At 41.0% G+C, this 119308-nt stretch overlaps 1 protein-coding gene across 2 annotated transcripts; it reads left to right on the forward strand.

Moving 5' to 3' along the window:
- The first annotated feature begins 1041 nt into the window (after positions 1-1041).
- Positions 1042-108309, forward strand: ADAM10 (ADAM metallopeptidase domain 10). 2 transcript variants are annotated; one of them, XM_050967958.1, is made up of 16 exons: positions 1042-1333; positions 31592-31742; positions 51530-51648; positions 54964-55122; positions 68068-68171; positions 71948-72097; positions 74715-74807; positions 76711-76894; positions 85759-85922; positions 88081-88264; positions 88586-88736; positions 92058-92241; positions 97044-97152; positions 98401-98621; positions 105321-105447; positions 106054-108309. In XM_050967958.1, the coding sequence occupies exons 1-16, from the start codon at positions 1279-1281 to the stop codon at positions 106146-106148; spliced, it is 2250 nt and encodes a 749-aa protein (XP_050823915.1). In that variant the 5' UTR covers positions 1042-1278; the 3' UTR covers positions 106149-108309. The 2 variants fall into 2 exon arrangements, with proteins under 2 accessions (XP_050823915.1, XP_050823916.1); XM_050967959.1 differs by lacking the exon at positions 54964-55122.
- Positions 108310-119308: the final 10999 nt, after the last annotated feature.

Consider the following 119308-nt stretch of genomic DNA (forward strand, 5'->3'; position numbering starts at 1 on the left):
AGCCAGCGCAGGCACAGGATTGCTCAACTGTCAAGTGGACTGTGGTGGCTTCTGCCCGGAATTTCTGTCAGCGGGTCTGTCTGACTATGGAGAAGACTTGGCAGGCACTAGGCAAAAGCAGATTAAGAAATTGCTTAGGGTCCTGAGCAGCTCAAGGGTGTGTGTGGGGGGGCATATTTGCTTTTTATGTATTGGAGAGGGGAAGAAGATATTCCTGTATAGGGCCCCTAACGGGCTAGCACTACCTCAGGGGTTTCTTGCACCTTCCCATTTAGCACCTGGTGTTGGCTACTTCGAAAGAGGATACTGGAGCACATATTGGGTCTGACCTTCCTAACAATATAACGCAATAAAGGGGTCCTTAACTCTAGGGCCTATTGTTTCTACATGCAGAATCAGAAAGCGAGGAATCAAGACTAGCCACGTTTGCCCAGGGAAAAAGGCAAGAGGAGGCATAGCATGGGGACTCGGGAGGCTTCACGCACCGAAGGTGCGGGGGAGAAGGTAATTCGATCAATCGCCTACGGAGATCTGGCTTTAGTTGAGGAAGCCCCTTTCATTGTGGGTTAAATTGTAGGGCTTAAATTCTTAAGAGTATTTCCCGGCCCTTCACCCCGACGCTATAAAAAACTCCAGGGGATTTGAAAATATTTACGGGAGCTCTGCTCCTCCGGACAGCTCCTGCTGAATGTAGGGGAGGCGCATATTGGGAGAAGGAGGCTGTACAGTTGGGCAAGGGGGCGTAGGCGTCTGCTTGCAGTTTGCACCTTCCGCGGCACCTTTGTGGGTGCAGCTGCGGTCTTTGCATGGTGCTGCGCGTACACGTCACACGCCAGCGCCTCTGCCCGAACAATGAAGGGGGGGACACTGTCCCTTTAAGACAACAGGGGACACTATTTTCCAGCAACTAGCCGACGCTTGGGTCTGGCTCCCTGTACCACGTGGGAGGAGGCGGGTCTGAGCGTAGGATCGGGGTGTGGCCGATCGCGCGCTGTGGGCGTGCCCCCGAGCCCCGCCCCTCCCTGGTGCTGGCGTCGCGTGGGGGGAGGGTGGCGGAGAGAGAGTGGCTGTGGCTCCGGGAGCGGGGCGCGCTGCCGGGCGGGCGCTGAGGCGGAACGAGCCGCTGAGTCGAGGGTTGGAGGAGCGGGCGGAAGCATCTGCCTGTGCGGCGGCCAAAGGAAGGGAAGCGCCTAGCCGCCCCTCCCGATCCCAGTCCCTGGCCGGAGCGGATGCGCTGCGGTTAGGAGGAAGCGGCGGCGGGGCCTGGGTCAGGCGAACATGGTGCTGGTGGGGGCGATAATCCTGTTCTTCTCCTTGGCGGCCGGAGCCGGAGGTAGGGACTGGCCGGGCCTGGCACAGCGCGGCGCGTCTGCCACTCCTTGTTGGGGCGAGTGAGGGGAGTGCTCAGGCTGGGGGTGGCGCTCCGCGTCTCCCCCGTTTGTAGCCTCGCAGGGAGCCTGGGGCCTCTTCCAGCTCCTGGCTTTGGAGCGGATCTGGGCCCCGCTTCCCGGCCGGGGATCTTCCCTTGAGTTACCGCATGTCAGGCCGGGGTTAGATCCGGGGGCGCTTCTCTTTCCCTCTCTCGCCAGATTTCTGGGACGGATCCAGACCTTCCTGTACGGGCTCTCCCCAGTTACTGGGCTGAGTCCAGTCCCCGGACCTCCCGGTGATTCTCTTCTCCACAAGTCACTGGGCTGAATTCTTCCTCTTCCTCTTCCTCCCCCGAAAAATCCTTCCGCTGGGTTTTGTTTTCTGCCCCGCGGTCTGACTTCCCTTCCCCTCGGCCCCTGGGACTTTCTTTATAGCCTCAGGATCTGTGATTACCCGGGCTCATTCCCTGTTATTCTCTGTAAATCTTCCTCCCCCGCCCGTTGTGTGACGGGAGCGATAAGATGGTCTGTGTTTGAGAGAGAACAAGGCGCAAAAACAGCAGAACATGGGGGTGGTTGTTGCCTGGTGAATCGTCTTTCCCCCTCAACAAGGCATGCAGTAAATCTCCCCAAACTACTTTTAGGCACACAAAAGATGTAAAGTAGCTAGACCATTCTCCCCACCACCACCTCCAAAAGGAAGAAATCTTCAAGAGACAGAAGAGTGGTTGAAAGTTGAAAGTTATTGTGTTTTAGAGGCAGGGAAAGATGATTAGCTGTTTGTTAACACTTCTTAAAGCTCTAGTTTCTATGTAATAATTTCCCAGTTTTTGAGGTCACTTGAGTTTTTAAAGGCGGAAAGTATGGTTAGTGAAAGAAGTTGGAGCTCCCTTTTCTGCCATGGAAATAGAATATAAGAGCTGGAATTTCCTGGAATGGGACTGTAAAATCTGTCCCAGGCCAGGGAACCCTAGCCTTGGAAGAAGCGCTATTGTGTTTGACACAATTTTTATAGTGGCTATGGAATGCATTTTGGGATTAGGAAGATATATGGGGAGGGTGGTTGTGGTTTTTTGTTTGTGTTTTTGTATGACTCGGGAAATGGAAGGGTTAATGGCAGCATAGATGAAGCCTTTGGAGGGATGGGTGGAGTAGTTGATAAGGGACTTCTGCTTATTTGGCACTTATTCTGTTTGAGCACTGTTTCTGTGCATTTCAGTATTAATGGGATTGTGCAAAAGATGGCATTTTGGATGAATTGTAATAAAACAATTTTGAAGTAGTTAGAGGAAGACTTCAGAACACAGAAGTACTTTTCTGTTGGCTTTGCCTAAAACCTAAGATAGAGCTGAGAAAGCACCTCAGTTTATGTTGTCAAAACACACAGTAATATAGCAGTATCTAGTACTTCACATAGGTCGGAATATAGACCAAGTTTTCCTACTAATGTTCTTGTAACTTTGCGAATATTAGGACATTACGTTTTTAAACAAGAATGTTTTTGAGTACTAGTCAAGGGTTTTTCCTCAACACTTTATATCAGTTGATTAAATTGTCCTGACACTAGGCGCATTTGAGATAGTTTATGCTCTGTTCTTAAAAATGAAATAATGCCTTCAATAGGAAGCTTTAAGTACACTAAGAGTAAACTTAGAATGTGCAAAAGTAAATTCTCGGGATACCAATTTTAGGTCTAGATCTGTCCATTTTATTTTGAAAATTCATATTCAGATTAGCCAATGAAAGAGGAATGGGGTCCTATTTATCTATATTTTCATAGGTTGGGAAATGTATAAAACTTGTGGCCTATGTTTTTGTGTGTAAACATAATTCTCAGCAGGGTAAGGTACATAGTGGGATTGGTGCTGGTATCCATTTCCCTCCCCCTCCCCCATGATGCATGTGACATGGATCAGGTATCATTCTCAGTTTTGCATTATATGTTGGAGGTATATTTTTATTTGATTTTTTTTTTAATTTTCATGTTTATTTACTTTTCATTGTACAGTGGATGTGCTGTAGTTATTTTTGCAGGTTAACCTTATTATAACTGTTAAAAAGTGCAAACTCGTACAAAAAGAACTATGTAAAAAGTGAAGTGACAAAGGTAAAAACACAGACTCATACAAAATTGAGAAACAAATTGCCAGTGCTCCATTTGCAACCAATGCCACCTTCCAATATAACAAATTTACACAAGTCAAGAAAGTGGTCCTCCATCAGTACTTACAATCCAAAGTCATTAGGATTTATGCTCTTCACTCACTTAGGTGATTTTTAAAAATCCGACCCTCAGAATGCTTGAATACTTCTTAAAATGTTAATGGGTGCATATTAAAAGTTCTTAGTTTTTTAAATAACAGTTTTATGCCACTAAAATAAGCTTTCAGTAAAATACACTAGCCTTGATGCATTGAAATGACTGTACCTGCTTAAGTATTAGCAAGATTAGGTCCTTAATTCTCAATGTATTGGGTTTTTTTGATGATAACTGTTCTGTAAAATTTAAATATATTTATCAATACTGGCATCAAAAGGAGCGATGTTTATTGTTTAGTTATAAATTGTAATCTAAAACTGTAGTAGTAACACAAATTTTGTAAAACTGATTTGAAAGCCTTAACTTGATTTAAATGAATATCTTTTCTTTTTTTAAAAGTCATTTGACAAATCAACTTCAGTTAAATGGCTCCACCTTGCTTGACACAAAGTTTGTTTAGAAAACCACTTAAACTGGATACATGTTCAGTATCCAGTGATAACTGGTTTTGGTTGGGTTCCACTTTTTAAAAAAGTACTGTCACTTTGTAAATTGTTCTAGGGAGTTGCTTCCAGTCTTCAAAGAAGGTGAATATAGTCCTTGGCCTTCTGGTTGAGGGATAGAAAATGGGCCTGGGTGTACTTTTGGCCTGTAAAGTTAACCTGTGTGATTGGCACATGGGTTTAAGGATCTGGGTTGTCCTCATCCAGTTGTGAGCCATACTACAAAGCTATACCTGAGTTACTATATCCTTACAAGGGCTGTGTTCACTCATGTCTCTAGGACTTCTGGGGGTATATTCCGTTCTTTGTGCTGTGGTTAGCTGAGCTGCTCTGATTCTTTTGCAGTGAATTGTGAGATAACTTGTCTGTCCTTGTGGGCACATGGGTGGAATTGTGGGAAGACCTTTGGAGGACTATTGGCATTTTAAGAGATTTTGTCTGCATCCTCACTGCAGAGCAGGTGTGTTACCAGCCCGAACAAAAATGGCACTTATGCTCTAATCTATACCCCCCAGCCAGACAGCTAAGATTTAAAGCATCGCCAACCTCGTTTGAGATGGTTTTGTGTGTGACGAGGAGAGGGAATTTAGGGTATGTCTACACTGGAAATTTCAAAGAACTGCCGCGGGCACGTTGCTACGGCAGCGCTTTGAAGTACAAGTGTGGGAGAGAGCACCATAAGGGGATTAGCTCCGTGCGCTGCGAGCAGCGCTGGGAACCTCTACACTAGTGCTTTAAGGAGCTCAGACTTGCTGCAATCAAGGGGGTGAAAAATCACCCCCCTAAGCCAGCAAGTTAGAGCACTATAAAATGTGAGTCTAGACAAGTCCTTAGAAGCAACACCTGAGTAAGAGCCTGCAAAGAGTCTTAAAACTCACTCTTAATCCTAGTATGATGCAAATTTATATGGGTATATACTATATGAAATCTTTTTTCACAAAGGTTTATCTAAGAAGTTAGTAGTTCTGAGGGAACACTATCAACTTGAAATCTCTAATCAGTTTCAATCGAGTTAAAGGTAGCTTCAGGTACTAACTTGTATTCTTGTGAATTTAAAATCAGTTTTCTGTATTTTGTTTTTCTCCTGTTTCTATATGAAGGGCATACACAAACAGCAAAACAATGAAACTACATTTGATAGCACACTAAGTATAAAGTAAACACTCTGAAAGTATACTTTTCTCTTTCAGTAGTACCAGAGCTTGTCTATACAGCTACTTAGTATGTGGCAAGATGGGGTGTAAATCTACAGTGTTCTTGGGAAATATATATGGAACTTTAAGTGCACAGTAGCAGGGTCCACGTGACCAGTTGGAACATGGCATTTTAGAGCACTGTAGATTTATATCCCAGTTTTCTACATGCCAACTCTATATAGACTTATCCTTAAACTTTAACTGTAACAGTAAAAGCAACAAAGAAATGTTTGTGTCACTTGAAGAAATTTCTTATCTTTTCTACTGGAGAAAGCAGCATGACAGTGCAGAAAAGGGAAGTTCTCTTTAGCTTGAAGAAAGGGACCAGCAATGCAAGCTTCCCTCTTAATGCAGCTTTGTAAAATTCTGTTCAACCTTTCACCTTGGTGGAAAGTTAAATGTTATCTTCACATGAGCAAATAGGTTTTCATGAACATTTACCAGTCCAGTTACAAATGGTTTGTTTTTTTGCAAGTCTTCTCTAATGTACCTCTGTCTTCAGCTGAAGACAAATCTCTCCTGTGATGAGTAGTTCATTCCCTATGCTGACATTTACAAAGCTGCCAATCAATGATGACTCTTGCAATGTGGACAGCTGTCCTGTAGGAACTAGGCTGAGGACTGTTAGCCAGTTTCAAATAGTCTGTCAGTCATACATCAGATTTTGTATTGGCTTTTTTGGATTGAGTTTGAGCTACTGACTTCAAACTAAGACTTGTTATACTATCAAGTAATCTGTATAGTCCTCAATGTAGTTCTGAGTTCAGTAGCTTATAATGAGGATTACTGTATGCTTTACAGATGAGAGATTGTATTTTATTCACAACAGTGATTTATAACATCTTCATGAAAGTGCTGAGGAACTTTTCCACTTAGTCTTGTGAACTATGAAATTGCGTGCCAATGTTATAGAAATCTGACCATACCAACTGTAAATGTTAACTATTAGAGTCTGAAATCTATAGTAAACTGTTTAGTGATATTAGTTTAACTTCTTTATTCATGTCTTTAACTCTGCATACTACTGAATAAAATTCCACAGATTTGGGGGTCATCACTTGGGCTGCCATGGAAAATGTCATAAATAGTGAATTTTTGCTCTTCATCTATTGCTTTTTTGTGTCTGAGACTCATCTTGCAGCAACATCTCTTGTCCAGTGGGTCTGGGCCTTACTCCCAGCTCTTTGTTTTGTGACCTGACATACCGGGTTACAGAGCTGCTCAGGTCTGGCCAGCCTGACCCTCTGTTTGGGTTGTGCAACGCCGGTTCATAATGCCTAGAGCAGGGCACCACCTCCACTAATTGAGCGAACTCTCCAGCTCCCACCCCAGGCTTTGCCTCTACACAGGGCAGGAATTAGGGTTTTGCCAGCGTGGAAGATGGTTCATTCCACCCAAGCGGGCAAGGAGGGTATTTTTTATCAAAGCAGGAAGCAGTCACAGTAAATATAGTATCCTATGACTTTTACTAAATTTGCTGTGATCAGTTTTTTTGGTCAAAAAATACCATGACAAATCTGCAGTTCTAGTCATTGCTAATTATTGTTGTGGGCACATATGGTGCGTCCCAGAGAAACTACTGATGTGAGTGTCACTGTTTAAAGTAGGTGAGAACAGTGTTATTAGTATAACTCTAACTTTTAGTGGCAGATAGAGACCAGATTTTTAATCTAAATATGTGCATGCATAATGCTGCAATTTTTCAGCTGCGGTCACACCTGCATATGACATTTGCATTGTTTCAGTGAAACTATTTGGGCTAATACTTGTAATATGTTAGCATAAGCTTATCACACAATTTTCCACATAAAGCAGTTTTGTGGATGAACTATAAGGTGGGGGAGCATGTTCACATTTAATTTCTCCTCAAACATCTGGCATACTTCCCACTTAATTCACTTATACAATGGTAAGTTGAGTGTTCTGGAAAAGTGGCGGGTAATACCTGCGACAGATGTGGTATAGGTACAAAAGTAGTACAGTAGAACCTCAGAGTTCTGAACGTAAGAGTTACAAAGTGACTGGTTAGCCACACACTTCATTTGGAACCGGAAGTTCGCAATCAGGCAGTAGCAGAGACCCCCAAAAAAGTAAATACAGTACAGTACTGTATTAAACGTAAACTACTAAAAAAAATAAAATGAAAGCTTAAAAAATTGACAGGGTAAGGAAACGGTTTCTATGCTTGTTTTGTTTACATTAAGATGGTTAAAGCAGCATTTTTCTTCTGCATAGTAAAGTTTCAAAGCTGTATTAGGTCAGTGTTCAGCTGTAAGCTTTTGAAAGAACAACCATAATGTTTTGTTCAGAATTACAAACATTTCAGAATTACAAACAACCTCCATTCCTGAGGTGTTCATAATTCCATGGCTCTACTGTACCACAGACAGCTGTGCAAACTTCAGACCACCCTGCCAATCGTGATATGAAAAGGACTACTTCTAGGACTACTCTAATCCCTCTGCTGGGATTGATTACAGAGCGGTCAGTGATGGTAACATTGTGGTGTGGCAGGATTATTTATTAGGAACAGACTGAGTACTAACTCATTTTTCATAGACCACCAAACAGCCATGATGTATCATAGTATACTCTCTATCAAGAGCTTTACAGATGAATAAACAGAATGGGTGAGATTTTTCATCCTCCGCAAGCCAAGTAAAAGGGCTAGTGTGGCGAAAAAGGGGCTCTAAAATCTGGATCTGCCCAAGGAGGAATTCTCCTAGCTTGGGAAGTGAGGAAGACAGTCACAGATGTCTTCTCCTTCCATAAATCCTGGGAGAAAAGAGTGAAAGTGTAGTGTGTAGTGCTGTACTGATGGTGCCCATAGGTAACCAGTGGCTGATCTACTGTAACTTAGTCCCCCAGTTATGTCTGTTACGCATCAGTAGCTCAGAATTAGGAGGATGCAAAGGTGGCATGAAGCTATGGGAGAAATAGAGAGTGAGGATTAGGATTATCAAAAATGTCGCTTACTGGGGGTTTATAAACTTGTTGAAAGTTGTTCATGTGGATGCACATCGAATGTAGTTTAACAATGTGATGGTAATATTTGTAGTCATTTTTGATACTTTTCCCTTCTTGCCCGGTCTTTGAACTTACCCTGCTACTGCTTTACCATATTTCACGATCTCTGTAATTAATGCTAGCAAGTCTTCACCTGCTTGGAACAACATTCGTGACACAGAGCAATGTGTCGTATCTTATGTTCAAGGCTGCATTGTCTGTCACAGGAATCATGGATTCCATGACCTCCATGACTTCTGCAGCCACCAGTGCTGGCTCAGGGGCTGCCCGAGTCAGGCAGCCCCAGGGCCAGCAGCAGCAGTTTGGGTGTGGCGGAGGCTCAGGGCTGGAGTGCGGGTGGGGTATTTACCTGGCCCGTCCCCCACCCCACCTCTAAATGGAGAAGCTGGGGGGGATCCAGTTGCTGCTCGTGCCTGCAGGCCCTGCCCCCAAAGCTCCCATTGGCTGTGCCTCCCAGACAATGGAAACTGCACCTGCAGAGCCAGTGCTTGTGGTGGGAGCAGCAGTAGTGTGTGGAGCCCCCCTGGCTGGAGCTGTGGGGACACATGGAGCCTGGTAGGGATCCTGCAAGCCTTTCCAATTTCCCCCCACCCCAGCACCTGGGGGGGGTCCCAGGCCACACACCCCAGCACCTGCAGGGGTCCCCGGGCCTCCGGCCCAAGTTTTAATTAGGAGTATATAGTAAAAGTCATGGACAGGTCATGGGCTGTGAATTCTTGTTTACTGCCCGTGACCTGTCCATGACTTTTACTAAAAATACCTATGACTAAAATGTAGCCTTACTTACGTTAAATCCCTTGATCCATCCAATCATCCTCTCTAAAAGAGGGTAGCTAGAGTAATATGGCTTTCCTCAGTACTTCGCATGGATAGAAAGGGTCCATCGAGTATTACTAACTTTATTTTCAATGGATATTCATTAAACGCTGAGTTCTGTGCTTAAGGAATTTAAATGAAAGTTGTGACCTTCTAGAGGAGGAGACTTCCATGCTGAGAATACCTTATCCCCTGGCCCTGATGTAGGGCAATCTGCTGTTCTTTTAGTGATTGTCTATCTGCACAGATTCCATTTTCGTTGCACATGTGCCCCATGCATGCAAGATCAGATTGTTTTTAACAATGTCTGTCTGGAGTTGCACCTTTACCTTTGGAGCGGGCTCAACAGCTACTCAGTTCCTTCTGCCCACCTGTGAGTGAGAGATGGAGCCCTTTGCAAAGTCCTCATCCCTGTCACTGTATGAACTAGATTTTATGTTTAGTTATAGTCATAATTAGTGTAGTTAGAGTTGATTAATGAGGTTTTTGTTGCCTATGGCTTAGACACCCAAACAAACATTGTAGTTGTTTCCTTTTGCCTAAGTTTCCCCTCCTCCCATGCAAGGGTATTTCAAACATGGTAGACACCAAGCAACCAGTATCTCATTTGACTTTATTGTACACCTCTTAATGATAGGCACTCTCTGTACCTCATGAGGAAAATGTACCAAAGTGTTGCTATATGTATTGTTCCTTCTTGAAGTGTACACAGATTCAGATTCCCAAACTTCTCAGCTAATTCATCTGCAACTGTTAGCTCAAGAGAAGGACAGTGGGGATGATCATTACTCTCCTGAGCTGGAATACCCTGCACCTCTTGCTATATCCTTTTCTTTCCCCAGAGAAGCCTTCAGTCCTGCATCGTAGCCTCTGTTTGAGTTCAAGGTCTGTCAAGATTTAATGAAGAGGATGGCAGAAATATTGGATGTTACCTTAGGAGAAGTAGCATAAACCCCTGGGTATCCTTAATACAGCAACATCAGGAATGCTATATATTCACATAAATCAGGAATTACACGAACCTGCCAAGGCAATTCTAGCCACCTGCAGGGGCCCTGACAGGAGGTATCAGGTTCCAGCTAAAGGCTCAAGTACTCTTACCAGCATTCTGCACTTGACTCCCTGACAGTACAAGCAGCCTAAGGGAAGGCAAAGCAGCAAGGTCACCCAGACTCCACCCTTGATGATCAGGATTCTAAAAATCTAGACCTTTTTGGCTGGAAGGTCTGTTCATTTGCAAGCCTACAAAGGAGGATAGCATACTACCAAGCAGTATTCTTTAAGTACCCCCTCAGGTCCCTTTTCAGAGACCCCTCTCATGAGACTGTTAAAGCAAGCGTTAGACTCCCTTTTACAACTGAGGGCAGTGCAGAAATTGCCCTGAGAGTTCAGGGACAAAAATTTTCATTCCTTCTACTTAATCCCAAAAAAGGAGATTGGAGACCCATCCTTGGTCTTTGACATCTGTCATTTCAAATTCCACATAGTTAACTTAGCTTCTACCATTCCTTCTTTGGGTCCTGAGCCTATTTTGTTCTGTTATGACCACAGCAACTGTCGCCTTAGTAGTTCTGCCTGATCCTAGTCTCTTAGAATAGAGGCCAGATTCTGCATCCAGACTCAACACTACACCTGATAGCCTGGATGCTGGCTGGCTGAAGTTCATGGAGAAACTGTTGAACCTGGAGTTCAAAACGTTTTGCTTCAGAGCAGGAAATCTTTGTTTAACCAGATGTACAAGGCCAAATAGAAAGGTTTTCTACTTGGGCAGCTCAGCGTTTGCCATTGACCACTCCAGTTGTAATAATACTGGACTATTTGCTATCCCTGCAGCAATCTGGACTATCAATGAGCTCAGTCTATCGAGCAGTAATATCTGCAAATCATCATCCTGTCCAGGGCACACTCTATTTTGGCACCTTATAGTGATAAAATTTCTGAAAGAATTTCTTGGGTTTTCTACCAGTTAGGGAGCCTCTTCCTTCCTGGTACCTTAATATAGTACTAACTGGATTGATGGGGTTCTCACCACCTTTGAGCCCATGACAATCTGCATCCTTTGACACCTAGCAAGGGAAACAGCATTTCTGGTGACCATAACATCAGCTTAGGAGCAGTTAGGTCCTCACTCCCAGTCCTCTGTAAATGGTCTTTCTACCAGGGCAGTTACCCTTAGATCTCACCTGAAGTTCCTGCATTTGGTGGCTTCAGAATTCCATACAAATTAGTCCATTCACCTCCCAGTTTTTTTTTCCATGCTTCATTCTAACACCAGGGGAATTGAAGCATCACACATTAGACATAATGAGAGCATTATCTTTTTTATTTAGGTAGGCTTGGTTCTAACAATTTGTCCTTGGCATTTGCTTCTCTGATCCAAAGTTGTCCTGTATCCTCTTGGAGGTTATTTTGAAGTAGGTTTCTATACATGGATTTTTTTTTATCGATTAGTCAAAGATTCTACCTGGTCATAGTGGAATTTATTCCACTAGAACACATGCATCCTCTGTTGCCTGTTTGGATAATAGACCTATACCTGGGATATATAGAGCAGCTACACAGAGCTCGATCTACAACTCACTATTCCATAGTGCAGGCTTCCAGATCAGATGATGGTGTTAGTAAGGCTGTCCTGCAATAACTATTCGAATAGAACTCTTTGTACTTCTCTCCAAGCAACTAAACAGCTACTTAATAGTCGCCACATGTGAAATCTCTGTGCAGTCAAAGAATGTTTACCTTCTAGTAACTGATTTTTCAAGAGGTCTTGTCCCCACAGGTTCCATGACCCAAATGCCTTCCCTGCTAATTTGAAGCCCTGTGCCAATGGGATTCCGTATTGGCGAGGGAACTGAGTGACACTTGAGCCTACTCCACTCTTTATGCCCTTGGCTATAAGCGCGGGTGGTAAGAGCACCTCGAACACAGGCAGGGTTCCAATGGATACTGCTATTCAAAAAGATTGCAATCTTGTGTGCATGGGCCAGAGTGGAATCTGTGGACAGTACATCTGAAAGAACCACACTTACTGTAAGGAAAGCAAGGTAGATAAAAATCAATTATTAAAAAAAAATTGAATTTTTTTATAAAAGGTTTTTTCCTCGAAAAGCATATCTTAATTAAAATTATAGCTCAAAGATATCTCATCATGGAATAGGGATTATACATTCTAATTCTATAGTATGGGACAATATTTTCATGTAATGTTTAAGAAAAGTTTTGTAAATTAGTTCCAATAGTTCATGGATTAGGGACCCAATTATATGCAGTTCCAGGACCTTCTGTATAGATTATTTAGGTTAATCTTTCTATCTATCCAATGGGACTCAGTGCTCAATCTAGAAAATACCACCAGAGACGCTTCGTTTTGCAGTTCTCAAACTGTGGATTTGTCTCTCCAGAGATAACATTTTTAAATAAATAAATATAGTTAGGGGAGAGATAACAGACTTCAACCTTATTGTCCCTCTTCAAATTTGTGTACACAGAGTCAATCCCTTACCTCCCTCTAAAAGTTTGTTGCTGTGTTAGACTGGATGAAGGGCCTTCCAGTCTCCTCCCAGCGCATCTTGTCCTGGATCACATCATGCATTTGTGCATGCTATGACTTGGCTGGTGTCCCGCCTACGCACCTCTACTGCTCACTCCACGTGGGCTCAAGCTTCATCCTCTGCTTTCCTGGTGCATGTGCCCATTCAGGAGATATGTAGGGCAGCAACTTGGTCATCGGTGCATACCTTCGCTGCCCACTATGCGATAGTGCAACAGTCTAGAGGTAATGCTGCATGTAGTTCAGCAGTCCTTCACTCCGCGACATCTCACTCCGACCCCACTGCCTAGGTTAGGCTTGGGAGTCACCTAATTGGAATCGATATGAGCAAGTACTCAAAGAAGAAGAGATGGTTACTCACCTTTATAACTGTTGTTCTTTGAGATGTGTTGCTCATATCCATTCCAAAACCACCCTCTCTCCCCTCTGTCGGAGTAGCTGGCAAGAAGGAACCGAGGGGGCGCTGGGTTGGCCGGGGCATATATCCGTTGATATAAACGTGCTACTCCAGGGAGCGCCTCAGCCGACCCACCGAGTGTTGCTAGGATAAAAATCTTCTGACGATCATGCATACGGCACGCACACATACCTAATTGGAATGGATATGAGCAACACATCTCGAAGAACAACAGTTACAAAAGTGAGTAACCATCTTTTATGCAAGAACTGCTAAGGCTGATTATTTTTACTATTTTATCACAAAATAGCCACTGGGTCAGAGACTGACTTTAAGCACTAAGTACCACAGAAAAGGATCTGGGGGTTATGGGTGGATCACAAATTGAATGAGTCAACAGTGTAATACTGTTGCAAAAAAGCAAACATCATTCTGGGATGAATCTCATTGGAGCTGCAGTGTTGTAAGCAAGACGAGAAGTAATTCTTCCACTCTATTCAGCACTGATAAGGCTTCTGCAGTACTGTGTCCAGTTCTGGGCATTACACTTCAGGAATGATGTGGACAAATGGAGAAAGTCCAGAGGAGAGCAACGAAAATGATAAAAGAGTTAGAAAACATGACCAAAGAGGAAAGATAGAAAAAATTGTTTTAATCTAAAGAAGCGAAGACTAAGGGGGGACATAAATCTTCCAGTATGTAAAAGTTTTTTTATAATGAGGAGGGTGACAATTTGTTTTCCGTATTCACTGAAGACAGCGCAAGGAGTTATGGGCATAAATTGCAGCAGGAGAGACTTAGATTATTAGGAAGAACTTCCTAACTGTAAAGATAGTTAAGCATTGGAAGAAATTACCTACAGAGGTTGTGGAATCTGTTGGAGTTTTTTAAGAACAGGTTAGACAAACAACTGTCACAAATGGACTAGAATAGAGGCAGTACAGGTAACACATCAGTCTTCTCCCCCACCTGCTGGAAAAGAGGTACTGAAAATTTTGACAAAGGGCTGTCCCAGGACCTGACTTCAGGGTTCCAGTTCCTATGTTGGACACCTATTGTCTGAAATACGATAAATATGAAGTAGTTTCTCCTATCTCTGCTGGAACAGAGAAGAGCATTCTTTGTTTCTCACTCACTCCAGAGTGAGTTGCCAATTTGTCCTTGGCATTTGCTTCTCTGACCCAAAGTTGTCCTGTATCCTCTTGGAGGTTATTTTGAAGTGGGTTTCTATACATGGATTTTTTTTTATCGATTAGTCAAAGATTCCACCTGGTCATATTGGAGTTTATTCCACTAGAACACACGCATCCTCTGTTGCCTGTTTGGATAATAGACCTATACCTGGGATATATAGAGCAGCTACACAGAGCTCGATCTACAACTCACTATTCCATAGTGCAGGCTTCCAGATCAGATGATGGTGTTAGTAAGGCTGTCCTGCAATAACTATTCGAATAGAACTCTTTGTACTTCTCTCCAAGCAACTAAACAGCTACTTAATAGTCGGTGGAAATTCTGCTCCTTTACTTCACCTCAGTCCCTTGGGTGCTGCTCTGATGAGATGTCTGTCATTCTCCCTTTTTTTGCTGCTGGGGGTGGGTGAGAGGATGTTTTCTACTACCTTCAGCAGCCACCATTGATTTTGCTCCATTACACTGCTCCCCACATGGTCATGAATAAACAAGGAAAACTAACACTGGTAACTTTCTCTCTCTCTCTGATCAGCAGAGGCATTGGGATAGTCTTGTTTTAGGATTGTGGAAAACAATACATTATTGGTTTACTTTCAGTTCATTTTTGGAACCGTTAACGTATAGAAGTATTTTTTAACAGAGTCTAGGTTCTGCAGAAGTGAAATCACTTGCCCAGGAAGACTCTTGTCCTCATGTTTCACTTCTGTTGATCTTCCTTAAATAACTTAAGTCCTGTTTTTCTTGGGAAAAAAGGTGACTCATCAGAAGTTTGCTTGGGGGAAAAAGTTCTTAATCTCTATTTGTAAGCATACCGTATGTTACCTAGGATACAAATGGATTCCTTATAAATTCACTACATGATGAAGTCTCAAATTCTTGAAGGTTGATGATTTCCTTCACTGATACATTTTTAATCTGTTCAAGTTTCACTCTACAATAGGAGACCAGATACAAGCTAGAGATTTTCTAGTCTTGAAGTCCTGTGTGAGGAAATGCCACGCTTATGGATGGACTAAATGTTGGGTCAAGGAGAGTTAATACTTGATACGGACATACTCTAGACTAGAGCAGTGGTTCTCAGCCAGGGATGTGTGTACCACTGAGCGTACTCAGAGGTCTTCCAGAGTTGCATCAACTCATCTAGATATTTGCCTAGTTTTACAACAGGCTCCATGAAGAACACTAATAAAATCAGTACAAACTAAAATTTCATAAACAATGATTTGTTTATACTGCTCTGAATACTATAAACTTAAATGTAAGTGCACTATTTATATTCCAATTGATTTATTTTATTATTATTATGGTAAAATGAGAAAGTAAGCATTTTTTTGGTAATAGTGTGCTGTGACACCTTTGTATTTTTATGTCTGATTTTGTAAGTTTTTAAGTGAGGTGAAACTTGGAGGTACACAAGACAAATCAGACTCTTGAAATGGCTTCAGTAGTCTGGAAAGGTTGAGAGCCATTGCTTTAGAGACTGGATGATAAGTAGAATGAAATTCTTTCCATTTAGGGTTTTCTTTGACTCGCATACTAAAGATGTCTGACTGGGAGTATTTTAGAGAGACTAGATTTGATAGAAACATCATCTGACCTTTACTCAAAGCAAATATTTGGTTTAAATACTGAATATGTTTTCGAAAGGATAGTCTGGTGTGGCAGCTTACCTTAAAATAATATTTTTACTTGAATAATTTGTATTTATTTTGTGATTTATTTACCCAAAAGTTTAATCTGAAATACAGCTGTCTTTGAGTGAATTCTTGATTTATTTATTTTTTTGGTTCAACTTCACAAATAGGCTGATTGAGGTATAAGAGTGTGTGACCTGTGGGGGGCCAGCTGTGGTCATTCAATTAGGGTGAACTGCAAAGATTGGGGCTGACAGTCCCCATAAATCTGGTGGATATTCCAATGCTTAGATTTACCAATTTAGCACAAAACAGCTTCTTTATTACTTTACTGGTTATTCAGAAGTCCAAAACAACACAGTTCCCTTAAAGCAACTCAGCCTCTGGCCTCCATCCAGGTACCCAAGTTAAATATGATGATGCAGATTCCTGTACTCTTATTTCATCATATAAAAGAAAAGGTGCCACTAGTCCCAAAGGTTCGAACGCATTACCTCTCAGGTTATTGAATAGTCCAGATCTTACCCAAATACATACTACAGCAAATTCTTATTAACTACACTAAAATTTATTAAAACACAAAAGAGAGAGAGCATGGTTAAAAGATTGATATACATATAGACACGAGTTCTTTGAGGTTCAGATTTGTAGCAAAGATGGTGAGCTTTCTGGTTGCAAAGAATTCTTTCAGTAATAGTTAATAGGTTATAGTCCAATGTCCAAGTATGATATTCAGGGCGTACCAGCATATCTGGGATCTCAGTCTTGTGACTCAAACTTCCCCCTATGAAGCTTAAGCGGATCTGAGATGATCAGGACCCAAGGGTCTTTTTATACAGTGTTCTAGCATCCACTTGACCACACTGTCCTGGCTAAACAATAGGCTTTTGATGTAACCTTTTGCTTTCTAAACACCATTAGTAATTAGTTACACAAATTAACATAGGGCAATTTATCCATTAGGCTGTCTAGTAGAAACTTCAAAGAGACATATAGACAATGACATTATTTCACCCAAGATTCATCTAAATGTTAATATTCCCTTTTGATCTCTGAATCAATAATTATAGTGACAGGAACTGTCTGTTTATGGGTAGCATATAAGAGAGACACAATTAGTATTCTAACAATATAGGTTTGCATTTCAAAGTTCTGGCCTATTTAGCACAAATGGCCCTAGTTATCATTCACATACCTTTCTAACATGACTTTTAAAGGTGGTCTTTGGGTCATTCAGCCTGCAAGCTGTTTAACCCTTTCTAGCCATGTGTCACAGAGGGTTGTAGATTGCCTTAGGTCATACTATGAGGCAGCGGCTCTTCCTTGTTTTCAGCCATTATTTGTAACTATTGGGCCATACTGAGTTGAACTGATGCAAATTATATGATGCAATGCTAGTTTTACAATGCAAAACTTTCTTAATGAAACATAGAACCAGAGTCGTCATGAATTCCTGAGGCTTACTGCTTGTTAAAGAATCTTTCCAGTAAAAGTTTTGTTGTGTATTGTCAGTGTTGTCCAAAGACTTCCTGCCAGAATATGCCCTCTGGGTGGGGGGACCAAGGCCAGGGCTACACTAACAAGTTAGGTTGATCGGCTACATTATTCAGGTGTAAAAAAAACAAACAAACAACCATACACCTCCCCCTAAATCACACCCTTGAGCAAGGTAGTTAAGCTGATGTAACCTGTGATGTAGACCACGCTAGATCAACAGCAGAATTCTGCTGTTGATCTAGCTACTGCCTCTCGGGGAGGTGGATTACTTACTTTGATGGGACAACTCCTCCTGTCACTTTAATAAAGGTCTATGCTGAAGTACTGTAGCAGTGCATTTCTAGTGAAGACACAGCCCAAATTTATTTAGCTCATATACAGTAACTAAAGGGGAAATGAGCCGCATAATTCCAGATTTAAAACTGGCAGAGTACTATTCTTAAACCGAAGGATACAAAACAAATCAAGAAATTACAGGCAAGTGTTAAAGAACTATGTAAAAAGTGAATTGACAAAGGTAAAAACACAAATACATTTATATGGTGTACTAAAATGCAGCTTCTCTACTACAATTCAAAACTTCTAAAACCACATCTAGATATATCCAAAGGAAGTCTTGCTGCAAAACATCTATAAACTAGTGTTTGTGAGAAGGCACATGATAATAGGTCTGAAGTATTCTTTCCCCACCTTTCTTGCTGAAAACTAGGGCTGTCAATTAATTGCAGTTAACTCATGTGATTAACTAAAAAAATAATAATAATTTCTATTAAATGATAGTATCAGAGGGGTAGCCATGTTAGTCTGGATCTGTAAAAGCAGCAAAGAATCCTTTGGCACCTTATAGACTAACAGAGGTTTTGGAGCATGAGCTTTCGTAGGTAAATACCTACTTTGTCAGATGCATGACGAAGTAGATATTCACCTACGAAAGCTCATGCTCCAAAACCTGTGTTAGTCTATAAGGTGCCACAGGATTCTTTGCTGCTATTAAACGATAGAATATCAATTGAAACTTATTAAATATTTTTGGATGTTTTTCTACATTTTTCAAATACATTGATTTCTATTTCAACGCAGAATACTAAGTGTACAGTGCTAACTTTATATTATTTTTATTACAAATATTTGCACTATAAAAAGATGAGATAGTATTTTTCAGTTCACCTAATACAAGTACTGTAGTGCAATCTCTTTATCATGAAAGTGTAACTTACATATGTTGATTTTTTTTGTTACATAACTGCTCTCAAAAATAAAACAATGTAAAACTTTAGAGCCTACATATCCACTCATTCCTACTTGTTCAGCCAACTGCTAAGACAAACAAGTTTGTTTACATTTACGGGTGATGCTGCCTGCTTCTTATTTACAATGTCACCTGAAAGTGAGAGCAGATGTTTTGCATGGCCCTTTTGTAGCCAGCATTGCAAGGTGTTTACGCGCCAGATATACATTCGTATGCCCCTTCATGCACTTTAATGAATGTATAGTTTTGAAAACATTTTCCCAGGGTTTACATCATCTTCACATGCTTGATCAAAGGAAAAAAACATAAAGAGTTCTACCTGAAGCAGATTGACCACCTTTAGAAAATCACCCAATTCATTTAATTTCCTATGAGTTCCCCGGGCAATACTGTTGCTGAAGTGACTGTATCCAAATTACTATCCTACAGAATTGCAAAAGGTGATGATCTGGGTTGCCTAACTGTGTAAGGCTATGTGTCAAGGCTCATTTGATGTGAGGCTGAACAGCTTCTACTGACTTACTCAGGGCTGTATTCATTAGGCATATGAAAGGCAGATATATGGAAAGAGAACCGTATGTTTATAAAGCACCATTGCTCGGATTCAGTCTCTAGAAGGAATTCCACTTTGGATTCTCAGGGTTGGAGAACCTGTTTCTAAATTAAGAATCCAAAAACGTTTCTTCCCCAGAGTTTATTTTAGGATGTACTTTTTTGAGTTGGCCACACTTTCACTTTTCTTGTTTTCAAAAGCATCAGGCTTAGAAAGCCTGTAGAAAGCATCTAAAGAAGTATCTTCTCTTTCTCTTGTTTTTAAAACAAACTTTTTGTTCATTGCTGGTCTTTCTTGATTGTTTCCATCTTTTCTTTTGAGGCATCCTTCAAACTACTTATTCTTCAGCAGTGAGAATGGTGCCCAGATGGTATTTTGTTTTAGGGATAATTACTACTTTTCTGAAGATCTCATCTACTAGGAATCTCACTCATCCACTTCACCTGTCTTGGAGGGAACCTTCCTGAGGTGTGTTGTTTTATTTTAATCTTTACACTTCTTTAGTCTTCTCTTAATTTTTCAATCCTTTCACTTTGGCTTATTTTTCTTTAGGAAGTCTGTGCTGACTGCTAAATCATAAACTGAGTAAAATGTTCCAAAAGGTGCTTAAGCTATGTGGTAACATACAATCCCCAAAAGATAAGCGACTCATTCTTTTGCCCACTACTGTGGGTTCTTAGGGCATGTCAACATTGTAGAGCAGTGCACACTGTGGGAGTGTGGTTTCTAAAGCGCACGAGAGTACACCAGCGCACTACACAGACCAATGCACAGCACATTTGTGTGCTTTAGAAATCACCCTTCCAATAGAGCGCGTCACATCACTGTTTAGACAAAGGTCAGGTCTACACTACAAACTTAACTTGGTATAACTACGTTACTTGGTGTGAAAAATCCACACCCTTGCATGAACCAGTTATACCAACCTAACCCCCATCAACAGACTTCTCCCGTCAACATAGCTACTGTCTCTCACAGAGATGGATTAACTATGACAACAAGAGAAGCTCTCCTCTTGGCAGAGTAACATCTTCACTGAAGTGCTTCAGTGGCACAGCTGTGCTGCTGCAGTGGTTTAAGTATAGACCTGCCCAAACCCTCAAACAAGATGTAAGGTAAATCATGTGAAGATAAATTAAAGCTCATTAAAACCCCTCCCCCCGCTGCTCACTCCTGAATATGAAGGGGATATTTTATGCACATTGATTTCTCACCTCTCATTGATTACCTTAAGTCTCAGAAGTGTCCCCAAAGTAGACATGCCCTTAGAGACCAAAGCCTTTGAGTTTGGACAGTTTTGAGTGTCTTTCTAGGTAAAAATCCAGCAGTGTGAATCATACAAGATGTCTTCATGAGGCAGAATTATACAGTTATCTTCCCTTCTCTCCCTCCAGAACTCTTGGAGTTCTCCATTACTGTACTCTTCTCTCCTATCCCCACAGTTTCCCAACTGTTAAGAGGAGGGGAAGGAATTAGAGGTGTTTTTCTTCTTCCCTTCTTGTTGCTTTAATTTCACAGGGAAATGGAGGTAAACTCTTACCACTGGGCAAACAGTCTGCAGTTGCTTTCTTATTAAATGTGTAACAGTAATCATAGGAAGATGTGCTTTGAATTTTCCTGTATTCATCAAACCATTGCTTACGAAATCTGCTCCCCAAAATTTTGGGGAGTTTCAGGCATTGATTAATGTGAGCTTCAGGGAAGCTAATGAACCATTTACAAATGACTGCTGTGAGGTTTTATTGCTTGTGCACTATTGGGAGTTTTGATATGGCTATTTCCTGTTTGGCTCCCTGGCTGTACCATGTCAATTTGTATTTTAAACATTTTTTTAAAAAGAGAAGCTTGTCTAGAGTAGACGCTTGTTCTCTTTAATTCATTTTTTATCACCACCCCTTTTTGTCAGGTAGTTAACAGTAAATTTTCAGATCTTTGTCAGAAAATGGTATTCTGTAGAACAGACGGTAGGGCAAGGGTAGTACACAGGCAGACCAGGTGCCAAATCTGGACTGCCAGACACTTTTGAAAGCACCCTGAAATCTTTTTATTTACTAATTCTTATTATTTTCTCTGGAGTTTGGACTTTGACAAAAAATAATCGACTTACCGCTGTGGTAGGGGAAAGCAAAAGAGACATGGATGTCCAGGTATTCTGTTGGTGCTTTTATACTAATAGTGGGGTAACTGGGAGCACTTTTATGTCAGCTTAGCTAAAAACTTGTGTTTATGTTGAGAGAAACCAAAATACTGTAGTAAATTCTGAATTAGAGAACATATTTAGCTGAAAACATAAATTGCTTTTAGCATACAATAAATCAAGATAGTGTTCAATGTTTTGAAATCACACTGATTAGATTTAAGTTGTTTTATATCAGTTGGTGAAATATTTAATGGAGAAGTTACAGAATTGTAGTATTTTAGTTGCAAGACATGTCATGTAGCTTCATATTCATTGTCTGCATATTTTAAAGTGCCTTTAAGCAACTCCTAATGCTGCATTATTTATACTGTTTTATGATATGCACTTTTTTTATAAAGGAAAAGTTGTTTGCATTTCTGTTTCATCAGTTTTGTAGTACTTCAGGAAACTGGTATATTTTTGTGAAAAAGGCCCTGAGACGAAATTACTATCTGTCTATACTTCAAACCTACTGACAAAATTAATGGCAATATTTTTTTCCTCTTACCATAGCAAAAGAAAGGGTGAAAACCTGGCCCAGTTGAAATAAAAGGTCAGGATGTTGCTTCAAAGTGTTTGTTTGAAATCCATTGATGATTGTTTTCTAATGTCCACTTACTTTTTCTGAGCTCTGGTTATTTTCTAAATGCATGTTTAGGGATGTCCCATTTATGTACTTTCTACTTCTGGAGGTTAGACTGTCGGTTTAAATGTTCTAATGTGTTTTAAATACACTTGACACTGTGTATGAGTAAGGCTACAAGTCTGTCACAGAAGTCACAGATTCTGTGACTTTCCGGGACCTCTGTGACTTCTACAGTGGCTAATGCTGGCTCAGTGGCTGCTCGAGCCAGGCAGCCCCTAGGCTAGCAGCAGCAGTTTTGGTGTGTGGGAGTGGGCTCAGGGCTAGGGGTTGGGAGGTGTGGGGGAGGCTTACCTCAGGGTGGGGAGCTCCCTGGCTCCCATTAGCATGGCCCTGCAATTCCTAGACTGCAGAGATGCTCCCTGCCCCTGCAGCTCCCATTGGCTGTGGTTCCCAGCCAACGGGAGCTGCGCAGCCGGTGCTTCTGGCAGGAGCAGCACGCGGCTCCCCCTGGGCCTGGCCCCTCTGCCGCCTAGGAGCTGCAGGCACACGCAGAGCCGGATAGTCTAGCATAGACCAGCAGGGGTCCCTGGGCATGTGCCATTGCTCACTCTGTCTCCTCCAGCACCAGCAGAGTCCCAGGCCACCTCCCCCAGAACCTGTGGTGCCCCGGGACCACCTCCTCCTCCGCCCCCACCCCCGAATACCTGCGGCCCTCCGCCCAAGTTTTAGTAGGGGTATATAGTAAAAGTCATGGACAGGTCATGAACCCTGTATTTTTGTTTACTGCCCAAGACTTGTCCATGGCTTTTACTAAAAATATCTGTGACTAAAGCGTAGCCTTATGTATAACAGAGGTTCTCCTCTTCAGACTTTATAATCTAGATAGATAATATACCAGCATGGAAGCAAACTGTAAAAGTTTACAGAGCCTGTTGGTGGTGACTTTGTTTTGTTTTGTTTTTTTGCTGCTTTGCTAGCTTCTTCAAATGATTCACACCTTTATTGTCTTTACAGTTCCAGCTTAACTGCTCCACTTTTGTTAACTCTAAGTGCTCTCTCTGCTGTGCTAGCTCCCTAGAAAGAAATAGCTCCCTTGCATAGAGAAAAGTGACTGGGTACCTGCTGACGTCAATACTTCTTTTTTTCCCTAAAAGTTTTTGAAGATGGTTCCCAAATCTCTAGAGGTCTGTGCTAACTCTTCTCATGCCACTGCAACTGCTCTGGCAGCAGGATGTTGGGTCTGCTTCAGGGGGGTGCCTCCCTCCCTGCATGGGAATGTCTGCTGGAGATTGAACCCAGCCTGGTGAGGTCTTCTCTACTGCTTCATAGTTCTTACAGTGTAATCAAGTGTTTGGTCTTAGATACAGGGTCTGGACAAAAAATCATCTAACATCTACTAACCAGATGCTCAAGATGTCGTCCTAACATTTTTACTGGACCAAAAAGATGGGGAAATTATTTTGAAGCTTGTTTTCCATGTCCTAATGAAATGAGCACTGTAAAGTCAAGGAGTAATTCACAGCTCTCATCTGCTCCTTGAATTAACTCTTTACTAGATATGTGGTCCCACCTCTTTCTGCACTCATTTGGAGAGTGGATTCCTCTTGCTCATTCTGATTTGAAAAAAATGGATAAGTTTATGAATTTTCCCATGATCTTGTCTAACTTTAAATTACATAACAATGAGTACTTAAAGTAGTTTAAGGTTGTTGTGGTCTCACTTTTTAGAAAGGTATCTTGATGAGCCTCACTTTTTAATTACTAATTGGCACAGCGGAGTGGAAATCAGTTGTATGTCTGCCAGTCTTCACTTTACTTTTCATTATTCATTGCCCTAAATATTTCTGGGTGAGACTTCCTGAAGGAAACTTCTTAAGAGTTGTTAGCTTAAAAAAAATGATTTTCATGAGGCACTCCTATCCTGATATTTTTGAATGTTACAAAGAGACCAGCAAACAGACTTGGGTGTATGAATTCTTACCTCCCCCATAGATTAGGGCTCTGATACCTGCTATTGGAGGATCCACTTAATCTTTAAAGGAATTTATGGGTACCTGTGTGTCTCTCTCTCTCCTATCCCAGCCCGATTAGCTTATTTCTTCAGTTATACTCCTTACCCATTTATTCATCTTCATGCAGAATATGCACGTTCCAAAGTAGCTGAACAATTTTCCTGATAGCTAAACAGGTCCTGTGAATATTCTTTAAATTAAAGGATGTTGCTTCTCTGTTGCTGGACTTACTATTTTACCAGGCTGAATGAAATGGGATAGAATGCACTTATGAGGTTATTTTCCCCCTCTCTAGTGAGTCTATTTAAAAGCAAATTAAGCATAAATAGAAACTAGCTTTAATACTTTGTTATACTGTCAGGAAATAAGGTGTTGTATCTCTAGTATAGCATAAATGCTTTGAACTTTTGTAAGAGATCTGGGCAGGGTTGGCTGAAAATAAATATTGTGTTTATGTTCCTTTGAATGTTTGATTTAGGAGAAAAAAAGATGGCCTTTATATAGTTAAGTGATATTAATAAGAAACAGGTATGAAATGACTGATTTAGAAAATTCTTTGATATCTTTGACTTCATTCCAGTTAAATCCTTTAAACTTATTATGCTTAGGAAAATGTAATTACTGCTCTACCAAATAGCTTAAAGAATAAGCAGTACTTAATTGGAGAGTATTCCTAAAATGTACTTCTGCTTAGTCCTTAGTTTCTCTTTAAAATGTAATTGTATATAGAAGCAAATATATCAAGCCAGAATATAATCAACCATTTTTACTTTTCACAATTGGTGGATAGCATGCATAAAGGGCCACGTATCTGACACAGTCTGGAGCAAAGACTGAGTGTTCTTATGAATGGGGATGCTTTTCTGTTGCTTTCATATATTCGTTGGCTGAGTTAATTGTTTCTTATATGTAATTTAACCCCGGGTGGTCATCCTTTTGAAGCATTCCAAGTTTTTTTTTGCATGGGGATCTTTTCTTGTCTAAATAGAAATAAATATAGCAATTGGCTTGTCATGGAGAATACTCAAATTGTTTTTCTTTAGTGTTTAGGGAAGATGAAGAGTGTGGTATTGTTCCCTTGCTGCAGCAGTAGCAGGGCAGAACTCGTGTGTATGGGGGTCAAAACTGTGAAAGTCTTGAAATTAATCTGTAATAAAGATGATGTCCTAACCATACTTCAGTTAGGGACAGCTCTGGAGTGTTTTCTCTGAAAAGCCATGCCTAACCATGTCTTAGTAGAACAAGCATTGCCTCCTTCCAATCCAGATGTAAAGCTCACTGCTTCACCCTCACTCTTCTGCTAAGCAGCACATAGTATACCAGTATTTGCTTCAATAGTTAAAGCATGTATAATTTCCTTTCGGGGCCAAAAATGGAAAAGAAAATTCAAATGAAATGCCAGTGTGTTTGTTTTACCATGGAAAGTGATCACATCACAGTGATGGCCTGGTTTAAAAGCATAGATAGAAAATCTAAAAAAACTGAAGGTAGCAATTTACAATGAATCTGAATTTGCAAATATTTCATTCTTGGCACATACACAGAGGCCTCTGCTCTATTGCCCTCATTTTGGGAGGATGAATCCTCACTTGAATTTGGCTACAGAGATAAGGGAGTTGCAAATCAATGGTAAGCCCTTTACTTTGACTGCTTCGTTCATTTAATAGTGAAAAGTGCAAGGTCATGCATTTAATGATTAATAACAAGAACTATTGTTATAAGCTGGGGAGGCATCAGTTGAAAGTAACAGAGGAGGAGAAGGACGTTGGAGTATTGGTTGATCATAGGATGACTATGAGCCACCAATGTGATTTGGCCGTGAAAAAAGCTAACGTGATCTTGGCATGCATCAGGGGAGGTACTTCCAGTATAGATAAGGAGGTGTTAGTACCATTATACAAGGCACTGGTGAGACCTCATCTGGAATACTGTGTGCAGTTCTGGTCTCCCATGTTTAAGAAGGATGAATTCAAATTGGAACAGGTTCAGAGAAGGGCTACTAGGACTATCCAAGGAATGGAAAATCTTGTCTTGTTTATGCTAACCAAAAGAAAGCTGAGGGGAGATATGATTGCTCTCTATAAATATATTCAAGGAATAAATACCAGGGAAGGAGAGGAATTATTTAAGCTCAGTGCCATTGTGGACACAAGAACAAATGGATATAAACTGGCTATCAAGAAGTTTAGACTTGAAATTAGATGAAGGTTTCTAACCATCAGAGGAGTGAAGTTCTGGAACAACCTTCCAAGGGGAGTAATGGAGGCAAAAGACATATCTGGCTTCAAGAACATAAGAACAGCTGTACTGGGTCAGACCAAAGGTCCATCTAGCCCAGTATCTGTCTACCGACAGTGGCTAATGCCAGGTGCCCCAGAGGGAGTGAAGCTAACGGGCAATGATCAAGTGATCTCTCTCCTGCCATCCATCTCCATCCTCTGATGAACAGAGGCTAGGGACACCATTCTTTACCCTTCCTGGCTAATAGTCATTTATGGACTTAGCCACCATGAATTTATCCAGTTCCCTTTTAAACATTGTTACACTCCCAGCCTTCGCAACCTCCTTAGGTAAGGAGTTCTACAAGTTGACTGTGTGCTGTGTGAAGAAGAACTTCCTTTTATTTGTTTTAAACCTGCTACCTATTAATTTCATTTGGTGACCCCTAGTTCTTGTATTATGGGAATAAGTAAATAACTTTTATTTATCCACTTTCTCCACATCACTCATGATTTTATATACCTCTATCATATCCCCCCTTAGTCTCCTCTTTTCCAAGCTGAAGGGGCCTAGCCTCTTTAATCTTTCCTCATATGTGACCCTTTCTGTAATGTTCTTGGGAGGCTACAGGCCTACCCCGGGTGCTCTGCAAGAACGAGGCCCACACACACTGTGAGTTTTTGGCTTTAATGAAGGTAAAGTGACACACCCGCAATGGGGACTCCTGGCATTGCTGTCACGGAGGCGGGGAACCCAGCGCTCCGAAGCTCGGCCTGATATGGAGTCCAAGGGCGGGACTGGGACCATGCAACTATATATACAGAATACAAATACAACTCATACATAAGCAAATAGGGGCTTTCCACAGGGTGTGTCCGCCCTTTGGCCAAGGGCCATGCAAACTAGTTCTAACTGGTTAAAAGCAAGTTATAACTGGCGTGCCGTGTCCTACAATGACCGGCCGCCGAGAAAGCGGAACTACCCTATCTAGGCCGTAACAGTCTTCCGCGGTTCCCTATACTCTCCAAACCCCTAATCATTTTAGTTGCCCTTTTCTGAACCTTTTCTAGTGCTAGAATATCTTTTTTGAGGTGAGGAGACCACATCTGTACACAGTATTCAAGAGGTGAGCGTACCATGGATTTATATAAGGGCAATAATACATTCTCTGTCTTATTCTCTATCCCCTTTTTAATGATTCCTAACATCCTGACTAAGACTGATAAGTTTATGGAGGGGATGATATAATGGGATAGCCTAATTTTGGCGATTAATTTGTCTTTGACTACTAGTGGCAAATATGCCCAATGGCTTGTGATGAGATGTTAGATGGGGTGGGATCTGAGTTACTACAGAGAATTATTTCCTGGGTGTCTTGCTGGTGAGTCTTGCTCACATGCTCAGGATTTAGCTGATCGCCATATTTGGAGTCGGGAAGGAATTTTCCTCCAGGGCAGACTGGCAGAAGCCTTGGGGTTTTTTCCTTCCTCTGCAGCGTGGGGCACGGGTCACTTGCTGGAAGATTTTCTGCACCTTGAAGTCTTTAAACCATGATTTGAGGACTTCAGTGGCTCAGACACAGGTTTGATACAGGAGTGGGTGAGTCAGATTCTGTGGCCTGCATTGTGCAGGAGATCAGACTAGATGATCATAATGGTCCTGTCTGACCTTAAAGTCTATGATTCTATGATTTCTGGATACTTAATATCCAGAAAAAATATACCAGAAGTATAACAGATTCAGAAATGGGGGACAGTTACTAGAGGTATGGAAAATTCCAGGATATTTTTAAAGATTGTGAAATTAATGTGATGAGGAAATGAATGAGGTGACATAAGAGATAAGAATGCTGCCCGATTGACTTTCTCTAGCACTTATTTATCTTCTCATAGCACAGGAATAAGGAGATGAATGAAAATTAAATGAATGAAATTTTAAAAATAAAATTTTATTTAAACACAACGTATAGCCATTTTATGGCAGCAAATGCCACAAGTTACAGAGGCAAAGTGTTGGGCTGCAGTAATTCTTCAGTAGCCATCTCTGCTTAGAAAATGACCTTAAGGGGGATAGTGATGTTTTGGGGAAATCCTTGTGGAACTGTGCTGGCCAGGGAGATGGGCAGAGCAACAGAGTCCTGGCATCCAGGAGATTGGCTTGGTTTGGGATTAAACTCATTGGGAAAACCTCATTTTCTCCTACCTTAAATTAATTATTTGGAGAATGCTCAAGGATCTGATTTTCCTTGGATATATTTATTTTTACTATAGTGAAATCCTCCAGATCCCCTCTGACACTTATTTCTAGAGAAAAGGGGATGGTCCAGGCCAAGTTCTGGAAGATCAAGGACAGGAAACAGAAGAATGAGTTTCCCGGGAGGAGAACCTTGAGAATAGAAAACATTATTCTCAAATAGATGAGCTACCAGTTTTAATTGTGGCGAGAACATTAAAAAAATCATAAGGAAGAAAAAAAGCAGATGGTGAGCATGCCACAGTAACAGAAGTAGAACAAGATAGTAATTTTGTCCTTGGAGTTTTTTTTCACATAGACCCTTTTGCAAAAGGAAATGTTCAGATCACCAGTCCATTTCATATAGGTAACTAAATAGTCATCAGGTCTGGAGTTGAAAACTGGCAATAAAAGATTGCATATCTTACTTCCAGTACATTAACTTGGATATCAACAACTGTGTGTATTAACTTCAAAAATAAATGATCAGAAATTCCTTTTACTCCCACTTAATCCTGAGTGAAGTATATGGCAACTGGACGATAGCTGGTTTAAATAAAGATGGTGCTTTTACTCCGTTTTATCAGCCTTTTCGTCATTACTTCAATTTCACACCAAGGATACAATTGCTGTGCCACCTTAAGAACTAGAGTATTTCTCCAAACCATCTTTTGAAGTCATGGGATATACCTTATCAAAGGGATGATGTGGGGAAGACTTGCCAAGCCACTGGGCAAAGCTTGAATAATAAATATTGGTACTATTTGAACATTTCTTCTAGAAGTCTGGTTGGCAAAAATTATACTGAAGACATTTTTTTGTTTTAAAACTATTGGCTTATTTTAAAAAACGTTTGACTTTTCCACAATAAACTGCACATTAGTATTTCTACATCGCTACAGAGTTGTTTACATTTGAACAATGTTATGAACAATGTTCAAATGTAAAATGCTGTCTTAATGCACATGACTGCCTGGTCCAGTGTGTGCTTCAAATACAGCAGCTTCAAATGAAGCTATTTCTATGAATTTGCAAGAGGAAGGATTATAAATTGGTCATTTTTTGCTTCTGCTTGGGTTTAATTACAACACTGGAAGGCCTTCTTATCTCCAACTATATAAATTTACTATGAAGTACTAATGGCAAATACTCGTGTGTTCTGCATGCAAAATGTGTGTAATGTTTTAAGGCCTATTTTAATTAGGGTAGCTGGTTTTTAATTTTCCTCAGCATGGTGTGGTTGCTTAGTGTCCCATTCTAACAAAGAATGCAACAATGAAGTAATTAAGACTGATAGATTAAAAAAAACAAAAAAAAAAAAAACTCTGGTTCCAACTCTGGTTCCAACCAGGGCATCAAAACTTTCTCTCTCGAATTTTATATAATAACTTTTGGCCTGATTTTCAAAGTTATTAACACCTGACGTTTACATTCATTTGCTGGAATTTTGAGGGCACCCACCTTTTTATTGCCATTCCTCTTATGAGCATTTTGAGTTCTTAAGGGTTTAGATTTCTGGACCCAAACCTTTACTTTAGGGAGCAAAATCATATAGAACCTATGCTCAATTCCTTTAAGTGCCTTATATCCAATTAAAAATGATTTGCAAGACACAAAAATATTATATCTGATCTCCATCTACTCATCTCCTCTTTTCTATTCTTCCTCCCCACTACTTTCCACAGTTAAGCTTTTACTTGTCTTTTTGTCCCCAGTCTGAACTATTGAATCCCTTTCTTTTAAGTTGTTTCCACAAAGCCTTCTTTCAGTTTGCCTTATTATTAACTCAGAAGCAAATTCTATGCATGAAGAGTATTGTGTGCGGATTGTGATATTTCAGATACTGAAGGAAACTATACATAATGGCTATACTTATGTGTAGGAAGAATAATTGCTTAGAACACACTTAATGAATGTCAGGACTACTTAGAAGAATATCTTGTTTCAAACGATCACTTGTGAAGCTTATTTTGTGCTATCACTTTTGAATATTCACTTTCCAAAATAGAAGAAGCAGAAGTCTTCACTTTTTATTTAAAAACATGAAACATATGTAATAGACGGTAAACAAGTAGTGGCCTAGAGCATTGAATACATAGTATTCACCACTCGGGGCACGAGCCCCCACCACTTCCCATCCAGGAGGGTTTGTGGGAGGAAGAAATTCTCAAGACAAAGCCAGCCCTGGAGTCGCTCATCCATTTTGAGTGGGTAGCAGCAACCCTCAATTCCCTGTACATTCATTACTTTTCTTTCTGAAGTTTTTTACTTGGGTAATGTGACTGACATGCTGTTTCCTCCAAGCCCCTCCTGTCCGTTACTCCACAGGCTGCTCACCATCAGCTTTGACATCCGTGTTCCTATTTTCCTGTTCCTAATGCCCCTACCACTTAACATCCTCTGTCCCTTCCTTTGGTTTTCCTTGTTTTGTTTCTTCTCATCCTTTGTCTGCTAGGTTGCTTTAGCAGCCTAATTTAGCACATACCCTTAATTTGTCTTCTGGCAGATGTCTACACAGCGGTAGAGAAGTCAGTTCACAAGCTTATCTATGCCAGCTGACCATTCAGATATCTAGTCTTGCAGTGAGTCTTGTGGTAAGGCAGAAGTACCCAATATCTAGCATAACTTTAAAGCCATTGTTCTGGGCCCTGTCTGCACTATATGTAAATCCAGGCAAAGCTCTCAAACACCAGTGCTCCTGGCCAGCTCTCCTTGTGTTCCCTTCCATCCTCAGGGTAGCCAGGTTTCTCTTCCAAATTTCTTGTAGACTCAACATAAGTCAGAAACCTTCTGCAGGGAAATGTCTAGGCCAGGAGGCTTGATTTCAAGCTGAATCCTCAGGGATGTTTCTTCAACCTTTTTTGTTTGTTTGTTGCTAGCATGGAAAAATATTCATATCACTGCACATTAAGGCTTTCTTTTAATTGCCATGTTTGGCCTGCAGAAGTAAGCCTTCAATTTTGAGTAGAAACTGTAATGCTAGCAGTGCAGAATGAAGAAAATGCAAGTATGTTTCTTTTAGGAATGCAAAGGAAAAATGTCAAGTTGTTCTATTCACTGACACTGTTGAAATGCTGAGACTCAGATTACTGTGTTGTTGTTTTTTTCCTTTTCCAGGCCAGTATGGAAATCCTTTAAATAAATACATTAAACATTATGAAGGATTGTCGTATGATGTGGATTCATTACACCAAAAACACCAGCGTGCCAAAAGAGCAGTGTTGCATGAAGACCAATTTCTGCACCTAAATTTTCATGCACATGGAAGGTGAGTAATTTTTATTTAAAGCTTTTCACCTTAAGAATACTTTCCATTTATTTTAACAAAATACAGATTCATTGGTTGAAGTACTATACAAGTGCATATAAATGCTACATAACTTGAATGTTAAAAATATTTTAACGATACCTTTCATAATGCAAGTGAATTAACTGTAAGTGTTCAGAGTAAATCATACTGAGTTGTAACTGTCATTTTTACATAGACTTCCTCAAATTTTTTTGTTTAACCTCAAACTAAAGATTTTATTTTTGGCTAAGCTTAAATCTCTTTTTTGGTTTTTGAAATATATTAAGAGTGGAGTGGCATAGTTATTCCTGGTTTTGTAATGCTTTTTTGGACTTTGTGAATAACTTAATGCTGTACGCTGAACTTTGCCTGTGAGTAGTCTTCATTGTAGAAAATAGTCCAATTGGGGACAAAATACTAAATTTCATAAGCAACTAAAAATGCATTTTCTATACTTATAACTGAAAACTGAAGTTATCTAATTCCATGTTGCCAGAGAAAATTAGGTAATTCCATAGTGTCACATTGTAGATAAATGGGGTGTGTTGGTGAAAGCTAGCACTGTGTTGCAAAGATTTGAAAAACCCTGGCCCTGCAGGTAGCTGCTCTTCTCCCCCTTCCCCTTCTCCCCCACCCCCCATAAAGAGAACTCTTGCATTTAACTTAACTTTTGCGCTTCCTGATTTTTATGGTCAAATTTGCTCTGAGACTGTCTAAATGCTATAAGTGCTACAGGAGCACAGTTTTTTGGTCGCATAGCTGTAGGGGTTTTTCTGTTGTTATGTTGCCTGATTCTTTAGTAGTAGTTAATTATTATTGATTTCCAATTAATACTAATTAGGGTACTATAGGTTCTAGTCCTAGGATCTGGCATGACAGAATCAAGGTTGAGTTCAGTATCTGGTTGGGAACCCCAGAGTACATACTGTAGACACTCAGACTGAGGGGAAAGCAAAGCTTTAACACCTTTTGTGAACACAGTTAGTAAAGCCACAAACCGCAAAAAAAGATAGCAAAAATACAGAGTTACAGTGATCTATTGTACCATTCCTCACATATGTACTCATATAGTCATACCCTTGCTTGGGGATCAGATGGCAAAAGACAACCTGCACTGTCCCTGGCATGCCAAACGAATACCAGGGTTCAGATTGACAGATAACAATGACCCCCTTTATGTGGTGGTCTGGCCTCTTGTAGGGCCCAGGTGCTATCATGAATAGTCATTCAAATGCGCAGTCTCCCTTGTTCATATCCAACTTTTATCCTATAGATAAGTGTATTAATGATTTTTGCTTATTACCATATACATCAGTTAATTGCCAGGGCAAATACTTGGTTAAGCATCTGCTGACAATCTATCCAAACATAACAAGCCTAGAATCAGCTCAACATTCCTGTGGTTACCTGGTAGCATTTTGGACAGCCCCTTCCCTTTAGCATGCTATTCTCAGTTCCCGAAAACTCAGAGTAACATGGCCATTTACCTGTGCCAGAGTTCACAGGCCTCAAAGCCTTATGCTAATTTATACCTTATATTAACTGCTTAACCTTATGTCTTATAGACTCATAGACTTGAGGGTCAGAAGGGACCAAAATGATCATCTAGTCTGACCTCCTGCACAAAGCAGGCCATAGAACCCGACCCATCCACTTCTATAACAAACCCCTAACCTATATCCGAGTTATTTTAAAGTCTTCAGATTGTGGTTTGAAGACCTCAAGCTGCAGAGAATCCACCAGCAACTGACCCATGTCCCACGCTGCAGAGGAAGGCGAAAAACCTCCAGGTCTTCTGCCAATCTGCCCCGGAGGAAAATTCCTTCCCAACTCCAAATATGGCGATCAGCTAAACCCTGAGCATATGGGCAAGACTCACCAGCCAGCACTCAGGAAAGAATTCTCTGCAGTAACTCAGATCCCATCCCATCACAGAGCACTGGGCATACTTATCTGCTAATAATCAAAGATCAATTGCCAAAATTAAGCTATCCCATCATACCATCCCTTCTATAAACTTATCAAGCTTAGTCTTAAAGCCAGATATGTCTTTTGCCCCCACTACTCCCCTTGGAAGGCTGTTCCAGAACTTCACTCCTCTAACGGTTAGAAACCTTCGTCTAATTTCAAGTCTAAACTTCCTAGTGTCCAGTTTATACCCATTTGTTCTTGTGTCTACATTGGTACTAAGCTTAAATAATTCCTCTCCCTCCCTAATATTAATCCCTCTGATATATTTATAAAGAGCAAGCATATCCTCCCTCAGCCTTCTTTTGGCTAGGCTAAACAAGCCAAGCTCTTTGAGTCTCCTTTCATAAGGCAGGTTTTCCATTCCTTGGATCATCCTAGTAGCCCGTCTCTGAACCTGTTCCAGTTTGAATTCATCCTTCTTAAGCATGGGAGACCAGAACTGCACACAGTATTCCAGATGAGGTCTCACCAGTGCCTTATATAACGGTACTAACACCTCCTTATCTTTGCTGGAAATACCTCTCCTGATGCATCCTAAAACCGCATTAGCTTTTTTAACGGCCATATCACATTGGCGGCTCATAGTCCTCCTGTGATCAACCAATACTCCAAGGTCCTTCTCCTCCTCTGTTGTTTCCAACTGATGTGTCCCCAACGTATATCTAAAATTCTTATTATTAATCCCTAAGTGCATGACCTTGTACTTTTCACTATTAAATTTCATCCTATTACTATTACTCCAGTTTACAAGGTCATCCAGATCTTCCTGTATGATATCCCGGTCCTTCTCTGTGTTAGCAATACCCCCCAGCTTTGTGTTATCCGCAAACTTTATTAGCACATTCCTGCTTTTTGTGCCAAGGTCAGTAATAAAAAGGTTAAATAAGATTGGTCCCAAAGCTGATCCTTGAGGAACTCCACTGGTAACCTCCTTCCAGCCTGACAGTTCACCCTTCAGTACGACCCATTGGAGTCTCTCCTTTAACCAGTTCCTTATCCACCTTTCAGTTTTCATATTGATCCCCATCTTCTCCAATTTAACTAACAGTTCCCCATGTGGAACCGTGTCAAATGCCTTACTGAAATCGAGGTAAATTAGATCTTCTGCATTTCCTTTGTCTAAATAATCTGTCACCTTTTCAAAGAAGGAGATCAGGTTGGTTTGGCACGATCTACCTTTAGTTAAAACCATGTTGTAACTTGTCCCAATTACCATTGACCTCAATGTCCTTAACTACTTTCTCCTTCAAAATTTTTTCCAAGACCTTACATACTGCAGATGTCAAACTAACACGCCTATAGTTACTTGGATCACTTTTTTCCCTTTCTTAAAGATAGGAACTATGTTAGCAATTCTCCAGTCATACGGTACAATCCTTGAGTTTACCGATTCATTAAAAATTCTTGCTAACGGGCTTGCAATTTCATGCTCCAGTTCCTTTTAATATTCTTGGATGAAGATTATCTGGGCCCTCCGATTTTGTCCCATTAAGCTGTTCAGGTTTGGCTTCTACCTCAGATGTGGTAATATCCACCTCTATATCCTCATTCCCATTTGTCATCCTTCCATTATCCCTAAGCTCCTCATTAGCCTTATTAAAGACTGAGGCAAAGTACTTATTTAGATATTGGGCCATGCCTAGGTTATCCTTAACCTCCATTCCATTCTCAGTGTTTAGCGGTCCCACTTCTTCTTTCTTTGTGTTCTTCTTATTTATATGGCTATAGAACCTTTTACTATTGGTTTTAATTCCCTTTGCAAGGTCCAACTCTACATGGCTTTTAGCCTTTCTCACTTTATCCCTACATGTTCTGACCTCACTAAAGTAGCTTTCCTTGCTAATCCCACCCTTCTTCCACTCCTTGTAGGCTTTCTGCTTTTTCTTAATCGCCTCTCTGAGATGCTTGCTCATCCAGCTTGGTCTACAACTCCTGCCTATGGTTTTTTCCCCCTTTCTTGGGATGCAGGCTTCTGATAGTTTCTGCAGCTGTGACTTAAAGTAATTCCAGGCCTCCTCCACATTTAGATCCACAAGTTCTTCAGTCCAATCCACTTCCCTAACTAATTTCCTTAATTCTTTAAAGTTAGTCCTTGAGAAGTCAAAAACCGTAGTCCCAGATCTATTTTTGTTTATCCTTCCATCTAGTTTGAACTGAATTAGCTCATGATCACTCGAACCAAGGTTGTCCCCCTACAACCATTTCTTCTATGAGGTCCTCACTACTCACCAAAACCAAATCTAAAATGGCATCCCCTCTTACAGCATATGGGCCTGTAGGTTCCTTGCATTACTGCCAAGTGAAATAAAATGCTAAAGATAGCTCTGTAGGCTACAACTGTAGTAAATCTATCCCCTTGAGAGATGGAAGCTAGGTTGAGGGAAGAATTCTTCTGTCAACCTAATGGTGTCACTACTGGGCCTTAGGTCAGCTTATTTTTATGTCTGTCAGGAATGTGAATTTTTCACGCCCCCTGAGTGATGTATCTAGGTCAATATAGGTTTAGTTGTAGATCAGGCCTGAATCTAGACTCATGTAATATTGATATAGCCATATACATCTCTGATGTAGGAAAGTATTCTCTTTATTTGGCACGGTAGAACAGAGTTACAGAAAACATCACATTTCAGATACCTTCATTTTGGTTGACTCAGTGACTGCGTGCTTAATTTTAAGTATCCAGGGCTTGATATTTCAGAGTTTCTGAGCATCCAGAGCTCTCAGTTATTTCAACTGGAGTTGTAGGTGTCACAGTTAAGCACCCAGAAAATGAGGAACAGTTAGTTAGTAGCCACATCTTAAAAATTTTAATCAGAGTGACTTGACCAGCATCACATAGGAAGCCGGTGGCTAAGGAGGGATAAAGCCCAGATTACCTGGATCCTAACCTCATGCCTTGCCCACAAGAACTATCCTTTCTATTCCTGCAGCAATTTGCCTTATTCAGTATGAACCTTCTGGGGGAATGCAAACGTGGGAAAGGAAATAGAAATTCTCAGCTGTTTATATCTAAGCAAAACCCAAATGGGATTTCAGGGAACACAGAAAAGGCTGCTTCTGTTGCCCTTCAGTCTTTTCCACTTCTATATTTTAAAGGCCTGCTGCAAACAATGAATGTTTTGGAGCTTCTCAAAAAGACAAAAGAATATTCATGTGTCTCAGCTGTGTTCCTCTGGATGGTGTTCACCATTTCCTTGGATTACTTTTGAGGATCAGTGGGTGCATTATACACTGAGGCAAGTGCTCCAGGTCTCCTGAGCTCCTAGTTACTTAGGTCTGGTCTACACTACGCGTGTAAACCGAATTTAGCAGCGTTAAACCAATTTAACCTTGCACCCGTCCACACAACGAGGCCCTTTATATCGATATAAAGGGCTCTTTCAACAGATTTCTGTACTCCTCCCCGACGAGAGGAGTAGCGCTGAAATCGGTATTGCCATGTCGGATTAGGGTTAGTGTGACCTCAAATCAACGGTATTGGCCTCTGGGCAGTATCCCACAGTGCACCATTGTGACCGCTCTGAAAAGCCATCTGAACTCGGATGCACTGGCGAGGTAAACAGGAAAAGCCCCGTGAACTTTTGAATTTCATTTCCTGTTTGCCCAGCATGAAGCTCTGATCAGCACGGGTGGCGATGCAGTCCCAAATCCAAAAAGAGCTCCAGCATGGACCGTACGGGAGATACTGGATCTGATCGCTGTATGGGGAGACAAATATGTTCTATCAGAGCTCCATTACAAAAGATGAAATGACAAAGCATTTGAAAAAATCTCCAGGCTATGATAGACAGAGGCCACAGCACAGTGCTGTGTGGCAAGCGTAACGGAAAGCCAAAGAATCAAATGGACGCTCATGGAGGGAGGGAGGGAGTACTGAGGACTCCAGCTAACCCACAGTCTCCGAAAAGTATTTGCATTCTTGGCTGAGGTCCCAATGCCTGAAGGGTCAAAAACATTTTCCCAGGTGTTTCAGGGTATATGTCATCAATTTACACCCTTCTCTCCCCCCCACCCCCCGAAAGAAAAGGGGAAAAAACACGTTTTTCGCCTTTTTTCAGTGTCACCGTGGGTCTACTGCATGCTGCTGATAAACGGGGTGCTGCAGCGCTGAACACCAGCATCCCCTTCCCGGTGGCAGACGGTACAATATGACTGCTATCCATCGTTGTCATCAGCCCGTGAGTGCTCCTGGCTGGCCTTGGTGAGGTCGGCTGGGGGCGCCTGGGTAAAAATGGGAATGACTCCCGGTCATTCCTGGCAGATGGTACAGAATGGCTGGTAATCGTCTTCATCATAGCAGCGGGAGGCTGGGCTCCTCTCCCCCGCCATCCTTTAATGTCCAGCCTGGACTATCATAGCAACTGGAGGCTTCCTCCCCCTCATTTTATCTCACTAAAAAGTCTGTGTTTTTCTTATTCCAGCATTCTTTATTACTTCATCACACAAATGGGGGGACACTGCCACGGTAGCCCAGGAGGGTTGGGGGAGGAGGGAAGCAACGGGGTTGTTGCAGGGGCACCCCCTAGAAGGGCATGCAGCTCATCATTTCTGCGGGATCTCTGGTGCTCTGACCCGGAGCGGCTGTGCTGTCTGGTTCTCTAGTACACTTGCCCCATATTCTTGGCAGGACTGACTCTCTATTTTTAGACAAAACATAAAGAAGGGAATGACCCGGGGAGTCATTTCCATTTTTGTCCATGCGCCCCCGGCCGACCTCAGCGAGGAGCACCCATGACAGCAGCAGACGGTACAGAATGACTGATAACTGTCATCTCATCGCCAGTTTACAATGGCATGGCAGACGGTGCAATAGGGATGGTAACCGTCTCTGCTACCTTGCAAAGGCAAATGAATTCTGCTGTGTAGCACTACAGTACCGCATCTGTCAGCAGCATCCAGTACACATACGGTGACAGTGACAAAAGGCAAAACGGGCTCCATGGTTGCCATGCTATGGCGTTTGCCAGCGCAATCCAGGGAAAAAGAGCGCGAAATGATTGTCTGCCGTTGCTTTCACGGAGGAAGGATTGAGTGATGACATTTACCCAGAATCACCCGCGACACTGTTTTTGCATTGGGATCTCAACCCAGAATTCCAGTGGCGGGGGAGACTGCGGGAACTATGGGATAGCTATGGGATAGCTACCCACAGTGCAACGCTCCGGAAATCGACGCTAGCCTCAGTACATGGACACACACCGCCGAATTAATGTGCTTAGTGTGGCCGCGTGCACTCGACTTTATACAGTCTGTTTTACAAAACCAGTTTATGTAAAATTGAAATAATCCTGTAGTGTAGACATACCCTTAGATGTGTTTCACAGATTTCACCTGGCTGGGGGGAACTAAGGTTGCTAATTAAGACTGCAGGGACAACATGACAAGAAAGCAGGGAGTATAGGCTTGGCAAAGACATTTTCTAACCACTGTCACTTTCTAATAATGTTTGGGTTACAGATATATAAAAGTAAAATATGAACACAGCCTCCTCCCAACTCCTGGTGTCTGATCTTGGTGCTCTTGAGAGCCCTGGGTTTGGCTGAAGTACTTAAGGCAGGGTCCCCAAACTGGGGGGCAGCCCCCATAGGGGCATGTGGAGGAACATTGAGGGGTGTGTGGAAGGGCCTAGGCCAGCCCCATGAGAGCTACTTTTCCAGACTAGCTCCGTCCCCATCCTCACTTTTCCTCCACCTGCGTTCAGCCCCCAGTCCTGCGCTGCCTTCAGGCCCTGCCCAGCTCCCATGGGGGGTGGGGTAGGGTTGGGAGGGAGTGCCTTGTTTCCAGTCCAGCTCTGCCCTCATTCCCTCTCTGTCCCTCCCTCCCCTAACCAGCTCTGCATCTAGCCCTAGCTCCATCCCAAGCTCTGCTGTTGAGGAAGCCTTGGCTGTGCAGTAATGGAGGGAGGACACTGACAGATTCCATTACTGGTTAGGGAGGAGGATCACTGGAAAAGGTTGCTCAGCTCTTGCATGTTGCAATGGTCTGTCCTCTTGCTTAGAAAAGTATCCCTCTTCTAAAACAGCTTCTCTCCCCCTCTTGCCTGTGTCCTACAGCTGCCCTCTCTATTCTGTTGTGTGTGTAGAGACATTTAAAATCAAGAGCCCTACTTGAAGAAAACCCATTGTTCCAATAGGGGAGAGTCGTTCAACGTTGATGGTTGTGCTATAGCTTCTCAGACAATTTTTCTGCTAGGTGTCATGCTGCTGCTACAAAATGGATGCTCTAGTCAACAAAGGAGGTTGTAATGCAGCATGAAGGTCATGCTCTAAATGATTACAATGGAAAGTAGAGCCCCTGAAACAACATGTGGTTTATAATTTGATACTGACACATCCTCAGTTTCACATTGACCACTTGTGATCAGTAGATAATCAATGAAATTCTCCAGAAAAGTACCAGGATTATATTGGTGTTGTAAACAGGTTCCATCATCTCTTACTACATTTTACTTACCTAAAAATTTTAGCTGGTGTGGTATTCCATGTTCTAAATATTGCCATCGTGTGTTGATAGTTATCGGCTGCCTTTCACCAAAGAAGTGGTTTCTCTTCAATGGTGGATAAGTCATCCATATATGTAGCTTTATCTACAAGCTAATTTTAAAGCTCCATTGGATGAAAATAGCTAAATAAAATTTAGATAGTTATCTTTGAAAGACTTTCCACTGTAAACTAGTCTCTTGTGTTCCAGTGCCATAAGGTAACTGAGCCCAGGAACCTGACAGTTTTTTGTTTTTTTTCTTAAAGATAGCTTGAGAACATCTGCAGTTGCCTTAGAAAGGATTTTGAAAAAAAAAGCATGAAAGGGATATAAATCTGTGCGCTTCAGGGCATAAGCGAACTTCTTACTGAAGGGTGGTTAGGAGGAATCTTCCTACCCAGACAGGTGTCACTGTTCTGGTTGAGCTCCGTGTAGACACTCACCAGGCTGCTGAATTTGGATCTCAACACTGGACTTCTGTGTTTTTTGGCTTTCTGAGCAGACTCCAGGTACAACCTCTGGCTTTGGGTCTCTAGGCACACTTTCAGGGTGCAGATCCTCCATCTAACTCTGTCCCCTCTCCAAGCTGGGACTTTATTGCCCACTTGCCTAGGCCCTGATGCTAGCATCATCTTCCCAAGGCTTTCCAGTAACTTAAGTACATCCATTCCAGAACTCCAGTGTTGTGGGCACTCTGCTTTACGGTTTATCCCTTCAGAGACATCTAATAGCTGAAGCAAACTGCTAAACTTGCGTACTGTTTCCAGCACAATCATTCTTCATTTTAGATGGCATCAGTGGTACAGATCTAGGCAAAACAAGAAACATCTGCACAAAAATCGCTCTCTCTTTCATCAACACTTTTTTCAGCATTCTTTGGGACTGTACTCTGTCTTCTCATGATTCCAGGACTCTTTCTCCAGATCAGGCTTCTCTTCCAGATCCTGGAGTCACTGTCTGACCTCTGCAGTGTGTTTCCTCTATGTGTGGCTGGTGTCCCGCAGTCAAATAGTGTTCTCTCTCTCCTCAGCCTCTGATTTTAAAGGGCTGTACCCACACCTGGGCTGTATCTACACTTAATTTGCACAGCAGCAGTGCTTCAGTGTAGATAATCACTACAATGATGGGAGGGATTCTCTTGTTGCTGTAGTTAATTGACCTCCTCTAGAGGCAGTCACTAGATTGACAGAACTCTTCCATTGACCTAGCCCTGTCTAGACCGGGGGTTAGGTCAGCATAGGTACATCTCTCAGAAGATGGATTTTTTTACATCCTGAAAGACACATCTATGCAGATAAAAGTTTTCAGTGTAGCCCATCCCCTGGTTTTTGTGCCCCTTATGGAGAAAAGCCACTGCTCCAAACCCCACTCTGTGGACAAACTTGGTTGAACTGGTTCCCATAGGCTTCAGCTTTTCCACTGTCCTAAGGTGCTCCCTCTTGAGTAAGAGCTCTTTTTGATGATGACTATCCATTGCGCCTGGTCTGGGAGAGACATGACACCAGCTGTGATAGCAGATGACTGACTATACATCGCCTGAGGTATTTAGTGATGCAGAAACTTCATTAAATGAACCACAATTCAGAAGTGTTATGTAGGTCTCCAAATAGTCACAGCAGGTTAGTACCCAATTGCCGACTTTGGGATTTTTGCACCTTCTCCTGAAACATCTGGTACTGCTTGCTGCTGCAGGCTGAGTAGTGGACTAGATATGTCTGGCCTGGTAATACTTACATTAATTGTTTTGAATGCATTCTGAAACTAAACAGCAGAGATTAAATATACACAAAGTGTTCAGTGTAGAAATAAAGTGTTATAAAAATTATGACAATCTTTAAAAATGATGTTGCTGGTGTTTCAACCACAAAAGCAAACTATGCAGTGTTGTGGGTGACATTTGCCAACAGGTAAATAGATATTAGATCAAGAAATCGTTATTTACTATAAACAGCAGTACCTGGCATACGTAGATGGATGGATTAAGGGCACATATTCAGCGTTGGGATTCCTAACTATGAATACAGCTTTTGTTTTATACATAACTTATTTTTATGGTAATATGGAAAAAAAATCTGTTTACGTTTTTTTTTTTTACATTTGCTATTGTATGAACTGACTTCTTAGATATTCAGTCATAACTCTGTTTTGAATGTACATTCAAAATTACTTATTATGTTTCAGAAGTTTAAGGACTGATTGTTAATAAACCATGCTAGCAAAGATTGTAAATGCACTTTGTGGAGAGGGGAGAATATTGCACATTTTTGCAGCCATTTAACTACAGTAAACTGCCACTTAAATACCACCCAAAAAAGATGTCTTCTATGATCTATTTGCAAAAGTCATCTTGAGTGCAGACCCATTTGAGCTTGTAGAGTTTAGATGAAATGTCTTGTAACATAGACCCTGAGTCTGCAATGGGCTGCACCAAACAAGTCCTTGAGAGGTCTACACCTAAAACTTAGGTCAACCCAGCCACGTTTCTAAGGAGCGTGAAAAATCCACACCCCTGAGCTATGTAGGGGTAAGACAACCTAGCCCCAGTTGTAGATGGTGCTAAGTCGATGGAAGAATTCTTCTATCAACCTTTCTATTGCTTATTGGGAGAGTCGGATTAACAGCGATGACTGACACGCACACCCCGTTGCTGTGGTGAATGTCTACACTGAAGTGCTACAGCTGCAATTGTGCTGCTGTAGTGGTTTCAATGTAGACATAGTCTAAGCCCAAGTATAGACACCATTAGATTGATGGAAAAATTCTTCCATTGACCTAGCTACCACCTTTTGAGGGGATAGATTTACTACAGTGACGGAAAATCCTTCTGTCACCGTAGCAAGCAGCTACACTGCAGCACCACAGCCGTGCTGCTGAAGTGCTTATAGTGTAGACCTACTTTAAGGCTCTGCCTGTGTGTTAGTGGTCTGCCTGCATGGAGCCAGTTGTAAGACTGAGTCCTTAGCAGAGGAATTTATATTTTAAAACCTCCATTCCCTAGCTGAATTCTTAGCTTAGCTTGCAGTCTGGGTGATACTTTAATGGCCCAGTTGTAAACACTTGATAATACAGATTAATATAATACTTACATCTCCTTCAATGTGCAAGGATACTAAGCACCTCTACCCCGATATAACGCTGTCCTTGGGAGCCAAAAAAATCTTACTGCATTATGGGTGAAACTGCGTTGTATTGAACTTGCTTTGATCCGCCAGAGTGCGCAGGTCCTCCCCCCCACTGCTTTACTGCGTTATATCGGGTCACGTTATATTGGGGTAGAGATGTACTTCTAAACTTTTTAAAACTCTTACCCATTGTACAAAAGGAGAAGTGCCTGTTAAAATGAGACAAAAGCTTTTGTAGAAGTGTGGCGTATCTATATATTTTTATTACAATGCTTTAATCCTCACTTCAGAAGATTCACCCTTTTAAATTGACTTTGAAGATCTTGGCTTATTCGTTAGTCATAGTGACCTTTGTAACAGACCATTAAAATATTGCAGAAGTATGAAAAATTGTAATTCTAAGCAATTATCCAAAGCCTTTCTACACGAGATGTTTTTGTAAGGAGAACAAAGCTATTCTTTTTAGATGGGGAGAAGTACTTTTGCAGTTATGCTAATGGTAAATGTATCTCAAAATAGTAATCTAATAGTATTCTTTAATTTTCAGTAACTAACAGATTTATGAATGTTTCAAAACATTGAAAACTAATTAAATTTCAACTTGCTGATCAATTTTTGTTTAATCCAATTTAGAACAATGCCTTGCTGTGTTTACATTTTCTTGCATTTGTTTTTCGGGGGGGAGGAGTGCATATACATGAAAGCAGAAACTGTCAAAATAATTCTTTATAAAGGTTTGAATGCTTAGAACAACTTCATGAATTAATTGCTGTAACTTGCTGAAGCTTTTCCAGAGCAAAATTCTAATGATACCAGATGGGTGTTTCATAAACTTAATTGAGCAGCTCTGATACCACCTACAAAACTTTTTTCTTTTCTGTGGCTGTTTCCTTCTGGGGTTTTGTGGAGGATCAGAGACTACTGCTGAGAGAAGTCTATGTTTGTGAATGAAGACACAGAGGGCCTCATATTCTAACCTAACTGTTTTCTTGGGCTCATCTGGTGCATTTGGAGCTGGTTTTTCTTTACAGAAATATCTGATGTGCAGGCTAGGCTGTAATACTATTTCATTACTTGATTTTTAGCTCAGTGTCCAGAAAACTTGCTGGTGGCATTGGGGGGGAAAACCATGTGTGAAGAATCAGAGTATTCAAATGTGGCTGGCTTGCTTCAGCATGATCTCTCTTTTAATCTGTAGATGCTGCTTAATAACATGAAGACCAAAGACATTTACAGCTCTTTACATATGTCATTTTAATTGAACTGATACTTAGATAACTAGTCTCTGCTAGTAGTGTCAAATATATAACTATTCTATCGCTGTGTGTAGTTTTTCTGACAACTTACTACTTCAATATTGTACTAAAACAAAATGCACAGTACACCACAACCACACAAAGCAATTAACTTATAAATACAAATTAAAGCAAGCTCTTATACTATGTTTACCAAATAAAGTAAACCTTTTACAACTTCAAAAACAGATATTACAGTAAGTTGTTTATAATTGGATAGTCATCTAAATACCAAAGCTGTTTGGCAGCTTTAATGCTTGAGGTTTAAAATGAACACTTAATAAAACACCAGCTTAATAGGACAATTAAGGTCATTACAAGTAACATATGGAAACCTGTTAAATCTTTAGAATCATAAACCTTATTGGTTAGATCAGTTGACATTGCTGCCTTGCAGACAATACAAAACTTATTTTATTTTTTCAAGGTCTGAAATAGGAGAAAATAAGTTACATGTGCAAGAAGTACAGGTTAGAATTAAAGTTAACCTCCCTACAGTTATTTTTACATGCCCAGGATCTGCAAACCCAGTTGATTCTCATTCAGGTAGGTGCCCTACTGCTCTCAGTATCCTATTGGGAGGGTAGTGAATTCAGAAGGAATGAGACACTAAAGGGACTCCAATATGGTATAACTCAGTGGTTCTCAACCAGGAGTCTGGTCCCCCTGGGGACAGGTTTCAGGTAGTCCACCAAGCATGGCCAGCATTAGACTCACTAGGGCCCAGGACAGAAAGCCAAAGCCCTGCCATGCAGGATTGCAGCCTGGGGCCAATGCCAAAGATTGAACAACTTAGCTTTGCAGTGCCCCCTGTGGCATAGGGCCCTAGAAAATTGCCCTGCTTGCTACCCCATAATGTTGGCTCTGGCTTTTATATGCAAAAAAACAGTTGTTGTGGCACAGCTGGGCTGTGGAGCGTTTTTATAGCATGTTGTGGAGGGGGGCTCAGAAAGAAAAAGATTGAGAACCCCCAATGTAAGTATGTATAAGGGAGTTTGATTGTAAAGGAGTTTAACTTGCTCTATTATATGCCTTACCTCTTAATATGGGATATTGGTGTCCATCTCACTGGCAGTATTTTACTTTCTAACAGATTTTTCTTCTTGATCACAGATACTGTCTTATTGTTTTGATGTTCACTTTCCTTTAATATACTCTCCAGCAGTAGTTTCAAAACCTTCTTTCGTAATATTACATTTCATTTTAAGGTTGAAAGAGAATCTAGGCTTCTGTAGCAATCTTGTAAATCAGATCTGTCCCTTCATCTCAAATGATCATTGTAAGGTAATTCATGATTCTCGGGTGGAAGATTGAATCTTTCATGAAATCTGCAACTTAAACATAGGAAGCTATATTTTGTCATGTTAATTCCTGAGATTGCAACTTCCAAACTGGACTATAAATCTACTTGAGTTCTTGTGTTGGCTCAACTCCTTGCTCCTGCAGGGTCCCTGACCTTGCATTGAAAAAGGTGGAAACTTTGATCCAAGGAATGAAACTATCTCAAAAATTGGAAGAGTAATGGTAAATTGCCCTTCAGGGAAAGACTCTTCTCAGCATAGACATTGCCAACATACCAACTGCAGAACAAAAATAAACTTAAATAGGTAACTAAAGTTCTATTAAAGGGTGAGTTTATTGTGCTCAACATTAATTAGTAATTGATTATTTTCATTTGAGGACAGGATTTGAAAAACTTACTTCGCACCTCGTAATCCCAGAATTAAGTCTGCCAGTCAGGATGAAAAATACATGTACAACTAAGACCCATGCATGTTCAAAGGAATAATAAGCTGTCTTCTGTTTAACTGTACTGTCAATTAGCTTTTTACTTAATGCATTTAAAAAAATGTAATTTACTATCTCTTCCTTATACTTTTTTTCTAACTTGTTCCATCAGTCTGTTATCCACACCCACTAACCCCCACTCTGCATAGATTCTGCAAAAATTGATGACACTCCCCTGGGAAAGATTGCTACTCACCATGGGTGAGTGAACAAGTGGATTTTTCAAGTGCTTTTTGAGGACAAATGACTACATCTGCATATTACTAAATCATATTACAGGTACACTCAAAACAGTTTTTCAAAGGCTCCACAGTTTATCACTAATCTAAGATTTTTTCAGATTTTTATTCCAAACCATTTCATATCATTCTGGTTGAAGTCAAGCGTCTGAGTTCGCTTCCATTGGAATGTGTAGCCTTAAGGAAAAAGCTGTTTTTAAAACAGGTGATATATATGACAGTTTTTAATTTTTAACTGTGTGTAAGCCAAAAGGTCATTCACATGGTTAAACCTGTGGATATTTTTGTGTTCTGTAAGATTATTTGATTCAAAGATGATTTAGGACCCTATTTCAATATTTAATATCTATTATAAAAAGGTTTAAAGTTCAGTAGCAAAATACCTTCATACATTTGCTTCACTCTTACAAGTAAGGATGGCTAGATCTGATAACTGTCTGTCAAAAGTGCAAATTTTCGAAAACTAGAACCGTATCTTAAATCAAATGTTTGGAACAGTGTTTTTTTTAAATATGCTCACTTAACTGAGTGTTTCTAATGGTATTTTCATTGGTCAGCGCTGACAGAGGGCACCTATGGGATGGCTTGCACACTTGGCCCCAAGTGGATGCTGTTTGCAGTGGATCCAGTGCAGTTGCTCCCCAGGAGACAGACAGGAATTGTTAGTGGCACCAGTTCTCTGCTTTTTGTACTCATTCTGCACATTTTTGAATGTAGGGTCAGTAGCTCTGATTGGCCAGTGTAGTCAGCACTGTATGGCTGCCGTTAGCACTGGAGTCAGATCAGAGTAGGTAAGCAAAGTAGGAAGGCAAAATAATCATAGCAAGCCAAAAAAGTGGCGCTGTAGTTACCATACAGTCAGATCGGTGCTTTTAATTGATAAATCTTAAACAAGTTTGCTATAACAAGCAGGGGACGGGTGGGGGAAAAAAAAAGTAGTTCAGCAAATTATCTCGAGTTCAGACTATAGGCCTGTGGCAGTAGGGATTGGCCCCTTTAATTAAATACTACTGAACAGCCCAACTACATTCAGGCGTAGTACCTTGGACTCCAGTTACCACTGGGTTAACGTGGAACAAGATTAATTTCTGGATGCTGTAACCTTACTGTCCCAGAAGTAGAGGCTGCTGCAAAAGGGTGCACACCCTGACAATAATTACAGTTCAGAGAGCCTCTTCAGGGGAGAGGGAAGGGCTGGTCATGATGAGGCAATTACAATTCAATGTCCTTACTAAAATGTACTGGTCTTATTCCAGTGTTCACGCTTTTAGTTAAAATGTGCTGGTGGCACTGCAGAGTAAGAGGTCTTCATTTCAGCTACAGGCATAACTTTGGAACATATAAATTATCTGACAATCAGTTAAACGAGGATGGGAATAAGCCTTATTTGGCTTTTTCGGGAGGCTTTTCCTTACCATTCAGTGGAACTCTTTAGTATCAGAGGGGAAGCCATATTAGTCTGGATCTGTAAAAGCAGCAAAGAATCCTGTGGCACCTTATAGACTAACAGACGTTTTGGAGCATGAGCTTTCGTGGGTGAATACCCACTTCGTCAGATGCATGTAGTGGAAATTTCCAGGGGCAGGTGTGTATATATATATATGCAGGCAAGCTAGAGATAATGAGGTAGTTCAATCAGGGAGGATGAGGCCCTGTTCTAGCAGTTGAGGTATGAAAACCAAGGGAGGAGAAACTGGTTTTGTAATTGGCAAGCCATTCACAGTCTTTGTTTAATCCTGAGCTGATGGTGTCAAATTTGCAGATGAACTGAAGCTCAGCAGTTTCTCTTTGAAGTCTGGTCCTGAAGTTTTTTTGCTGCAGGATGGCCGCCTTAAGGTCTGCTATAGTGTGGCCAGGGAGGTTGAAGTGTTCTCCTACAGGTTTGTGTATATTGCCATTCCTAATACCTGATTTGTGTCCGTTTATCCTTTTCCGTAGCGACTGAAAGGGAGCACATACAAATTCATACCCCCTACATGGGTGATGAAGGCTGACCTTTCCTTGGTGGATTCATCTAGCAGTACTTGCCAGTACCCCTTCTTTAAGTCTAAGGTAGAGATGAACTGAGCCTATTCCAGTTTCTCCAATAGCTCATATGTGCGTGGCATTGGATAGTTGTCTGGGCAAGTTACAGCATTTAGCTTAACGGTAGGCCATGCAAAAGCATATCTCCCAATCTAGTTTGACAATTAGAACCACTTGAGATGCCCATGCACTGTTAAAGGGGCGGATTATCCCTGTCTGTAGCATGTCCTGGATCTCCTGTTATATAGCAGTTTTGGCTTGAGGAGACACCCAGTAAGGTTGGGCTCTAATTGGGTGAGCATTTCCGGTGTCAGTGGAGTGGTTTTTCCCATTTGGTCCATTCTGGGGTGGCTGAGAACACTGGTGCAAAACTAGTGCACAGCTCCTGGATCTGCTGTCACTGCATATGTCCAAGTGTCATGGAGAAGTTCACCTCTTCTGTGCCACCCTCACTTTTTCCTTTGTAGTAGACACCGTCAGACCACTCAGCATTGTCTCCTCCCTGGTCTGTAAACTGACAAACCTTTAATTCTCTGGAATAAAAGGGCTTTAGAGAATTAACAGGAATAAACCTCACTCTTAGCATAGGGAAAATGCAGGCAGGGTTTAAGGAGATGGTTTTTCCTGCCTGGTCCCTCTCTGTCCCAGAGAGAATCACAAAGAGAGCACAAAACAAAAACTCCCCCCACAGATTTGAAAGTATCTTCTTCCCTTATTGGTCCGGTTATTTGAGCTTCTTAACCCCTTACAGGTAAAAGAGGGATTTTATGCTACTCTATGACACTCCCTCTTTCTTGATTTAAGGTGAAGATCTGGGATGGCCCTTACTAATGACATCTGAGGCAGGATGTATGCAGTGTTGTAGCCATGTCAGTCCCAGAGTATTAGAATGGAGCATGGTATGCATCAATGTCACAGAAAAAATTAGGAAGGATGGTTTAGTGGTTACGGCATCGGACTGGGGCTAGGGAGATTGGAGGTAATACCCTGCCACAGGCTTCCTATGTGAATCTTGGGCAATTCTCTTAATCTTTGTTCCTCAGCTTCGTATTTACAACATGGTAATGCCATGTTGTCTTGCATATTTAGATTGTAAGCTCTTGAGAGCAGGGCCATCTCTTGCTATGCTTGTATAGTGCCTAGAACATTGAGTCCTTGATTTCAGTAAGAGTCTCTACGAGAGGAGAAGAGAGAAGGATAATATTCTGTAACACAATCTCCGTCCAAGATTTCAGTAAGGATAATTCTCTGTAGCTTGAGAAGGATGAACGTCAATCTGAGTTGAACACATGAATTCAAGTTACTGTGCTATGAAGCACATAAGTTATGGGGGAAATGGGTTCTTTGATAGCATCTCCAACTTCTGTCAATATTCCCTTCCTATGTGATTCTGGAGCTGGGTAGGTTCCTCTGCTGATAGGGGAGCTTTTGGTTCCTTGCTGGTAGTGCTTCCTGAGAACAGATCAAAAACTGAAAACTTGACCACCTCTCAGGGGCTGTGGACCTAGGAACATTCAGGAAGATTGACAGATCACCTGAAGGTGCAAAATCAGTACGAATCTTTAATTGATTTGTCTTAACTTCTGTGTGTCCATATAGACAAGCCTTTAGATGGCTGGCTTCATGTGAATCCACTCCCTTGGTGTTTAGGAGTGGCAGCAGCACCTGTGTCCATCTCATTGTTTGAATGTACAGTAAGGCACTTCTGTCATGAGGAAGAGTCATACAGTAGAAATAAGACCTAAATGAAACTGATATTGCAAACTTCATTAAACAAAACCCAGGCTGATTTTATTTTAAGAGCTTCCTAGTGTTGGGAGGGTGATTCTATATGCAAAACAGGAAACTTAAATGTTGCAGTACTGATTAATTTAAATGACTAAAATAAGTTGCCAAGTAAAGGTAATTATTATTTTTGTTCAATTATTATTTTTAAATCAACAACTATGCAGTTGTTGATTTAAAAAAAATACTTCATTAATGTGGCACTTGTCATACTGTAATACAAATAATAGCGTTGGAGTGAAAATTAATTTTGGGCCTAATAGCTGTGGATCACTAGTGGTGTATTAGTTATTGCAGCACTTGTAAAAACTGTCATGTTTAAAAAAAAAATCAACAAGGCTGACATTTTATGTCCTGATAGCTTTTTCTTCCGCTTAAATATTAGAGGTTGAATTATAAATCTGTGCTCCTGATTTCCAAAGAGATCATTTATATTTCTAGTGGGATTAAATGTAGTTGGAGTGTTAAATATAAGTAAATCTGTTCAGTTTAGATATAGTTGAACTGCTGTAGTTGTAGTAATCCTTGCACATTTTTGTGAACTTTTTATTACAAGTGTTTGTATCCATCTTACTTTTGAATTTAATATCAAACTAAGCCAACAGTATACCTATACTTTAAGTCTCTATGCTGGAAATTGCAAGTAAAATAAATTTGAAAATGAAGAGATTACTAACTTGAATAGTTTAGTTTATAATGCTTTATCAAAGAAAATATGGCTCTTCCTTCAGTTACTCCTATGTTTTATGGAGGAGTGGGAACAAAAGCCATAGTTAAAGCTGAGCAGGTAAGATTAGGTTTGTGAGCTTTTAAGAGTGGCCATGATTTCTGTCTTACATTATTTTGTTAGTATAGTTACATCAGAAACTTCTGAATACCATTATGTTCTGAACTGAAATAATTCTTATAATACATTTATCTGTCTTATGCTCTGTGTAAGGAATATTGTTTCCTTATTCGTAATATTTTTAAAGGATTTGCAAGGTGTTTTTACTATCTACATTTTAACACAGTCTGTATTCAGTCTATATTTCAGTTTACTATCTTTTGTTTACTTTTAGACACTTCAGCCTTCGAATGAAGAGAGATACGTCCCTCTTTAGTGATGACTTCAAAGTAGAAATATCAAATAAAGTAGTTGATTATGATACCTCTCATATTTATACTGGACACATATATGGTAAGTACAACAACAATTTCCCATTGATTAAAAAGTGCAATGATTTTAAACAAATGCTATTTGATTTTAATGTTGCTTTGATTTATGAAGTGGAAAATACTTGATCAGATTGCTCAGATATTAATTTTTAAATGTCCTTAATTGAAAAAATACTAAAATATGATGCATGGACGTTGATTGATCTTTTCCTAACTTAGTTTTGGTGGATTTACTGCAGAATACTTTCTTAACTTTTTGAAGTCATTCAAAGTCTGAATGTCCTTCATTTTAAGCACCTTCTCAAGAATGTGGGTACTATACTTCTGAATATAGTCTCTTTCCTTCCTTTCTTCCCTCCTTCCTTTCAAACAGATGGTGACTTCAGTCTGTGTATTTTCACTTAAAGATGAACTAAACCAGATGGCTGAACAGTTGATTTGACCATCCCCTATTCAGTTATACTGCTGAGTGGCCCAACTACAATATCAGGCAACATGGTACCTGAGGGATTCTGACAAGCAGTGTGGTGAACTTAGACACCCATATCCCAAAAGAAGGCCCCTGTAAAAATTGTATGTAATCTGGTGGTTAGCCCTTGGAACAAGCTGAAAGTGGAAGATAGTCCTAACCTTCCCCGTAATGCTTGCTGGAAAAGCTTGAAATTTTCTGTTAAGTTTCTACAAGGATTATGAAATGGCTACAGGTGATTGAATATGAAATATTGAATTTGATACCTTTTGAAATTTACGTCCAGAGTTCACATACCTTGAACTATAAAACTTTATGCTCATATTGAATGAATGGTGAAGGGAATCCAGAGAGTCTTCATCAGTGTAGAATCAAGAACTCGGTCATTGACTGTAAATGCATGCATTCCAGAACATATATATAACTGGAGATGTAAACTCTGGGGGGTGGGGAAGAGTGCTCTCCACTACTGGTGGTTCATACACAAGAGATTTTGGTTCTCATTAACAACGTGTGTCCATAAGAGAGCACCATCTAACAAGTGATATACTTATGGTATCTTGCACGCCTCCTTGCTCCAAAATAAAATGTTAGAAGACTTGTAGGGTTACATAGTTGGTTTCCTTAAGTGTGTTCTGGGCTCAAATTTGGGGGTGGGGGTAAATTTGCAGTCATTTTTGTCATGGTTTTTTTGGGATACAGCCCCTACAAAGTGTCGTGCTTTTACATCTCAGAGTGCTTGAATGCTTATGTATAGCCAGACTGTCTTCAAGACAGCCATACCCTGTTGGAATCTGGGGTAAGATATGTAGTGGAAATCTGGGGTTCTTTGGTTAAAGGGTTCATATGAGAGCCCCTCCCACAAATGTCCAGTTTTTAATTTGCTATGTTCTCTAAAATCAGGTACACAGTGAAGCTAGAGTGGGGAGCTGAGAATAAGCAGGCAGGTCTTATACCATTGTCGGGTACATAGTTCTCAGAGTTTGTAGGAGTGGAGTGTAAGGTCAGGGAAACTGTAAGAAGAGGCTCATCTTAAGGCAAAAGATCAGCTTCAGCTCTTCGAGAAAATGCTTAGTGAATGAGGCCCTGGCAATTGATCCACTTACCTCAACTCAGCTGGTTGCCTGGGGAGGCTGGTGCTCATCTGCAGTTCCAGTGACCATGAGTTCAGATCCTCTCCTCATCTGACTCTTGTGATTGAATTTTAAGCATGTGGAGTCCACATACAGATTCATCTGGGTTCATCTTGTGTCTGGAATCGGAGCCATTCTCAATGCAAATGATCTGCTGGGTCCTAAAGGGATAGCCAGACTGAAACTCTCCTCACCAGTCCTGCTGGTTTCTCCAGCTGCTAACTGTGGACATGAGAAGTGCTAGCAGTGTCTCCCTACAGCACCCCTTTGGTCCCATAATTGCCCCTCAATTGTGCCCTATGTAATTTTTGGAAAACTGGAAGTTCACGTGGAAAGATATTTGTAGGATATACATGCTCCTGCATTGCCTTGTTCCTCATTCTATTCCAGAACATAAGATTAACTTCCCCAATTTAAACATTGGCAAATGAGCAAATGCAAAGTTGAAGTGACTTTCCCATATGAGCTTACCTCTTTTTTTCCTTCTTGATGTCTGAACAGAGGAGTCTTCATCATCCCTTAGCCTCTTCCAACCAGCAGCAAGTATTCAGGTCACTGACGCTTTACAGCAGGGTTAGGCAACCTATGGCATGCGTGCCGAAGGCGGCATGTGAGCTGATTTTCAGTGGCACTCATGCGGCCTGGGACCTGGCCACAGGTCCGGGGGGCTCTATATTTTAATTTAATTTTAAATGAAGCTTCTTAGACATTTTAAAAAACTTTTTAACTTTACATACAACAATAGGTTAGTTAAATATAACAGACTTATAGAAAGAGACCTTCTAAAAACGTTAATGTATTACTGGCATGTGAAACCTTAAATTAGAGTGAATAAATGAAGATTTAGCACACCATGTCTGACAGGTTGCCAACCTCTGTTTTACAGAATACAGTGAAGGTCCACTGAAGAGCCTGAATAGGAGTGCTGATTTGGAGCTGTACAGGGCTTGCATAGAGAAAGGGGGTTATTATACTGTAATAATCCCAGTTCCTGTAGCGATCCCTGTGGGGGATCACTTAGTTTAGTGGGAAAGTATTGCTTTAACACTTTCCAGTGTTTTGCTTTTTAACACTTGGGCCTGGTCTGCACTAGGGGAGGGTGTTGATGTAAGATAAGCAACTTCAGCTACGAGAATACCGTAGCTGAAGTCAAAGGATCTTATTCCAACTTACTTCCCGTCCTCATGGTGCGGAATTGATGTCCGCGGCTCCCCCATCAACTCCACTACCGCCGCTCACTCCGGTGGAGTTCTAGAGTCGATGGGGAGCACTTTCGGGGATCGATATATGGCATCTAGATTAGACGTGCTATATCGATCCCGATAAATCGATCGCTACCCGCCAATGCGGCGACTAGTCTGGACGTACCCTTATTTTGTTCTTGTAACATTAACCTTTTGAAGTACATGTAAGAGGACCCGAATTCTGCATTTCTTGGTTTGCCAATGTTGGAAAATCATGAGTACAGGGCAGTGCTGCGTACCTATTACTTTATCTGTATGTTAACCAACTGTTTTGCATGTGAATAAAAATATAACTGAGGTGGTCATGGGAATTTTAGTTTTACAGCTTTGTGGTTCAGAATTTCCTTTCCGAATTCCTGTTTCAAGTGTATTCTCGTAAGTTAATTGATTTCAGAATGTATCCTGAAAATGTCTTTGTATATAAACTGTAAGAATGTTTTGAGATTGATGTAAATGTTTTTTCAAAACGCACTTGCTGCTTTGTTTAATAGGTGAGCAGGGAAGCTTTAGCCATGGATCTGTTATTGATGGAAGATTTGAAGGATTTATCCAGACTCAAAGTGGCACCTTTTACGTTGAACCAGCAGAGAGATATATTAAGGACAGAACCCTACCATTTCACTCTGTCATTTATCATGAAGATGATATCAGTAAGTACTCCCACTTTGTGCTGCAGACAAAGAGAAAACGTTTTCATTAAATGTAAAGCTGCCTAAGCCATTGGTAAGTTTCAAACTGAGGGGTCTATGGAGACAAATATTCCAAGATTCTCATTATCATACAACAGTACGAGTCATGATGTCCTGAAGTGATCCATGTGCAGTTATGGTATGAAAGGAATCTAGCGCAGGCACAAAGCTTACCCCACTTCAAACTTTTATTTATTTTTGGTTTTTTTTCATTCGCTACTTGGCCTCTTGGACTAGCCCTCTAATTGCCAGACTAGTGTATTAGTGGAGATCTTTCCTGCAAAGTTAACATAAAGCCTTCCCTTGAGCTTGTTAAAATGTCACATACTGGCCATTATGCTTTCTTGTGAAGTTCTTTGGTATCCAAAAGGAGGGATGACTAATCTAAATTCACATTAAAGTGCTCCTAGCTTCATATAATTATGTAAGAAAGATACCGAATTTAGCCATATGGAAAGCAACAGCTTTCCCTGCACATATGGGTCCCAGACTCCTTCAGACTGGTACTTTAAAAGGTGCAGTAACAGCCAGCATCTGGCATGCTGGGGCACAGTTCTGAGGGGAATTTTCAGTTGATGAGGAAGTGCAGAAAATACTAGCTACAAAGGTCATAGATTGTAATGCTAGAAGGGACCATTGTAATTATCTAGTCAGACCTCCTGTACACGGGCCCTAAGACTTCTGTACATTTTGAATTAATTCCTGTTCAAACCAGAGCATATCTTCTAGAAAACCATCTGATTTTGATTTAAAAATTGCCAAAAATGCCGAATTCACTTCAACCTTTGGTAAGTTGTTCCAGTGGTTAATTACCCTGTTGTAAATGTACATCTTATTTCCAGTCTGAATTTGTCCAACTTCAACTTCCAGCCTTTGTATCATGCTGTACTCTTATCTGCTACATTAAAGAGCCTATTATCAAAGTTTCATTTCCCACATTAGTAGTTACAGACTGATCAAGTCACCCCTTATCCTTCTCTTGTTAAACGAAATAGATTGAGCTCCTTGAGTCTATTGCTATAAGGTAAGGCATTGTTTTTTAATACTGTAATCATTCTCATGGCTCTTTTCTGAACCGTCTTCAATTTATCAACATCTTTCTTGAACTGTGGACTCCAGAACTGGACAGAGCATTCCAGTAGTGATTGCACCAACACAATAGAGGTAATATAAGCTCCCCCACTCCTACTTGAGATTTCCCATTCATATATCCAAAGATCATGTTAGTGGCAGCCCTTTTGGACACACATGCTACACTGAGAGCTGGTGTTCAGCTGATTATCTGCTGCTATGCACATACCTTTTTCTCAGTCACAGCTTTCCAGGATAATGTCCTCCATTCTTCAAGTATGGACTATATTCTTTTATCTAAATGTGTAACATTACATTTGGCCATATAAAATATGTTCAGCCTTACCAAGTGATCCATATTGCTTTGTTGCAGTGACCTGTCTCCTTTATCACTCTCTGAGCATTTACATCATCTGCTTGTGCACATTAATAATAATGTTAAGTAGTTATAGGGCCAGGACATCACTGAGACCCAACTAGAAACATCCCTACTTGATGACTACCCTATTCACAATTAAATTTTGGGTTTGTCTACACCAGGGGTCGGCAACCTTTCAGAAGTGGTGTGCTGAGTCTTCATTTATTCACTCTAATTTAAGGTTTCGCGTGCCAGTAATACATTTTAATGTTTTTTTGAAGGTCTCTCTCTACAAGTCTATATATTATATAACTAAACTAGTCTTGTATTGTAAAATAAACAAAGGTTTTCAAAATGTTTAAGAAGCTTCATTTAAAATTTAAATTAAAACGTTGATCTTACGCCACTGGCCCGCTCAGCCCACTGCTGGTCTCGGGTTATGTTCACCTAGGCCAGCAATGGGCTGAGTGGGACCCCAGCTAGGAAGGGTCTGGCAGCCAGAACCCCAGACCGGCTGCGGGCTGTGTGGGGCCAGCAGCTGGGACCCCAGACCGGCAGTGGGCTGAGCAGCTCAGCCCACTGCCAGTCTGGTTCCATCTGCCGGCTCCTGCCAGCTGGGATCCTGGCTACTGGACCCGCTCAGCCTGCTGCCTATCTGGGGTCCCGGCCCTGCCCACATACAGTGGGTACCTACCTTCTCCCTGGTTCTGGTCCATTCTCACTGGCCCGCTCAGCCCACTGCTGGTCTCGGGTTATGTTCACCTAGGCCAGCAATGGCCTGAGTGGGACCCCAGCTAGGAAGGGTCTGGCAGCCAGAACCCCAGACCGGCAGCGGGCTGTGTGGGGCCAGCAGCTGGGACGCCAGACCGGCAGTGGGCTGAGCAGCTCAGCCCACTGCCAGTCTGGTTCCATCTGCCGGCTCCTGCCAGCTGGGATCCTGGCTACTGGACCCGCTCAGCCCGCTGCCTGTCTGGGGTCCCGGCCCTGCCCACATACAGTGGGTACCTACCTTCTCCCTGGTTCTGGTCCATTCTCTTCCTCTCTCTGCACTGAGCTGAGGGTGGGAGTGGACCGAGCACAGGGCTAGGGGTGAAGGGTCTGGCAAGGAGCTAGAATGAGGAAGGGGGTTCAGGGTTGGGGCAGGAGGTTTGGGTGTTGGAGCACTTTCCTGAGTAGCTCCCATTTGGTGTGAGGGGTGCAGGTGGGAATGTGAGTGGAGGTGCAGGAGCTCCCATTTGGTGCTCAGGGTGGGGATGGAGATGTGCAGGATGCATGGGATGTGGGGGGTTCAAGAGTCAGGGCAGAGGGCTGGGGGCATGTGAGGGGGGGTGCAGATGTCAGGGTAGGGGGGCTGTGTATATGTGGGGGTGCCAGAGTCAGGGCTGGGCTCATGGGGGGGGTGAAGGAGTCAGCAGCGGGCTGGGTGGTACAGGGTTCAGGGCAGGGGCCTGGGGTTGTAGCGCGGGTCAGGGCTCAGGGCAGAGGGCTGATGTGTGTGGTGGGGGTCAGAGCTCAAGGCAGAGGGCTGGGTGACTGCCCCCCTCAGAACCCTCCCCGCTCCTTGTCCCGACCACCCCCTCCTGGGACCCCACCCCCTATCTAAGCCTCCCTGCCCCTTGTCCCCTGACTGCCCCCCCCAAGACCCTAACCCCTACCTGTCCCGTGACTGCCCTAACCCTTCCACACCCTGCACCCAGACAGAACTCCCTGGACTCCCATGCCTATCCAGCCGCCCCCTGACAGGACCCCCAGAACTCTGGACCCATACGATCCCCCCTGCTCCTTGCCTGCCTCAGCCCCTCTCCACACTCCTACCTCCTGACAGCCCCCTCCAGATCTCCCAACTCATCCAATCCCCCCAGCTCCTTGTCCCCCCCACCCCCTCCAGAGACCTCCACCCACCCTAACTGCCCCCCTAGACCCTCCTTGCTCCCTGTTCCCTGACCCCTATCCACCCCCACACCCCCTAACAGACCCCGGGACTCCCATGCTCCATCTAACCCCCCTGCTCCCTAATTGCCCCCTCCAGAGACCCCCACCCCTAACCACCCCCCAGGATCCCACCCATCCTGATCCCTGTCCCTTGACTGCCCCCTCCCCTTACCCAACCCCCCCGGCCCCAGACCCATTACCACGAGGCTCCCCTTGCGTGCAGCCCCGCCCCACCCCTCAGAGTGCTGCACGCGAGGCGGCAGGGCTCCGGATGAATGAGGAGTGTCTTTCCCTCTCCACGGACCCAAAAGCTGCCCACGGGAGCGTGCAGCCCCGGCCCCCAGAGCACTGTGTGCGCAGCGGCAAGGCTCCGGGGGAAGTCAGAGGAGGGGGCTGCGGCTTGCTGCGCTCGGCCGGATGCTCCGGCTAGGGAGCGCGGACCCTGCAGCTTGCCGCGTCGACTGGATTTTTAATGGCATGCGGAGTCCCAGTAGAGAGCCGCATGCAATTAAAAATCGACTCGCGTGCCATCGGTTGCCGACTCCTAGTCTACACTGTAGCTGTCTATACTGCAGCTGGAGCTCAAGCTAGCACATTAAAAATAACAGCGTGGGCATTGTAGCTTGGGCTCTCAAGCTTTAGTTTTTATGTCAGATACTGACTCCCTATTTGCTTTATTAACCAAATTTATAATCTTGTCAAAAATATATAAAGTTTTAAAAGATCTATTTTCCACAGTCCTGTGTCAGTTGCTTCATTATTTTGACAGGGATCAGTGTCAGGCTGATAAACCTATAATTACCAGGGTCATACTGTTAATCTTTTAAAAATATTGGTACATCAGCTTTCTTCCAGTCTTCTGGAACTTCCCTAGTGTTCCAAGAATTATTGAAAATAGCTCCTCAGCCAGCTCTGTAACGGCTCCTGTTTACTTCTTGTCCTGACCTGCTGATTTTAAAATGTCTGACTTTAGAGCAGTGGTCGCCAACTGGTCGATCATGATCGACTGGTCGACCCTAGAGGATCTTCTAGTCTATCATGATCTCTGGCGGCACTTAAGGCAGACTCCTTGCCTACCTCAGCCCCATACCGCTCCCAGAAGCGGCTACTGCAGCCCTGGGGACAGGGGAAGAGGGTGGCAGAGCAGGGGTCTCCCTCTGTCCCCTGCTCCTGCCTGCAAGCACCATTCCCAGAGCTCCCATTGGCCGGGTGAGCTGCGGGGTCAGTGCTTGCAGATAGAGGCAGTGCACGGAGCCATGTGCCTTCCGCCGCAGGGGCGCGTAGGCCCCTTCTGGGAGCGATGTCAGCCTGGGATAGACAGGGAGCCTGCCTTAGCCTCACTGCACCTGTTGCCCAGCGTGAGGCCGCACTCCAACCCGGATCCCTGAGCCCCCTCCTGGAGCCAGCATCCCAAACCCCCTCTTCACCCCAGCCCTGAGCCCCCTTCTGGAGCCAGCACCCCATACCCTCTTCTGCACTCCAAGCCCCAGCCCTAACCCCCCAGCCGGAGCCAGCACCCCATACTCCTCCTGCACCCAAACTCCTTCTCAGAGCCCGCACTGTGCACTCCCTCCTGCTCCACAACACTCTGCCCCAGCCTGGAGCCCCTCCTGCACACAAACTCCCTCCTATAGCTTGCACCCCTCACCCCCTTTTGCAACCCAGCTCCCTGCCCCAGGCTCAGCCCAGAGCCCCCTCTCACATTGTGAACCCCTTGGCCCCAGCCTAGAGCCCGCACCCCCTCCCGAACCCCTGCCCCAGCCCAGTAAAAGTGAGCGATAGAAGGGGAGAGGGGGGGACGGGGCAGGATAGATTCTGGGTTGCCTTTGGATTAAAAAAAAATGATCTTGGGTGTACAAAGGTTCGAGACCACTGCTCTAGAGGCTGCTGTTGTAATGTCGTCCTGAGTTTCTGTTAGAATGGAAAGAGTTTCTTCATCATTATCTATTTAATTTTGCTTTGATTTTTAATTGATATCATTTTAGGATAACTTCAGGGCTTCTGTACATTGTAATATTTTAAAAATTAATGTATAATGCTTACTAAGACACCTCAAAATGATTCAGCGAGACACCTTCCAAAGCATACTGTCTTAGATATGTAATCTTGTTTGTGATTGTAGTTTAACAAAACAGACTCTGTAGAACTTTTTAAAATGAAAACGAGCACACATCCTAGTTCTTCTTGCTGTATAATCTATAACTGCATCTAACGTTCATGAAATATGTGCAGATTGACATCGCAGCTCATACTGGTGAAGCAACAAAAAAAAGTGTCTCAGTGCTAATTCAGCAGGTCGGGGGGTGTGGGAGGAATCTTTTTGTTTTAAGATGGAATATTTCGGTCAGCCGTGTTTGAGCCTTTTAAAACAATGTACTTTTAGAGCCTTTTCAGGAACCATAATGCAACATATGATTAGCATCTCAATGAAGTCTTATTCAGTAGTCAAACAAAAGGGGGTTTTTGTAAATGGGGATTATATTGTCATCTTTATAAGAAGGCTTTTGTCAGTTACAGTGGATGTGGTGACCAGTGGAAGGCTGCCTTCTATTCATGACTTTGAACACAAAATGAATGATTTCAGATTCCTGAGCCACTCCCAGTCAAACTGTTTTATAGCTCAGTGCCAATATGATGCAAATTAGTTGCATTCATTGATGGATTAGTTTTGGAAACTAGTTCTACACACTGAGGGTTTCAAAGGAACTCTTTATTTAAATATGTGAACTATATAATATGTTCTTGAGTCACATTGTTAAATACAAAATGACTTGCATGTTTACTCAGGTTAGTTGTGGAAGGGAAAGCCTGCTCATAAATCTTTTACAGTAAGTCATAAAGGAAGTGGAAATTTTGGTGGCCTCTTCAAGGCCTGGAGAAGTTGTGTATTAACTTCTAATCTTTTTTTTTTTTTTTTTTTAAAATTCTGTACCTGTTTTGGTGAGTCCATATTTTGGTAAGGTAGGATTATTCACCATGAATAAATTTACAAATTGTGTTTTTAATTACAACTTACATTTCTGTGCCCACTACTTGTGGTCACCATCTTGTAGATAAAAATATTTTTGAAGGTGTTATGGGAATCCAGGTTGATAGTTCAGAAAAAAAAAACTACTCCTTTAATACAGGTTTAACTTATAAATAGAAATTTTAAAATTGTTGAAGTTTTTCTTAAATCACTTCAAGTGAGGAACCATGTGTCTAAATCCAGCGTACTTTTAATTATTTAACCATACATTGCTTAGTTATTAGCACTATTTACTAACAAACAGGGGAAAGGGGATGGGGGGAGTGACCTGGTTTCTTGCTCTTCAGACTGATATTACACTTGGTATTCTGACAGAGTAAAAATAGATTTCTCACTTAAAACATCCCTGGTTACTAATGTCATTAACACTTCATAGCTATTCTGCCTCCTAGTTACATGTAAAGTGTTACGGCCCTCACTAAATATTGAGGAGAGTAGGGATTTTAAAGGGATTATATGTAAGGATGTGTAAAAAGTTCCCTAGTGTGGCCTCTTTTTCAAATATCTAACACTTGTAGGAGAATAGGGAAAATAGTTTGACAATTGGCAACGTATTACCTTGCAAGTCTTTGGCCAGAAGATCATCCTATTTACATCCAATGCAGGTTCATTGTAGAGGTCCAGATGCCCTTCTTGGCTTTACTAGAAAGTTGTGGTCTGGAAGAGGTGACTGAACTTTCCTTTTGGTGAAGGCACATGCTCCTCTGCTGGTCAGCTCTGCGAACACTGGAGCTAGGATCAAGGGCTATTTCAGGACAACTGGAGAACCAGAAGGGAGCTATGCTTCACAAGGAGTTTAAAAGTATCAGAGAAGCACTGCCTAAGCCATTGTGATTCAAGGAAGCATCACTGCTTTAGCAATCACCATCACAGGCTGTTCTGGCACCTCCTCCTCATCCCCCAAGATCAGAGTAATGCTTGCACTGAAATGAATGGACAGTCCTTGCTGCCCCGCTCCTTGCATAACAGAAGTGTAGTGCCACTGATTTTTTTTTAAAGTGGATATGAGTTCTGTTTGAGACTATATTACTCTGAATACTAGCATAGCCATACATTCTAATAATTTTTTGTTTTTGGAATGTACATATGTCTATCAAAAGAATACTAATTAATCCAAACTCGTTTGGTGTCAATATTCCAGTTGAACAATTAACAGCCAGCAGAAAAAGGTCCTAGAAAAGTTCTGGTCTCATCTCAGCAAATTTTCTCTAAGAAGTTACCATCCTAGAAAGGATCTTCATTTTGAGTAGCATTTGCTATAGTAAAGACAGCTTGAAAAATTCCTGACTGCAGATGTGGGATCAGCTGTTCCAGAATCTCAAGCCAGCTCCTTTGGTAGAGATGGTAGGCACCATCAGCTAGTCAGTGTCTTGCTACACTGCTAATATGGCTTTGGTATGTCTGTTATATTTTGATATCACTTAAACCTCCTTAAGGTTGCTACTGCACAAAGGGTCTCTTGTCCTCTAAAGCTTTTTGGAACATGGAACTTCAAAACCCCATATTCAGATATGAGAAACCCTAGAAAAATACTGATTTAAGGGGTCTCTACATCTCTGAAAAGAATGCTACGGTTATAAGAAAAAACAAACCACAAACTTGTAAGTCCATTTGAGATACCAACATCTTGTATCGTTCTTTTGGAAGTGAGAACTATTTGCCTAAACTGCAGGAAACAGACTCTAGGAAATCCCTTATCACATTCTTAGCTTCTTAAACTGCGATCTTGTTTCCTGGAAAGGCAGGTCATTGTTGACCGATCCCACTAAACACTATTTTCGTTATCAGTGCTGCTGAACAGGCCACACTGAAGGTCCTGTTGGACTGTATGAACAAGAGTCCTGATTTGGATTTGTGGTGGCCAATGAGTGGCTTTTGGTTCAGGAAGGGGTCCCTATTGGCACCCTTGCGCAATGGCAATAAGATTGTGTAGTGGTTGTGTATGTGAAATCTGCTGGTACACATGTACTGTTGGTCATCACTTTCTATTGGTCGTCACCCTTTAGCTCTCTAGAAATTCAAGTCCGAGATTTATCTTGGAGCCAGGCAACTTAGTCCAATAAAATCCTCCTAAACTAGCATTAATTTTTGAAAAAATCCTGGTTAAGTCAGCAATTTTAAAAATATTTGGTTTATTGCATGCCATAGCTTAAGTCTCAGCCCCTCCTCTCTAAAAAATATAAAAAATACAGAACAAAAGAACACTTATGAAGAAGCTGACATGCCTAGTTGAGGTAAAAAACATCTTGTGATGACACTGTCACTAGTTTACAGAAAGTTACCAAAATCCAGTGAAAAATAGCTTAAAAGACCCTGGCAACAGCCAGCCACTGAACATTCATTTATCAGTAAAAGTAAAAAATAAGTTGGAGAACTTATGACTAGTGTTGTTATTTTTCTTGCAAACAAGACATTTTACAGTAATCTTTATATTTAGGGACTGGGCCACAAATCAAATAGCTTATCTTTGAAAGTTTTCATTTTGATAGAGGAAAAATTGTTTTAAAACCTCCCAACATGAATCACATTATATGAAAACTATTTCTTAAGAGTCTGTGTGCTACATACACTATTTCTCTCAGGTAAGGAAAGCTTGTTAGCCATATGCTTTAAAGTCATAGACAATGGATTAACAGAAAAATCGTATGTATTGTAAAATATTCTCGGTTTGGGTCTACAGCAAAAGTAATATTATGTGGCTTTGTAAATTTCTGTGTTCTAGTGTTAACTTTTCTTTTAGGGTTTAAGTGCTCGCCTCAAATCCTAAGATAGAAAATGAAATACTAGGTTATTTCTGTTCAGTCTTTTCTTTGGCTGCCTACTAACTTTTGTATTTAAGGACCTTTAAAAGAAACATACTTTACGATAACCTTTGCCGATATTAGATTTGCAACAAAAACTAACTTGTGACCTTCATTACATCATGTGACTAAAGCTGATTATGAACATAATTGGATTTAAGGCACAGCCTATTTAAAGTTTCCCTGTAAATTCAATTCTCCTCTTTCACAAATATGCAACTGGCAGTATTAAACAATAAAATATCAGACAGATTATTGCCCAGGCTGGGTAGAAATATAAATATTGTGCACTTGTCTAGTTCAGAGGTTTTCCCGTAGAACGAAGTATTGCTGTTCTGAGTTGTGATATTCCATTGAAAAGAAGATACAAGTGTTCCAGACGTTTCTTGTAATGCAGCCATATTTTCCAAAGACACATGGACAATAGATCCTACAGTATTAACAGTGTATTAAACTAATGGACACTTGTTTATCAATAAAAAACTGCTGTTTCTCAACCTAACTTTGAAAAGCAGTATTTCTTGAAACGTGCAGACTACAGAAAGCTCACTCAGCTGTTCAGTAGCGCAGTAATCTTGCTGCAAATATCTAACTCAGGAACATGTTAGCTGTAAAAAGATCTATGCTGATAATTAAATATAATCAAAAGGTTATTGTTACATATCAGTTTAAGATTTAATTTAAAATCACAATTTATTCAGAATACTGTGTCTTTAAAACTAGAGTTCTCTGTATGTTATACTTCCATTTGACTCCAACATTCATCCCGACTTGATCCTTTGACATCAGGAGTTGGGATTTGAAAGAGAAGGCTCCCATCTTATGTTTGTTTCCATGGAATAGGAAATTGTACATTTCCCTGAAATGATTTATTGAATTCATTTAAAACATTTGAATAGAATTTTAATACAAGTGGATGGAAATGTATTTTTCTTTGAAATCTGCAAATTTCAAAATTTGTTTTAAAACAAAGTTAATTATACAATAAATGGCAGTGGCTTGAATTTCTAGAAGGAAATCTGTAGAGGTAAGCCTAGACACTGCATTCTTGCTTACTGTAGAGTTAGCTGCTGTTTAAAGAAAATGTCATTGGTTCACGCTCATTGTCTGGATAATAGTATTCCTTGTCCTAGAGGCATGTCTGTCACTGTTCACTTCCTTTTTATGCAGAGGATATTCCCATTCTTACATCTCCTTTTCCCATAAGGTTCCCACCTCTCTTCTCTATTCTTCCCATTTTAAAAGCCAACATGTTCTCTAAGTAGTAAATACCACCATTTGTAGTGGCTGTGAAGTGGCTACTGCACATGTAGTGGGTGCCACCTACAGTTGTACTGTACCATGTCCCTAGTCTCATCTCAGGAAGAACATTTTCTCTTAGAACAGGAGCACACTGCTATCTTGCATTTCAAATTGTTGAAACAAACTGCTTTTGTTTAGTCAACATTATATAAGGGTAAATGCTTTATTATTTGCTTTGGATTATCAGTGATTTATGCTCCAGAAAACAAACTAGTTTTGTGGCATTGATCTGGATTCTCTACTCTAGGGATATGGTGCAGTTAGAAATAGACTTTGAATTTTATAACAGTTGTAACTTAGTTTCCATTAACAATCAGATTATTGTAATTCTTTATCTTGCTTTTCTCCCTCAGCTTCCCCAAAAAATTTTCATTTTTTAAAGCACAGTGTGGCCATGTCTACATTAGACTTTCAGCAACATAGCTCTATTGATTGTGTCCCCTCCATGTGTGATCTCGTACTGACTTAGCTTTTTAGGCAAAAGCTCCAAGTGTAGATGCAGTTGTAATAGTACAGTTTTGCCAATATGAGTTTTCCCTCAGGGTGGGGGTGTAAAAAAGGCTGTACCAGTAAAATCATAGCTTTGCTGATGTAAACAGCCTCCACGCTAGGAGTACTTTGCTGGTATAATATACTAGTATACTTGTACTGACCAGTAAAGCACTCCCACTGTAGACATAACTTATGGTTACACTCTGCCAAAGACTGACCAATAAGCTGTATTTACTGATACACCCAATAAAACCAGAATGGCTTTGTAAGGTGGGAAACTGAGGCATGAGTCCAGCCAATGTAGGCTTAATCAGTTTTTTCCTTTGTAAATTTCAGACAATCTTTGTCATTTACAGTTTTTGATCATATATCACACACGATAAAATGGAACAGATAGGGGTCCAAGTTACCGAGTTCTGTTGTATTGAGAAGCTTTCCATTTCACGATCATCTCAGTCTCTGGACTGGTGTTCTCCAGTTTGAACCCTTGTTCACTTGGGTTTTCATACATTTTGTTCTTCTACATCACAAAATAGTATCCTAAATTACTTAACGTAACCTTTATTTTTCTTCTTTGAGTTAGAAATTTATAGGGAAGAACATGCCCTAATGTCAGCATATTCTTATATTTTCCAAACATGGGATTTTGGAGATTTTTTGCTCAGTTTAACAGCAATGCTCATAAATCATTGAAAATCCTACCATTACATTTTGAAGTACTTATTCAGTCTAGGACCAAGATGTTTAATTGTTCCCCAACAGCTCTGAAAGTCTTTTGAAATATTAAAATACCGTATGACTTGTAAGGTTCTTTTAATTTTGTTATAGATGGCAGGAGAGTTTGTAAAATACAACTTGTGCAACCTGTAAATATTCTACAGACTATTCAACTTGGGACACTATAGCACAATCTTCAGGCAACGCGTCCAGTTGCTGGAAAATGGGACAGGGAATTAGGACATGAATTCTTTTCCCATCGCTGCCACAGATTTACTGTGCAGCTGTGAGCAACTCACTGAATTTCTGCACCGTAGATTTTTCTTTGTAAAAAGATATAATACCCACTTGTAAAATTCTGATAATTAGTAAGAAAAGTGTTCTACATGGGGCCTCGTTCATATAAGATATACATTTCCCATAAGAGCAAATAGATATATTTGAATATGTTTAATTTTAAGGTTACGTTGAGTAGTCACTTGTGATTGTTTTGTTGTCATATTCATGTTATTGAGACTTAAATTTGTGGGTTGGTGAGAGAATAAAATTGCTCCGGTATAGTAAGAAAGTTCAGAAGTGAACTGAAGGATTTTAAAATCCAACACTTGTTACTTTACATTAACAGAATGCCTTGGGTAGAATTAAAAATGACCAATATTTTAAAACAAGTAATAAGATAATTTCCTCTTACGTACCAGGACCTGATTTCACGGTCTTCCTTTCTTCAGCAAGAATTCATGACATCATTAGAACCAAAATAATGTAAGGAATACTGCTTTAATGGCCAATGATGTCATTAACTCTTGCAGTAGAACCAAAATCCTAAACAGTCTGATCAGGTAAATGCTTCAGTTCACTCTTTTAAAGCTTATTTTTTGTTGTAAAACTATCCATGTTCTAGTATTTATTTATTTATTTATTTTAAGTGTCACAATTCATTTGTGTGAAAAAAGCTAAGAAATAAACTTAAGTTGATGGCTTATTGGGAATGCATCTGGGGAAAAAATTCAGATGATCTGTTGCATACTCAAATTGCAATCTCTGAAGATGAGAGATTTTTTCCTTGAAGTATCAAGTGAGCAATGGTGGACACTAATTGAAAATTAATCTGTCTGATATTTTCACATTTTATACATAAAAGTAAATTTTAAACAAATATTCAGAAGTTGAAAAATCAAAATAACCTAATTTTTCCCACATTTTAGAGTATCCTCATAAATATGGACCACAAGGAGGTTGTGCAGATCGTTCTGTGTTTGAAAGAATGCAGAAGTACCAAATGACTGGTGTAGAGGAACCAACAGCACAGGTACAGCACATGGTATAATGGATCTTATTGATAAAATGAAAATTAAATGTTGATATTGCTCCTCTGCATGTGCCCAGTATCCCTTCATTATTTTCCTGGCCCACCTCACCAGCCCCCCAGTCAAAGTTGCCCATAAAATTTCAGGGGACTTCTCCAGCTTAACAAAAGTATCTGAAAAATCATTTTCCTGTCTTTAAATTGTTTATATTTCAAAAGGCTATTTAAATTTAGGTCCAAAAGTCTACATTCCTGAACACAGGTACAGTATAGATCCTGGTTGATATATATTATGTTCGGGTCAATGAAGATGCATATGTGCACAGGTACTTGGGTTTCAGTTGAGAATGTTTTTAGTACAGAACGGAGGTCTGGGTAGATGTTATCTCAAGGTCTTAGTTATTTGACTATTTTTACAGTATTATAGAGTGGCAGTAGTCACTCCATAATTAAGGTTGCAAATGAGTTTCAGTTACAAGTCAGGCTTTGCAGATTTTAGGTGGTGTAGAAGCAAACGATGTAGAAGCAACCTTGGCACTGAAAAGTTAGTGACATTGAAGAGCCTCTTTGTTTGGTTTTTGTCTGGTGACTAGCAATTCAGCTTTAACCCACTGAAGACTAACCAGCTTCCTAAGGTTTCTTGGGAGAGAGAAGAGGGATTGGCTCTTGAAGAGCAATCTACTGATTACAGGCCTCAGCGGACCCAGGAGTTGCTTATGTCTGCACGAAGTTCATTTTGTTACATGTAGATTCTTTGTACTATATCCATCACTTGGAATCTGAGCACCTTCCAGTGGCAAATTTAGGAACATGAGTGGAGTAGGTGTGGGGTCAAAATGAGCCTCAGAATGCCTGCAGCGGGCAATGGAAGTTTGAGTGGAAAGGCACTTAAAATTTACCCAATGTGGAACCCTACTACTTTGGTTCTCCTAGGATGCACAGGAGTTTAGGTGTTCCTTATGAGAACCTTGGGAGATCCACAGGAAGGAGAGGAGAATTGCCCCTCTGTGCTGTCCCTTGTAATCTCCTTAGTCTCCTAGTTTCTCCCCTCACTGCCTACATATTTTAGAATGTGCACAGAGGAGGGAATCCCCTCCTAACAACCTTAATATCTTCAGCAAAGGCAAAATACTCTTTAGTGGATATCAGGCGATGCACGGATGAGGGCTTCCACTCCTGCAGACCTCAGGAAGAAAGAAAATCATTCCAAGTCCTTTGCTCTGCCAAGTTCCATATTAGTTCTGAAAGACAAAACTTGATTATGAAACTCTTACGGCTGCAGATACATATCTGAGTGTTGCCTTTCAAGAACCTTTTAGCTTAAAAAAAGGCTAAAAATTAGATGAGGTTGTACTTCTTAAATACAACATTGCCTTCTTTAAAAAGAACCTTCACTCCACCCTTAGTAAAAACAGCACAGAGTAAACTAGTACGTGAATACCATAATCTCTGTAAAACTACTCATAGACTCATAGACTCTAGGACTGGAAGGGACCTCGAGAGGTCATCGAGTCCAGTCCCCTGCCCTCATGGCAGAACCAAATACTGTCTAGACCATTCCTAATAGTTATTTATCTAACCTACTCTTAAATATCTCCAGAGATGGAGATTCCACAACTTCCCTAGGCAATCTATTCCAGTGTTTAACTACCCTGGAATAGATTGCCTACATGTTCATATAATGTTAAACATAATTGTAATCTCATTCTTTTTTCCATTGGACTATGCCTTAGTTTAGACAATGGTTTGTGTGTCATTTTAGTAAGCACTAAAATTTTCCTTTAATATATTCCACCATATATGTTAATATATTTTTGGAGCTGTCAATGAGGAAATCTTGCAAATACAGCTAATTACACTTAAAACATTCTCTTTCTTCATTCCCTACATATTCTGGAAAGGGCCACAAAGAAAACTGCATTCTGTTCTTGAAGGGTAAAACCTAGTTCAGATGCTATTGGCTTAAATTAATTTTACTTTCAACAGGCCTGCTCAGTTGGGATTTGCAAAGTGCTTTAGTGTTTTAGGAGCCAGTCTTACTGAAAATCAGTGAGAATTGTGTTAAGTCACTAAAATGTTGTTGAGAATTGCACCCATGGTCCCTTATGCTGCAGTGCTTTCAACTTTATTTTAATTGTCTTAGTTAATAAGTCAACTTCCTAAATTGAGTCTTCCAAAACTGACAGTATCCATCTCAGATTCTACCATATAATCTCTTACATTATGGATTTGCTCTAAATCCTTGTCTCTAGCTAAAAACTTTCTTTCCAGTGTTAGGAATGTCCTGATGCCTAGTGTGGACAGTTTCAACTATCATGACTATTTTCAGAGCTGTCCAATAGATTTACCTTCAGTGGTTAGATGACGCTCTGCTGAAAACAGCACTGGCAGCCAAAACCCTATTTACATTGTGGCTCAAGAAATTGCTAACGCTAGTGCAGTTGAGGCAGTGCAGCTGGATCCAATGTTGGGAGCAGCAGGATTTTTTCCCCAAAACTGCCATGTGTAGACATGACCTACTAAATTATGATGAGCTATAAATAGGGGCCCTACCAAATTCATGGCCCATTTTGGTCAAATTCACAGTGATAAGATTTTAAAAATCGTAACTTTTGTGATTTCAGCAATTTAAATCTGAAATTTCACGGTGTTGTAATTGTAGGGAGTCCTGACCCAAAAAGGAGTTTGAGGGGGTGGGGGGGAGTTCCTTATTGCCATCCTTACTTCTGCACTACTGCTGATGGCAGCCCTGCCGTCAGAGCAGGGCTCCCAACCAGCAGTCGCCGTGCTCCAGCTGCCCAGCTCTGAAGGCAGTGCTGCCTTCAGCAGCAACGCAGAAGTAAGGGTAGCAGTAGCGATCCCCCCAACCCAAAACAGCTTTTTGGGTCAGGATCCCTACAATTACAACAGCTGCTGCTTGCAGGTTGCCCAGCTCCGAAGGCAGTGCAGAAGTAAGGGTGGCAATACCACAACCCCCGTAAAATAACCTTGCGGGCACCCCCCCATCACTCTCTTTTGGGTCAGGACCCTCATTTTGGGAAACTCTGGTCTCCCCTGTGAAATCTGTATAATATAGGGTAAAAGCACACAAAAGACTAGATTTAACGGGGGGAGACCAGATTTCACAGTCCGTGACGCATTTTTCATGGCCACGAATTTGGTAGGGCCCTAGCTTGCTAAGGCAAATGTGTTAGCTATCAGTGCTCTGAATGGCAGAAATAGTGGATGTGTTATTCTGGCTGTTTGGTAATACTTCATTACACAATCAAGCACATATTGGAGTGTTTCAGCTTATTCAGGTTAATAACACTTCAGATCATTACTACTGTAAGAAACAACCTTTTTGTTGTGGTGAGGAAACACTCCTAGAATTGATTTTTATATCTACAAACTGGATTTGTGGTGTTTATCCACCATTGCAGAGAGCTACATAGTTTTCTATTATGGTTTCCTAGATTTTAGAGGCATAGAATTCCTGTGATAATGATGGTTCCAAAACTTCTCTGTTTTTGTTGGCTATATTCTAAATTACGGGGATAAACTCACAGAGGAGTTACGAGTAAAGTGTGCTTATGAAGTAGATGACCTACTTGAAGACTAGCCTAGTTCAAGATTTAAGAAACTTTTATGTAATAAATAGGATAATATAGCTCTTCATCTGTTTTTCTCTTAAGAATACTGCACTCATGTAAAAGGCATCAGTGTTTTTAAATGACTTAATTTTAAAAAAATATGTACAAAATTAATGCTTTGTTACTTCCTAATTTCTGTATCTATAGAAACCCTACAAAGAACATAACATCAATGGTCCAGAGCTTTTAAGAAAAAAACGTGCAGCTCAAGCTGAAAAAAATACTTGTCAGCTCTACATTCAGACTGATCATCTATTCTATAAGCATTATGGAACAAGGGAAGCTGTGATTGCACAGGTATTTGAAAGCCTTTAGTCACTATTTCAGGAGTCTGTGTTCTTTTTCTCTTTAAGGGGGAATAGTCTAGACAAATGAATGCATTTTTATCATGGTGCTTTTCATGTTCAGGTCTGGATACACTTTTTCATCTGCTACTGCCATCCTGGCATTATTAAGGCAGCTTTCTCATTGACTCACCACAAGCGTACCAAGTGCCCAATGTTCAGAGGTGCTAGGCACTTGGACCTCTCTTTAATAGGAATTGTGGATGTTTAGCACCTGTGAAAATCAGGCCCCAAGCTCATAATTTGTTAAGAAAATAGTTCCTTCTGGAGATGTCAGACTTGTATGAAAGTCTGAAAACATAATATGTTAGCATTTCAAGAGGAAAGTTATACAGTGTAAATTCTGAGAACTTTCAGTTAATGACTGTGGGTATGTCAGCAATGCAGCTGGGAGCATGCCTTCTGGGCTGGGTAAACAGATCATACTATCTCTGCTGGAGCTAACATGCTGAAGCAGTGTTGCTATAGCGGCAGAGGTGGTGGCTTAGGCTAGCCACCCAAGTGCAAACCCAAGGAGTCAGGAGAACTTGAACTTGGGTAACTGTGAGTCTGTCTACCTGGGCTGGCACACATGTTCCCAGCTGTGGTATAGACGTGTCCAGTAAGACCTACTCCTGTAGAGGCAAGATGGTCAGAGAAGCAGTAGGAAGAAACCAAAAGTAGACAGTCCTCACTTATTTCAATGAATTCCTAGCTAAGAAACTTACTTTCTTGGTTCCTCTTATGTTTGCTGAAAAATATAGGTAATATGTTACTTCTTCTTGAAGTGTTGGGTAGCTTCACAGCCCACTTTTGCATCTAATTTAATGTAGATTATTAGTTCATTAGACTGTACCGCTACAATTCATTATGGGTAACGTTTTCAGAAATGCCCTAATCCCATTTTCAAGAGCAAGTTAGATAATTAGGCACCTAACTGAAAGTCAGTGGGACGTAAGAGCCTATGTCTCTCTTTCTTGAAAACGAGGCTTGAGCTCCTGAGTCCACAAAGCGCAACACTTCTAAACTTTTAACCACCCAGCTGCCCAGTAGGAATCCTTACCCCCAATTTAGGCAATGCATGGTGAGAGTTAGGTGCCTAAGAATGGGATTCAGAAAAGCAACAAGCTGAATGGGCAGCTGCCTAAGCTAGCCAGTAGGAAATACCAAGGAAAGGGGTGGGCTTTAGGCCCTGTCACACAAAGGTGGTTAGGCATTTCCCTCCAACCCAGAGTTAGATGCGTATTTCAGCTCAGCATTCATAGCTGTGAACCCTCTCGTGGAGTTGTGCACTGGGCTTTACAGTCAATCTTTGGTCCAATTAATATCTATTTATGTAAAGTGGAGCAGTTTCAATAGGATACATTGAATTAAGGCACTCACCTGGAATGTGAGAGAGCTGCATTCAAGTGCTTGCTCCAGATCAGGCAGAGTGGAGATTTGAAGATGGGTCTCTCCCGTCCCAAGTGAGTGCCCTAACCGTTAGACTATTGGACACACATCCACCCTTCCCATTCCTCCAAATTCCTGATCTGGTCAACCCTGGCTGTCTTTTTTTTTTTTTTTTTTTTTTTTTTTTTTTCTCTTCATGGTTTAGGTGTGCTCTGAGCATACCTAATAGATTGTCCCCTCCTTCCCTCCCCCCCTCCCAGTGAAATAGGCAGAGGAACGCTTAGTTTGAGAAGCCCACAGGTGTTTAGGTGCAAGCTAGGGCGGGCATCAAGCTGCTTTGGTAGCATCAAGACTTAAGCAGTTTTGTGCAGGCCCACTGGCAGGAACTTGTGTGGGAATTTAGGTGACTTCATTGTTAGACACCTGCTAAGTGGGGGTTTTCGAGGATCTAATTGATTCCTAAATATTGGACATAAGCCCACTTAAAGTGACAGTTAGGCACCGAAGTCCCTTTGTCACTCTAATCCTTAAGTCACTTTTAGGTGCTTTTGAAAACGTTATCCTGTATTCATATTTGCTTTCTAGTAAAAATAGAATAAAGTGCAGTGACAATTTACAATTAAATTTTGTCTAAAACTGTTCCAGCATATCATTCTTTAAAATAATACAATCCTTTGAGGATACTTTGATGTTAGGGGGGAATTAAATGGCTGTCACAAACAAACAAATACACCTCTACCTCGATATAACTCTGTCCTCCGGAGCCAAAAAATCTTACCGTGTTATAGGTGAAACCGCGTTATGTCAAACTTGCTTTGATCCACTGGAGTGCGCAGCTCTCTCCCCCACCCCCCCCAACCCCAAGCGCTGCTTTACCGCATTATATCCGAATTCGTGTTATATCAGGGTAGTGGTGTATATCATTGTTTCCAATTATTTGTACTGGGTGAGTAATGTTAATTTACAATAGGGAATATCTAAGATTTTTATGGCCTGAACTATGTCATTTACTTTAGGTGTACACTGATTATTCATTACGAGTACTTTATTAAAAACGCCTATCACATATGAGTGAAAGTTAATGCTGCATGTTAATTTGCACGTGAAGATGCTTGCATTGAAGTTTTCTTGTGTAATATAATACATAGAAAACATTTTTTGACTGAAAACACTTCAGCTTGTCTCTTTCTGATTAACAGATATCCAGTCATGTTAAAGCAATTGACACAATTTACCAGTCAACAGATTTCACAGGAATCCGTAACATCAGTTTCATGGTGAAACGAATAAGAGTAAGTAATTCTGTTGTTGCAGACGTATCTGTTGAATGTGAGGAATGTTTGTTTAAAAGAATTATTGTCATTTAACTATCTGCTGACTATGAAACTTTCATGTTAAAAACAGTCAGTTATAATTGTCCTCCTACCTAATTTCTTCAGTGCTCTTGCAATCTTAATGTTCACATTGCCAGGTCTTTCATTATAGCTCTGTGATGTTTCAATTCAGTGTTTGACATAGCGGACTAATTTAAGGGGACATGGCTTCTCATATATTGGTTATCAGCAGTGATGGGAAAGAAAATACAGTAGAAATATAGGAGTTTACTTGAGGGCTGTTACAATATTATTTTTTTAAAAACTGTTTATATTAGATGCTTTAAACCAATGGTCAGTGCAGAAATTTGCTTCCTAATTTTAAAGTCTGGTTTATCCTTAAAATGGTTCTTTCATTGGTGGGAAAAATAAAAATCAGTACATTGATATAAAGAAACATCAATTAGTTGTTAAAGGAGACATGCAAAGGAGAAAACTGTTGTGCTTGTTCCCTTTTTGTTGCTTTGACATACAAAGAAGGCCTGAAATTCTGTGTGTGTGATAAGTGGTGTGCTTAGACAGTTAGAAATGTGGGTCTTTTAAACAGGGTTTGTTTATGTAATGGGAGGAGAGGATTAATTCCCTCCAGCACAGGTGAAACTCTGACTCTTCTTATGCAAGAAGTTAGATTAAGTGATCTTCTTGGTCTCTTTTGGCCTTAATGTATTAATCTACCTTGGAAGGATATCTGACATTACAAGAGACCAACTAAAAGGGGGAGCAATTGAGAGGAAGGGATTTTAGTCTAGTGTTCAAAATATAGATTTGTTTTTTTTATCTTTGTAACGTCTATGTAACTAATATATAAACAGCTTGAGAGAAAGAAGATCTTTTTTTGAAGAGTCAGCACTTTGGCCTTTTGGGTTAAGGTGTGAGGTAACTCTCAATGCACCAGACCCCTGAAAAGTTCCTCCTGAAAAATAGGGAAGGTCAGACCAGACCGGATCACTTGATATACCTGACTCTTTTTATTTTAAAGATAAAAGATTAAAAGGCTGCCTTTATACATTATAAAAAAACAAAAGACCAAAGTGCAATTTTTTTTAAAAACTTCCTTTTGCAAATTGCCTTTAGGCCTCCAACTTTTAGATTGTTACATGTGAAATTGCTCTGTGCATAGTTGCACTTGTTGTTGTTGTTGTTGTGTTCACTTAAAAAAAAAATCTCTAATCAGCTTCTGCCTTAGTGCATGTTTGTGCTCAGAAAAATATCTTTGAGAGACTTTCACAGTATAATGAGCTGAATGGAATTTATGTATAGTCCACAATACTAAAACCTTGCTCTTAGTTTTATGTTAAGATTTAATCTGAGCATGCAGTTTTACTTTATATGGCACTTCTACAATTCTTTCTTGTTCTTAGCTGTATTGTGTGCTATGATGTAGCATGTGCCATCAGTGTACATTATAGGATGTAATACAATCCTTTTGCTCCAGGAACTTGCATTTAAAGTGTATATATATAGTAGTCAGCTGAATAACCCAGATCAAAGTTAATCTAAAAAATATAGAATTAAAGTTATAAATACACACTTTTTTTGAAGTCTTGTGGATGAAGTTTGTCTTAAGGAAGCATTTGAAGGAAGAGGAAGGAGGTTGTAATTTGCCACATAAATGCAGTTATGTTGTATTATGACACATGTTCACTTTAGGACTCAGGATTTTCCAGATATTATGAATTGATATGTAGCGTCTATAAATCTTTAGATATTGATGTTATTATTTGACATCATAGTTGGTGATAGGAAGTCTGTCTTAGCAAGCTTGTATTAGCCAGACAAAAGTGAAATGTCTGATTCAGTATAAATTTGAATTTACTTTTAGATCAACACAACTGTTGATGAGAGAGACCCTTCCAATCCCTTCAGATTTCCTAATATTGGTGTGGAGAAGTTTCTAGAACTGAACTCTGAACAGAATCATGATGATTATTGCTTGGCCTATGTATTTACTGACCGTGATTTTGATGATGGTGTCCTTGGTCTGGCTTGGGTTGGAGCCCCTTCAGGTAATTAATCCATGACTTCTGTAAGAGAGTACTCTAGCTGATACTTTTCTCCCTTTCTCCTACCTAAAAATACTTAACTGTTGACTTGACTGAAATATTTCCAACATTGTAGGTCTGATTCTTCACAGTTTGATAATGTATGATTTGAAATTATGTAAACATCAATACATCATGTGCCACTAACTATTTGAGTCATACAGATTCCTTTATTCATTGCTTTTCTTTAGAACAGAACCTTAATTCTCTGGGCAGACACTTGACTGGGTATTAGTGACCAATGAAATGAAAAAGGTGTCAGAAGTGCTTCGAATAAACTATAAGCAAGGCTTCTTATATTCTACAACACTCTACAGCCATAAAATTCACATCTTACCATAGAATTGTACTCCAGGATCTCTGGCTTCGAGCTCTTACAGATACAAATAACTTGGAAATCTGAACAGAGTATAAACCAATGCAGTGATGTCTGCAGAGACACTGAAACAATATCTCTGTATTTGCCCTTCCTAGATGATTTGTCTTTAAATTTCACTGACTCTGACCAATTTCATTTCAGCCATGTGTCTTAATTTTCAGTTTCTAAATATTTCCTGATAGCACTTTACTATGTCATGTCATGTGGAGAAATTTAGGAGTCTCATGATAACTTTCATTGGAGCTACAAAAATCTGCTATTCCAATAGTGTTTTATGTCTGCTCAAGTGTGACACAAGAGAACCTTTCTAGAGATTGACTTTCTTCATTGGAGAAATACCGTTTACCACCTGAAAAGGAAAATCTGTTCATCCATGTGGATAGACAACTAGCTCCCTCTGCAGAAAAGAGCCTGTATTGTTAATGTAAAACAGCAGTTGAATAATGTTGGAGGTCAACAAATGTCTAATGGATGGAGAAAACTAGTTGCAACATTCTTTCAGTCTAAGTGATCATACCTCACTTAATTCTAGAGTATTTGAATGCTAAATGGATGACCTACCATACTTTCCTGTTCTCTCATCCATTTTGTGACCAGAAAGTGTAATTCTTGGTCTACAGATAAAGTTATGCTTGGTTTGTCCTCTAATATACTCAAAGGCTTTTTCTTTAGACAAGTCTGACACTAAGACTGTCTCTTCATACTTCCGACAATACACTGTTGCAGTGCTGCCTTTTTATTGTCTTCTTGGACCACATCCATTACTTCCTAGTTCCTATAACTTCTTTGGTCAATCAGTTAATCAGCATAGATAAAATTAAAACTTTCACTATGCTGTGGATTTTATTTACAAAATTGTATTCTCAGTAACTTGGGTAGTTTTATCAGTGCTACTGTAATTCTCTTGATTTTTTTTTTAAATGTTAGCTTGGACTTCTCCGTTTGATTGCCTGAATGACAAAACTGTATTTGAAATAAAATACTCACTTGTGTATTTTAGTGTTTAACTTTTATCCCTTTACTTAGAAAGTCAGTGGTAGGAAAATTTCCTATTTGAAGAGAAACAAAGTATTTCTGATAAGTCTTCAATCCTCACGAACTAATCAGATAGTATGCAAAATAAAATATGAAAAAATCAATTGAATCAGTAGTTCTTTTTACATATATTTATATATAAAAAAATCTGTTCCGAAAAATAGTTTTTTGAGGCTTTAATTTTTTATCGCCAAAATATTTACATGAACATGATATTTTTACATTAGAAACAGATTCTAACTGAATAAACATAGAATATAGTTAAGAGAAGTTATTTAAAACATAGTTTTCTTTTCAAAGCTTAGACTTATTGAGAAGCAAACTTCTATAGAAGTAGGTGGAAGTTGAGGAAGAGGAATGGGTGAAGTCACTTGTAATTGAGAACGGGGACATGGCTAGTGAGTGGAATCAAATTGGAAGTTGAAGCAGAGGAAAGGATGACATTTAGAATTTGATTTGCTAGAAACTTCTGAATATGAGCAAGGCATGTGAATTAGTTAATCTTGTTCAGTATCCAACATTGAATTCAATAGGTGGCTGTTCCTTGATCTCACTGTAGTATATGTGAAAGCTTGCTGATCGCTAATGAAAGACTCTGCCATGTTATCTTTCACTGCAGCTTGTGGTATTTGGCAGCAGTGTCCTCTATTTCAAGGGAAGTAGTAGATGTCTGTGTTAAATGGTGACCTACATGGCCTGGAATTAAGTTCGTTGGTTCAACTTCATTTTCAGGAACATTAAAAATTGGAAATATTAAGCATATTAGTTTTAAAACAATTGTTCTTGAGTTGCCAGAAAATAACAGCTGCTGCTTTGGCTGCCCCATATTGCTTATTTGTATAATTGATCCTTTAGGAAATGCTGTGTTTGAGCTGTTTGGAACACACTGGATGCGTTAGTTTTACAAGATGAATAGTTTGGAACTGTCAGTCTGTACGGCATCTCTTATTCTTGGATATCTTACCAGTGTTGTATGTTCCCAGCCTGAGAGATAAGATTCTAACCTCACTTTCCCAATGTTGTGTCTATGCTTTGCGTAAATGTAAATTTTTATAGACTTCTTATATCTCATTAAAAATTCCGACTGTGCAAACCCAGGCTTGTTACAGTGTCCATGGTTCCACAACAGTTTATTAATTACATCATGTCTAAAAAACACGAAATAAAAGTTAACTGTAATTATGAAAAGCATTTTTTTTGCATTCCCACAACTAAAAAATGTTCTCATTGTGTTTTGGTTTTGGTTTTGTTTTTTTAAATATTCACAAGAATCTGACCAAACTGCAATTTTTTTTACTGTTTAGGAAATGTTAACAATTTGACAAATCCTGGCCATGTAAATATCAGAAACAAAACAATTATTAAAACAATTTTTGTTTAATGAGACACACAGGAGTATAGTCGTCAGATATTTCTGTTTAATAGGGTGTTGTATTACAGAGTGAGCATCATTAAAACACCTGTAATATGCCATTTCTACTGATTTTTACTAAGTTGAGTGAAATCTCAGTGTACATGTTTAACAGGTCAGGCGTGTCTATCAAATGTTAAAAAAACTAGATAGGTGTACTAGATTTTTTGCAGGGGGAAGTACTTTGAGTATTGAATAAAAGGTAACCCTTATCTATGTATCTATCTGTCTTCTATCTCTTGCTGGGTACATAGTTGGTATGTTAATTTTTCTATAACCACAACCTCCTCTTTTTTTTTTAAACCATTCCTCTATGACTGGACTATGTTTCTTTCTCCAGTGAGAGGCTACCAATAGCCAAGCAGTTACTACCAGATGAGAGATTAATTCTTCATTTCTTCTTGTGTGACCATTTCCACTAGAAAGACCTAGGAAGATTACCGAGAGATCATTTGGTAATAAATACTCAACGATTTGTGATATTTGGTTGTGGATTGCATCCAAATACTCTTTAAGGACTGAACGGAATACCATATATGCATAAAATCTCTTTCTTCACCACAGTTTCTCTAACACTTATTCCCATTCAATCTATATATATCTTACAGCCTGTTTGGTTTGAAGGGCCATTGAAACAGTATCTTCAAGAATTTTTTATTGTGCGTCAGACTGAGTTACTGGTCCTCTTTTTTTCCAGACTAAACCCCCTTTCTCTGGGGTAATTTGTCTATCCACATCCTTTCCCCCAGGAGTCATATATGACCTTATTTTGGTTAGGAAAGCTGTCTGCAAAGATTAATACAGATTGATTATTTTTTTGTTTCCTCATTGACCAGATGCCATCACTTCTATTTGTTAGATTTCTGTATAAAACAGGTTTTCTAGAAAGTTGAGGAACATAATATCTACCTTCAAAGTACTAGTGCCAGTTAAAATTAGTTGTGATCTCTAAGTAAGTTAGAAAAGTTTATTTACTGAATAGCTGGCCAACCAGGTGTATTCTGTGGCTCTCCCAATCTTTGATGCTCTTTGGTTTGCAATTTGGGTTAAGATCTAGAGTATTTGCAATGGATGTGATTGGCGAGGGAAAATAATTTCTCCGATTCTATCCCAAACCCATAGAGTAGCGTTTGCTAAAGGATGTGTGTAAACTTCTGGAGTAGCCTAGAGATTTACACTGCCACAATTTTTCTGTTCAATAAAGACCCAGTGTTTGTCTAGGCACTCCCACTTCCACTCCTGCTTTGAGCTGGCTGGCTTGATAATACCATAGATCGGCAGTTCTCAGACTTTAGTAACCTGAGGACCCCTATTTTGATTTTAAATTTTGCTGTGGACCCCCAAGCTGCCTGCTCGGCCCCAGGCCCCGCCCCCACTCCACCCCTTCCCCCAAGGCTACACTCTGCCTCTCCTCTTCCCTGCCTCTTGCTGCCACCTCCCCCAAGCACCTCTGTCTCCCTTCCTCCCCCTCTCTCCCAGCGCCTCCTGCATGCTGTTCCCCATCATGCCGGAGGCACTAGGAGGGAGCAGGAGGAGTTGATCAGCTGGGCCTGCAGACCCCTGTTTGAGAAACGCTGCCATAGATTATTTGGAGCAGCTAGTCTACCCTGTTTAATGGAGCTGTACAAAGTTTCTGCACTCGCTCTTGGCCTTTTCTTATTCCATGTAAATTGTAACAGTATCCTCTGTATTCCTGCTAGGTTTGTATCTGGGATAATCATAGAAATATTTTGAAACAAGAAAGATAGCAGATATCCTTGGGTGTTCTTCCCAATTAAGAAATTACATACTTCCCCAGCACTCCAAATCTTTTTTCATTTGCTGAAGTAATGGTTTAACATTTAAATGATAGAAGCTCTTGTAGGTTGTTTGAGATTTGAATTCCCATGTATCTTATAGAATTCGTTTCCCATTTGTACCCAAACATTTTCTGGAGGAGTGACTTTTCAGAGTCTGGCAGATTTATAGCTAGTATTTCAGATTTGGCATAATTTTATTTTAAATCTAGACTTTCCCAAAATCCTGGGTTGTTTTAGCGAATAGTTTTAGAAAATATTTGATTTAGATAAAAACGTTACATCTATATATGCTATTTTCTGATGTGGTCCTGCAAGTTTCATTCCTGTGATGGATTTGTTGTCCTTTGAGCAAAAGGCTCTGTGGCCAGTCCAAAAAGTAGGAGAGACATTAGACATCCCTGCCTACTCTCTGGGTAATTCAAGTAAAGGAGCTATAACTCCATCAATTCACACAGCTGTTTTTGGGCTCATATCAGGAACAGTTATTCATTTAAGGAACTGGGGGCCCAAGTCCATATGGGACAGGACTTGAAACAGAAAGTTCTACTCTATTCTATCAGACTTTCTCTGTGCCTAGTGATATAAAAAAAGAGCCATTTATTTTGTTAACTGCAGGCTACTATTTTTGATCATTCAAATTTCATGACCAATTTCAGCCCAGTTTCTCACCACAGGTTTTGATGGTATTTTTGTCTGAAAATAAATCTAATGTAAATTTTATAGTCTACATATTTATAAAAACGACTATCAGACTACACCTTTGAGTTTTTGTAAACAATAAAATCACCACTCACCAGCTAAAAACTAATACAAATGTTGAGAGTTGTGATCAAATTGAAGTAAATTCATTTAAAGCTATCCAATACCTAGGTAATACTCTCAATACCTACTTGTGTCTTAAGTATTGAACACATTTTCCCCCAGCCACATGACTTTTCTATTCTTTCACTGTTGTGTCCTGTCCTGCTGATGACAGTGTTGTGTGGTCATTTTCAGTAATGTCATGCAGAGACATAGGCAGGGATAGAAGTCCATAAAAAAACAAATGTCACAGAGAAGGTAGATAGGGAGTTTCTGCTCTTTGTCTCGTAACAAAAGAACAAGGAATGAGCATTCAGTGAATTAAAAAGCTGATAAATTAGGAAGAGAATACTTTTTCACATAATGAGTAATTAGTCTGTAGATCTCATTGCCATAGGAAGTCATTGAGGCAAAGAACAACTGTTCACCAAGATTTAAAAAAAAAAAAAATTGGACATTTATGTGGATAACAAGAATGTCCAGTATTATAATCAAAGCTTACACATTTTGGAAGGGATATTAAACCCTCTCATGCTTCAGGCCTTCAGATAAAATCTAGCTATTATATTAGGATGAGATCTAATGTGGGGGACACACTATCCCTTATAGTGGAGTTCTTGCACCTTCGTCTGAAGCATCTTGTAAGGACCACTGACAGAAACAGGATATTGAACTAAACGGATCTCTGGCCTGATCAGTAGGGCAATTCATGTCTGTCATCCCTACCACTTAGATCTTCTGACTAGGTTATGCAGATGAATTGACCTTGTACTAGGGTGCAGAGAGCCCCCCCTTCAACACAGAGGGATCTGTATATCACTTCTGTATAGACCAGTGTTGATTTCTACCCAATCGAGATCATCTCCCCCAGTGGAATTGACTGGATGGGCAGATCTTTAATCTTTGTCTCTGCTCAAAATCTAATGTCTTCAGGGCATCTATTACTGATCTTCAGTATGCTGATGATTGTATAATCCTCGTACACACCGAGAATGACCTTCAGTACATACTGGATTTTCTTTCACAAGCTTACTGAAGCCTAGGAGTCTCACTCAATATTGAGAAGACTAAAATGCTCTATCAGCCTGCTTCAGGCCTTGCACTTGACCCAGAATAAATCATCATTGAGTGTCAGACTCTGGAGACAGTTGAGCACTTTTGCTATCTCAGTAGCCAACTTTCTCACAATGCAGAAATCAACAGTGAGATCCAGCACAGAATCCAGTGCGCAAGTGCTTCCTTTGGGAAATTGCTCTGATGCATTTTCAGAGAGCATGACTTATGGCAGGACACCAAGATCCAAGTCTATAAGACAATTGTTGTTCCAGCACTCCTCCCTGGATGCGAAACCTGGGTGGCCTATCAACAGCACCTCAAGAGTTTGGAGAGGTATCACCATCGATGCTTCTGGAAGATCCTTCATGTCAAATGGCAAGATGGCCACACTAATGCCAGCATCCTTGCTGAAGCCAATGTCACCAGCATTGAAACAATGATTCTCATGCACCAGCTTAGCTGAGTTGGACATTGTTTGCGGATGTCAGACTTCACCTCCCAAAACAAGTCCCTTAACTCTCACTCACCCATGGTCTGAGATCAAAGACACACTGAAAGCGTATTTAAAGAAAACTGATGTGGACATCACAAACTGGGAAGAGCAAGCCTCCAACCAACCCCAATGGCGCCATGTCCTCCATCAGGCAGTGGCCTGTTTTGAGGAGAAGCACCTTGTCCTCAAAGCTGAAAAGAGAGAAGAGGAAGGAAAAAGAAATAACTTTCTCCCAGAATGCCATCGTCCTGTCACAAAATGTATGTACCTACTCAGGGCGGATTTGCGGTTCCAGGATCAGACTCCAGAGTCATCTCAGGACTATGTAAATCCATGGTAGAGATCATCCTCGAGTTGAGGGATCACCAGTCCATCAATAAGTCAGACCAGTGTTGGTGACTGTCCTGAGGAAGATTCAATACATGCCCTAATGGCCCTAATGCTCCATGTATGTGGCACAGAGGGTCTGTTTTGGTCCATTGGCTGGGGAAGCATGGTGGCATAGTGGGCTGGGGCTGATAAAATGTAGATTTCTGCAAGCACCACTCACAGGAACTTTACTTGCATAAAACATACTTAATTGGTGAATTTCACTCTTAATGCATGTGCATCTATTAGATAGTTAGCATTCATGTTTTAATCTCGCATCTGTACAGGATTTCTTAATCAAGGGGTGTATTACATAGAGTCTGGATGACTAACAGGTGTTGGATGTGCAGCTGAGGCCACGTCCAGACTACCCGCCGTATCGGCGGGTTAAAATCGATTGCTCGGGGATTGATATATCGTGTCTAATCTAGACGCGATATATCGATCCCCGAGCGCGCTTATATTGATTCCGGAACTCCATCAACCCCAACAGAGTTCCGGAATCGACATGGAGAGCTGCGAACATCGATCCCATGCGGTGTGGACGGGTGAGTAATCCGATCTTAGATATTCGACTTCAGCTACGTTATTCATGTAGCTGAAGTTGCGTATCTAAGATCGATTTCCCCCCCCCCCCCCAGTGTGGACCAGCCCTGAGGAATGTTTGTTAGTCTATTTAAGGAGGATTTTAGGAATCTGATCATATTTTGTAGTATGACAGAAAGATGAATTGTCCTTTAGGACTTGCTGCATTGAAATATGTGGGTGAATATAGAGTATGTAGTAAGGTTCCACTTTGGACTTTTTACTCACTGACTTATAGGTGCTGAAGTATGAATCTTTATTAACCTTCCCCTGTGAGACTATTCCTGGAAGTACTTATTCTCATATGACTTATTTTGCTGAACTGCAACTTGACTTTAGCAAGACAAAACTTGTATAGAAAGCATATGTTCTAGATTCTGAAAATGTTTTTACAGCAAAATAACAGTTTCAGGACTGCATTTTCAAACACTGGGTGTAACTTCCTTGATTGTTGACCTTTTAAACACACATATCATTAACCACCTATCAAAACCACATTTCAGTTTTAAATTGTACTGTGAAGAAATGAGTCACTCCTCCTCACTAGGATATATGGCTAATCCTAGGTCTTTTACTGGTACTTTGAGGGAAAATGGAAGATACTATTTAAAAGCAGGTTTGAAGTATATGCAACTGAGCATTGTGAATGTTAGCCTTTTTCCTTGATACTGGAAAGAATTTTTTTGTATTCAGAAATAGTATATTCTTTATTTGAAAAGGAGAACCAAATGGGATTTAGATTAAAAAAAAAAAAAAAGATGTGGCACTCTACACACTTTCAGTTTTGTAATATTGTTAGAGTGAGTTTTCAACTAAGATACAGAAAAAAAAATACAATTCCACCTCTTTTCTTTCAAAATGTTTTAATTTTGAGCTTTTTAACTCTTGTTCTAAATGCAGGGAGCTCTGGCGGAATATGTGAAAAGAGCAAACTCTATTCTGATGGTAAAAAGAAGTCCTTAAATACTGGAATCATCACTGTTCAGAACTATGGCTCTCACGTCCCTCCTAAGGTTTCTCACATCACTTTTGCTCATGAGGTTGGACATAACTTTGGTTCTCCTGTAAGTATTAAGTGTTGCTCCATTACAAATTTTCAGTGTTTTGGGAGGCATAATTTGTTAATGATGAAGACATTTTGTAACTTAAACCTTTTATTGTTATGAGTATGCTATAAAAAAACATTCATCTATGTATGCATGCAGAAGAAAAGCAAGGACTTTGCAGATACGCAATATGTGTTAAGATCTTTATGAATGTTCTACAAAAGGAAGAACTTGGTGCAACAGGACTTTTTTTGGAATATTCTTAATTTCTCATTTAGCTGCTTACAGCAATTACTGGCTTAGCCTATCTTATGCTGCACTTATTCATAACTACTCTTCTGTAAAAAGTGTGGGTTATTGTCTCCTAAAGTCTTCCCACTTCCTTTGAAGGGCAAAGCTTACTCATATCTCTTCAAAAGTGTGTATGTGTGCATCTGTGTTATGGAGAGAAGTACATACTAGTTCTTATTTTATGCAGAGTGAGGGCAAGGGTCCCAGCTCATGAGGCAAAACTTTGGTTATTTCCTCTCACTCAACAATGGAGATAAAATTGGCTTTCCTTTGTACCCTGTTGCATTTTTTTTTTATATCTTAAAGATTTTTAATTTATTTTGAGGCTTTTGCCTGTGACAGGCTGAAAAATTTAAGGTTTTATTTGTTTCTCTTTTTATTTGTGGGTGGTAGTTGTGAAAAGTGGAGAATGTTTCCTCTTTTACGTATCACTTTTAAAATTTTACATTTTAGAAAATTAGAAATTTAATTATTGAACTAATTTCTACCATATTGGCAGGAACAGGAATCCAAAATGTTAACAGTATGCATTGATTGAAGAAGTAGGAAATCTGTCAGAGTGAAAATTTTGAACTTGCCTGTGAAACTCATATTTGATCTTGGATAGTCAGCAGATATACTTGTCAGGAAATTGGCTTCTTTTTGTAGTAATGTCAATTTAAAAGTGCACATTTTATAAACTTACGTTGGAAAGGTTGGGTCATATTTTGGGAAAATCAGTTATCAAAAGTGGTAGTACAGTATTGGTATTAAGCGGTTTCTTACTCTTTGTCTTCTGTATTATAAAGCAGGAGTAGGCAACCTATGGCATGCGTGTCGAAGGCGGCACGCGAGCTGATTTTCAACGGCACTCTCACTGCCCAGGGCCTGGCCACCGGTCTGGGTGGGCTCTGCATTTTAATTTAATTTTAAATGAAGCTTCTTAAACATTTTAAAAATCTTATTTACTTTGCATACAACAATAGGTTAGTTATATATTATAGACTTATAGAAAGACCCTTTCTAAAAACATTAAAATGTATTATTGGCACGCAAAACCTTAAATCAGAGTGAATAAATGAAGACTCAGCACACCACTTCGGAAAGTTTGCTGACACTTGTTATAAAGTATTTCGTGTATGTTACCAGGTGGTGTTATAAATTATCAGTTTTCCATAGTGTGGATAGAGATGGACTTTCCCCACAAATCATATCGTATTTAAGTCCACCTTTTCCCTACAGTGTGAATGTGAACTATCTGAAATGTTTCCACTGGTCCTCCCATTAGTGTCCTACAGAGCACTTGGTAGTATTCAGAAATCTCAGAATCCTCTTCTTTTGGGAGATACCAGGAACTGTGGACTGGTACCCAGAGGGCAGTGTAACTGCAATAGTCTGAAACAGTGCTAGTGTGTAAAACTGGTGTGATTCTTTATACCAGTCAGTGTGGCTAAGCATGGACACATCAACCATTTGTGCTTAAGCCAATTTTATTTAACCATTTCAATTGGACAGTCAAGTTCTCTAGTGTAAACGTGACGTGGTTGCTCTCACAGAAGTTAACTTTGTCAGTGCTCCAAAACCTTTGTGATATAATGTAAAAGCAGTAAAAGAAAGGAGCGTGTGTGTTGTGTTGCTGTAACCAGCACACGCAGAGATTGATAAACCACCATTAACATTTAAGCTGGAGATGTGGACTTTCCATTTCATCCTGTGCTTCTGATATTCTTCACTTTTTGAAATAGGCAAGTGGGTACACTTTTTAAAAAGGGAACAATTTTTTATGAGCTTTTGTTTCTCACCCTATTATCCCACGCAAGTCTGTTATACACATAAGTAGAAAGATAGCAAATTAACTGATAGAAACTGATCTGCTTGAAATAGTTTACAATGTTCTGTTTTGCAGCATGATTCTGGAACAGAATGCACTCCAGGGGAGTCCAAAAACTTGGGGCAGAAAGAGAATGGCAATTATATCATGTATGCAAGAGCTACATCTGGGGACAAACTTAACAACAATAAGTTCTCCATCTGTAGCGTTCGAAATATCAGCCAAGTTCTTGAGAAAAAAAGAAATAATTGTTTTGTTGGTATGTATTTTTGTCATCCTTATAAAATGCTAAAGAGTTAACTGAGCTCTGATCTAACTTTTCTTTTGCATAAGAAGTTCCCATTGTTATTAGTGGAAGTTCTGAATGTAGTAGTAATCAATAAACTGGATGCTGAAGAGTACTGTTCAAGTTTCCCTATAAAATCCAAATCTGCAACACACCTACACTTCCAATACTAATCGCATCCTGAGTAGACATTGCCAATCATGCTTAATTATGTCATAGGATGATTTATCTACAAATTACCATGCAAGTCTTTTATATTCTTTAGTGTTACAAAAATATACTGACATTTTTCAGAGTCTGGCCAGCCCATCTGTGGTAATGGAATGGTAGAAGAGGGAGAGCAGTGTGATTGTGGATACAGTGACCAGTGTAAAGATGAATGCTGTTATGATGCAAATCAACCAGAAGATAAGAAATGCAAGTTAAAACAAGACAAACTTTGCAGGTATTGTATATTTCAGTTATATTATGCTTATTGAATTATTCAGACTTATGGATAGGCTAGCAAGCTTTATTTTAGAAATATCTTCTATAAGGTATACTGTTTGATACTTGAAGTCTAGTCTCGCTTATATTGTTAGAATGTCCCTAATTTTACTAGTAAACAGTTAATGGGAATTTCACTAACTATATTATGTTATTTTTTTAACTCAGCATAATAGTAACTTTTTCTTAGTGAGCAACTATGAGACTACCTTATTGTTAGTCTTTTGGAAAAATGCGTCACTTGAAATTCTTTCTAACTAACTACATTAAGTACATCTTAGAGCCCAGGATAGATAGATAGGGACAAGTTGTGTTTTAAAATGTCAGTTGGTTGTAGTTATCCCTTGAGCTACATTCAACCAGCTAACACACTTAAACATTACTGTCTTTGTCCCTACTGAGGGCAAAATCATATTTATCACATTAGTTATATCCTGCAAGGTAACGCATTCGTTTGTAGACATGATCTTAAAAGAAATCCAAAGTTCTATAAGTCCCTTTACTTGCTTATCTGATCTATCTTGGATGTTTTGCAGAAAAATTGAACAGGGACACTCAGTATATCTTGTGCTTCTGGAAAGGGTCAGGTTGACAGCTCTTAAGACTGACGGTCTCTCTTTAGCTAGTGGAAGGTGCAAATGTGCAGTGTCAGGACATACTTTTCCATGCAGCTTTGTTAACGTGGATTAAACGAGGTATGGTTAGGACAAATTCTGTTGATAAATTTAGTCTTACTATTAATTCAATTATTGACTCCTTTACTAAAACTGCCATGGAATGTTTAGTTTTTGTCAAATGTTAAGAATTGTATGCTATGAACATCTGCCCGCTAGTACCTGGACTGAGGCCATTCTTTAGGTGACTGTATTGTCATTAGATGATTTCAGTACGTATATGTACCCTGGTCAAAATTCTCTGGTGGTCTTGAGATAAGAGAGGCTGTATAAACTGTAATTAATCCCTTGTTATTCCCTCGGTCTGTTTTTCTTAATGTTAAGTAATATCAGAGATTTGCAGCGGGGAGGGCAGGAGAATCAGTTGGATCAGTTTTACCCCTTTTTCCCTTTCTGACTGTTACTGTTGGGGAGAGAATAAAGAATGCAAGCAGATCAGAATCTTGACAAATCTGGAAGGCTTTCTACGGGATTGTGTCTGGCAAGCTGGGGTGTAAGTCTGTTCTACACTAGCCTGCTGCACATTAACTGTGTGGACTCTGCTGCCGGACAGTTTTATTTTCCCAGTTTCAAAATGGGGTAGATTGAAGTGCATTTTGGAATTTTTAGCATGAGGGAGCAAGGTCCACACAGACACTTACTGCAGGGTAGATTTATACCCCTGTTTGCAATGCAATAAATGTTCCTGTAGACAAGACCTAATTTAAGAGCAGCATAAGCTTTTCTTGGCTCACAGCTATACAAGGCTGCTTTGTTCTCTAACCCCATTGCATGTGATATCTTTTTTATCCTCACTTGCTGCCAGAGTGTCTATGAATACATTAAACTTAAATGGCTTGCCAGACACCAGTGTTGAACTTCTGTTGAAGTGGCATTGATCAAAAAAATCAAGAATTGGCACTAGAAGATCATTCAACTCGTGAAGCCTACGTGACAGCAAAAATGGCTATAGTATCGTGTTCATCAATACAACTTGCATGCCTAAGATAGCAGTTAGACAGTAATGAGCCCAAGCAAACCCTGTTTACAGCAGTAGACTTCCTTAGACCACTTGCTGCAAATAATTACAAATGGCAAGATACACTGAAAAGTCCATATTTATGAGAGAACTTTCAGGTAGAGACTGGTATTTCAAAGAAGACATTTTTGCTTTGTTAAAATGCACTATAAGACATCTACCTGCCTATTGTGGATGACTAAATAAATACCACATTTATTCAGAATTTGGTCATTTTCATAGAGTGCCATATGTGATACATTTCCTAGAAGAAAGGTGACTCAAGGATACAATTTGATATCAAATAGATTTTTCTGGCACTTGGGTTTTACATATCAAACTTATCTGTGTTGCCTTATTTCTAGGCAATGCAACACATATGGCACAATATGAAAGTGACCAGAAATATTGAAGAGTGTAGATACTTTGCTTTTTATATATATATATATATATATATATATATATATACACACACATTATATATATAAAAAAATAAAATAAAAAGGCCTAAACTACTTGACAATACGCATATAAAACCCAGTACAAATAAAAATGTGCAACTTTTACCCATTTAAAATCTCAAAGAATATTTTATTTGGAGGAAGTGAATGTGTCCCTGAAGAGAGAGAACCAAAAAATGAAATTGCGTAGCCTAGATTAGTTGTCAAAAATGAGGGAAAATGCTAAAAGTAAACTGAAATTATATAAGTTCATAGTTTCAGTAATGTTCTGTAACATTGGTAAATTACTGTTTTTAGATTACCTGTTTAAACTTTTATGAAAGCTGTACAATTCATCTTAAAGTATCCAGGCTCATAAGCATAATTTTGGATGAGGCTATTTTGGCAGATGTTCAACCCTTCTGTCTAGTAAATTGTTAAAACTATTGCGTTGTGTTAGTGCTAAAGGGTATGATATGTCAGATTCTTTACTGTTTTGAGGTTCACTCCTCAGTGTGAAAGAAGGACTTCATCTTTAATTTTAAACTTCCTCCGGGTAGTGAGTTTAACTTCAGCAATGTTATCTGAACCTAAAATTTCACTTTTATGAACTTTTTATGAAGTTGCATCTGAAGAAGTGAGGGTTTTTACCCACAAAAGCTTATACTCAAATAAATCTGTTAGTCTTAAGGTGCCACCAGACTTCTTCTTTTTTGTGGATACAGACTAACACGGCTACCCCCGGATACTTGACTTTTATGAAGGTGTTCAGACGTAAATATGCATGCAAAATTAATTTTTCTAGTGTAAGCAATGTAAATGGTGTTGATTTTCATAATTTAATCATTAAAGTTGAGACCAAGAAGATTGCTGGATGCAGAATACCAAACGTTTGTTACCCTCGAAAAAAACATTTTTCAGTTTAAATTTTGTTGGCACAAATTGGAAATAACAAAACTAACAGTATTTTTGCACACAGTTGTAGTTTTAAGTGGTATTCCAGTTAAACGTACATATTTCTTAGCAAGTTCTGCTTTATTCTATCTCCGTTAATCAATAAATGTTAAATTTAGAAGACTTGAACAATATTGCTATTCAGGGTACATTAGAAACACTAGAAAAAAATTTGCATTTTTCTGAATACATATTTTCTGTTTTTTCCTTTGCAGCCCCAGTCAAGGCCCCTGCTGTACTGCACAATGTAGATTCAAACTCAAGACTGATAAGTGTCGGAATGATTCTGACTGCGCAAGAGAAGGAATGTGTAATGGTTTCACTGCTCTCTGTCCAGCATCTGATCCCAAGCCAAACTTCACAGATTGCAACAGACACACACAAGTTTGCATTAAAGGGGTGAGTTTAATGTTCAGAACTGTTGGGCTAACAGTACATCACAGAGCACAATTTTTGAAGCAGTATGGCGTTATCACTTATTGAGGATAATATAAAAGTATTGCTTATTTTTCAGAAAACCCAGTGTGATTTTAAAAAGAATAAAAAGTAATGGGAAGAAAAATCTTCCCCATAGTTACCTTATTTTGAAACAGCGACTCTTTTAAACACTGCTTTTGGTAATATACTCTTTTGCAGTGCTTGAATTACTGGGGGCCAGGCCCCTCATGCTTTGAGCTACCTTATTTCTCTCCTATTCCATGGTGCTGCGGGAGTGGAGTGTTTTGACCCCCATACTTCTCCCAACAGTTCCCTACAAAATGCTCTGCCTGGCCAGGGTGTATTCATGGCAAGCCAGCCAGAGCAAAGGAGCATTTGCTGACTGTCCGCTTGCCAGGAATGTATACAAGAAGCCAGCCAGAGCAAGGGGGAGTATTAGCATATTGGAATCCTGCTAGTAGTTCGCACAACAATCCATTGCCCATAGGGAGTGTCTGTTTCATGCCAGCCTAGAAATGTGCCCACCACATCTAGTAAGACAGGGAAAATCATAAAATTCACCATTTTGTGTGTGTGCGTGCGTCCGTGCATGCACACACAACTGCCCAGCACCAGCAGGGAACATCCCCAAATTTAGGTTAAGGCCTGCGTCCTCTTCTAAATGTTCCTAATAGAGTACTCTGAGAACAGAAGAGTTAACAGAACTGTTGGCCTTCAAAGTTTCATACTAACTGGGCAGCTCAGAGGGGTTACAGAACAGTCCTTTGAGCCAGGATGATGGAATCTGCCTAAAAGTGAGAGGGCCTTGACCCCCAGCATTCTGGTGCTTCTGCTTTGAGCATGACCCAGCCAATATCAGTTCAAATCCCACTTTTGTGCAGAAGTCTGGGAAAGTTTGGGAGGTGTATTGCAAAAATCTGTCTCTGAAAAGTTTTTGTTTTTATTTTGGGTGAATGTAACCAATGTATGTGTAAAAATATTATATATAGAGAGACGTGAATGCTTGCTGGGGCAAGGGAAGAACTGTGAGGAGAGTAGGGGCAAAAGGTTTGGAGCTGCATTGAGAGGAGGGAAATAAATGCAAATGAGTAGTAGGGCAGGGGAGAGGTGTTGGAGGGTTCAGGGGAGGGACACTGGGAAAGGAACATGAGGAAGAACTGTGGGGCAGAGTGCCTCTTAGCACTACATTCTCTCCTTATTTCGTGTGCCTTGATCTGAACAGCTGAGCCAGTCTTTTTGCCCCCTTATGTTAGCTGGGATCTGCGAGTCTCTGGCCCCTCAAAGGTAACTGAGCCCTATGCCTTTCCCCATTGCATGTGTGCCAGGATCTGGCAGACCTCTGCCCCTCTGTGGTGGTCTCCCCCACCCCCTAGCATCTTCCCAGTTTGGGGGTGGGGGCTTGCTTTTCTGGGAGAGTCTGAGCCCATCTCCCTACGCCTTTTGTGTACCAGGATCTAAGGGTCCCCTGTGGGTCTTTCCCTACTCCCTCTCATGTGAGCCAGGTTCTGGGGAGGCTAGCCTTTCTGGGGATGTCTGAGCCCCACTCCCTAACCTTCTCATGTGATCTGGTGGGGTCACTCCCTCCTCTGTGTGTCTGAGCCCTGCTCTGTGCCTCGTGTGAGCCAAGATCAGGGAAGCCCTTTCCCTTCTGGATAGGGAGCTTAGAGCAGGCATGCTTGGCGCATATACCGAGAACACACTGCTAAGAGTGGGTGAGGCACTTGAAACTGTGCAGCACTGGGGAGGGGAAAAGGAACACCCACTGACATGAATAGAGAGGTTCACAGGTTTCAGAGCCATTGTGTCAGGCTTTATTCCTCTCCAGTGTATTCTCTTTCAGCTAAGTATCAGAGGGATAGCCGTGTTAGTCTGGATCTGTAAAAGCAGCAAAGAATCCTGTGGCACCTTATGCCAGCAATGCCCCTCTGCTATGTACATCGGCCAAACTGGACAGTCTCTATGGAAAAGGATAAATGGACACAAATCAGACATTAGGAATGGCAATATACAAAAACCTGTAGGAGAGCACTTAAACCTCCCTGGCCACACTATAGCAGACCTTAAGGTGGCCATCCTGCAGCAAAAAAACTTCAGGACCAGACTTCAAAGAGAAACTGCTGAGCTTCAGTTCATCTGCAAATTTGACACCATCAGCTCAGGATTGAACAAAGACTGTGAATGGCTTGCCAATTACAGAACCAGTTTCTCCTCTCTTGGTTTTCACACCTCAACTGCTGGAACAGGGCCTCATCCTCCCTGATTGAACTGACCTCGTTATCTCTAGCTTGCTTGCTAGCATATATATACCTGCCCCTGGAAATTTCCATTACATGCATCTGAGGAAGTGGGTATTCACCCACGAAAGCTCATGCTTCAAAACGTCTGTTAGTCTATAAGGTGCCATAGGATTCTTTGCTGCTCTTTCAGCTAAGAACATCTCATTGAGATGAATGGGCCACTTAACACCTCTCTGAGCCCGCAGCTTGAAGTTAGAAACCCATCATGGGAGAGAATATGAGAATGAACTGTAAATATTTGGGGAAAATCTGAATTTATTTATTTTGAATAAATATAACATGAATAGAGCAGAAAATTCAGAAGATGCTGAAAGTGTTTGGAGAGTAAATAAATTACACATGCAAAGGTTCACTGGGAGAGGAGGAAGAAGGGTGACTAGGAGTGCAAGAGTAGGTGGTAATTGGGGAAGAGGGGGTTGGGTATGCAGCGAAGGATGAGAATATTATGGGCAGGGGGATAAATGGAAATGGGCAGTAAGGGAGGGAAGAGAGGCTGGGGGCTCAGGATGGGTTAAGGATTGGTGAGTGGCAGTGGAGAAGAAAGCAGGGGTTGCAAAATGAGGGTAACTGAGGAAGTTGAAGGTTTTGGGCAGGGGGACTGTCAGCCCTGAATTCTCTCCTTTCGTTTGTGTGCTGCAGTCCCCAGGAGCCTCACCCTTCTCCCTGTTCACTGTGTTTTCTGTGATCTGGGGAATCATGCTTCTCTTCGCGTGTGTGTGTGTTTCTCCCTGCCCCTCCCAGTGAACTGGGATTCGGGGGAGATGAAGATAACATGAATTAAAACCTCTAAAATCCAGAAAATGAATACTTAAGATACACATCGTCCCTGTTTGTTGGTGGGAAGGGAGGGTACATTGACCAGTGTCGGTGAGTCTGGGGCCCAGTTTTAAAGAGGGGAGGCCTGGGTGAACCTGCAACATGGTTTGGGAAGCCTAAAGGTGGGTAGTGGGAATGAAGGTCCCAGCTCAATGATGCAGCTCAAACTACATAACCCAGATGGTGTGCAATCCTCCAGTAAGCTGCTGCCTGTTATATGTATGCAGCAGCATAGGGAAAAAGACAGCAAGAAGCAACTTCTTAAATGTTAATTGCTTCTGCCATGCCAACTTAAGGCTTAATAGGCTGAGAAGTGGTAGGGGAGTTGGAGGCCTTGGTGGGGTGGCTAGTTGTTGTGGGATGGGGTTGGAAAATGAGACACAAACCAGTCGTCTCTTTCCCACTTAAAGTTACTGTTATCAACCATATAACAACACTGTTGTTATAACAACACTGTCAGGGTTTTGGGACATAAACACATTTCATACATTTTAAACTGCGGCCATTATCCACATTTTGTTATAACAAAATATCCAAGAGACAGGAGGAACACTGAGGAATCCCATAACTGTGAACAGACATTGGTCTGGAACTATTACTGTCTCAGCCGCTGTCCTGCCAGGCAAGCCACTTCACTTCTCTGTGCCTCGGTTTCCTATCTGTAACATGGAGATAATGATGTAAAGTTATTGGAGATCTGCTGATAAAAAGCACTATATAAATACTAGGCCTACTTGCTGCTTATTATGTAGCCACAATAGCATTTCAACTGCGAACCTAAGTAAGAACAACTGACCACTAACTCCTGCCAGCAAACATATTTCTTTCTGTTTAAAAAAAAACACCGGGCAATTAAATGGCAGTCAGGTATACTTTTATGTGGTGTCCTATGTGCAAGTGCAAACGGGTTGTAAGAGGGTATGAAGTGGTTAAATTTCACAGTTGTGGTATTCTGTCAGAGGAGTAGCTCAGCATAGGGCAATGCAGGTAGTGTTTACCCATTAGAGCAACAAGACAAAGTGCAAGTAATGTGTTATGGGCATTGTGGGGCATTGCTCAAAGAGGGCAGAGTTAAGGGTGCATGGGCATTTACCGTAACTGTATTTCCTGGTTTTCAGAAGTTTGTTTTGTTGAACTTGGCATTCTGGAAGGGCACTAGCTACCAAAGGGCAACCCTAACTGTGTATTAATGAATTTTTTGACATTTTATTTCCAATATGATCAGAGAGTGCTTTAAAACTGCTAATACTGTAGGGGACCATGCAGAGCAATCTAGCCCAAGAACGGAACATCTTCAAAGTACTAGGGCCCCCCCTTCTTTTTTCCCATAATTTGATCACTGCTCATTTGCTTGCTTCAGAATTGGATTTTGAGATCATCCAAACATTGAATTACATAAAGTATTAGAGACTTTCCTGCTACTGATCTTTTCCCCTAAGGGAAAGAAGAGATTGAAATGTCGTATCTTTCATATTCTTGAGCTATTTTTATTTTCACAAATGGCTATTCCAGTTCTGTGGTCTTGATTTAAAATTATGTTTATACATATTCCTGTGCTATGTATTTGTTGCATGCCTCCCCCATTTATGGGAATAAGGCGTACCAAATAACCTGATTTTGAATTATTCTTCCTCCTTTTGTCTCCAATAGCAATGTGCTGGTTCTATCTGTGAGAAGTATGGCTTGGAGGAATGTACATGTGCTAGTTCAGATGGCAAGGATGATAAAGAGTTGTGCCATGTCTGCTGCATGAAAAAAAGTAAGATTTGCACACTTGTAAACACATACAATAGTAAATCTTTCAAGGTTTTTACTAGACTTAATTTTATTTAAAGTCACCTTTGTGGTTTCAAAATATTCACCAAGTTTGAGTGAGTAAGAATTACAGCATGTGGAAAAAGTCTTTGTTGTTGCTGTTCCAAAACACATTTTTTTTTAGAAATATAAGAAGTATTATTCAGTGTTTATTACTTCTGTACTATTATAAACAGTGTGCTTCTCCCATAAAGATACTCGGTGAACCTTAATAGTAAAATGGCCATTTGATAGGCCATTGATACCGTATGCACTCAATCATAAGCTGATTTGTTTATAAGCCGACCCCGCCCCATGATGGTTAAGTAAAAAAGGAAAATTTTTATGACCCATTCATAAGCTGACCCTATAATTCAGGGTCAGCAAACTTTGGCTCCCGGGCCGTCAGGATAAGCCGCTGGTGGGCTGAGATGGTTTATTTACCTCGAGCGTCCGCAGGCATGGAGGTAAACCTAAGTAAACAAAGTGTACCAGAGCACCAGCTGCTTATCTTGATGGGCCAGGACAGCAATGGGTGGGGAAATTTTGGGGGGGGGAGAAGCTGGGGGTTAGGAGAGTAACCTCTGTGACCACCCCTCATGTGACCCCACCCCTAGCCTGGGACCCCCACGCTCTCCCCTTCCCATCCCTTCCCACCTTATCTGGGGAGGGCCAGGGGAGGATGTCTCTGGCCTGGCTAGAGCTGCTCCAGCGGGCCTGACCACAGCCTGCTCCGGTGGGCTGGGCTGGGTGGCGCAGCTGCAGCCTGCTCCGGCGGGCCGGAGATACAGCTGCTTTGGAGGCTGGGGCAGAGCGGTGTGGCCACAAGCAGACACTCTGGCCCCGCCTCTTCCCTTCTGGCTCTGAAGGTTGTCCTGCCTCTCCTTGTTCCCTTGGTTGGGAGAGGGGCTGTGTCCCACCTCTCCCTCTCTATACCCATTCATAAGCTGACCCCCTCTCTGCTTCCTTTCTACTAAAAAAAATTCAGCTTATGAACGAGTATATACAGTATGTCATAAATGTTTTGTTTTTCAAGTTAATAGTACCTTCATGAAAGATCTTACCACTTCCTGATAAGTTTTTTAATAGGGGGGTGATATATTTTTAGTAGTGGGTTGGATATTCTTTTACACATTCATGCATGTGCAAGGTATTTTGTTATAAATTTGTCTTGATATAAAATCCAGTCTTCAATTATATTCACTTTTTTCAGTGGAGCCAATGACTTGTGCAAGTACGGGATCTAGTCAGTGGGAGCAGTATTTCAGTCTCAAAACCATTACACTTCAACCTGGATCCCCCTGCAATGATTTTAAAGGCTATTGTGATGTATTCATGAGATGTCGGTTAGTCGATGCTGATGGTCCTCTAGCCAGACTAAAGAAAGCAATTTTTAATCCAGAGCTGTATGAAAATATTGCAGAATGGATTGTGGTAAGTATCTTAATGGTTTGGAAACCTAAGCATAAAGGAGTCGTGTAAAATGGATGGAATATATTCAGTGTTTGTGACTAATGATAAACATGACTGTATATGCAGTATTTCAGTGGTCTCTTAAGGTATGTCTACACTGCAGTAAAACACTCACAGCTGACCTATGACACTGTGCTCAGGCTGCTGGGATATAAAATTGCAGTGTAGACATTTGGGCACAGGCTGAGTTGCCAAGGGTCCCAGAGCCTGATTGTCTACACTGCAATTTTATAGTCCCACAGCACAAGCCCCGTGAGCCCGCGTCAGCTGACACACGCCAGCTACGGGTGTTTTACTGCAGTGTAGACATACCCTTAAAGTACATTCTCAATCCTTACTCTTTGGTCTGCTTCTTCACACTCATAATCCAACTAGCAAGCTTAGCAGGTAAAGTTCAATATCCTTTGGAGACAAATTGAAGCAAGTGGCTTATGGTATGTGTAGTACAATATTGCTTCTAACAATGCTAATAGCTCTTCTTTTTACTAGTGGTCACCTTAATTTTTTAAAAATCTGACATTTTTTTCCAGCTCTTAAAACTTTTGTCCTCCTATGTAGGTGCTCAGTTCCTCAGAACATCAGGGCATAGCTTTTTGCGTATCTTTTGATCCCTTATCCTAAAGGGATTATACTTTTCCACTGAAGTATCCAGCAGATAGAGCTGCAAGGAAACATCAGTGGCTTTCCATGTTGGACTTCTGTGTTCACCTTTGTGTTAGGTACATCTATAGTTTGTCTGTATAGTTCATTCATTACATGTGTCTATGATACCAGATTTTTCACTGTAAATCTTAACCAACATATTTGTCATTACCATCCATTCATTTCAAAAATATCTTGTCAGAACTTCATAAATGAACTATACATAATCATAACTCTATACTGTCAACACAGTTTTAAAATGTCTGTTCAACAGTATATTTTTGTCAAGCCCTTTATTAGATGCATATGATGCTAAGTGGATTCATCTCCACTCTGAGGCCAAATATTAGCTGCTCATTTTCACTATACCAACATTGTCCTTTGGTGTGCTTAAATAGGTGTCTGAATGTTAGCCTATACACTTCCACAGTGTTCTTATAGTGTATGTTTAAGATTCAAAGTCGATTGTCTGTGTTAGGGTTTTATACTGCCACCCGTCACTGAGGTATCTGAATGCCTTCCACATAAAACTGATAGCAATATCAAAATCCTTAGTAGACTTTGAGTCTCTGGCACTTCTCTCTCTTCAGAGTAAAACCTCTGTTTATTTTTTATATTTTATTAATTTTAAATTGGTTTTGGGATAACTTTTGATTTTGGTTGGGTTTTTATTAATAGAAGGGGGTATTAATGTTAGTGTTCTTGTAAATGGAAAGCCTTCTCTGAAGGGGTAGAATTTGCAGTGTTTCCTAAAGACAGAGTCAGGATATGCTCAGTTTGCTCTGGAAGCTTGTTCTGTAGCCACCCTCCTTAGATTGAAAATGCCTTGTTACTAGCAATCCTGCTTTTCATCCTGGACTTTATGGTCTACATTGTCCCAGAAGAGCACAGCTGCTTCTGTGGTTCAGAGGTTAAAATTCAGTCTCTGTTGTAGCTAGGACTTAATCAATTAAATATTTTGAAGATCAGTGCCAAAGATTTAAACTGGCTCCGGGTCAGCTTCTCTTGCCAATGAAGGGACTTGAGCACAGGTTCATTGTGCTCCTTGTGGCCTTACCTATGGGGAAGGTGGGCAAGTCGTCTGTACCAGCTGAAGCCTGTGCCTCGATTACCTTTGTAATATCATTGATCTGTTTCTATTTCCATTGTATTTGTGTACATTTACTAGTCAGTTTTGGTTTTAGTCATCTTGAAACTTATTTTTTTATTTGGTTTCCTTTTATAGACCTAATTGTATATGGTCACAATAACACTGAATACAAAGAGCAACTGAAGAAAAATATGATGTATAAAGAAAAATTTGAGGATCGTGCATAGCTTAAATAATGTAAGGAGAAGTTGATAGTTCTACTCCAAAATAAGCAGGGAGAATGACACCTGCAAGGCTGGCCAGAAACGTTAAGTTAAGTTTAGAAGGGAAGTGTTTCCTCAACAGTAAGAGCAATTTGACAATAGAACAGCCTGGCAAGATAGGTCATTGTGGAAATTTTTAAAAATGAAATTGTCTAGGTACAGCATAGCTTGCGTTAAGTGTAGGAAATTAGATGTGCTGTCGTGTGTCCCTTGTAATCTTAGCATCTATGGCAGGGGTGGGCAAACTACGGCCCATGAGCCCAATCTGGCCCCTCAGGGCTTTGGATCCGGCCTGTGGAATTGCTGCGGGATTCCCTGTTGCCCCCAGGCCCTTGTCTCCTAGCACTGCCCCCTGCAGCTCCCTTGGTTGGGAATGGGGAACCATGACCAATGGGAGCTTCGGGGGAGGTACCTGGAGGTGTGGCTAGGGCAGCGCATGCGGAGCCCCCTTCCCCCAGGGGCTGCAGCACTTCCGTGCCACCCCGGAGCCCAAACCCCTCCTGCACCCCACCCCCCCAACTCCCTGCCCTAAGTCCCCTGCCTGCACCATGCACCCCTCCTGCACCCAAGCCCCCTGCTGCACTCTGCATCCCTGAGCCCCCCTCGCAGTCCGCACCCTTGCATTCTGCACCCCTCCTACACCCCAACCGCCTGCCCTCAGGCCCCTCATACACCCCGCACCTCTCTGCACCAATCCCTTGCCCTGAGCCCCTTCCTGCACACCGCACTCCCACCCACACCTCAACCCCCTGCCCCAGCCCTGCATACAATTTCCCCACCCAGATGTGGCCCTCAGCCCAAAAAGTTTGCCCACTCCTATCTAGGGATTTATAATATATACATCCACTGAGCAGTCCTCAGCATTTTTTTGTCAGCTCTTTCAGACCAACAATTGATACATTAAAAATTAAAGCTGATTTTTCCAGAGCACTCTAAAAGAATTGAGCACGCAAATCTTACTGAAATTCACTCTGATCTGCTCACTTGACCATAATTTAGTGGTTATTGAAGTGCTGATAAATATGCTGTCATTTATTAATGCAATTTTCATTGCTTGATGAATACCTAATACAGTATAGGTATATAATGCTTCCCTTTTGCTTTAAGAAACTATCATAATAAATTTGTTCTAGTATATGTACACAGTCAGTTCTCTGTAAACTCTAAATATCCTTTTTGAGAGGAAAAGGAATTTGCTAATGTCACTCTACTCTAGGGGCACAGAATTTTCCTAAGGAGGAAGTCCATGGAGAAGATTCTTCTCCAGTAGGGTGCCTGTCCTGGGGCAAAGAATCCGCAGTGTGCCCCACAGGCATGGCTCAGCTTCACATACAGCTAGCTGATAGGGCAGACTCAGCTGCAGGCAGTTTTTTGGGGCTACAACCAGGGAAGGAAGTACTGGGATGCCCATGGTCCCCGGTGCCAGGACAGGGCACAGGCCAGAGAGTGCAGGGGGAGTTACTGTGCAGTCTGCAGGCCCCCAGCTCCCTGTGGAAAGCCCTAGTATCAGGGCTGCAACCCCCACTACTGCCCCACCAAGAGAAAGGAATTTGGGGAAGTACTGGGACCTTCCCTGCCAAGCCACAGCACAAGGATTCTGACAGGGGTTCCTCATGGGGCAGGGATGTGGCACTCCAGCCTGTTACTCCTGTATGGTCAGTGGGTCCCAGGCTGCAGGGTTGCCCCATACTTAAAGCCCTACCAAATTCATGGTCCATTTTAGTCAGTTTCACTGTGATAGGCTTTTAAAAATAATAAATTTCACAATTTCAGATATTTAAATCTGAAATTTCAGTGTGTTGTAATTGTGGGGGTCCTGACCCAAAAAGAAGTGGTTTTTTTGTGGGGGTGTCATAAACAGATAGCTAAGGGTTAATGTCTCTTTCACCTGAAGCACCTGACCAGAGGACCAATCAGGAAACCGGATTTTTTCAACTTTGGGTGGAGGGAATTGAGTGTCTGAGTCTTTTGTCTGCCTGCCTGCTTTCTCTGAGCTTTGGAGAAGCAATTTCTACTTTCTAGTCTTCTGTTTCTAGGTGTAAGGACAAAGAGATCAGATAGTAAGTTATATGGTTTCTTTTCTTTGGTATTTGCATGAATATAAGTGCTGGAGTGCTTTGATTTGTATTCTTTTTGAATAAGGCTGTTTATTCAATATTCTTTTAAGCAATCGACCCTGTATTATATCATCTTAATACAGAGAGAACATTTGTATGTATTTTTCTTTCTTTTTATATAAAGCTTTCTTTTAAGACCGGTTGGAGTTTTTCTTTACTTCAGGGAAATTGAGTCTGTACTCACCAGGGAATTGGTGGGAGGAAGAAATCAAGGGGAGATCTGTGTGTTGGATTGCTAGCCTGATTTTGCATTCCCTCTGGGGGAATAGGAAAGTACTTTTTGTTTCCAGGATTGGGAACAGAGAGGGGGAGTCTCTCTGTGTAGTTTCACAGAGCTTGTGTCTGTGTATCTCTCCAGGAGCACCTGGAGGGGGGAAGGGAAAAAGGATTATTTCCCTTTGTTGTGAGACTCAAGGGATTTGGGTCTTGGGGTCCCAGGGAAGGTTTTTCAGGGGGACCAGAGTGCCCCAAAACACTCTAATTTTTTGGGTGGTGGCAGCAAGTACCAGGTCCAAGCTGGTAACTAAGCTTGGAGGTTTTCATGCTAACCCCCATATTTTGGACGCTAAGGTCCAAATCTGGGACTAAGGTTATCACAGGGGGGCATTGTAAGGTTATTGCAGGGGGGTTGCGGTACTGCTACCTATATTTCTGCGCTGTTGCTGTTGGCAGCACTGCCTTCAGAGATGAGTGGCTGGAGAACGTCAGCTGCTGGCCAGGAGCCCAGCTCTGAAGGCAGAGCCACTGCCAGCAGCAGTGCAGAAGTAGGATTGTCTGGTATGGAATTGCCACCCTTGCTTCTGCACTGCCTTCAGAGCTGGCCTGGCCAACAGCCACCATGCTCTAGCCACCCAGCTCTGAAGGCAGTGCAGAAGTAAGTGTGGCAATACTATGACTCCCCCAAAATAACCTTCTAACCCCTCCCCTCCCACAAACCCTTTTTGGGTCTGGAGAAATGCTGGTCTCCCCAATGAAATCTGTATAGTATAGGGTAAAAGTGATGCATTTTTCATGGCTATAAATTTGGTAGGGCCTACATGTACTGCTGTCTTGGGCGTGGCCAGAAGGTGAGGCAGCAGCTGCTGGAGTCTCTGCTCAGAGCCAGCCAAGTAGGAAGTGGGCCTGGGCCCCCTATTTGTTGTACCCCTCCTTTTCACGTAGATATCTCTATGGTGCAGGTTTATAGCAATGTTTTGGTGGGGGCGAGGGGGAGCCATATCTTGTCTTTCAAACCGTCTAGTACCCAATACATAACTATTTCCTAACTGCATTAATGGTTAATTTTAACTGCCTCATAAGGGTTTTGAACTTTATCTACTAAGCTTGCTAGTGTGCATTGCAATACCTTCAAGCGAACTCCAGTCACAGGTAAATAGTTTGCTTTAACCAGCCAGCTAAGATGTTAAGTTTGTATGGATGATGAAATATGAAACTGACACCCCACTTCTAGGGAATTAGATGCTTAAACAGGAATTTAAGTGTATTTGCTATGGCTTAACTTTCATTTGAACTAAAAATGTTCTATTTTACCCCAAATCAAAAGCATGAGTCAAAATATATAGCACTGAGAAATGTTTGATAAAATATTACATTTACTATTAACATATACAAATTAGATAAGTAATCTCATGAATTTGTATGGAAATAAGCATGCAGATTTTAAATGTATGCAGGAAATAGAGAAGTAATATGTAAAGATATGGAATGTAATAAATCTGTCAGCCTCATTCATATGTGATATAAGAACTACTAAATGAAAATTATTATTAGTAGTAGTAAATGAAAAATATAGTCCATGGAAACATAATTTTGGAAGTGGAGGGAGAACTTGTTTTAAATCTTCTTCCTTTTCCTTCCATGGCCTATGTTTTTGTGTATTCTCCCTAGGGTATATTTACTTTCATTGCAACAGCATTTAAGAGTCAATTTCTGCAGTCTTCTGTTACGAAAAAATGACAAAACATTAGTTGTAACTGCATTTTACTTTATGGCTAGATTTCATTACTTTCTACATGCAAAGCAAAGGCCAATTTTGTCAGCTAAGAGCTCTGAAAAAATAGCAGATTCTTACCTAGTTGCTTAATTGCCCCAAGCTGCAATACAGCAACTTAATCCTTTGTCCTTTTTCTTTTGACTTTTTCTTGCACTGTGTGAATTGATTTACTCACTGCCTTGGAATATGTCTGCCAAATCCATGGGAGGTGCTGGCTTTTATAAATAGCTGGCACTGGAAGATTTAAGACTTCTATAAGTTTTACTATAATAAAATAGCAATAGAATTAATCATTAAGTGAAACAACAGTGCTAGAACTCAAAAAAGCTATTATCAATTTGGGGGAGTTTAGTGTCTGTGTTCACCCAGATGAGATGCAATAAATGCCTAACCATGATTAAATGGATTATTAGATACATTCATTAATGCCACTGATTTATTTTATGTAACTTGTTAGTATATTTCATTATATTGGAAAACTTACAGAATTCAGCCAAATAAATTTAACAATATACTGTCTTTTTTTTTTAAACCTTGTTTTGTAATGTTTTTTAGGCTCACTGGTGGGCAGTATTGCTTATGGGAATTGCTCTGATCATGTTAATGGCTGGATTCATTAAAATATGCAGTGTTCATACTCCGAGCAGTAATCCAAAGTTGCCGCCTCCTAAACCACTCCCAGGTAAGTACATCCAAGTGATTAAGACAACAGAGAAGTAAGAAGGTAGAGCCTGTATTCTCAACTATATGCCTTGCCCTTTTCAAGTGTTGAGAAACTGTAGTGCTAGTTCTATAGTTCATAGTCTGGTACTGTGAAACTACAAGGTTACGTGTGTTGCTTTTTTCGTGCTAGTATAACCCCACAGAACTATTTCTCAAATCTGGTCTACCGTGTAGGCAGAGATAAAATTACATCTCACTTCCTTCTAGTCCAAATATGGCCTACAAACATGTGGAATATGTAGAAAGTATAGCAGTAGCCATTGCAATTACAAACGTAGACTTCCTTTTACTCCTTCACCCTAAACCACATTTCTGTCAGAAAATCATTGTATGTAGCAGTTTATTTACAATATATTACATGTTCACACCATGTAGGTGTCGAAACTTTTCTTATTGCAATTTTAAATATTGTGCTTTTCACAAAGCATGAAAATATCCTTTCCATATTTAATTTGCCTACCTGGAATTGTACTTCATTTTATTGGCAGTCATTCTTTTAAAAATGCATTCTTTGATACCCCCCTCCTCCCCCAACAACTCATGTTTTTTTCTCTGTTTATAACAGGCACTTTAAAGAGGAGGAGACCACCACAAACAGCTCAACCGCCACCACGTCAGAGGCCCCGGGAGAGTTATCAGATGGGACACATGAGACGTTAACTACAGATTTTTGCCTTGGTTCTTCCTAGTGCCTACAATGGGAAAACTTCACTCCAAAGAAAACCTATTAAGTCACTGTCCCCAGTCCAACTCTCAAACAAAAATAGAAGAAAAAAAAGGCAAGATGTTATGTCCTCAAACAAGTGGAGGAGTTTAATTTTTAATTATTGGACCTTCCAGAGAGAGAAGTGATTTTCTTACAGATATTTTTAACCTAATGGCACAAGTCTTTAGATTATTGGTTTTTTTTCCCCCTTTTCTGCTCTTCATTGCTGCATTTTCTTCACTTGCAGGCAAACTTGGCTCTAGTAAAACTTTCATTCACAAATTGAAAATATATATGTATATATTTTTCAACTGCCAATCAAGGGTAGGAAGCTAGACCACCTCAACATTGGAGACATAACCTGCCAATGTATATAAATTGTTATATGCAGACATGTATTTCTAATGTACACCCGTACTTCTGTGTGCAATTGTAAACAAAAGAATTGCAATATGGATGTTTCTTTGTATTATAAAACTTTTCCGCTATTAATGAAGAAATTACTGTTTAATTGACTTACTCAGGATAACAGAGGATGGAGGTGTATAATGGTCAAGGATTCTGTAATGCTTTACACAGCAGTTTTGAATCAATTCAAACTTTTTTTATTAGGATCAGAGTTGGTTCAAGTACTCACTTCATCTTTTATCAAACAGCTGCTAAGACACAGCACACATGTTTGAATCCTCTTTTTGGAATACATGCAACAAGTGTGCAAACTTCGCATATGCCAGAATGTTTCAAAATTACATTTTATATAAATGTCTGATTTCTTGTAGTTCACATAAGTTTTTTTAATTTTTGTCTGATTATTCTATTAAGTAATGAAGAGTTGGATGAAGTATTTCCATGCTTTAGCAGAGAAACATGCCTGTTATACAACTTGTTTTAAGGACTGCAACCGGTTTATTTGGGTTGTTCAGATATTCGTAATGTGGTAATTACGTTCATGATTCTGAAGAAATGGGAAGGATGAAAAGCTTAGTTTCTATTTTTTAATTTATCAAATATTTAGATAACTTTCCAGCATGATACTGTAAATGAATAACCACTAAAATACAGTAATATTCCAGCTACTGTAGCTGACTTAAAATTGTAGTTAGGCCAACTGATTTTCCCTTAAATATTTTATAACAGTAGTGAAGTTCAAACAGCACAATGTCCCATTCCAAAGTTTGTAGTACGAATGTAAATAATTGGCATTTTTTTAAAATAGAAAACAAAAGCATTTAATGTCTTAACATGCTTACTGCTATGCAGAAATGAAAGGGGCATTACAAAAGTTTAAGCTCGTGACATATTTATTGCTTGTTTTCCAAAAGCTGCAGGCTAATTAGAGGCAAATGGCTATAATTTTCTGGCTTTGCTTAGGAGAAAACTTATTAAGGGTTGGACAGGCTTTCTTTTTTGGTTTTGTTTTTTTTAAGAGTATAAAGTTTACACAATCATTCTCATAATGTGACGCAAGCCAGCAAGGCCAAAAATATTACAGAATATAATGGGATCTCTTCCTTGTAAACTTGTACAGTATGTGGTGACTTTTTTCAAAATACAGCTTTTTGTACATGGTTTAGAGACAAATTTTGTACATGAAACCCCATGGACTATAAATAATTCCAAACAATCTTAATAAGTTAGAAATGTATGTAGTTGCTTTTAAATCATTTTAAATACATTTGTTTTCAGACTGTGCAAAGACTGGAAGTGGGTTTGCATTTCTAAAATGGTGACTTTAATTCAGCAAGAGTTCTTAGTAACTTCTTGAGTGTGATAACCTTTGGGACGTGTACATTTTTCGCTCGTAGCGTTATCCTGTGGTGGGGTTTCAGCAGATACATGCTGCCCTATTTTATTTTGAGTCTAAGTTGAATGTTTTCTGAAAAGAGAAATGTGCACTGAACTCTCCACTGCAAGTCAAAATGTGGTAAAACAAAAGAGATCAAGACAAATGAGATCTAATACTACTGTCAATTTAATGTCCACTGTGTTTTATACAGTATCTTTTTTGTTCACTTTGGAAATTTTTACTAAAATTGCAAAAAATAAAGTATTGTGCAAAGATATGTATGGTTTTTTTGAAACTTGAAATGCATTAATAAATAGACGATGAAATTATCTTGAAGGTTCGCTTGCTTTTTAAACTCAAAGCAAAAGGAGTATACAAATGCTGCTGCTTCCTACTTTTTCTGTCTTTCACCACAGATACCATTACAACAACAACTGCATTATGAATACACCAGAAAGTGTTATCCACATCTCCCAATTTGAGCTTCATGCAGTAAATAGAATAAAATTTGTCCGTGAAAACTCTTTTTAAGATAAAGCTCTAAAATTATCTTTATTCTGTTTCTTATTTCTGATCGAAGTATTTTAAACTCCTTCTCTGCTGTTATGTTTAAAAATTAAGCTAATAACTGTGAAGGTGTATAAGGTAGATCTTTAGTTGGCTTGATCTTGTGAAAAATAAATTCACTTTCTGACACATTTTATCTGACAATATAAAATTCACTGAAGATAACTAATAAGTTTTCAAAACGTGCTTGGAAAATCTGATTTTTATGGTCTGTTAAAACTGTCAGTGTAGATAGCGTTTAATTTTTAGTGGACAGATCTTTGAAAATTAATTTATTTTTTTTAACTGGTTGGACTAAGATTTATATTAAAAGGCCTGCCAGCCACATCTTTCATTCAGAGGTTGTGCGACATAAGGAATATATGCTTGAAGCTTTTCTTTCTCTAACTGAGCAATTGATCTGAGGAATTCCTGAGCATGCATTGATGTATTGTTTTCAAGATTTTGACATCACTGCTTGCTCTTAGAATTAAATTGTACAGTGGGTGCAAAAAGAATTATTAGATGATCAGTGGGAGCTCTGAACCTCTGGAAGCCAGATAACCTTTTCATGTGCCTAAATAGGGATTTAGATGCCTAACTGTGAACTGAAAATGACTTTTAAGCACTTAAAAATATGGTTCCTGTTTTCTTTTAAATTAGTCCTTGTAGACCTACAAGTGTGTAAATGGCTTAATTTTTGGTAACTAATCTGATTTCCCCAGGATAGGTCTGCTAATTGAATTCAGTTGTCTTCATACTTCTAAAACGTTTTTAGTCATTAAATAGCTTTTTTCCTTTAGGGAGGATGTGCAGCCAGCATGGTGTGAATGTCCGAAAGAAGGTCTTCGTGTAATTCCCTTTAACATGACATTTTATCTAGTCAATCAAAGCAGCAAAGACTCTATGAATCAGTGGCTCAGTCTCACTTTTTCATTAATGTTCCCATCTCACATAAAGAAAGCAGAAGGGAAAGTTACTAATTTTGAAGAAAGGTGAATAGAACTAGGAAACATTAGTTCCCGTAAGGTGATTAGAAGCACTAGCTTTTGTATATCTAAGCCTAGGTTTCCTTGATGCTCAGGCTTCAGCAGCCTCCGTACAGATCTTGATATTATCCAAATATTTCATACTTGGTTTTCCTAAAGTTAGGCCCTAAATTTACATTTAGGCACTCAAGTGGCCTGATTTTTAAAGGTATTGTGCACCCATAGGTCTCTGAAAATAGGCCATTATTTAGGTGTGTAAATGAGGAATTAGGGTGTCTAACTTTACAAAAACAAGTTTGAAAATGTTGGTCCATGTACATAGATATCTTGGACACTAAACCCAAAATCAGCTGTTATAATCTGTTCTCCATTATGGTGGCCTTTGTGGCAGATTTGTTAAGTTTTCATGTGGGTGCCTTTCATCATATGAAGTAGCAAAAGGGTGCCTGTGACTTCAGCCTTATAGAGGAATTGTACTTAGAGCAAGGGCCCAAGGCCAGAACCCAAAAGCAAGATCAGTTTAGTATCTTCTTAACACAAACGTTCTTCCAGCCTTCAAGGAAGCTAGAAGGAACACTGAATGTCTTTAATTATCATAACTTTCTAGTCTGATAGAAGCAAGTCCTAAAAAAATGGATATGAGACACATCATGGCGCAGAGGCAGAATGGAAGGCAGAGTACAATCCAACACTGCAGCAATGATCATAGTTTAGAAGGTAGAAACCATAGTTTTCATATCTTGAAGCACCAGTAGCCACAACAGCAGAAACAACCAAAAAGGGGTTGTGGGGTGATCGCTTCCCAATCACAGAAAACTAAAAATTGCTGAATTTTGAAGATAATCTAGGGAGATTTACAGTTTGAATTGATCAAAAAAGCCATTCTTTATCGTGTCCTGGACTTGAAAAAAATCCAGTCAAGGTGAACTAAATGAATTTGGCTATACAATATGATGGCCACAGGCCTTTTGTCTCCAACACTTCTTTAGAATATATTCAGTTTTACTTTCCTAAAAAAAAAAGAAAAAACGGGAAAAAAAAAAGGCAGGGGAAGGCATTGACAGTTGTGGGACCTCTAGCCCCTGAGAAAGGTAGTTTGTAAAGATGTACACTTCTAGATGGAGACACTAGCATCTGGTGTCTAAGCGAATGCAAGACCAAGCGAATGCATAAGGCATACACATCCAAATTTGTCCTTCATTATAAATTCCTAAGATTTATCTGTTGAAACAGATCCATGGACTATTTTCGTGGTCTACATACCCCAGACCGTATTTAAGTTAGTATAGTGGTTTATGATACTGGAAGGAAGGGAAGTAAAGTTTTCCTGTCAATGATCATGTCACGGTCAAAGCACTATCAGAGCAAGAGGTGGATTTAATTATCATATAGATATGTCAAAAGTGGAGGTACAATTTTCTTTTCTTTTTTTTTAAAACCACATTGTTTCCATCAGAGAGAGAATTCTCCTAGGAAACCAGATAGCCACAAGTATCAGAAGAACCTTTTTATTCTAAGATGGAATACATAAGCTTTGGGTTATAAGAAAAAGTAACAATTGTCTGGAGATTCAACTGCTCGTAAGCCTATTTGGATGATGTACACTGTGTGCAATGAGCCAAATTTCATGTGTAAACTCTCCCCTGGTTTTCTCTTGGTTACATGGGATCACATTTGAAAGGTCTAGATAGTCCTGCTTCCTAGAGGTATAAAGGCTTCTCACAGGTGGTGGGTAACCATATATCATCTCACTTTTTGAAGGAAAGCATGCTAGAGTGGGAAGTCTCAGTTCCAGGCACTTGGGGTAAAATTTTCATAAGTGCTTAAATCCCATTTTCAAAAGTAACTGAGAGCTTGTGTACCCCTTGGGATTATGTGCACTACCAAGGTGTGATTTCTAAAGCACTTTCACGCACTGGCTGGTCTGTGTAGACTGCTGGTGTACACTGAAAGTTCCATAGCACTATGTTCAAGTGTCCTAAGGAACTTTCAGTGGGCACCAGCAGGGTCTATGTGGACCAGTTAGTGCAAGACACATTAGCGTGCTTTAGAAATCACGCCCCCATGGTGTGCAGTGTAGACAAGCCTTTAGGCACTTAGAAGTCAGTGGTTCAGACTTAGAAATATTCAGCGAAAAAGTCTCTCCCAAGAATTGCCCACATGGATCTTTCATACACTTTCCCACCAGCTTTTTTCTTGTACAGAGTCAAAAGATCCAATAAGTAGAGCCCTACCAAATTCATGGGCCATTTTGGTCAATTTCACAGTCAGGATTTTTAAAATTGTAAATTTCATTATTTCAGGTATCTAAATCTGAAATTTCATGGTATTATAACTATAGGGGTCCTGAACCAAAAAGGGGTTGTGGGGTGATTGCAAGGTTATTGTGGGGGTGGAGGGAGGGTCATGGTATTGCCTTACTTCTGCGCTGCTGCTGGCAGTGGTGCTGCATTTAGAGTTGGGCAGCTGGAGAGTGGCAGCTCCTGGCTGGGAGTCCAGCTCTGAAGGCACTGCCACCATCAGCCGCAGCGCAGAAGTAAGGCTAGCATGGTATGGTATTGCTACCCTTACTTCTGCACTGCTGCCTGCAGAACTAGACCCTTGGCCAGCAGCTGCCACTCTCCAGCCATCCAGCTTTGAAGGCGGCAGCGCAGAAATAGGGGTGACATGGTATGGTATTGCCACCCTTACTTCTGCGCTGCTGCTGGCAGGACGCTGCCTTTGGGGCTGGGCACCTGGCCAGCAGCTGCCACTTTCTGGCCACCCAGCTCAAGGCAGCACAGAAGTAAGGGTGGCAATACCACAATCCCCCTACAATAACTTGCAAGCCCTGCCGCCTGTAGCCCCCTTTTTGGATCAGGACCCCCAATTTGATAAATGCCGGTCTTCCCTATGGTATCTGTCTAGTATAGGGTGAAAGTACACACAAGACCAGATTTCATGGGGGAGGCCAGCTGTGAATTTGGTAGGGCCCTACCAATAAGTTAATATCTAGTAGTGCCTCGTTGGCCCTGGTGGTTTTGGTGCTTGACAACAATTGACAATTGATCCTTCATTACATGTATGTCTGGGCAGACCCCCTTTCCTTAAGATTCTTTTTATCATGCCATGACAGGCATGATTTATTTGATAAGACTTTTAAGTGTGGTCTTTGGGGATTTTGACTGAACATAGCCTGCCAGCGCCTGGAGTAAATTCAGGCATAGTCATAAGGATAATGAACAAGTATCAAGCATAGGCTGAATTTTGGACTGTCAGATCTCTGCAGACCCCGATACTGGCACTGAAAAACAACTTCGTGCCAGGAGCTGAACAAAGTCTAACCTTTCCTCTTTTAGTGAGACCTATTAAAGCACAAAGCTTACTGTGTCCATTGAAGATCCAAAGATTTGCTTCCTGGGGTTAGTATCTGTCCCCATCAGCATTAACTGCAAAGCCCTTTTAACCAGTTTGGGCAGACTTTTTCCTTCTAATCAAGGTCTTGTTCCCAGTGGTTGTTGCTTTTGCCAGATCAGCTTCTGAACTGGGTGTATTTTCAGGGAAGGCAATTGGTGTATTGTTCACCAGTTAAATTTGCTTCAGCTTATGTCCTGGCTACCGATCACCCTTTTGATTTCTGAATTTAAGATCAGGGCTTATTTTAAATGAATGGTAGCTATTTGAAAAAGCCTGAAAGTGCTAATAAGATAGAATCATAGAAATGTAGGGCTGGAAGGAACCTCAAAATCATCTAGTCTAGTCCCCTGATCATGAACTGTCAGCAAATCTTGCCAACTCAACATTTAGTCCTGGTCTACTCTACAGAGCTAAGTTGCCACAAGGCCACTTATGTTGACCTAACTCTGTTTAGCATCTACACCAGGGGTTCTCAAACTTTGTGTTAGTGACCCCTTTCACACACTAAGCCTTTGAGTGTGACCCCCCACACCTCATTATAAATTAAAAATACTTTTTATATTTAATACTATTATAAATGCTGGAGGTGAAGTGGGGTTTGAGGGTGGAGGCTGACAGCTCACAACCCCAAGTTTGAGAACCCCTGATCTACACTAAAATGTCACTCCCACTGATGTAATTCACCCACTTTGCCAACTTAATAATTCCACTTCCTCAAGAAGCATAGTGCTTAAGTTGACACAATGTCAGTGTAGACACTGTTACTTACGTTGACTTTAGTGGCCTCCCGGAGGTGTCCCACAATACTCCACCATGACCACTCTGGTCACTGTTTTGAACTCTGCTGCCCAGATACAGATACAAGCCCCTCCCCTTTTAAAGCCCTGCAGATTTTTGAATTTCCACTTCCTGCTTGCTTGGAATGGAGAGTTCACCTAGTAACTGCCCAGCTGACCAGGCCAGCTCCAAGCTGCAGACGTGGAGTACACAGGAGATGGTGGATCCCCTGGAGGTGTGGGAAGAGGAGACCGTGCAGGCACAGCTCCAATTCAGACGTAGAAACATCGATATCTATGACCAGATTGCTTGGGGCACAGGGAGGGGAGGGCTACAAGAGGGATCTGCAGCAGTGCTGTGTGAAAGCCAAGGACCCATGGCAGGTGTACCAAAAGGCAAAAGAGGCTGACCATTTTGTGCTGCTTTTACAAATTGCTGCATGCCATCATCAGAACAGACCCTACCGCCACCACCAAGAGCCACATGGATACTTTAGGGGAGCTGGAGTCACAGGCCCCTGAAGTGAACAGAGGACGAGGAAGAGGAGGACTATGGGTACGGGTGATGGGGGCATCCAGTGGTGCGGCAAGCTAGGACCTGTTTTTGGTGCCAGAGCAGCCTGGTCTGTCCCTACAGTCCAGCAAAGGTGAGCCTGATGCAGGGGAAGGAACTTCTGGTAAGTGTGCAGTTTGCTTTGATATTTAAGGGGCACATCTGTTCATTTACTCTATTTTAATCGTGCTAGAAGAGGTAATGAAATAACCAATGGCGGTAGAGTCGCTATCTGCTTCTCATTCCTCTGCACAGTTAGGCAGAGGGTGCCCTGCAGAAGAGTTGGTTTATGTGCCAGGGCCGCCTGGGGGGGGGGCAAGTGGGGCAATTTGCCCTGGGTCCTGCAGGGTCCCCCACAAGAATATAGTATTCTACAATATTGCAACTTTTTTTATTTTTATTTTTTTATTATTATTTATTTTTTACTGAAATTGCTTTGCCCCAGGTCCCCTGAATCCTCTGGGCGGCCCTGTTATGTGCACTGATATGTCTTGTGACTCCTCCATAGAGATCTTGAGGAAACTCCTGGATGTAGTCTGCAATCCACAGTGGAAGATTTCTGGGGAGGGCTGACTTATTTCTTCTGCTTTGGTAGGACACTTTCCCATGTCACTCAGCAATTATTAAGCAGGCACCATTGCAGCACACAGGCTAGCAGCATATAGACCTGGTCTGCAGCTGGACATGTGCCGGAGCTGTCCCCTTTCAGCCTCCATTCAAGAATGAGATGTCAGCTAAAATCACCACTGCCTGTGGAAAACAGTGCCAGTATTCAGTTCAGTTGCCCTATCTGCATATGCTTATGCCCATGAGCTACCCTGCTTTATCGTTCCAACCCCACCCCACCCTGCCCCGGGACTGCAGCCATGCTGCATGAATCCCAAGGAGAAGTGAGTATGTAGTGTTTGTAACTTGTGTGGATCGAGGGAGTGAGTTCAGTGTATATACCAAGTTTCTACTGATCTTGTGAAAACACTCACAATAGTACCTCTGTGCATTGTATCTTTTGCAAGTGGAAATGTGGCCTTGAGAGGGTTCTCCAACCACACAAGCAGAGCAGCTCAGCCGGATAGGGAGGAGAAGGAAAAGGACATGGGATGACATGTTCCAAGAGATCTTGCAAGCCTCTGGTGCTTCAGATACCAAGCAGAGGGCTTGGAGGATCACCCTTGTGGCAGGAGCGGAGCCAGGGTTTTTGGCGCCCTAGGCGCAGGGCCGGCCCTAGCCATTTCACTGCCCCAAGCTTGGCGGCACGCTGCGGGGGGCACTCTGCCGCTTGCCGGTCCTGTGGCTCCGGTGGACCTGCCACAGGCGTGCCTGCGGATGCTCCACCAGAGCCGCGGGACTAGCGGACCCTATGCAGGCATGCCTGCGGGAGGTCCACCAAAGCCGCCTGCTGCCCTCCTGCGCTCCCGGTCGGCGGCAATTCTGTGGCGAGGTGGTCCTTCCGCACTCCCGGTCTTTGGGGCACTTCAGCGGCGGGTCCCGGAGTGAGTGAAGGACCCACCGCAGAAGTGCCGCAGAAGACCCAGAGCACGGAAGGACCCCCCACCGCCGAATTGCCGCCAAGGGTGGCAAAATGCCGCCCCCCCCCTCCAAAATCCTAGTGTCCTAGGCGACCGCCTAGGTCGCCTAAATGGAAGCGCCGGCCTTGCCTTGTGGACAGAATGCACAGGGATCGAGAGGATAGGAGAAAAGCACAGAGAAAGGAGAGAGAGCTGCAGCAGGAGATACTAGCACTTCTCAAGCAGCAAACAGACATGCTGGAGACCCTTGTTGACCTTCAAGTTCAACAGACCAGTGCTCACCTCCCTCTGCAGTTTATAGAGAACTGCATTCTAAGACATCCCTACATGCCCCGCCCCCCCATTCCACATGGTGTCTGGGGCCACTGCCCTGCCCTACCATTCCATCCCGGGGGAGAGAACAGATATTCACAGCTGCACGTGCACTGCCCTATAGGCGTCAACTCCATAGGTGCTCCAAAAATTAGTGCACCCACCAGCAGCCAAGCTCCTCTCCCCCCCTCCCACCTCCTCCTCCCCCCCCCTGAACGTACCATTTCCCCGCTTCTCCACCTCCCTCCCTCCCAGCCACCGACAAACAGCTGTTTGGCAGTGTTAGCATGCTCCGGGGGGGATGAGGAGCGGGAATGTGGTGTGCTCAGGGCAGGAGGCGGGGAAGAGGTGGGGCCAGGACAGGAATTTGGGGAAGGAGTTGAAATGGAGGCAGGAAGGGGTGGAGTGGGGTTGGGGCCAGGAGCAGAGTGGGGGGTCGAGCACCCACGGGAAAGAGGGGAAGTTGGTGCCTATGCACTGCCCTGTGAGAGACAGTTGGTGTATGTGTTTGTGAAATGAAAATGACTGTTCTTTCCCTTTCAAAAGTTCTTTCCCCTGTATTTATAAAGTATTTCAACATCTCCAAAGGTAATCCTCTGGTCTGGAAAAAAAAGTCCCTGCTTACAGCTTTCTGAATAGTCCTATGTTCTTAAAGATGTGTGCATCATGCACCAGCCTTGACCACTCTACATTAATGTCAGTAAAGCATCCCCTGTAATCCACCAACACTTGCAATACAATAGAAAAGTAGCCTTTTCAGTTGATGTACTCTGTGGGAATGTGATCTGGTGCCAAAATAGGGATATACACAGCATCTAGCACCCCAATGCAGTTCAGGAACCCCATTGCTGCAAAACCATCCACTATGTCCTGCACATTGCCCAGAGTCACAGTCTTTCGTAGCAGGATGCAATTGATGGCCCTGCACTCTTGCATCACGGCAACACCCATGGTGGATTTCCCAATTCCAAATTGCGACCCATCTGTGGGGAATCAATCTGACATTGCAAGCTTCCACACAGCGATTGCCACTCACTTCTCCACTGTCAGAGCAGGTCTCATTTTGGTGTTGCTGCACCATCTGCAGCTGCTCTGTGAATGCCAACAACAACCTTGAATTGTTTCTATGTCCCACAGCAAATTAGCCTCCAAGGAATCATCATGTTCCCTGTGGCTCTTCAAGTACTCCATGATCAGGTGCACTGTGCACACACCACTCATCACAATAGTGGAGAGCTGTGCAGGATCCATGCTTCACAGTGATGGCAGATGTGCATGTTTGTGGGGCTTTTGAAAAGAGGTGCAAAACATTACAGGATGCAGATAAAATTATGGGATAGAGAAAACTGCATCATGAGACATTGAAAGCATGTTCCCAGTCACCCATGCACAACTCATTTTCCCCCATGAGGAATTGCAATCTCTTCCCAAAATACCTTGCGTTAGGTGGTGGCAAGTTGCACAGTGGGTAGCTACCCATGGTGCATTGCTCTCTGCCTTGATGCAAGCACTGGTAGTGAGGTCATGCACTGCTGACCCAAAGAGTGGAGTGTGGACATGCAAAAGTGATTTAATTATTGGGGCAGCTGAATATCAACGTAATTTTGTAGTGTAGACCTGCACTTAGTAATCACTCACTAATTTAAAGACTGATAGATCTGCAGGGCCGGTACAACCCATTAGGCGACCTAGGCAGTCGCCTAGGGTGCTAGCATTTGAGGGGTGGCATTTCGGGTCCTTCGGCGGTGGCCAGATCTTCGGCCGCCCCATCGTTATCGGCATTTAGGTGGAGGGACCTGGGGCAGGGGGGCGTGGGGGAGGCTGCCTGAAGCAAGTAAGGGGGTGTGTGGCATACAGGGGAACCGCTCACCACTACTCTGCCTCCTCCCCTGAGCACACCGCCATGCTCTGCTTCTCTCCCTCTCAGGCTTGCTGCGCCAAACAGCTGATTGGCGCGGCAAGCCTGGGAGGCGGGAGAAGTGGAGTGGCGTTGGCGTGCGTGGGGAGGAGGCGGAGCAGAGGTGAGCTGGGGCAGGGAGCTGCCGCACAGCTCTCCGGGCTGGGGGGAGCTGCCACGGGGGGGGCACCTCAGGGGGGAGGGGGGAGCTGCCATGGGGGGCGTGCCTTAGGGTGGAGGGCTGCCACAGGGCTTGGGGGGGAGGGTGCAAGGTGGAAGTTTCGCCTAGGGTGTGAAACATCCTTGCACCCGCCCTGTAGATCTGCCTAAATTGTTGATTTCCCACATCTTTCAATATCCTCACTCTCATCCTGACTTGTAATTTCTGTGTATTTTTATTAACATTTCTCTGTTTTTGGTGTGACGATCTGGCTTGTTTCAGCCCTCGTGACCACCAGCAGCCAAAAACATTTTTCAATATTTGAGAATAACATTTCAGATTCCTTGAAGACTTTAATAAAATTAAACATCACAGTAGTAAAAACAAACTTGTAATGATAAATTTTGATTTCTGGCATAACCAAATGACCAATGTAGTGTCAAAACACTATTTTTCTGATTACCACATGCAATCATAAACTGAAAATAACAATTATCTGAGGAAATCTTTCTTTTTTCCATATTTTCTATCGCTACAGGAAATAACAGAAATGCATAATCTTGAATTTTCATAATTCTCTGAATGTAATGAAGACGGCTGAAGTTTTACATTTTTCATTTGTAAATCATGTTAGTCTACTGTGAAAATGTTAAGTCTAAAACATAACTTTAGAGTTTACACTAGCATGGTGAAAAGGATTTATGTGCAGAAGTTCACTGAACATGACTGCAAATAGGACTATCAGCTGGAATGTGCTTTAGTACACTAAGCATTTCTTTAAAGCAAATTAGTTTAAAATATTTCTGTCACTACATTGAACAGCAAAGCATTTTCCAATAGAATAAACCTGAAGGAAACATGTTATTAAAGGTACAATTATTTGGCTCATAACGCTGTAAGTTTTATTGGTATCAGACAAGAAGGATGAGCCTGTCACCTTCATAACTCCTTAGCTCATTAATGTTAGCAGGTTATTCAGTTAAAAGCTCATAAAGATTTCTATAGGAGTGAGAATTTTCTCTCTTCAATAAGAATATTTTTGCAGTAAGTGATTAACACACCAAGTTCATTAGTAAGTAATTCAACTGTGTTATAGCTGATAGTAGTCAGGTTAGAGCCATGGAGCCTGTGAACTACTTGTTTTGTGGCTAACAAAATTCTTTTCTACCTTGC

Source organism: Gopherus flavomarginatus, chromosome 9 (genome assembly GCF_025201925.1).
Source record: "Gopherus flavomarginatus isolate rGopFla2 chromosome 9, rGopFla2.mat.asm, whole genome shotgun sequence".
Classification (NCBI taxonomy): Eukaryota; Metazoa; Chordata; order Testudines; family Testudinidae; genus Gopherus; species Gopherus flavomarginatus.

Bases quoted from the DNA above. Each gene is read 5' to 3' on its own strand.
- ADAM10 (XM_050967958.1), top strand. From the start codon at position 1,279: ATGGTGCTGGTGGGGGCGATAATCCTGTTCTTCTCCTTGGCGGCCGGA. The intron at 88,737-92,057 runs GTATTGTATATT...TTTCCTTTGCAG, and splicing joins AAACAAGACAAACTTTGCAG to CCCCAGTCAAGGCCCCTGCT. The intron at 97,153-98,400 runs GTAAGATTTGCA...CACTTTTTTCAG, and splicing joins TGTCTGCTGCATGAAAAAAA to TGGAGCCAATGACTTGTGCA.